Raw genomic sequence first — 144,179 nt, 5'->3', positions numbered from 1 at the left:
CAGCCAGGGGGAACTGTGAAATGCAGCCAGTCCATTTGAAATATGTGATGCAGAAAGAGTGGCTATGCGAGACAAAACATAAAATGAACAAAAAATGAAGAAGACAACATCTATCTGCAGGTTCTGTCCCTGGATTTAATGGAGAACATAAAAATTCGATTTGTATGCATTTGGCAGTAGGCCTTTTTCAAATATTTGGCTAGAAATTGCTTACTTCAACGAATCATGTGTAAGAAGTAAGCTGAGCTGAGTTTTTCATACTATGATCGAATTAAAAAAATTCCAAGACCATGTAAACAAGCTCTCCGAACTGTCAAAAAAGTGAGGTTAAACATTTTCATGCAATGTTCTACAGCGAGAGGTTCACTTTAGTTTGTTTACATTATAAATGAATTTTGTACCGCAACTCACCACTTCATTTACCGCGTTGCCAAGAACTCAAACAAAAATATACAAAACAGTGCTGCCCAAACACACATTTTGAGTCCCACCATTCTTGCAAAGGTGAAAAAAATATTCAACATTCTTGCATTTTACAAATTTAAAAAAATCATCAAAAAATCACGATAGCTCCTAAATGTCTCATTTTAGCGGAAATATTATTAAAAATGTGCAATCTTTTGATTAAAAATAAGAAAAAATGGGGTTAGGTCGGACGAGAAAGGTCTATTATCCGATCAATACCGACCGGGGTGAAATGGTAACGAAGAAGATATTAATGCGTTACCCTATTTTCGCGGTCTCTTGCAATAATGACAGAGCAGAGGTTTATAGAAGCGGTTATTTCGCATAAGCACAGACTAAGCCAGGTGACATTTCAATTAGTTCCATGCTTTCTCCGCAACAAGAGCGAAAATCAGACCGATCGGCTCGGTATTCATTGGATAGGTGGGGAAAATTCATTAGTGCTAATTAAACTGTCAAGCTTTCGTGTTTTACAACCAACCATTACGTTCGGTAGTTTGTGGGCTTTTGGTAAACATTATTGCTCGAGATAAGAAATGGCGGAGAAAAGCTAGGTGATAAGAATATTCACCAGGACTTCGTTACCACTGCGTAGCAATTCGCGGGCATGGTAATCTATCGTTGTGTTCAATTATTGGCATAATCTATCGTTGTGTTCAATTATAATAGGATATCACTATACCAGCAATTATAAAGATATCAAAAATGTGGCGGCAAATAGAAATGCAGCAACATGAGCAAGATGGTGCAGAAGAAGACATTATAAATTAAATGTGATTACTGATGGATACAGCAACCGCAAGACAAGCATCCATGCGATAGCATCGACACTAGGCTGATAATCTCAAATCACCTGTTAATGTAGACCACTTAGAGATTGCTTTCTACAGAAAAAAAAATAATTTCGATTCGTTCCGATTTGCATGCAAAGCGAAACCAAACGTCCAAGCCGCAGTATCTTTCTAATTTTTGCGAATAATTTCCGAACCGCAGAAGCAAATCGAACACCAACATGCCGGTAGTAGATCCGACGGGGAAATATCGAACGCCGCCGTGATAATAAGTTTTCACCTATGTTTCTGCACTCATTATCGCACTGATTGCAAAGCATCATCGTCGTGACCAAAGTCGCTGCACGCGTTTCTCCCGCGAACGACGCCATGCATGAAAGTGCATGAACCGGATTGGCAAACCGCGAATAGCTTGGTAAGAGTGGAAATTAAAGAAATAAATAATCGACGTTGCTTCCACGTGGAACTGCTGATAGCGATGACGGTGAAACTTCGGCTCAACCGTCTCGCGGTTGAATCTCCGCGGCGCGCGGTAGACCGCTGCACTTCTAATATGTACATACTACCATCAGTGGCAAAGCAATTTTGATTCACTCAATGCACGAGCCGCAAAAGCAAAACAAACCTAATTGCATCCCGTGGAAGTGCAAACTTTTAGATTTATGTATGGGCAATAAAGTGGCGTGATTTGATGACGTGTTGATAGTCATCCGTTTCCGAGAAGTAGACCTTAACGATCAGCGTACATTGCATCTAGTTTGACAAAGTAGCTGGCATTTAGTCACGAGTAAATTATCGACTTTTGATATAGAAAAGACAAGAGAATAATTTTAATTAATTCACAAGCTATTAGTTCATACTTCTATGTCACCTACGAAACAAAGATTTATGCTAAACGGGAAACGTGCCGATAGAGCCAACTTTTTTAGAAATTGTTCCTCATACAGTTGCCGGTCCGAAATCGAAAATATATGTTCTGAACTGACTAACTACTCAACTATCACAAAATTTTGATTATAGTACGGCACATCTCGTTCGGAATGATGGTGATGATGCAACCCATCTCCACCGTATCGTGATGAGCACCATTTACCATGGTTCAACGATGGAAAAATAAATACTACAGTGCACTAGCTATCATTTATCAACAAAAAAAAGTATCAGTTATGCGTTCATCGTGACTGCTGCACAAACCTGCCCAGTCCGCAACCACTACAGTGCCAGTGGATTGGTGCAGGTCAGGGCGAGCTTCATGAAGGTTCGAATTCATAGAGTCGAGATGCAAAATCATAAACTACCAGTGCTGTCAAATCGACCGAAGGAAGGAATTTTCGAAGCTATACCGAAAGAGCATTGTTGGTTGGGAATAGAAAACTGAGCTTTAAGAAACATTCTTATCATGTAGATGTACATACTCATTGTATTGCATTTTCTGCAATAAGCAACAACCGAACATGAAAAACTGATATGTTCGGTTAGTTGGAAATTTGGGTCATAAGCTCATAGGCTCCTATATGAATTATGCTGGCTCCCAGACCAGGCTGTTAATCTCGGATGGAACGCCCAACTTCTTTGCAAGCAGAAGGCAACCAATCTTCACCTCTTCTTTCGATGTTCTACTCAGCTTACCGATCGTAGTTTATAACTGATTCCTTCTACAATCACTGGCTCTATGTAGGGGCATGGGGGGACCACGCATCATAACATTTTTTGCTTTTCTCATATAAAGAAAGGCTATGCAATCACTCTAAAAATCGACTTCTTAACCCTAGAACGTTGCACTGGGATAAAAATGTACCCCACGCCTTCTTTGGAGCCGTATGAAAACGAGAATTCGGCATTTACCGACCTGGGACCCTAACCATAATTCAATTTAGAGTTCCTAGTAAGAGTAGGAAAAGGTGGTACAGCCAGTTTGCTTATAGCCTTTGTGGAAGCAGGTGTCCAAGTTGGCGTGGGGTACATTTGTACCCCAGTGTACGGTTGTCGTTAGTGTTTCGTTAGGCTTCGTGCTGTCAGTAGAAATGTGATTCGTGAAAATACCAGTTTATATACTTGTTGTTTTACTACCTAAGTAACACTTAGTATTATATAATCGTTTTTAATCATTTATTTAATTTAATATTGAAGCAAAACAAAAAAATGTTCTCATTTTTGCTGATTTTTATTGTTTTATTGTTTATTTTTATAGTTTTTCAAAGCAATGGCTCGCAAGTATCATTTGCGCACAATAACTGCTGTAACAGTAACGTTGCGTGTTACTAATGTATTACTGGTCAGAAATTGTTTTTCATTTCAATTTCCACCCTATTTCGTGGTATTTTCCAAAACACGTTTTTTAACCTTTCACTTCTCAAAACAATTGTCCTTTTTCAAAAATATCGAAATTCCATTTTATACCGTTTCAAGGCCATTCTTTCAACTTTTAGAATCATTTGATTTTTTTCAAATCGGTTGAAAATTCGCAAAGTTATAGTAATTTTTGTATAAAAAGTCCAAACCGCGAGTTTTTCACTTTTTTGGTTCAAACCAATTTATGTATCATTGATTCAATAAATTACTTACAGAGCTGTTTTAAAACGCAATTAAAAAACGAAGAAAATGATGTATTATACATTTCTTTTGTTTGCATTTTTACCTGCGAAAATTGCGATCAAATGCGTGGGGTACATTTATACCCCAGTGCAACGTTCTAGGGTGGAAAACGCAAGTGCAACGTTCTAGAGTTAACCAAGGCCCAGGAGACGGAGTGTTATGTATCATTCGTTTCAGTTTGTTAAATCAGGGTAAATTTTTTAATTACGTCATATTTGTTTGGTGTGTATAGCACAAAACAACGATTTTTTTCATATGATTTAACGTGTTTTTATAATAGACAAAAGAACGTTTCAAGTTGGTTTGTTCTTTTATATTCGTGCTAAAAGAACACTGCATCGAAAAAGACCTAAGAATTCATTGTTTTTGTTGAAATCATATTCTGTAAATAAAAAATCATGCAAAATCATTAAATAGCCTATTTTCACCATATTAGGAAGGGTACCTCGCAATTCATTAATTATTCGGTCTGTAATCGATGGAACGCGTATAAATTGGTATCAACAGCATTGCATAACAAATATAATAACACAAATGCCTTGAAAATTGTGAAATCTAGAGAAAATTTAGAATAGGACGTAAGTAACAATGAGAGATTCTCTTTGGGGTCTTTCTCTTCTGTTCATTACTCGACTATTTCAACATTTACTACTCTACTCTTTGCATAATATTCTAGCAAAAACCGTCGGCTTTCGATATGTACTGGAAAATTAGTGCAAAGTGTTGTAATGACGTCGTAATAAACGAAAGAGAAAGTAAACAAAGAGAGGCTCTCAATGTTACTTACGTCCTATTGAAAATTTTCTCTAGAAATAATCGTGTTTGAGCGCAACGAAAATTCCATTCAAGTGCGACCCCTACCATTAAGCGCAAATTAGAATCTCCCTCTGTTTACTCTTTCTTTCGATTATTATGGTGTTATCATAAAATTTTCCAACATTGTTTCAATAAACATCGAAAGACTCTGATATCGTCTAACATATTATACTAAAAGTTAGGGACCAAACATAAAAGCGGCCGAGTTATTGACGGAAGAGGAAGTAAACAAAGAGAGTCTCTCATTTGTGTTATGCCCTTTTCACATGTTTATCTAGATTTGACTCAATGCGTTGAACAGAGTTGGCAGACGCTGCCAACTCTAATCGGCTAGCCATTTGAAGCCGGTGGTTAGAGCAGCGTGATAATAGAAACATGGCGAAAATAAACTCATTATGTTACATGTTCAAAGTTGTTTCACAGAGAACAGACGTCCATCTTCAGCATTCAACTTGTGTAAAATCGCTAACGGTTTCGAAGGTAGTTGAGATATCCAAACCAGGTGTGCTACTGTCGTCATGTTTTTCTGTGGCTGAGTTCGACTGAATTGACAGCGGTTATTCCTCTACCCAGTCAAACTAGTCCGGAACCGGTTCGGACTTCCAGTATGAATTCCAGCTCAAATCCATCAACCGATTGAGTCGGAATCGGTTGTTTTCTTTGAGCAAGATTCCATACTGAATCCATTCAGGATTTCTAACCGGTTCCGGTATGGATTTGACGGATAGTTGGGATAAGTTGATGTGGCGGCGCTAGTGTTTCTCGTATATTAATTCAAATGTTTACAAACGTTTTTTAAATATTTTGTTCGATCATGGATGTCTGTTCTCTGTGGTTGTTTTTTGATAAAAAAAATTCAGTAGTAGCTTTCTAATGATCTCCTTTCTCTTTAGACGTGAGCTGACAAAAAAAAACAACTAAAAAGAACGTTTTTTTGCAACTTGAATTTTTGTTGTGACTGAGACAAAACTTTAAAATCGAAAAAAAAAATCAAAATTCCGAAACAAATAAAAGTAATAGTTGTTGGAATAACTTGCATAGTACTGAAGTTACACAACTTATACTATTCTGATGTATCGTCGATTCTTCAAAAGGGTTGAAGAATTTTATAAACATTGTTTTTCACTAACTAGTAGCACATGGTTTTTGACCTGGAATTATAGCAAATTATGAGATTTGCTAAACAAAACCTACAAGCAAAACAAAACCCACAATTTTCAAAAAAAAAATCATTGCATTTTGAGCGACTTAATGAATTGTCACAATTAACCCTCATAAGACAGGTTTCTTCCGTTTAATTCCACTTTAACCATAATGAAAAACAAACAAAATACTAGTATATCGAATACGACGAATTCCCCTGACCGCTAATAAATTAATAAAGCGGTAGCTACACTGAGTATTCATCACACAAGCGATAGCACACTGAAACCTCTATTTATGAAACAAACGTAAATCAAATTAGTTGGTAAAAACCGATTTAATCCACCTTGCAGTGAGATGAGACATTTTTTACACATATCACTGTTGGATCATTCATTAGTTTGACGAACTCATGCAAAGTAGGCACCCAACTAGAGGTGGGAAGAAAACAGTTTCTGGTCATGCACGAAAAAAATCTCGAATAAACTGAATAAATTATAGAAAAGCATTAAAACGAACGAAATAAAAAAAATAATGCAAAAAATAAAATAAGAAGGTGTTCAGATTCATAAACATATAAATTGAGTGTAAATCAAAATTATAAAATACACGATTCAAATTACATTAGCTCATTAAATGAAAATTTGAATCAAATGAACCAAATTAATCAAATTAATCAAATGAATCAAATGAATCAAATGAATCAAATGAATCAAATGAATCAAATGAATCAAATGAATCAAATGAATCAAATGAATCAAATGAATCAAATGAATCAAATGAATCAAATGAATCAAATGAATCAAATGAATCAAATGAATCAAATGAATCAAATGAATCAAATGAATCAAATGAATCAAGTGAATCAAATGAATCCAATGAATCAAATGAATCTAATGAATCAAATGAATTAAATGAACCAAATAAATGAAATGAATCAAATGAATCAAATGAATTGAATTAATTTAATGAATGCGGTGCATACAATGAATCAAATGAATGAAGTGGATCAAATGAATAAAATGAATGGAATGAACAAAATGTATAAAATAAGTCATAAATTAAATGAATAAATGAAACAAATGAATCAAATGAACAAAATGAACTGAATTGATAAAAAGAAGAAAATGAGCAGAATAAAATGCATTGATTAAAATGAAAAATGAAATGATGTTAAAAGGTTAAATTAATAGAAAATTAATAGCAAAAAATAAATTGTGTCAAATAAATTATTTGGATGAAATGAATAAAACTTAAATAATATTTATTATTAAAATGATGAACTAAGAGTGAATCCAAAGAATGAAACGAATGAAATAGATAAAAAGTACGCAGATCAACAAAATGAATCAAAAGATGCTGAATGAAATAATTAATTAAAATTCAATGATCATATATTTAAAGTTAAAAAATATTTTTGAATAAAGAAAATGTATAAACCAGATTGTATGAATTTGAAAACCATTGCATCAGAAAGTTATGAAATCAGTCTATTTTCAACCATCAAAGGCATCGGTCACGATACTCAGTGTGCTCCTGCTTCTGTCCGAGCCAGTGCAAAGCGAACGAAAAAAAACAGTTACTTGTGCGCATTGTCTGAACAACAAAGGATACCGTTATTTTTATTCTTGCGTGATCTATCAAGATGACTGAGTCTCATCAACAAAACGTGATTATTCGGCCTAACACAGTGGCCATTGACTTCAGGTCTTTTCGCATAAGACCAAGTTTTCATGATGTGGAACATCTGCTGAAGGTGAAAATGCAGCTTCAGTTTTCGGAAGTCACCTGCATACAGCTTGAGCACGTCAGGCATGCGGTGCTGATAACCTTCAAGAAATTCGCCCAGGCGAAAAGATTCATTTCGCAGAACAACTTAAAACACGTGCTTGTTTGTGACAACGCTGAAATAAAGATCCCTATATACATGGATAATGGGAATATTGAAGTTAAACTATATGATTTATCTCCACTTACTTGCAAAGTGGCATTTAAAAGATTCATGTCGCATTTCGGAGCAGTGGAATCTATTACGGAGGACACATGGAGAAACTACTTCCCAAGTATTTAAAATGGTGTCTTTATGATGAGAATGCGGGTAGACCAACCCATTCTTTCCTACCTTACGGACAACCCTGCGCAGAAACAGCTGAGGAAAGCTCATCTCCAGACAGATATGCCAACAAACAGGTTCCAATATCTTTGCCTGAACCACAAACGGTTGCCAAATTTGTGGCTGCAGTTAAGGAAATAATGACAACCGCAAAAGCTTCAAACTTAACAACTAATACCACCAGTGAAGAAGCCACCACCAAGGATGATGTATTCACATTTGTGACCCGCAAGGGCAAGAAGCCAGGAAGAACATCTGATCGCGAGTATTATGGCAGTAATCCAGATGGTGATACGGACGGAAACAACAACGAGACAGACATGGATAATCCCGAAGTTGGCGCAAGAAGGAACATCTTCCCGACGCGAAAAAAGATCTCCGCTCGCAATAGCAAGTTACGCGCACGGGATCTTACAGATTCAAAATAAAATTTATTTTTATTTTTTACCTCTTGTAAATATATAAAAGACCCATTGTTCCTCTAAGCTAACGCATTGAGCCGTGTCAAATAAACGAATGAAAAAAAGTTATGAAATGTTTTTGAAAATCCAATATTCTGAGAAAAGGCTAATTAAGATACAATGGACTTTCTAGGGCTTCCATTTTGTTTGTTTGTCTTTTCGTTATCATGCTTTTTTATTTGACGGCGTCGTTTTAAGATTATCTGGTGTTTCTACTTTATTGATGGACCCTAATTAGTTATCAGGAACCTGGAACGTTCAATTTGCTTTGGAATTCAAAGTTTACTTGTTGGTCACATATTCCTGAAAAAAATGCGCAGAATTGAATTTGTTGGTCCAGTATTTTAACGTGCTATTGAATGTAGTAAAATGAGGCAAGGTCACATGTGCTTTCAAGCCTCTTGAACAGAGAGCGACAGAAGGAGAATGTGATTCGTTAATGAGACAAGTAGATAGTTCAAAGTTTTCATTTGCATTTAAATAAATAGTGTGAAGTGTCTAGGCTATGTCGATAGCATAAAATGCGTACATTCAATTGATTATAATGCAGTCTCTTTGCAGTCATCCTTATAACTTGCATATAGTTACGTTCGGAATTCTCGTTCAGGAAATATAGATAAATAAGTCCTATACAAACCAATACTGTGAAAAAGAAATGGTTCAAACTATCAGGATGGCAAAAAATGTAGTCATATCAACTCTCTGTCCAATGCATAAACTCTGATTATAATCCTCGCTAATTTACTTGTATAATAAGGAAACCAATACCTCTCTACTAATTGTGATTGTCATTGAATAATCAATTGAAGTGTAGTCAGTATAGAGCAGATATGCACGACGATAAGTTAGAAGACACATTGTACTTGCATCCCCCATCGAGAGTTGGGACTATGGGAGACTTCTTTTCCCGGATCTAATTCGGAGATATTTTTGGTCTTTGTTCCGTTATTTTTCATGAAAGTTCATACCAATACAGCGAATGTGCATTTTCAATAATATCATCACAAAAAAGGAATTCTTAGTTTTCACCTGTATACTTGATCATATGTTTCATTCAAAATTCAGTAGAGATACGAAGAGTTTAAATATCACATGTGGAATGTTTCTTTTGAAAATGTTTATCATCAAACATATTACCCAGTTAGGCCAAATATTTTTCAGAGATAGCCATGAATTTCCTTAATTATAGTGAAAAGAACTGAATTAAATTTGAGTTGATGTAGTTTTCGATGGTCACCTGTCTACCCATAGTGCAACTTTTCAACTTTCATCTTAAGGGTGTGAACATTTGAAAATAGTTATAGTTTTCCCATAATGCAAATATTTTGCAAAATTTCTCAGGACTACAAATATTTTATTTGCCATGTAGGATGTATTGTTAAACTTGTTTCCGCAAGTGGCTCTGTCCGACACTAAAATGCAAAAAACTTTTTATAGGTGTAACCTCTATTTGTTTTAAATATGTGCCTAAATGTTTTGTTGTACTGTCACGTCAGTAAATGTAAAAGGATTAATTATTAGTAGGTTTAGTAGGGTTAGTAGTATAAAATGTGAATTATAAATTATTCGTTAATTGTTAAAATTAGTATTAGTAGGATTAGAATAAACGCACAAATTATTGTCCTCATACTAAAACAACACAGTGGGTACAAGTGTGTGGTAAAAGTAACGAACACCAAACCGTAGAACAGTTGACGAAAGAGGGAGGAAAGCTGTTATACGGCAGGCGAAAATGGTAGCGCGACACACCCAAAGTTCGCCCCCATGAAAGCTGTGGAAAATCGCCAAAATGTTACGCTACCTAAGGCATAAAACATCCCTCTGCGACCCCGGAGGAATCACAAGTTATCTGGCGTTCGTGTGCTCAACACATTAAAAGTGGAGTAAGTTAAAAAACTAATAATTCGAAAAGTGAATTAAAGCGTAAGGTCAACCAGATAAATTCAGGTAATATTCTAGTCTAGCAACGATGGAGAGAATTTCCAAAAACGTGCTACGAGTGAATTTAAACTTATTCCCCACCCTGAATTGTTACCCTCACAGGACCTTCTTTTGGTTTTTATACATTTTTCCGTGCCTTGGGTGAGTCGATCATCCTCACTCGGCAGCACACGATTCGGCCTAGCGAGCCCTGGATGCTTGCTACGTCTAACCCGTCAAAGACCAGCGATCGTCCTCTGGCCTTGGACCATAACCGCTAAGGAGGACTTACCCCTCTCGGCACGGTCACTCCTGTATCGTCCTGGGCCTGTCGATACTAATCAATGAGAATCAACTTAGAAATGGATAAAGAAATAGCAAGATAGATGCGAGTCGTGACAGTTGCCACGAACACGAAGGGAGAAAAGGAGTGTGAAAGGTAGTGAGAGGGGGAGGGCGTGTAGGGAATGGAAAATGATGGTTAATGCATTATTTTTATAGGTAGGGTAAGGTGGGGTAAATCCGACCTAGTAAATGGTTTTTGCTGCAAAATGCTCATTTGACATAAGATCAAGTCATTTCATATACCAAATTAAAGGTTACTCCTGGGCAACTTTCTATATATAGCATTTTGTTCGGATCTTGGGAATATTTTGAGATACAAGCGTTTTACGAAAATGTTCATTTTTGCTGTTTTCAAAAATGGTGGGGTAAACCCGACCCCCTATGTTTTTGGTTGATTTAGTGCAGATATTACCCAAATTTTATGGTTTTTCAATGATAAATCAATGAATGTTGTGTAATTGAATTATAACATGAAGAAAATGGAGTTCAATGTCAATCTTAGAATGCTAAAATCACGAGCAGTAGCACGTAATGATATTCCCATTTGCATCGGAGCAATTGCTTGACGAATACTATAATCATCACGTTTTTGTGTCTTTCGTTTGTAATTATGAACCATTTTTCATAAAAATAATATAAAATAACAATAAAAATATATTTCAATTTGATAAATAAACATTTTCTTAGCAAAAAAGCGGTCGGATTTACCCCATTATTTAGAGGTCGGATTTGCCCGACCGCGTCATTTTTCATTACGATGCAATTAAAAAAAGTTATGAAAAAGGTGGAACCAAATTCATCTACGCACTTTGTAGGACTTTAATCAAAGAATTTAAATCCACTTACATTTTTTATGCAATCATTTTAACAATCAGAAATATCCTGTAGGCAATAATGCACAAAAGTCAAATCAAAAGTTGTAAAAACACACTTTTTGTCGTTTGAGCATCTTAATGTAGAATAATAAAATGCTGTCATGCCACCAGTATGATTATTTTCGATACTCTACACTACACCACTGATATTAGTTCGCGTAGTGCTTCTGATTTTCGATAACAGTGGGGGGTCGGGTTTACCCAACGGTCGGATTTGCCCCACCTTACCCTATATTATGCGATATATGGAATATTGATAAATAATGTAAGTAGTAATTTTTGCGCCATAAACAGTATAAATAACCTAAATCTTGCAAAAGAGCTAAATTTTCGCAAGAGTTTTGGGATTCAAAAATACAGTTGCTTTCGGTGATGCCACGAGTTTAATGATATGAGAAATCTTTTATCTCACTACTAGGTGAATTACTTGCTAATCTGTGTATTAATCCAAGCGATAAATACATGAACTCCAGAAAAAAATTCACTACGATCACATTATTTTGTCTTTGAAGTGAACTTACATGTTAATTTTTGAGAAATAGTTCATTTATTATAGAAGTTACTCACAAAATGTTTTCGATATCGAATTCCTTAGCTGTGAAGAAGAATTTGAATTATGTAGATGTGTTTTCATACCCCGATATTCAAAATCGGTTTAGTTTTGCCCCTAAAACACTGGTAAAACAATACTTTGTATGAAACGGTCTCATTTTTAGTTAGTGGAAATTGGTAAGCAAGGAATAAAAATGCTAAATGTTTAATATCTCCACCGCTCGGAAACGGATTTTGACAATCTATAGCTTGTTAGAAAGGTATTCTATTTATATGCAGTTTGTGGGACAACATTGTTTTGTTTGAAAGTTATTTGTCAAAAACCTGTTGCGTTTTGACAAAATCACCCATATCTCTGAAAGTTAACAACATATCGAAAAACAAAAATAATAGTGTAAAATTGTCACGTTGGGCCTTTCATTTGGAACTAGTTTCATTAAGATCGGTTCAGCCATTGCTGAGATAATTACCTGACATTCTGTACATTTATACACACATACATACAGAAATTGTCTCAATTTGTTGAGCTGAGTCCATTGGTATATGAGACTCGGCCATCCGGGCCTCGGAAAAAGTTTGAGCGAATTCTATACATTTCTTTTGTAAGAAATGTAAAGTGTTCGTTATTTGGAAGCTCTTAAAAAGTTCGATTCACATTCTTATTAAAATTCATTGGCTGAGCAATATTCACGATACCCGCAACAATTTGGGTATTCTTGGAACGGCCTTGACACGTAGATGATGAAAACGTATGACTTGCGCCATTTTGAAATTCAAGATGGCGACTTTCGGTTGAGCAATAATATCGATAACCTTAACAATTAGGAATTTGGTATTTTGGAACGAACTTGAAAAGTAGATGACGAAAATGGATGTTTTGCGCCATTTTGAGATCCAATAACCTAACTAACAATAAGGGAACGAATTTGATAAAACTAGATATTTAGAACCTTTTTAAAACCAAAGATCACGAATTCCGGTTAAGCAATATTTTTGATATCCCTAACAATATGAGTATCCCATATCGTTGTGGTTATAGAGAATGCATCTAAACTAAAAATCGCCATATTAGATTTCAAAATGGCTTCAGACATCGATTTCCGTCATTTACTCGTCAACCCAATTCCGAAAATACCCAAATTTTAATAGTAACAGTTAGCTGAGAATATGTTAAATTGTATCCAGCTTTATACTGTGCTGCACGTATTCAAACTGTTTTTTACGAACTTGGAGAATTATTTTTAAATTGAAGAACACTGTAACAGAAAAAGCTGAATTTGTTGGTAGGCACAGAACAAGAGCACAGGATATAATTAAGCGGTACAAAAATAAGGAAATCTTCGGAAAGAGTTCCAGAAAAGGGCGCTCATGCAAATTGGCCGATGGAGGAAAGCGAAAAATCGTTAAAAATTGAGAATGAACTGGAAACTTCTTGCAGAATTATCAAAGTTTAGCGGAAAGGACGTATACAGTAGAACAGTGCGCTAAGACTCGAATTCCTTGTACCATTCAATACTGCCACTTCTTGAGCCCTTTGGCTCCCTATCCGGTGCCATTTAGCGCCGCAACTCGTTTGGCTCCCTTCTTGTGCTATTTAGCACCACTTCCTCATTGAGCTCCCGAATTGTTCGCCACGTACTCGGTCTAGTCCCCGACGAACTCCGACAGAGAATTCCCCCTGCGAGAGAGATTTCCCGAAACCCAGCCAATCAGTCAGGTGCCGAGGTCAGTTTGGCGATTCCAAAGGAACAGGGCGTCCAGTTCGATGGTGCTTCGACGACCCGCGACGGTGTGGGTGTCTCGTCGCAGTCTACTCAGTCTAGTCCCCGGCGGTGAATCTAGCTTACGTGGAGCGGGCATAGCGTAGTTAGTAAATCGATCGCCTAGTACGTATCTCACCTGGGTTCGATTCCCAAGCCCAAGACACATATGGTGAGAAATGTTTCTATACTAATTTTTCTAATCCAAAAATATGCAAATGACCACAAGGTTAAAACCTCTATAAACGAAATAAAAATGCCAAATAATCTCACTCAATTTGCTCAGAGATTGCTGATCCGATTTGGACAATCTTAGTTCCAACTGAACGGTATAACGGTAGCTCGGACTTCCGGTTTCGGAGCTACGGTTTGAAAAGTGCGGTCACGTAGAACATTCCCATATAAACTGGCACCATCAAGGCCGTAACCCTTAAAGGCAAATCAATTTTTTTATAATTTTGTGAAAATTGTTTCACAGCTAAATCACGTAATAATTTGGAAATCTTGGTAACTGTCATAAGTGCCCAGTGTGGCCAAAGAAGCATTGGTCACCAATGATGATTCTTGAGGCCTCCGGGAACCAAGTTAACCCAGTTAAGTTTTTCAGTGAATACTTAACTGAATTTAACAAATTGATTTCTAATGAAAGACACAAAATAAGTTAGGACGTTGTTGATCTCATACTGATTAAAGTAATTAAATATTGTTTTTTCTCTTTTTTATTTCGACTCTTTTCTTTTTGTACATTTTAAGGACATTCAATTAACTAGAGATTACTGGGTAGGGAAAGTTATGAAAATTAGAGCTATAGTACTCAAGTGAGAGCAAGGATGTGAAGTATACAGATCGGAAAACTAAAAGTGGCAGTGTCATTAGAACAGACTTAATATCTTAGGGGCTTAACTTTTGTCTTCTGCTAATGAGGGTCAAGCTTAGGCAGCTTAACTACGAATCACTCGAGTTCACCAGCATGTCTCTTGGCATAGACAGACTTGTCCATCTTTACCGTGAGTACCGACAAAAGAAAAGCCACGCAAGACCACTACTGAATAATTTTTTTTGTCGCAAGTGTGTCAGCGTCGACATGTTACTCATCAGGTTCGTGACAGTCGTGTATGTACGTGCCAAATGCAATAAGAACGTAATAACATTTTCACTATTATATTGAACATAACGAGCCATTGAATCATAGATTGGATTAATGAGAAAGGCGCAATCGCACCACTTTGTGGACTAAAACAGGTTTGTAATAGTGATAATGAATTGTTAATAATTTTCAAATTAGGTGTTTCTGAATCGACTAAAGGATAGGCTGCAAAAATCTACATAAACCTTTTATAATTTCATTACATAGGAGATTTTTTAAATAATAGAATTTCACAAGCCCCAAAGAACAAACTTATAAGAAATAAATCTAAAATTATGCTACCAGCATCCCGATCTGGCACCACTTGCAATCGCCATCACCGTTCGCCACAACCCCCAACAATCAACAGCACCGAGCCCCTGGAGAAGATGATAGTAATGGATGGGATGATAGCGCGAAATTGGATAAGCGGCGAATGGTTTTTCCACGGTTTCACTTTCGCGATGCACCGTCGGTCGCATCGAAATAATAATTTCCGCTCGATTTGTTTACTCACGATTTCGCTATCATCGAGGCTAAATGATGGGTTTTGCGAATGGTTTCCGAGATTTGATTTATTTTCGCTCAATGACTAACAATATGGCCATTATGGTGTTGCACAAAAGTGGATTCCTTGTCATTATCCGGTGTTTCTGTTGGGAAACGGTCGGTATCTGGTGTTTACCGTTGCTGATTTTGTTTTTTTTTTTGATTTATACAGGCAAGAAAACTGAACTTTCGCCCTAAAGGGAAAATAAAAATAATGCTGGTATAACACAGTGCACATTTCAACAAGTGAACATTGATGCTCAATACATTATGTCGAAATGATATTGTGATCGATTTTGGACAATTATTAATGTGTTTTGCAATTATGTATACTTCGATGTCTTGTATCATATCAATTTACCATGATTGAAAGAATTGTCACGAAGAATTACTTTTGAAACTCTGAATTTCATAGCAAAAATTTTTTTTCGCGTTTTTAGAAATATATTGAGGCCACAGTAGAAAGCAGTTTTAATTGTTCAACAAATAAACTGATTTAATAGATAATAAATGGCAATAAAATATATATCAACTAATTTTTTTTCATTCAAAATACAAATCGAAAGCATTGCTTTGCACCACCCTAAACAATGCCTAACAAAGTAAATTACACAACTAGTCAGGTTAGCACACACCTTTCGCCACTGATGAAATAAGCCATTTTCACGAGAGCTGGCAGAGCTTTTGCTGGAGTTTCCATACCATTATTGTTTGATTGTCGACATCACCCCGAGGCTGCTTTATGGAGGATCTCATACTTGTCGGTCGGTCAACCTGTGTACTATAAATTCAAAGTAGCATTAAGCAAAGTTGGGAAAGTTGTCGCGCTCGTGGCTATTGATTTTCATATGGTACAGGTATACGATTATTTCTACATGATCAGGTGAAATCAGCTAGTTTCCTAACGTCACCAGCCGAGTTTTGCGATGAAAAGCAGGATAGATGAAAGAGAATAGAAGACGTCCATGCTTCCTTAATTTTTTTACGTTTTACTAATATTAAATAATTTAGCCTTATGTTATCAAAAATTGAGATTGTGTGATAACTAATTGAATTAGAAATCTAATTTTAGCTAGGATTTTCCAATGACAGTTTTATAATAATATTGATTTGGTTTCATCTGTACCCTGTTCGGTTGGTCATTAAATTCTTTGAGTATTGAATACCTATTGTAAGGCCGTCGAGAGGAGGGATAACAGAGACTTTTCCCCCGGGCCCGGAGTTGTAGAGGGGTTCCAGATTTTTAACAGAAACTAAAGCTTAGACAAATACTTGCTAGACAAGAAATTATTTGTGAATGCAATTTAAAATTCGATATCTTGTGTATGATGTAACTAGAATAGCGAAAATTCTAAACTTCTACATATTTGATATCAAATATTTGTATCCAATCATAAGATCAGACCCTGGCGGTCATAGCGTGGTTGGTAAATCGATTGCCATGTACGCAGCTCGATTCCCAACCCCGCACATAGGGATAGATTTTTGAAAGAAAATTTCGACTGAAGAAACGAATAACCCTAAAGTTAAAATATTAATAGTCGCAACAAAGATCAGACTTGCTAGGGTTAACAAATTTATATGGTTTAATTGGAAGTATTGAGTTATTTTTTATTTTTAGTTCATTTAAAATTGAAAAAGGGAGTACATAATTCGGGATTTTTTCCATGTGCCTTCAAACAAATAATTTTTCCCTCATTATGACGACGCAAACATCAAAAAAAAATTCAATTAACGCAAACGCTTCTACGTACTGGAACGACTCTGGCAGTCCGAGTTCAACACTGTATTGAAAGGTAGGTGCACATTTACTGCTGAGCAATTAGTTGAAATCCAAGTTCGAATAAAACTTTCAAACAATTTGATTCGCTGTATTTCGTCAAAACTTTTTTGATTTGTATATATTTTAATATCATTATGTAAATATTTATTGTGTTAAAAATTTTCGGATGACCCTCTCGATGTTGGCCAATAAATTTAAAAAGTGGTGACCACCTTTATTTGGGTTCAGATTTACTTTAACCCTCTGGTCCTTCGATTCAATGGATCAACGGATTATATGCTACTCACAAAGAATCTCGAAAGACACTGCAGTTGTATTCACCGCCCTGTGTTTGTTTACTATGGAGCAGACCAAAGTTCGCTCGGCTTATCCTTCATAACGAGAATGGCCGGTACTTTTGGATTCTTTGTGGATATCCAAGGAAGCAACGTACTACATCCAACTAAATCAACCAAATTGTTAAAAAATGCGTAGAAAATATTTTATTTTTCCCTCAAGTGCAATGAGAAAACATACAGAGAATACTTATTTACTATAAACCTTGTATATAAGAAACAGTGATGAAAGCGTTCCAAAATTTTGTCGAGTAATCACTTTGATTCGAAATTCTAATTGATTTCAGCGCATATCCATGTGTCGCTTGTGGTCTATCCCCTGGTCAGTAAAATTCTCCTGGTCAAAGTACTACCAGAGACGACAACCGTACCTCTATTTGAGAGCTCGATTGGTCAAATCGGTCATCCAAAACTCTTTATATACCGAAAGAATACGAATTACACCACTGACTTTATCTTATAGTCATTTCTTTGTTATTTCATTTTTTGCAATTTTTCGGAGGAATTCCAATTCTTTATTTATTTTTTCTATCGCTTCATATTTTGATACCCTGCTTTTTATTTGTTTCTTTTGTCATTCCTTGCTATTTTTTAAATTTGTCTACTTGTTCCATTTAGTCTTATACCATTGTTCTCTTTTTTCATATTTCAATTTCTCTTTTTGTATTTCTACAAGCTTTTTTACTTTTTCAAATTCATACTAATTTGTCTTATTGTTCCATTTCATAATTGTTCGTATTTCATTCAATATTTTCTAGTTTTTTTAACTTTTATTTTTTCTTGTTGTTAAATTAATATAATTTTATTTATTTTTTATATATTTCTCTTAAACTTTCATTTTGTTCATTATTGTCATTTCTTTTTTTCCATTTAAACTATTTTGAAAGTATTTTTTCTATTGACCATTTGTCCAAATGTTTACCTTTTCTTTATTTTAATTTCCTTTTTATAAAATTTTCCTATAAATCATAATTTTTTGTCATTATGTGCATTTTCCTTTGTTTTACATTTAGTTTGTCGTTTGAATTTATTTCAAATTTTATTTCTTATCTTTTTTCCATTCCTTAAATCTTTTAATGCACTTTTTTCAATTTCTTCTTTTTATCTTCTCCAGTTTATGTGTTTAAATCAGTGCAGCGAAATTTCAAAGTCAGTTACTCATTTCTGCTTGTATTTATCGAAACCAACATTCAGATTCACCGCCTCCCTCATTCATTGACTTTCCAACTGACTGAAATTTCATGCAGAATCGAATGCGTGAATTCAAAGGAAATATAAATTCCTTCACCAACCAAAGGATTCATTTGTAATTATGTGGACAGTTTGAAGGCAAAAGTTGGAATCTTCTACATTTTCTAGCATAAATGAACTGCATAATTTATATCTGGTGCATTTTTGCTCAATAATCCCTCTTATAGGTAGAATAGAAACAAAATTCAGTTTGCTTCCGAAGCCGAACATGTCCGAACCTGAATACGCTGTGTCGGGAGAACGAATGACGAGGGAAATGAACCAAACATTTCATTCATCACAGCGGACATGAATTGAATTTTGTTTTCTTTCAAGTTCACACAGTGATGTCAATTTTTTCAAGCTCTCGTTTCAATGTTTTCTATCTCCGCTCAATCCATACCTTCTAAATTTCTTTAATTTGACATTTCTCCAATTTTTTAAAATTTTACGTTCCGTCAATTATCTTTACATTTTTATGTTGATTTCAGTTTTATCTGTTATATCTATTTCTTCAATTTTATGCATTCTAAACGTTTTATAAACTTTTTCTATTCCTTTATATATTTCGTATTTTTTATGTTAAACATATTTTATTATTGTCGATTTTTCGAGAGTTTCAGTTTTATGCAATTTTTATGTTAATGTTTGTATTTTTTCAATAGTTTTTTTCATTTACATTGGTTCTCAACATTTGCCTACTTTTACCGAATTTTCATTATTTTCACCACTTGTTCAATAACTCGACCCAATGAAGAGGCAACTGTTAGACGTGATTCCCGTGAATCAGCTCTTAGATCAGTACTGTAAAAGCAAATCTGCCTGAGAAGTATAACGCCGACGTCCAGAAAGCTCTGAAACCCAGAGTAAAATTGGCTGGTTCCACTAACGTTATCACTGCGGAGAATTTCGTGGAAAAATCTTTCTGAGTTTGCTAACGGTGATACAAATTGTGCGAAACGAAAAACACATAGATAATCCGACGTCTCCTATTATTGAAACTGATGCCAAGACATTCGAAAAGCTGATACAACTACAACATGTCAATGTGCGGTGCGGTGCAAGATCTCTGAATGTGTAAACGTGCTCTGATACTATCAGATCTCGGAATACGACCATAAAGCTGACACTTGCAAGAAGTCCCCATGCTGTTCGATTTGCGCCGAAAGGCACGAGCACAAAGAGTGTGTTTCAAATGCAAATGCGACGAGAAGTCCTGAAAATCAAACGCAAACTGATCATGCTTCCTGGATTCCTCAGATTTCTGAATGCCCCCGTATCAAACTTGAGATAAGCAGTCACGCCGCATCATCGACTACAGTAAATAGCACCTAATGCAACACGGCAAAACCGCGCTGTTTTCCAACCGATGTGCTCAACTCGATACCGCAACTGACGCCCACCCAGTATAGTATAGTAGTATATGTCCTTCCGAAGCTACTCAAAATGCTGTGCATCTCGAGTTTGGTCCATTATTGCAGCCTGCCAGCAGACATAATCAGGTCGATTCCCTCACCGACAAACATCCGTCTACCACAGAACTTGAAAGACACGACAGAGGCATTCTCCGGTCAGATAACAATGCTCTAAACTGCCCATGATCGTAAATCAGTCCCATAAAGAGAGGAAATCCCATAGAAAACGGGACAATTATGCGATCATAGGCAGTAATCAAGTCAGCCTAACTCGAACGACATGGAACTCCTATATCCGTTTACTCAGCTAAATACAATTAATGTATATGTTGGGACATACAGATGCTGCCCTCGTTCAAAATTCACCCCAATTACAGGCGTTTGTTTCCACCACTACTCGATCTACTCCGGTTCATCCATCAAGAGGAAACTTGCAGGGACATCTTAAAATCTACTATCAGAACGTGAGAGAACAAAGTACAAAAATGGATGAGCTGTTCGTCGCTGCTTCCGATGTTACTTACCTTACCTTACCGTTCAGGCTAGAGGCTTGTTGTCTCTTGCTGCATGCAGAAGCCGTCTCCACTCCACTCGGTCCATCGCTGCTTGTCGCCAGCCTCGCAGTCTTCGAAGGGTCCGCTGGTCGTCCTATATCTGCTCGATCCACCGTGCTCGCTGTGTGCCTCGTATTCTTGTTCCTGTAGGGTCGCCCTCAGGAACTATCTTCACCGGGTCGCCGTCCGACATTCTTACGACGTGTCCAGCCACCGCAAACGTCCTATGCGGTATGCGCGATGGATGGTTCTTCCAGCAACTGATGCAACTCATGGTTCATTCGCCTGCGCCACGTTCCGTCTTCCATTCGCACGCCACCATAGATGGTAGAGCAATACCTTTCGTTCGAAAACTCCAAGGGCGCGTTGGTCCTCCACGAGCATAGTCCAGGTCTCGTGGCATTATAGGACCACCGGTCTAATCAGCGTCTTGTAGATAATCAACTTCGTGTGGCATATACTAAACCTCATACGTCTCCCAACCTTTGAACGGAACGGATCGTTATATTTCACAGTGGTGTTCGGTGTGTAAATTTTAGTGAATCAAGGTCATCCTTTGTTCGTTCGTTTGCTGCCGTTCTGCTGGTGCCGGCAGTAAATCCAGTACATTGTTTTCGCTGGTGCGGAACAATCGACGTTGTTTGCAGATAAGTTTTGCTTTATTTTTTTTTTCCTCGTTTGCTTTCTTTCCTTTTCCCTACTTTTACTCTACCTTGTAATCAAATAATAAGACACATTCCCGTTTATATAACGCTCTGCCCTCGTGCTTAAATGGCCGAGGGCGAAATACCATCTGATGTAATCATGGAAGTCCCTGATCCCCCTAATACTCGCATTGCTCCCCGTATAAAGCAGTACCCAGAAGGTTCCTCTGGGCCATGGGTGGTATATTTTCGGACCGGAGAGAAACCGGTTAATATATTAAAACTTTCTCGAGATCTGACTGCTAATTACCCGGCTGTAGCTCAGATAACACGTGTTCGGGCAAACAAGATACGTGTTCTAGTGAATGATCTCGGCCAGGCAAATGCGATTGCTTGCTGTGAGCGCTTTACACGGGAATTTAAAGCGTACGTGCCTTGTGTGGCCTGTGAAATCGATGGGGTAGTGTCCGAACCGGGCCTGAAATGCGAAGAACTGTTGGAGCACGGGGTTGGCTGCTTTAAGGACCCCTCTCTTGAACAGATTAAGATCTTAGAATGCAAACAATTGTATACCGCAAACACCGAGGGAGGTAAGACAACCTACTCTCTATCAGGCTCGCTTCGGGTGACATTCGCCGGGTCCTCTCTTCCCAACTACATCCTCCTTGACAAGGTTCGCCTACCAGTTCGCCTGTTCGTACCGCGGGTCATGAACTGCAGCAATTGCAAGCAGTTGGGCCACACAGCCACATATTGTGGAAATAAGAAACGATGCGGCAAATGCGAAGGAGAGCATGAGGATGACTCTTGCGACAAAGAAACTGAAAAGTGTATTTGCTGCGGGGGCCCTTCACATGCTCTTAAATCATGTCCTGCGTACAAGCAGCGCGGGGATAAAATTAAGCGCTCCCTTAAGGAACGCTCAAGGCGTTCTTATGCAGAAATGCTAAAGAATGCTTCGCCATCTGTCCTGTCCGAAAATCCCTATGCTGGTTTGGCTAACGCTGAGCAAGAATCTGACGACCCACGAGAGGGAACATCTTTGGTTAACCCAGGGGAATCCAGGAAGAGGAGAAATCCAGCCTCCCCTACATTGCCTCGTAAGGGTGCCAAGGTGTCGTCCACTCAGAGTGCGCCATCTACAACCAATAAATCCAACGGAAGTGATGCACAAAAGCCGAAGCAATTTGCTCCAGGACTTGGAAATATTAACTCTAACAAGGAGTACCCACCACTTCCAGGGACATCCAAAACCCCAAGTGTCCCCTTTTTTCAAACAGATACTCAGTCCAGTAGCGGACTAATGAAATTTTCTGACATAGTGGACTTAATTTTCACAGCTTTCAATGTTACTGATCCTCTTAAAAGCCTTCTGATACGTTTTCTCCCTATGGTGCAAACATTTTTGAAGCAGTTGACTACTAAATGGCCCCTCCTTGCAGCGATCGTATCCTTCGATGGCTAAGTCATCGAACGAGGTCACCGATTCGATCACTGTTCTACAGTGGAACAGCAGAAGTATCCTCCCGAAAATCGATTCCTTTAAATTTTTACTAAATAGTTTAAAATGTGATGCTTTCGCATTATGTGAAACTTGGTTAACTTCCGATATAAATCTCAACTTCCACGACTTTAATATAATTCGTCTGGATCGAGAAAACCCCTATGGAGGAGTACTTTTGGGGATCAAAAAGTGCTATTCTTTCAACCGAATTAACCTCCCTTCAACACCAGGCATTGAAATTGTCGCTTGCCAAGTTTTAATTAAAGACCTTTGCATTGCTTCCATCTACATCCCTCCTAGAGCCTCGGTAGGGCACCGAGCGCTTTGTAATATCACGGAATCCTTACCGGCACCGCGGCTAGTTCTGGGAGACTTTAACTCGCACGGTACGGTATGGGGTTGTCTTCATGATGATAATAGATCAACATTAATCCAAGATCTTTGCGATAATTTCAACATGACCATCTTAAACACGGGAGAAATGACGCGGATTCCTACACCACCAGCACGCGCAAGCGCGTTGGATTTATCGCTTTGCTCGACATCGCTACAGTTAGATTGCATGTGGAAGGTGATCCCTGATCCCCACGGTAGCGATCATTTGCCTATCGTGATTTCAATTGCTAACGGTTCAAGACCATCGGAAACAATCAATGTATCGTATGACCTCACACGGAACATTGATTGGAAGAGTTACGCGACCGCGATATCCGTTAAAATCGAATCCACTCAAGAACTTCCTCCGGAGGAAGAGTACAGGTTTTTGGCTGGCTTGATTCTCGACAGTGCGAATCAAGCTCAGACTAAACCAGTACCCAGCGCGAATACCCATGGACAGTCTCCCACCCTGTGGTGGGATAAAGAGTGCTCAGAGCTGTACGCGGAAAAGTCCACTGCATATAAGGCCTTCCGGGAAGACGGGTTACCCGCTAGCTATCAACAGTACGCGTCGTTAGAAAGGCGAATGAAGAGTCTAATGAAAGCCAAAAAACGCAGTTCTTGGCGCCGGTTCGTCGACGGGTTAACGAGAGAAACAGCGATGAGCACTCTTTGGGGTACGGCTCGACGTATGCGTAACCGTAATAGTACCAACGAGAACGTGGAATATTCAAACCGTTGGATATTCGCTTTCGCCAAGAAGATCTGTCCGGACTCTGTCCCGGTACAGAAAACGTGCCGCGCCGCGTCTCCTCACGATACCGCGAACGAAACACCGTTTTCGATGGTGGAGTTCTCACTTGCTCTCTTATCGTGCAACAATAACGCCCCAGGGTTAGACAGAATCAAATTCAACTTGCTGAAGAATCTGCCTGACACTGCAAAAAGGCGCTTGTTGAATTTATTTAACAAGTTTCTTGAGGGTAACATTGTCCCTTATGAATGGAGGCAAGTGAAAGTCATCGCCATCCAAAAACCAGGAAAACCAGCCTCCGACCACAACTCGTATCGGCCGATTGCAATGCTGTCCTGTATTCGGAAGTTATTCGAGAAAATGATCTTGTTTCGCCTCGACAATTGGGTTGAAGCAAATGGCTTACTGTCAGATACACAATTTGGCTTCCGCAAAGGCAAAGGGACGAACGATTGCCTTGCGTTGCTTTCTACAGAAATCCAAATGGCCTATGCTAACAAAGAGCAGATGGCATCAGTCTTCTTGGATATTAAGGGGGCTTTTGACTCAGTTTCTATCAACATTCTGTCAGAGAAGCTGCACCAGCATGGTCTTTCGCCAATTTTAAATAACTTTTTGCTAAATCTGTTGTCTGAAAAGCACATGCGTTTTTCGCATGGCGATTTAACAACATCGCGATTTAGCTACATGGGTCTTCCCCAGGGCTCATGTCTAAGTCCCCTGCTCTACAATTTTTACGTGAATGACATTGACGATTGTCTTGCCAATTCATGCACGCTAAGGCAACTTGCAGACGACGGGGTGGTCTCTGTTACAGGGCCCAAAGCTGCCGACTTGCAAGGACCATTACAAAATACCTTGGACAATTTGTCTGCTTGGGCTCTTCAGCTGGGTATTGAGTTCTCCACGGAGAAAACTGAGTTGGTTGTTTTTTCTAGGAAGCGTGAGCCGGCGCAACTCCAGCTTTTATTAATGGGTGCAACGATCAACCAGGTTTTCACATTTAAATATCTCGGGGTCTGGTTCGACTCTAAAGGTACCTGGGGATGTCACATTAGGTATCTGAAACAGAAATGCCAACAAAGGATCAATTTTCTCCGAACAATAACTGGAACATGGTGGGGTGCTCACCCAGGAGACCTGATCAGGTTGTACCAAACAACGATATTGTCGGTGATGGAGTACGGGTGTTTCTGTTTCCGCTCCGCTGCGAACATACACTTCATCAAACTGGAGAGAATCCAGTATCGTTGCTTGCGCATTGCCTTGGGTTGCATGCACTCGACCCATACGATGAGTCTCGAAGTGCTGGCGGGCGTTCTTCCGCTAAAAAATCGATTTTGGGAACTCTCATATCGATTGCTCATCCGATGCGACATTCTGAACCCGTTGGTAATTGAAAACTTCGAGAGGCTCGTCGAGCTTAATTCTCAAACCCGTTTTATGTCCTTGTACTTCGACTACATGGCACAGAGCATCAATCCTTCTTCGTACAATCCCAACCGTGTCCGTTTCCTAGATACTTCTGATTCTACTGTATTCTTCGACACATCCATGAAGGAAGAGATTCGTGGAATCCCGGACCATATACGCCCGCAGGTGATCCCCAATATATTTTATAATAAATTCCGAGAAGTCGACTGCGACAAAATGTTTTACACTGACGGATCAAATCTCGATGGGTCCACTGGCTTCGGTATCTTCAACAATACTATCACCGCTTCATTCAAGCTCAATGATCCCGCTTCAGTTTACGTCGCAGAGTTAGCTGCAATTCAGTACACCCTTGGGATCATCGACACTCTGCCCACAGATCACTACTTCATCGTTTCGGACAGCCTCAGCTCTATCGAGGCTCTTCGTTCGATGAAGCCCAAAAAGCAATTCCCGTATTTTCTGGGGAAGATACAGGAGTCCTTGTGTACGTTATCTGAAAAATCTTATCAGATTACCTTTGTTTGGGTCCCCTCTCATTGTTCTATCCCGGGCAATGAAAAGGCCGACTCATTAGCAAAGGTGGGCGCATTAAATGGTGACATATACGAAAGACCAATCTGCTTCAACGAATTTTTTAGTATTTGTCGTCAGAGGACGCTCAACAGTTGGCAAACCTCGTGGAGCAATGGGGAACTTGGACGATGGCTACATTCGATTATCCCAAAGGTATCAACGAAGCCTTGGTTCGGGGGGATGGATGTGGGTCGGGATTTTATTCGTGTAATGTCCCGACTTATGTCCAATCACTACACCATGGATGCGCATTTGCGGCGTATTGAGCTTGCGGAGAGTAGTCTGTGCGCTTGTGACGAGGGCTATCACGACATCGAACACGTTGTCTGGGTGTGCGCCGGGTATTGTGACGCCAGGTCTCAGTTAAAGGAATCCCTTCGGGCCCGAGGTAGACCACCCAATGTACCAGTCCGAGATATGCTGGCAACTCGTGATTTCCCCTATATGTCCCTTATTTATACCTTCATAAAAACGATAAATATCCCAATTTAGCCCCTCTCTTTTATTTCTCGTTTTTAGAGTTTCCTCCTGCCTTGTGGAACCGATCAGCTCCAGAGTGCCACTATGTAACCGCCGTCGCCCTTACCACTACGCCTGCATAGAAGGAAACTGAAGCGAGAGCGACTCGAGGTCCGATGACTTTTGAAAGATTCCCCGCGGGTCCGAAGAATACCATCCGCCAATCCGGTACTCGACGACTTACTATACTGAGGCGCAAATTTGATACGCTGATCCACCTCCCCCCCCCCCCCCGCCGTTCGAGCGAAAGTTGCAAGTTTTGCTCTTCTTTCCCTGTCTCTCCCCTGTCCTTGATACAACTGCTGCTACACTGATGCGGAAATAAGCCACCCTTTGAATATCTTGACCAAGCATAAGTTTTAGTTAAAAAATTCAAATTAGTATTCTGTATTCCTAGTTTTAAGATAGCTATAATTTTTACTCTTTATTGAAACTCTTGTCCTCCATCTTGTAAATAGAATTGAATCCCTAGTTTTAAGATTTCTGTGAAATTTCTCATAAATATTTGTTCCCCCTTTTGTGTACTAAACTATATTGATAGTTTTAAGATAACCGTAAAATATTTCGTAAAATACTATTACTCCCCCTCTTGTATATCAAAGTGAATCACTTGTTTTAAATTTTTTCATAAAAAAATCTTTTGGCCCTCTTTTGTATATTGAATCTTATTTCTAGTCTTAAGATAGCTGTAAACTTTCTTTTCCTTTGTAAAAAAATATTTCAACATTGTAACCTCCTAGTTTTAAGATATCCAAAATGTAAAAACAAAAGCATTTGGCACCGCCAAGCTAACGCATTTGTGCCTATCAAATAAACGAAATGAATAAAAAAAAAAAAAACTTCGTGTGGCGGCGAATTTTGTTCGACCGGAGCGTCCTCCGGAGTCCAAAGTAGGCACGATTTCCCGCCAATATCCGTCTCTGAATTTCTCTGCTGTTATCATTGTCGGCGAATACATGAATTCTTCGACAATCTCGATATCGTCACCGTCAATCCGAACTCGGGATGGGAGGTTCACATTGTCGTCTCTAGAACCTCTTCCTCTCATGCATTTTGTCTTCGAAACGTTGAAGTCCGATCCTGCTGGCTTCAGCTTTCATTCTGATGTACGTTCCCGACATCGCCTCAAAGTTCCGTGCCATTATGTCAATGTCGTCGGCGAAGCCAAGAAGCTGGACGGACTTCCTGAAGATCGTGCCACTCGTGTCTATCCCCGCTTTTCTTTTTACATCTTCTAACGCAAAGGTCAACAGCAGTCACGATAGACCATCAGCTTGCCGTAACCCTCTTGGAGATTCAAAGGGACTCGAGAGTGTCCCTGATACTCGAACAACGCACATCACCCGATCCATCGTCGCTTTGACTAATTTCCGGAAAACCGTACTCGTGCATTATCTTCCATAGCTGATCCCAATCGATTGTGTCATACACCGATTTGAAATCGATGAACAAATGATGTGTCGGCACGTTGTATTCGTTGCACTTCTGCAGAACCTGCCGAATCGCGAATATTTGGTCCGTAGTGGTGCGGGAACCCATGAATCCCGCTTGGTAGTGCCCCACGAACTCCCTTGCAAATAGTGACAATCGGCGGCAAAGAATTTGCGAGAGGACCTTAATAGTGTGAACGCGCGGTAGTTGCAGCAATCCAACTTGTCACCCTTTTTGTAGATTGAGTGTCGACCCTCCATCCACTCCTCCGGAAGAATCTCCTCCTCCCAAATTTTGGCGATTACCCAGTACAGCGCTCCAGCCAGTGTTTCACCACCGTATTTTAATAGTTCGCTGGGTAGTTGATCTACACCGGCATCTTTGTTGTTTTTCAGCCGAACGATCTCCTCCTTCACTTCTTGAAAATCAGGAGCCGGCAGCCTATCGTCTTATGCGCGTGCTACAAGATCCGTTGCCATACCGCCTTCGTCCTCTGCTGCTTCACCGTCGAGGTGCTCGTCATAGTACTGCTTCCACCTCTCAATCACCTCACACTCGTTCGTAAGATGGTTGCCGTCTAAATCCCTGCACATATCGGCTTGCGGAGCGTAGCCTTTGCGCGAACTGCTCAGCTTCTCGTAGAACTTTCGGGTGTCGTTTACGCGGTACAGTTGCTTCATCGCTTCGCCATCTCGATCCTCCTGTTGGCGCTTCATTCTCCGGAGGACCGAGGTTTGCCTGTTCCGTGCTTGTTTATATCGCTCCACATTCTGTCTCGTTCCGTGCTGCATTCTTCTTTTCTATTAACTGCGTACCTTCGTTATTGAACCAGTCGTTTCCTCAATTCGGAATAGCAGTACTTCCTATGGCGGAACGGATCTCTCTCCAGCCATCTTCAAGAGTAGCTGCGCCCAGCATTTCTTCCGTGGGTAGTACTGCTTCCAGCCGCTGTGCGTAGTCTTGGGCAACCCCGACGTCCCGAAGTTGCGCGATGTTGGGCCTTGGCGTCCGACTACGACTAGTGTTGTACACCGTCGAGAGTTTTGAGTGCATGAATACTGCAACTAGGTATTGGTCCGAATCTATATTCGCACAGCAGTAGGTACGAACGTTCGTGATATCAGAGAAGAATCGCCCGTCGATTAGAACGTGATCGATTTGGATTTCGGTGCGTTGGTCAGGTAATCTCCAGGTGGCTTTGTGGATATCTCTGCGGGAGAAGGTACTTCGGACTACCATGCCACGGGAGGCTGCGAAGTTCACGCATCGTTAGCCGTTGTCATTCGATACGATGGGCAAGCTGTTTGACTCGATTATCGGTCTAAACATTACCTCCCGTCCTACCTGAGCGTTCATATCACCGATGACGATTTTCACGTCCCGTGGCGAACAGCAGTCGTACACCTCCTCCAGTTTCGCGTAGAACGCTTCCTTCTCGTCGTCGGGTCTCCCATCGTGTGGGCAGTGTACGTTGATGATGCTGTAGTGGAAGAAACGGCCTTTGCCAACCCCCCCCCCCCCCCAACCCTGTCAAAATATGATCATGGTCCCACCGGGGTTGGTTACCCGATCTTTCCAATGGTTACTCGTACCCCAGCTGGTACCGAGGAGAGGTAGGGATAGTAGTTACTGGACAAGAGGCTAAAGACCAACCGATTGCCGTCAAAATTTGTACATAGTAGGCATTTGTTATGGAGCGTCTTTGTGTGCTATTGGTTGGAGATTATCTGCCAGCCAGATGGTGCTTCGGAACAAAATGTGTTTTCCTACTATTTCGCAGCAACGCGCGATGGGTATTAGCTAATTTTTATATAAGTAGCAAAAGTCAGCTAGAATAAGCAACAAATAAAACATGTTATTTTCACAGAATGACAATCTATTAAAGTAATGTAGCACTTTGACCGATCAGGCCGAGAGACGAACCCATTGACATTGGGTCCCAAATAAACTCATGCAAAACCCCAACATGGATATTCATGACAAATCGACAAAAATGGAGCTTCTCAAAGTCGCCAATAATTTCAAAGAGGTATTTAAAATACTCTAATGTATTAACAGCCCTGCGTTTATTGTGTCATGGATACTACATACAACTAGAGCAAAAATCAGGTGCGAAACCATAAAATTTCAGTGTACATATATCGATGAACTCTAATGAATTTCAAACTTTAACTCTAGGCAATATACAGTGGTGGGGGCCTGTACGTAGTAAATAAATAGAAAGAACTTATCAAAAATGAATAATTTTAGCATTTTTAGTTTAAATTGTCATGATTTTGAATATTTTTCACTAAAATCCCCCGAAGTAAAATCATAGCTACATGAGTGAATATACAGAAATTAATGCCGTTTTTACTTGACCCCAAGACTGATTCTGATTGCAACCCCAACCGCTACATAAATAAATCCAATTAGTACAATGAACGCTATATCTAAAAGTAGGGTTACCAACCGTCCTTATTTTAAAGGACATGTCCTTATTTTCTAGGTTTTTGGAAAGCGTCCTTATTTTATTTCAAATGTCCTTATTTTTAGTCTCTAACCTTGGCATATACAGGGTCGTTCAACATGATGTTTTTTAACAGGGCATGTCATGTTATTGTAGTTTAGTATTGTTTGCCACCACAGTATGCTCACCATTTTCAAATTATTCAACTATATTTCGAAAATCAGCGATCTGTGAGAAATGTGTTTCGTGCACTCCGACCATAATATAGTCGACATAATCGACTAACTGACTCCACTATTCGCCAAACAATCAAAGAGTAAAAGTTGCAGTTCTTGTTATTGGATGATTAGCGGACAAATCGACCACATCTAGCACGCATTGAAGAAAACATAGCGGCGGTGACATTCCCAATCATCAGAAACCAACATTACTCGACTAATTAGCCAGATTCCACTTGAAATTCGTCATCAAAAATTGGACAAGTCGAATGGATTGCCTCAAGCGCCAACATGGTCAATATTTAAAAGAAATTGTTTTCAAACAATAAATGGCAAAACGTGTTCTTTCGATTGACAAATAAATATTTCGCGATTTACTCCATTTTTCAAATTTTTGCGAGATCAAAAAAAAACGTCATGATGAATCACCCTGTATTAAATTATTCAGATCAACTTTATTCCAAGAGAATTAATTTCAATTTGTTACCACTTGCTTTACGAACTCTACGCGGACTTGCACTTTCACTGCGGTTTACGGTACACTATACAAGAACATTTGGGTCGTTTTACCGCGGTCTCCTGGAGAATTTCATACGGGTGGACTATCTTCCCTAAATACGTGGTCTCTGGGCAAAATAACTACAAAAATAAACAATATAGTGAACTAATTTGACCTCAAGGACATCACAGCTTAATATAAAACAGCTTAATTAGACAGACCAGACAATTTATTTAAACAAAAACACTAAAGATAAAGTACTTGCGCATATTTATTTCACTTCTTTAATCTGGGATCATTGCGGCCGGGACGAACGGTGGTCGACATTCTGCTTCGCTGGGTTTCCGGGGACTGGGACGACGAACGGATACTGGAGCAGCTGACGATGTTTTTAGACCGGGTACTTCCGTCGGTCGAGATCCAGTTGCGGCGGCAACTCGGCCGTGTAACGGTGGCCTGCGTTTCCGAAAGATGGTCCGGGAGTGGTACACTGTGCACACAAACTTTCGCGAGTGATTTAGCACAATCGAGCGGGGTTTATGGTCAGTTACTGGTCACATACACAACTTTGGCCTCAGTCCATATACTGCCTAATTTGCAATGGCATCATTCGACCAGGATTAGCACTCGCGTCACATCACTTCTGCACAGGCTGGGCTAGAATAACTGAGCACTACACTATGGCCCCGCTCGACTGATCCTACCAGAAATAAACGTTCGTGCAGTGCTTCTGGTGGACCGTGGTTCGTATCACTAAGATCCCACTTTTCTATACAACCGATAAAACTGTCGAAACGCACAGTCCCAGTATGGCGAAGGGACAACGCTGCCGCGGGTCTTCACTCCTCGGACCTGATTTTCGTAATTGATCCTGTTTTCAACGCGGGAAACCCTTTTTATTCCCCCGTGCCCCCGGAAACCATCTCCACTCACGACGATCGATGACCTCTTCTTGTATATAGCGCAGCAGAAAAAAAACATTGTTTACAAACGTGTATGGGTTGGTGCCCCGATAAAAAGTTTAACTGAATTTTTAGATCGGATTGGTTGCATGCATAACCTTTACATTGTATAATTTTACTTTTCACCAAATAAACAAATGAACAAAAATGTAAATAAACTCTCTGACACATAATATAAACAATGGAGTAAATAAATAGTGTAAATAAATAAATATGGAATAAATAAATAAATAAATAACAAACAAATAAATAAATAAATAAGCAGTAAATAAATAAATAAATAAATAACAAGTAAATAAATAAATAAATAAATAAATAAATAACAAGCAAATAAATAAATAAATAACATAAATAAATAAATAAATAAACAAGTAACTACATAAATGAATAAATACTGATGGGCACCAACCGAAGACTACTAAACATGAAATAAACATCCTTCAAACATGTAAACACGGAAGCTATGACATTTATTTCACATTTAGACATTTACTGACAATATTTACAAATATAACAAAATTTTCAAGGGGTCTATATCAAGCTGGCCCAGCGACCACGGATTTATTGTGACCAAAAAAAAACACAGGTCACAAATTGTCAATTTCAAATACTTCCAGCCATTGTTTTTATTAATGAATACTCTCTGCAACTCATTCCAAACAAAAGTTCTTTTACTCAGAAGTAAACAAAATTTGTTGGATAGCTCGATATGAGGTTTGGCCAAAGTTGTTATCTTCGTTCAATATTGGCACTACACCATTTAAATTTGTCTCGATCACGATTCAATGTCCCAGATCAACTGCTGGAAAATAAGCCAGAATCCCGACTTTTTCAGAATTCTGGCTCAAGTGACAAATGATTCAGGCTCAAATTCCGAATAGATTTGGCAGGGATGTCCTTAATTTGCTCTCAGTCCATTTGGTAACCCTACTAAAAGGGCAAAATTTTGAAGTAGAGCCCCTATATAAAGTACTTGACAATATGTAACAGTATTAGTGTGTTCAACGATTTGTTTTCCTCCACCTGTCATAATTTTTGATAGGTGGAGGAAAACAAATCGATAAAAAGATTTTCGGTCGGATTATTTACATGGTGGATCCAACTTAACCGGTATTGTAGTCTCTGGAATAAGCTTCACAGTGACCCAGAGCATTTAAACACCATTATAAAAACTTTAGGAAAGCGATTTCAAACGTTTAAATTGACTGACAGTTTTACATATGACAGCTGGAGGAAAACAAACCCTCAAGTAGTGTGAGTGAAATCGTTTGTATAGAACTCTATTGAAAGCGTAAATATGAAAGCATCTAAATTATTTCTTGTATAAATAACAAAGCAATGAAACCAGATAAAAGTTCCCACTAACTACACACGTCCTCACCTCCGAAAAACTTTGGATTGGTAGGTACCTACCAAGCACGGCTTACATATACTAGGCTAGCTCGTTAGAGTGTAAACATTTGACGAGAGCGCGTCATAGAAATCGTCGGCGAAAACAATTACATGAAATTCATATATTGTTTGCTGCTCTAACGAATGATCGGCACCTGGTAAATCACAAGGAAGCTATGCGGATGTCCAAAACCTTTGCTATGATCAGAAAATTACGGTGGGATATGTTTTCCATGGCATGCATCCAAATTCCCGATTTACGCTAATAATCACATAGATGCACTGATTATCTACTGTGTCTAGTGTAATTATGGCGTAATTTACGTCAAAAATCCATTGCACACTATTTTTTCCACCGCAAGAGCTCAAATATTGTCAATTAACAACTTTCGAGAAATCCGTTTGTTTGTCTCAACGATTTCTCTGATGTCACCGAAAACTGTCAAGAAACAAATTACACGATCAATGAAACAGAAATCAACCCATAAGTGGCGGTAATTTGTTGCCGCTTTAAAACCCAATTGCTCAGCCCCAGTGGGGACCTCGATACCGGCTGACGATCGAGAAGCAACCGCCAAACGACAAGATTGCTGCCCGATAAAAGTGACCCATTTATCATCCGAAACTGTCGCCAAGTGTGGCAAAATTGCTTCGCTAGCTAGTGCATCTGTGAAAATATTCGGTTTTTTTATCGTTTCTTCCCAACTTGTGCCATAAATTCAAAGGGCGAAAGAAAAACTTTCTCCACCTTGGGATCCCGTGCAGTTGCGTAAGCACTCACTCCGACCGAAAACTGGGTAATGCGGTTTTTCCTGGCGTTGATGACGAGGTTGTTAAAGGAAATATTTGTGCGAATTAATTTCGACTAGCTGACTGCCGGGCACAGCTCCAGCCAACTGGGCAAGGACTTGCTTGGTTTTCTTACAGACCGTTGATGCCTTTGGGAGGAAAAAGTAGATTTGCTTTCCCAAGAAATGGCAGCGCGAATGATAAACTGCATAATTTTTTGGTAAAGATTCCAAAGAAAAGCCAAAAATGGTTTCTATTTTGAATCTAATAGGTTCTGTTTGCGCCTTGACATGTTTAGTAAGCTCTACGAACTTATTTTAACGTACAAAATAACTTGAACGTCTTATACGTGTTCTACATTCCTGTCTCTGTATCGAGAGTCACAAGCGTTGGATCGAACCAAACCTCGTTGCCAAAATGGCTATTTCCAAATACATATTTTTCTATATGAAATGATATTTTTATTCCTTTTACCAACTTTAGCAATCTTGACAAATTTGCAAGTTCGATAAAATGTTCAACCGAAAAAAACTGCGAAGTCCACTGATACATCTATCAAAATATGTGCCATGAATACTATTCAGTTTCTCTATTCGACACATCAATTCCATCTTATATTGTCATGTCAAGAACGATGTTTTCCATCTTTGGTTTTCCACGCTATCGTATACTGCAAAACTGCCAGTGCCAAAGGCTAGTAGAGCACACTCCTCAGCAGCAGTGCTTCACAGGAGCACATTTCTCGACATCGACTGACTGGAGAGTGACAAACCATTGTCGCATCGAACTACTATTTCCTCGTTTTCGCCCGGGACACCGGGTCACAAAGGATAGGCAGTATGGAGACATCACGTCGAACGAGCACGTACACACAAACAATGGTACGGTTTCACACCGTTTCCAGCGAAGGCAGCGTTAAGATTTGTGCTCATCCTTCCTATCTTCAAACAGCATGACGTGATTCATCTAACCCGCATCCATCCATTCTCCGGTGCAATCTTCAAACATAGCCGACCTGTCAATGTGTATTCTGTGCAGATTCATTGGGAACAAATTTAACATTCACTTAAAATTTATCAAATTTAACGCTAGCTAGACTAAATGGGTAGGTATTGTCAGAGACATAACCGAAGAGAAGTAGAATACAGTAGAATTCGAATGCTGAAATTTTTACTAACTTGGTTGCAGTAAAATCAGCTATCAGGTATTTCTAGTATTTAAATATACATTAGACCGGCAACAATTTTGACTTTTTTTCGGAACACTGCTAATTCGAATGGCAATGGTAATCATATACAAAATATGAGCTCTAGTTCACCCATAAGAGGTTCCAAGTTCCTATAGTAATATATATGGAAACTCGGAAATAAAAACTTAAATTCCAATAAAAAATTTCACAGTATATCTGCATACCTCAAAACTAACCTCAAACGGTCGCGTAGCTTATTTTATAACGAACAACTTTGTCGAAGATCGCATTGGAGGTTCCCCTAAAAAGTTATTTAACTTTGAAGACCAACCATATTTTTTGAAATTTCCTATTCTAAGCATGTACGAGAATGAGAGGCAACACATAACTTTATATTTGAATATCTTTTTACTGCATATTATACATATAGATATAATGGGCCACTTTAAAGCATGGCATGCACAAATTAAATAAATTATAATATGTTCAAACCTTAACCAATCAGGTTTCTACGCAATAACCCTGCAATTGGCACGTTTGATAATAACCGAAAATGAATGTAGTACCAGGACATTACTTTTAACGGAGCATTTCACTTGTTGAGCAGTGAAATTCGCGAACAAAATAAGTAAATAGAAAATCCCGGTGTGAACATGTTATTCAGTTAATCTGGTTCTACGGATCATTATAAAACTGTTCATAGCAGCATATACGACGATATGTAAAACGTTTTCCCAGTTTGCCCGAGTATCAAACCACCAGCAGAAACTTATATCAGTATTAAATAGACCAAATAATCTCCTTCACACAACGCTACAACCAGTAGAGATGGTCGGGTTCGGGTTTTTGGACCCGAAACCCGGACCCGACCCGAACCCGACGGGTTCGTGTTTTGTAAATTAAAGCTTCTCGGGTTCGGGTCGGGTTCCGGGTGTTCAAATTTGAAATTCTCGGGTTCGGGTCGGGTCCGGGTTTTTGAAATTTTGAACTTTCGGGCTCGGGTTGGGTTCGGGTTTTTCAAATTACAAATTATCGGGGTCGGGTCGGGTTCGGGTTTTGAACAAAACAACCCAACCATTTCATGACAGTCTTTTTGTAGTAATGAATTATACTTCGTGATACGAATGGATGACACATATAACCGTACCAAATGTTAGCACCAGTGAATCGCTAGAATTCGTCGTATTTTGGTGCTCAAATATTGTATTTTTTCATTCTTGCATAAAATTCCGTCTCTTCAGACTCGCAAACTACCTGAATAATTTAATTTTTTAAACGAACATTCATGAGAGAGCATTCAACAATACGTGTTTCGCATCTAAAATCTCTTTGCGATTTATTTTTCATGATAATTAGTAATAAACGAAGTCAACAGAAATTTATCGAAAAATATCGGTTCATCTTTCTATAATGGAATATAAATTTCGACAGGTACTTCAAAACCGATACTTAGGCCGCGGCGACTTTTTCTCTACGTAAGAGGTTTTGTGGGGTACATTCGTACCCCAGAATTAAAAGCGCTCTAATATGTCTAATTTTTATTAAATTTATAATTAAATTGGATAGTTTTATTCTAAAATCAATCGTAAAGTAACCTGTTTAAAAATATTCGCGTTTTGACTATTTAATTATGTAATATTTCATTTTGTATAGAGTAAGTCTTTAAAATACGTCAAAATTCCCTTTTTTCATATTGCTATAACTCCGGTAGTTTTAAATCGATTTTGACCATTTATACGATCTTGTAAAGACTTTTAAATTTCCTTTTGAACAATTTTTTTCAAAAACCGCTCAAAAAGCGTATTTATTCCGATGCTTTTTTGAAAACCAAACGCCAATACAAACGTTAAAAATCCAGTAATATGCAGTAACGGAGATGAAACAGGACGGCGTCGAAGGAACAGGTAGAGCCGGTACATTATACGTGTATATAAGTAAGTATGTTCCCGAGCCTGGGCTGCAGAAGATAACAAATCGAATGATGCGTTTTGCATACTATGTACAAATCATATTCATGAATGTGTTTTGCCTCCTTTTTGTAAAAGCAAAAATTACGATACCAATTCAAGCGCATTTTCTAGTCACTTTGGTATAGTGCTTTGTTATATCAAATAACCAGGCATTGTAATTCTCTCTCACTCACGCGAAATGAAGCTTATCCGATGTCCAACTTTTCCGAGATAAGATGAGTCGCAAAATTCTCCGTCTCCACAAATAGCATGAGAACGATTTTCCGGATAAAATTTATTTGACTTTTTCCTTCTCACCGGAGAAGGTGATAAAATTTTAATTTCGTGGAAATCAATAAAAACTTAAAAAATACACTTAATTACAAAGAAAAGCGGCAAATAAAAATAATAGACTTGTTTTTTCGTGTTTTGGAATAACGGCAGGAAAGCAGCGAGCGAAGAAAAGATACCGTGAAAAACTCATTCACTCATTCTCCGGCTGTTTTATTTATCCGGAGAAATAACACGTTGTATTTATCCGGAGAAGTTGTGTGAGTGCCAATAACTTTTCGTGTGAAAATATGAGTTTTTATCAGCCCCCTGGCAACCCTATACCATCATATGGAGTTTGACAGCGACCTACATATATGGGGCGTTATAGCTATAAAGCCCCAAACAAAGAAATATGTTCAGGACTATACACGATATTCAAGCATTCCACACGACGTTTTGCATCTTGTAGGATCATTCAACACCATATTATTCAGAAAAACAACATTTAGTAACAAACAACAACTTTTATTCATTCGATTCAAAATTAATGTTTTGATTCTCATAGCAGTGATGCTGGCTGTACAGAGACGTCGTCCTTGACAGGGGGCTGGTTTTTATTGTCGCAGTAGCAAACTATCCGGGCGCATTTACTCATATGAGCGATAAATGCAATGCCTGCAAATAACAGATACTATTATTCGGCAGAGTTGGAACTTATACATTTTTACACAAGTTTCTCGTTTTCTATGTATCGATATTTTGCTTTGAAAAAAGATAAAAAATTTTTTTTAATTATGTACACATGACAAAACACTAACGCAAACGGGTTTAGGTGGTACATTTGTACCCCAAACAAACTTAAGCGAGCACTGTTAAGTTGGTCAAATGAAAGAAATAGGTTGTACCTGCTTTAACAGAAGTTTAATAAACAAATTGGTTTATGATAAAGATTGCTTGTAATTTAAATAAACTATAACGGAAAATTAAGGATTTGGTGGTATGTACTTTGGTGTCATTATGGAGGCTCAAATTTAAAAAGGGCGCATTATTTTTTTAAAAGCGGATAATTTAGGCCAAATTTATTTTCTGGTGACTGTCTTTATTCCATCAGACCTAAACCTAGCTTCACTTCCGCCAGGTTCCGTTGTTCATGACACTCATATGGTGATGGTATAATAGCACCACTATCAAATCAGTGGTACATATATGAAACAAGCACTTTCTGTCAGATTGGTCCCGGGCTGAGCTGTTTGCATGATCCGGATTCCTTCATGAAAATACATGAATTTCCACGAACTTAAGGAATTGATCGCAGAAATTTTGTGTGTTCTGTTGAAGCAATTAACGGATTTTTAAAAGTTTGGAGTCGTTCCGAGAGCTCCATTGGAGAAGTCGAAGCATCTCTACTGGCGCGCTTACCGTATAAGCATAAAATAACTTAGATACCTCATCATAGATCGTCCTAACGCTAATGATGGGACATCAAGTACACGTCAAAAAATCTTGATACTCTTCGATACAGGTTTGACCCTACCACCCAGTAACGTGGGTGGCGTCATGTAAACTGTCGAATACGAATTGCCAATTGCCATAGCTTAATTTAATACATGTAATAAATTATACGAAACTGCCTTGCAGTAATGGTTTCTGATAAAAAATAGATAGAAATTTTGGTTAAGGGCGACGGACAAGGTTGTTGGAAACTGTGAACAAGCTTTCTGTTTCCCCATGAGTTAGCCGCCGATTTAACTTAATTTCCGGTTAAGATATCGACGATTTATAAGTTTATCAGAACATTACAAATTCGACGTTCAATAATAGTAAATATAAATGCGGATTCTACTCGGCAGTGATTTGTTTTGCCATATGCAGATAAACGTATGTTGCTACTTCAGATTCGAGTGATTCTACTTGATGAGTCTAGGGTCCAGATCGGGTGCCTTGAATTAAAAATATTCGAGATCTTTGGTTGATTTTCCGTAGCAAGTTGGATTTGGATCGGGCTTCTCAAATTTTAAACTTTCGGGTTCGGGTCGGGTTCGGGTTTTCAAATTTTAAAATTCTCGGGTCGGATCGGGTTCGGGTTTTACAAAATTTTCATTCTTGGGTATGGGTCGGGTTCGGGTTTTAAAGTTTTAAAATGTTCGGGCTCAGGTCGGCTTCGAGTTTTTCAAATTTTATAATTTCGGGCTCGGGTCGGGTTCGCGTTTCTACATTTTCATGCTCTCGGGTTCGGGTCGGGTTCGGGTTCGAAAAAATTGAAACCCGACCATCTCTAACAACCAGTACTGATCAAATCGTCAATCGCACCCCCACTACCGCTTGCCAGAAGAAAGATAACCAAAGAGTACACTCCAATGTGCACTCCAGTACATCTCTTGAGCAGGGATGTCACATTGAAATCTGTGTGTCGACCAAAAAAATCTTTTTACCATCTGTGATGACTAAAACAGGAAAAAAATCTGTGAAAATCTGTTATAAATTTCCAAAAAATCTGCGAAAAAACTCAATATTTCTAAAAATCTGTGAAAATCTGTGAAATTTTTATCAAAATGTCAAAAATATGTCATCTGTGAAAAAGAATCTGTGATCAAAAATTGTGAAAAAAATCTATGACATTACAGAAAAATCTGTGAATATGGTAATTCTGCTCTTGAGCGCGCCGTGGTGAATTTATTTGAGAACGCCTTACATAAAGGACGATTCAGACGATACATCAGCTTCCGTCAACGTCAGGATAATACTTTTCTCTTGTGCCCGTTCACACGTGCCGTACGTCAAAACGTTCCGTGCCGTTGATATTATGTGTGAATGCCTCCATTTAACTGCATGTAACTAAACGTTCCGTACCGGTGACGGAAGCCTGTAACCATTCTCCCCATAAAACCTATCCCTATTAGATTTACCTATCAACGACCATGTCCACATCGTTACAGTTCCAAGGAGGTTCTCCATTCGATGGAGCATGCAAGGCACTCCTTGTTTTTTCTTGGGAAAATATGGGAATTCCGGAGTGCTTTATCTGAAAAATCGTGCCAGATTACCATACAAATACTAGTTGGAGTTTCTTCGCATTGATCCATTCCGGGTAGGGACATTTAGATTAGAATTGTAATGAGAAAGCGAACGCTTAGGCATTAGGAGGTGATATTGGTGAAAAAACGCGTAGCTTCAACGATTTTTTTCAGCATTTCTTGTCAAAGGAAGCTCAAAAATTGACAAATTTAGTGGGACAATGGAAGTTTGGGAATCCCTACGGTATCAACAAACCTCGTTTAAAGGGGATGGATGAAGGTCGTGATTTCCTTCGAGTGATATCTCGTGTCATGTCTCATCATTACACATTTAATGAGCATCTCCGGCGCATTGGGGTCGTGGAGAGCGGTCTGTTGTCTGGTCGTGCGCCTAGTGTTCTAGCGCTAGATCTCCGTTAAACGAATGCCTTCGGCCTCGTTCCAGTCCGAGTTTTTTAATCTTTGGTTAAAAAAAACTATGCGGCTTTAGAACAACAATACGCAAGTATTAATTATTTTGTGATTTTTTGATATTCTCTTTTAATCTTTATTAAAAGAAAGACGCTTCTATGGAATGCTGCGCAATTTTCATAATTTTCGTGAAAAATATCGCAAAATAATTGTTATTTTCATATTTCTTCTTCTTTCCAGAACACTCAAAAAATTGAAAATCGATTAGAAAGTGGCCGCGTACAAAAAATGTTAGTCCCGAAAATTGGTATTTTTGCTCTAAATCACTATTTTGAGAGTATATTACATTTTTCATACATTATTTTGAGTTTCATTTGATGAGATCTACAACTTATATAAAGTCTCTTGAAAAGTACAAAATCACTGTAGCAACGTGTTATTATCCCATATGTTTAAGAAATTTAGATTATAAAACAAAAAAAATTTGTATCTTGTGCGAAGAAATTTTTATTTTGTGCGCTTGACACATATCTGGTTAATCTCATAGCGTTTTCGTTTTTTCTTGGTGCTACACCGGTGTAGTGCAAAGAAAGAGATAAACTGATTACACCCAAGTTTGAATGAGTGTAGCACCGACTACACCGGTGTAGTGCACTGTCAAAAACGAAAATGCCATCAGGTTTTGGTTTGTTCCAAACATTCGAGTGGGTAATTCCCCCCTCGGCAATTTTCGACTGGGTAGTACTACCCATACTACCCACGTGTTCCGCCGGCCCTGCAAACAAATCGTTTACATCGCGAAATGGGAGGCAAAAAACCGCTTCTAGGCTTACTCTCTAAGAACGGTTGGTTTCAAAATCGTCCAATGAAGGACGTTCGTTAGACCAATTTGGACGACGTCCAAATAACTGTTCAACAAACGTCTATCGTTGGACCAGTGTTGAACGATTTTAAAACAATTTTTTGGGCTTCTCAGTGGGTAAGGACAGGGCGGTAGTATAAAAATGCGAGATCTTAGTGTGCATTTTTTTAAACGTCAGATATCTGAATTTATGCGACAGTTGAGGCTAAATTTTATTGGACCTTGATAGGGTAGACGTGCCCTTATTCATCTCATTAGTCACGATGTCACACTATTTCGCTGATAGCTCAGCCCTCACTGGTTGGATTGCTCTTAAATAGGCATCAACATCTTTGCTTCGTTCTTAAGAAGCAGATCAGTAAAAAATCTGGCTTGGAAAATGTAAATTACTCGCGTTAGAGCGAAGCGAAAAGTCGAGTACAACGCACCCTTATTCATCCTATCATTTGAGCTAATGCGTTGAATAGAGATAGCAGACACTGCTCTAACTAATGTGTTCAAATGGGTGGGATGAATAGAGGTGCTAAGATGAATTAGGGCACAGTAACCCTAGGTTAGGGTTAAATTTTACGTAGGCTTTTTTTTGGTTTATTTGTATTTAAAAGTTCTTCGTTCGTCACGTCACGTCACGGCTTCCATCCATTACCCAGTATATCTGTGTGCAGTGGCGTAGCCAGGGGGGGGGGGGGTCGGGGGGTTAAAACCCCCCCAAACCAAAATTAATTGGATTGAAAAAAAAATTGATGCTGACGAATTTAATTTAATATTCCACAAAATATTTTTGGAAAAATATTCTCTGATCACTACATTGAGAACTGTGTTTAAAGCGTCATGAGAACTTTTGGAAAATTGTGGGAAGGGGATCTTGTAACTTATCTCTTAGCCAAAATCCCATAGTTGTCAAATTACTTCAATGTAAAACAAAATAACTGTCTGAATTATTATGAGCTCATTTTTGGAAAGATGCTTCAAAATAAAACATAAGCTTGTTTACCGAAAACTTACATACATTTCAACATTTGCTGAAAATGTATTTTTTTAGATTGTGTAGAGTTTAGACAACAATTCAATATGGTTAACAACAAGAATAACATTTCAGAAACTTGTTGAAAGCTGATGTAATTTTGTCTCTAGCAGGTCAGGATCGGTTTTATGAGCATTGGATTTTTGTTGTATTATCAACTATATGAATAGCCTCTTAGCAGGATGCAATGAATGGCGTACTAAAATTTTGTGTGCTACGTACTAGTACTGCAAGTTGTGAGGTTGACTAATGAAGAAAAGTAAAATTAATGCTCGATAAATTTTTAACGGTCACGATCACATTCATTCGAAACTGCCAAATTTCGATGTTAAGTAACATTGAAGAATTTCAAAACGTAAAACTGTTCATCTGCTGATAGAATAATTTTGACGGTTAATCCTCCTAGAAGTAATTATAGACAAGAATTACTCTTCAACCAAATTTGGGTCGAGACTTAATGTCTCCAGCAAAGTTTTCGAAAGTGCTATTTCAAACAACTTTGTCAAAGACATAAATATCCCACATATTCAGAGTATCGAAATATAGTAGTAGAAAATAATTTACAACAAACTATTCTGAAATTACTGTATTTGATAAATCTCTTCTGCGGTAATTAAATAATAAATTCACATTGCGTTCAAGGTGCCTTTGAAGCTGATAAAAAAAAGGGAACTAGATTTAAAACAAATAACTCACAGATATTAAAAGGACTCAAAAACACAAAGAGTGATTCCATTTTTAGGAGCTAGCATCAATTCGCTAGCCTAGTCCGCCCATCAAGTTAGTGTCGGATTCTGATGAGATGAAGTCGAAACGCAAGTTTCAGTTCCATCCATCCATAATTTAGTTATAGGTTTTGTGTTCTCAACTCGCAATGATTGTTTCAAACAATTTTATCCGTAGCGCAGAAAAAAATAGTTTTCACCTAAATTTTTCTTCACTAAGAAGAAATATAGCAGGCCCAGTCCATTTAAATCCCTATATGTTGAACTCATGCAGCCTTCATATTTTCAACAAAATTGTTTGAAATGACATTATCAAAAACCCCCTCCAAACCAAATTTCTGGCTACGCCACTGTCTGTGTGCGATGGATGTCGAAAAGCTCGATCAATTTTTGATAACCCGATTAACAACGACGTAACATAGACTAGTCAAGTGTATTAGGTTCTTTACAGAAACAGTTAACCTTACTTTTCTTGACACTTCGATTGTACTGTTTACATGGACTTAGAAAAATTTGTGGATGACTAGATTCGCTCGAAGCAAATCGTAAAGAATTTTTCCAAGTCCATGTAAACAGTACAGGCGAACTGTCAAAAATGAACGCTTAGTCCATTTGTGACGTCACCGTAAAGTATTCAATTCTCGACCGAACAAATACTTCAACCGACCGTGTTCATCTAGACTTGTTTTAAGGGCAAGATCGTACAATTTCTCTTATAGTTTTGGCCTAATTTAGTAATTGCAACTGATCTGGCATAATTTAGATTGCCGGTAAAACACACATCGTGCTATTTCCAAATGCGACCATTAACCAGTTCAATTTTCTTTCAAAAATAAAACAATCTGCTCACAGTGAGAAAATGCTGAGCAGTAAATTTCTGCAAATTGAATCTTCATCGATTATCGACCGAATCGTTCGTTTCGTTCAACCGTTTCATATTACTTTCTCTACGGGATTTACTTCTAGGGTAATGAGATTATTGTTCCCATGTTTCTATTATCACCATACTCATTTGAAGCCGTTGCTTAGAGCAGGTGTTCATTGCGCTCAAACACAAGCATTCTACCATTGTGTTTTTATCTTGGTTCTTAACAACAAACCAAAGCTGTCGATGCCAATTTGCGCGCATTCCATCGATTGTAGGCCGAGTAATCATTGAATTAGTAAGGTAACCTCCATAATAGGGTGAAAATAGGCACTTTACGCAATTCTTTTTTCTCTCCATCTATCCCTTAGCTCAGAAATTAGCTCTGCAATCAATCGTCGGGAACGTGGGAACAATTAATAACATACGTGATGTACCGTCAACCTTTGTCAAGTTGATCTTTCCCAGTTTAAATTTTTGTTCCAATTGAAATTAAATGAAAACCCCAAATACTTATGAATATCATTTTTGGATGGAAATCGTCCTCCATTCAGTTACCAGTGCATTATATTAGCCAAATGCAAAACAACATGCTTCTTAAATTTGTGGAGTTTGACTGTACGCTGATAACGTAGTTCGTTCATAACGATCAATCACGGATTGATGATTTATGCTCAATTGTTCCATGCTGTATAGCAGTGGGTGGCAATGATGTGGTTCATATGATCTTTGCATTCTACCTGTTAGCATACCGATATAAGATTTCTCGGTGGATGGTTATTAAAAAGCCATACTCCATTGAACAACCTGTTATTTTGTTGGTGTCCCTTTTCATTTGAAATTACTTCAAATAAAAGTTGGTTCCCTTCCGGTCTATGTAAACCATTCATTGAATAAAAACGTGTTGGTATATTCGGAAAAACAATCGTTCATATTACGACAGATGCTCATGAATATTATAAAGACTTTCGTATATTTTATTGTACAATTCGTTTGATTAATGAAACAGATTTGTAATAAGCCTACGAAAGTCGTTTCCTGAAGTGTACGAAAAAAATGTGACGAAGATAAAAAGGTTTCCGTAGAACTACGAATGATTCCCCATATGGACGAAAAAATTTGTATATTTTACGAAAGTTTTCTGTACGAAACCTCTTCGTAGCAGATTTACGAGTATAGTCTCTCAGTGAAAGACAATTATTAGGAGCGGTGCCCTAGTTGATGGATTACTGATCACGTTAAACATCATTAGATTTGAGTTAACCGTCCAAGTCACGAGATTACGGGTATATACAATCCACGTGAAACATTTATATTTGTATTTTTTCATCACTCCACCCCAAAACGACCATGAACAGGGCCGACGGAATGCGTGGGTAGTATGGGTAGTAGCAACCCACTCGAAAATTACCGAGGGGGGAATTACCCACTCGAAAGTTTGGAACAAATCAAAACCTGACGTTGTACGTAGGCCCAGGACCCTCCCTCTGGCTGAGATTAACCACGTATGTGTTTTTTCTCGCACAAAATTCTTGCGTTGGAAATCATCGATGTAAAACAATTGCATATTTTTATTCAGATATAAATTTATTTACTTTACAATTTAAATTTCTTGAGAATAATTAGGATTTGTTTGAAATTTGGAATTATTTATTATATTTATACTCCTGGAAATACATTTTGACACATCTACATCTTAAAACAATGAGTTCAGATCGATAAGCAAAAAATATTAATATACAATTTTATTCAGACTATGGGATGCAGTTAAAAATATTTTTAAGGACAATATAAACAATTTGTAATTTTTTAACATGACTATACGAGCATCAAAAATGAAATAGTTTTTCATTTGATTTTAATTTAACATGTAGTTGAATTTTGCGAGTCACGTAATTTTACTCCACATATGGCGTTTGTTTAAAATGTATAATTTTATGGCGCTGCGCTTGGAAACTACATCTTTCATGTAAAATTAAACAGAACATGGTTATATTTCGTCATTTCGTCAATTACGGTTTGTTAGATTGTGATACGTTTCGAAATACCTCAACGGTAAATTTTTTTTTTTTGTGTGTAGAACACTAGGCGCACGACCAGACAACATGTTTAATGTCGCGATATCCGTCACCGCAAGCGCAGAGAACGCTCTTTACGACCCCAATACGTCGGAGATGCGCATTCAATGTATAATGAATGGACATGACCCGAGTTGCCACCCGAAGGAAGTCACGACGTTCCAAGGTTGGTTGATGCCTTTGGGATTCTTAAACTTCCATTATCCCACAACATTTACCAATTTTCGAGCGTTCTCTAACTCTAAATCTAACTGAAAAATTCGTTAAAGCTGCGCGATGTTTCACAAATATTACCTTCTAATGCCTAAGTGTCCGCCTTCTCATTACCATTCTAATCTAAGTGTCATTTTCCTTATTACCCGGAACAGATCAAAGCGAATGAACTCAAACTTATATTTATATCAGGCAACCCGGAACGATTTCAATATAAAGAATTTAGGCTCCCATATTCTCTTCGGGAAAATTAGGAGTGCTTTCCATGCTCCATCGATCGAAGCGCCTACTTGGAATTGTAACGATGTAGACATGGTTGTAGGTAAATATAAAACCATGAGTTTTGTGGGGAAAATGCTTAGCGCGAGTATCTTTTCTGTCAAATAAATTTGTGTGTTTGAAGAACAATTATTACGTTTATATGCATTATTATAATTTCATCGCGAAACGTCTATCATTTCAACGAAAATTCACGTGGAATGCTGTTGTCACCGATGAAGAATTCTTAGTCCCGTGCACTCCGATCATAGGTCCAATCGAGTACACGACGTAGGGCCCAGCTGCTAGACGAAATATTGTTTCTCTCGTTAATGCGTTGACGAATCGGTGCCAATAACCGCGTTTTCTAGTTTGTATCAAGTTTTTATTTGCGTTTCTAACGTCGCGTATATTTGAAAAAAATCGGGCGATCTGACGTTCAAAAAGTCCTCATAGGACCTTTTCGCATACAATTCTGAGTACTCTCTGCTCACAATGGAGTGGGAAACCGTCCACGAGTGTTCGCGCCAGGTATTCGTTTCGTCTGACCTTTAATCTCGGTGTAGAAAAACAAGCCAGTCAAAACGTTGAACACTGCCACCGGAGGAATTTCTTATTTTAATTCGATTGTTTCGGATATAGTGAACGCGTAGCTCTTTAAATCAATGGGCACACTAATGAGGTAGAGTACAACGATAAATCTAACGCACTTGGCCGCGCTGGTAGGCATTCGTGTCATTTCCACTGTATTCAAGATGGTCATACTGAAATTGTCGCGAATGTCATGCAGTAAGATAGATCGGTTATCAGCATAAAGACAACCCCATGACATGCCGTGGGAGTTGAAATCTTCTCGAACCAGTTGAGGTGCGATGTATATGGAAAGAATATCAATAAATCTTTGCCTATGATTCGGATTTAACAAGCGACAACTTCAATACCTGCTACCGAGCAAAGGCTAATCCGATTGAAATAATAGCACGTTTTGCTCCCCAAAACACTCCTCAGTATTGTTTTCGACCATGGCAAATAATGCTAAAATTGAGGAAGATCTACGTCGGAAGTAAACCTTGAAAAATAATATGACTAAAGAATAGAGACACTTGAAGTTTTGGATGTCCCATGTGGAGTTTCCGAGACCAGGAGCCAATGTCTTGATCCTCTCCGCATTTTCCACACCGTGCCTTATTTCTACAATAGGTTCTTCAGTTCATGCCCCGGGTTACACAAAGGCGAACAAGTAGACGAGCCCCGCTCAAAAAAATTTAAAATTCAAATTTTGGAAGAACAAATCCGGCGAAAGGCTCGAAATGAGGCTGATGGAAAATAAGTTTTCTAATACTCCTCAATTTTTGCATACCAGAATTTACACTGACTGAAATACAGGGATCTGGAAGGAGCCACCCCCTATTTTGCAATCAAGGCCCTTCTCGGAGTCTACACCATCAATCTCTACTTCCCGGGCGGGTACGAAGACAAAATATTTTTTCGTACACGGTTGAGTGTTGTTTAGTTAGATCACGCGATTTATCGATGTTGTTCCGGAGAACAAGAAGACGGGGCGCGTGAAGATCCGAAATTTGTTTAGCAGATCGCAAACAACAAATCACAATTTGTGATTTCGATTCAGCTTTTAGCTGCAATTATATTTGTTTAGATAAAAGTTATGCAGTTATACAATAAAGACTTACATAAATCGGTATTCGTTCAATTGCATACGCTATCTCCCGCTTTTAGTGCAAACTAACTCTATCGTACGCGAATCTAGGTTAGGATAAATTTCCAATTAGCTTATATTTTAATTATTGCAATTGAATCAAATTTACTTACAGTAGTGTTTCGCAGTAGTTCTAAGATAGGTTAAGTTTTACACTAGATATTAAGTTTTAACTAGTTAATAAGTTTTACACTAGCCAATAAATTTTAGGGTTTAGGTTTAGAAATAGAAATTCTTCCGCACGCTGTTAATCTTTTCCTTTTTCTGATTCTGACACTTCTTCCTCTCTACACTCTAAATCTTTCCTCTCTCTAAGTGTGTAAATCCTACTCGTGTATGTCTGTGCTCCCAGTTCCGACCATGTCCGTACTGCCAGTTCCAACAATGTACGTGCTGCCAGTTCCAACATTGTCCGTGCTGCCAGTTCCAACATCATCCCCCCCGTAACACTGGCCACCAGGTTCAGTTTTACGATCCACCTCCAAGACAGCCAACCTCGAGACAGGTCTACGCACAACCCCCCTCGCAGTTTGTACAATCGCTTGACGAATCTTCCCATCCGCTCCTTTGATGACTAACTGCACGCGACCTCGTTCCCAGCCGTTTCTTCTGTCTCCGTCCACGATGTACACCAAGTCTCCTTCGGCGACAGGCTTTACATCCCCGAACCACTTCGTGCGCTTCGTGAGGGTCGGAAGATATTCCCGAGTCCACCTTTTCCAGAAGACGTCTAGTTGAAACTGAATCTGATTCCAGGAGGTCCGCAAGGCTGCCGATGAATCCGTTGGTTCAACCGTTGGCTGACGAACACCGCTTGAGCTCCCCAACAGAAAGTGGTTCGGAGTAATGGCTTCACTTTCTTCGGAAGTGAATGGCAAATACGTCAAGGGACGAGTGTTTACGATCGCCTCCGCTTCTACGACTAACGTCTCCAAAGCTTCGTCGTCCAGCTTACGACAGTTGTTGTAGGCCGTCTCCATCGCGGTTTTGATAGAGCGCACCATTCTTTCCCACGATCCACCCATGTGAGGGGTCGCGGGTGGTATGAATAACCATTTTGTGCTCGTATTGGTGAAGGTTGCTGCAAGCTCTCCTTGTATTTCTTGCATTTGTTCCCTCAACAGTCGGCTAGCACCCTGGAAGTTGGTGCCGTTGTCGCTGTGTATCTCTGCCGGCGAACCCCGTCGACAAACGAAACGCCGTACGCACTTCACGCACGAGTCGGTGCTGAGGCTATGCGCTACTTCTACATGAACGGCTCTAATGGTCAGGCATGTAAACACAGCGATCCAACGCTTTGCGTTGCTTCTCCCGATCTTCACGAGTAGCGGTCCGAAGAAATCGAGGCCCACATAAGTGAACGGTTTAGTGAATGCGGCCATGCGTGCTGCCGGTAATGGAGCCATCTGCGGAGTTTGCGGCTTGACCTTATTTATTTTGCACCATTGACAAGCTGTTGCTTGCTGCTTCACTGCTACTCTCAATCTCGGTACATAATACTTTTGGCGTATTTCATTTGTCACGGTTTCGTGGTTACCATGACGAAACTTACGGTGGTAATCGTCCACCAATAGTGTGGTAAACCTATGATTTCGTGGGAGTATGACCGGAAACTTCGCATCTAGGTCGATATTAGGGGCTTTCCCAATGCGTCCGCCGATCCGGAGCACCCCATAATCATCCACGATCGGAGACAACTGGTAAATTCTGCTGCTCTTGTCCAGAGGTTCCCACTGCTCAGCTGATTTCTGTTGATTTCGCGCTGTTATCGCCATTTCATCGGGAAATGCCTGCCATTGCACCATCCGTATCAATGAGCGTTCTGCCGATTTGAGCTCCTCCGAACTGAATCTTCCATTTACCGCATTCTCGCTGAGTCGCTTCCGTTTCAGGTTCCCCAGAAATCTATGCACGTGGCCCATGGTCCTCACCGCCCGAGAAAGCTTTGAAAATCGATCCAAATCGATTATCAGCGTTGGCAGGATAATTCCGCGGTGCGCATAGCAAGGGCGCAACTCTTCTTCCGTGTCCACGGAACGAATTCTTTGAACAGGCCAACTTGTCTCCGGTTCGCATAAGAATTCTGGACTTTTGAACCACATACTGTCCGTTGTCAATTTTGGGCCTTTACCCCACTTGGTTGCGGCATCAGCAGGGTTAAATTTCGAGGGCACCCATCGCCAGTCGCCGACATCCGTTGTGGTAAGTAACTCTCCAAAACGACAGGCCACGAAAAGCTTATACCAGCGATGATCCGCTCGAAGCCACGACAGCACAGTAGCCGAATCGGTCCACAAGTACCTTCGCGCTATGGTGAGACTATGAGCTTCTTCCACGAATTTCATCAACCGCGATCCCAAAACAGCTGCTTGCAATTCCATCCTAGGCACTGAGAGGGGCTTCAATGGAGCTACTTTCGCCTTCGCAGCGACCAACGCACATTCGCCTACACCGTGAGGATTCACTATTCGAAAATAAGCAGCTGCGGAGTAAGCTACCTCGCTAGCATCCACAAAAACGTGCAGCTGTAGTCCATCATAGTGTTCTAGGGTCGCTTCGTGGAAGTAACACCTGGGTATGCGCACTACGCTAACTTCGCTGAAGAGTCTTGTCCATTTCAGCCAACGCTCAAAGATACTATCGCTGACCACATCATCCCACTCGATTCCCGATCGCCAGACGTCTAGCAGAAGCATCTTACCATGGATATGGAAGAAACTCATAAGTCCCAGTGGGTCAAAGAAACCCATTAGGCATTTCAGCATCTGTCTTTTAGTTGGACGTTGGTTGCCTTCCACCAAGTTCTGGATCTCGTTCGTCATCGTTGTAGAGAAGTGAAGTTCATCTGCTTCCGTACTCCACAGTAGTCCTAGTACGCGCTCGAATCCACCGCCTTGAACGATGGTCTTCGTTTCAGCTGATTTGGTTTCGCCTAAGCCATTTAGCACTTCTGCACTGTTCGAATGCCAGCTTCTCAGTTCGAAGCCTCCTTCATCGTGTATCATGCGCATTTCTCGACTGACGCGCAAGGCTTCTTCAGCGCTCTCAAAACTCTCCAAGCAGTCGTCCACATAATGGTTTTCAATTATGCCCTCCACGGCGCGAGGATATTGTTCCCGAAACTCTTCAGCGTTTTTGTTTTTCACAAATTGCGCTGATGCGGGTGAACACGTTGATCCAAACGTCGCCACATCCATCAAGAAGATCTCCGGACGGTGTGAAGGATCCGAACGCCAGAGGAATCGCTGAGAATGGCGATCTTCTTTGCGTATAGAGATTTGATGGAACATCTCTTTGATGTCTGCGGTAACTCCAACTTTGAACTGGCGGAAACGTAACAGGACCGCTGGTAACGAAGTCAGTTGATCGGGACCTTTCAGAAGCGCCGTATTGAGAGAAATTCCGCTGACCTTCGCCGCTGCATCCCAAATTATTCGCACTTTGCCTGGCTTCCGAGGATTCGTCACCAGTCCTAGTGGCAGATACCAGACTCGTTTCAGGTCCGCATTGAGTAGTTCCTCCTTTGAAGCGAGATGGGCGTAGCCTTTTGTTTGGTATGCAGTCAACTGCTCCTGAACGATCTCCTTAAGCTTCGGTTCTCGTGACAGTTTCTTCTCCAGGCATTCCAGTCGGCTTATAGCCATATTGTAGCTATCAGGGAACTCAATATGGTCATACTTCCATAGCAGCCCCGTTTCGAAGCGTTTGCCAATACGAGTTGTCGTTTGTTCCAGGATACGATGAGCACGCTTCTCTTCCTCTGACACAAGCACGGTAACCGCCTTAGCCGCGACATCTTCTAGCGCGAAATAATCTCTCACTGTGTTATGCAGCTCTTGAGTTACAGTGCAACCGCATGAATGACAGTTCACTGTATGTGTTGTTCCATCACCCGTCTTTCCGCCGTAGACGCACCAACCCAATCTGGTTTTGACAGCAACGGGTTCGTAACGTAGGCCTTCTTTAGTTCGTAGTGGAACAATCAGATTCAAATTATTTACTCCTATCAACAGTCTGGGTGTTGCATCTTCATAGCTGGCAATCGGAAGTCCTTGGAGATGACGATACTGGTTGACCAAGCGTTCAAATGATACTGTTTGTTTTGGAAGAGACAACTCCTTCACTGTACGTGCATCTTCTACCTCGTACTCCTTATTTCCGTTCACCGCCGAGATCGTCAGAGAAATTTGTTTTGATGCTGATTCCATCCTCGTCACGTTTCCGGTCCACATCAGACACAAAGGCTTCGTAATCCCGTTGGCGCCGAGCTCGTTTGCTAGTTTATCTTCGACAAGCGTCAGTGACGATCCTTCGTCGAGAAAAGCGAACGTGTTAATGGTAGCTTTACTCCCGCGTAACACCACAGGCACAATACGAAACAGGATGACTTGTTCGAGTACTCTATGCGTGAAGTTTCCCACTGAATGTTGGTGTTGGCCGTTCAAGACTTGATTGTTTCGTGCTGCGTGCAGTAGAGGATGATGACGATACTCGCAACCCTGGATGCCACACGAGCCCTTGCTGCGACAGCTACGTTTCCCGTGGGCATTCAAGCAGTTTCGGCAAAGTCCGTTCGTATTCACGTACCTCCAACGTTCTTCCATAGGCAGCGCTTTGAACATTCCACAATCCTGAATGCGGTGACCAGGTTTTCTACACGAATAGCACAACCTATCCGGAACAACGGCGGCTACTGGATTAGCAGCGTGTGTGTTAATCGATCCTCTAGTTCTTTGATTCGTTTTCTCCGGCGGCTTGTTCACTTTTGTCATTGTCACTCTACCCACAGAAGTCATCACACTGGACATGAAACTGGCGAAAGTTTTCAAATTGACTTCTCGGCAGTTTTTCAGATGTGCACCCCATTCCATTTTAACGTGAGCGGGAAGCTTCCCGACAAGCTCCGTCAACAAGGACGGATTCGATAAATGTTCACGTTGACCGGCAGCTTCCAAGTGGTCGCAAAGAGTTCGTACCACCATACCAAAATCGATAAGGGATTCCAATTTTTCGGATTTCGGTGCAGCGACAGAACGAACCTTTTCAAGAAGTGCGTCGATAAAAAGCTCAGGCCTACCAAAGAGAAAATGCAGGTCCTCCAACACGTGGGGAACACACTCAGGTAGAACCAAACGACTCTGGACAGCTTCGTATGCAGCACCTTTCAAGCAGCGTTGTAAACGTGTTAAATTTTCGGCACTCGAATATCCACAAGCAAGCGTAGTTGTCATAAAGCTGCTTATGAATACGGGCCAGTCGGTTGGGTTGCCCGAAAAGGGGGGGTAATTCTTTCGTCATCACCTGTCGGGCTGCTAACTGCGAGGGGGTTGGAACAAATGTAGACATATTCAAAAGCCCTTGAGGAACTGGGACTGTTCCAAACGAAGGGTTCGGTTGTACCTGCTCTATACACACATTCCTCGTTAGATTCTTTGGGAATACAGCATCACTCTTTTGGTTCATTAGTAATGCCGAGGGAATTTGAATGTTCCCGAACTGCTCGGTTAATTGAGCAATATTATCCTCGCAACACAGTTGGGCTTTCACTTTATTTTTACTATGTGGTGGCTTACCTGGTACTACGGGGGGTAAAGGGTTACCTGCGGGGTTGTGGGTAACGCTTACTACGGCTTGCTCAACGTTGGTTCCCTTGGGGATCGCACCGGTATCCACCAGTTGGATTTGCTTATAATTACCGGCACCTGGAACGGAGTAGCCGTATTGGCCAGCTGGATTTACTGCTGACAATGACGTACGCTGAAGTACGTTTGGTAACGAAGGATGCCTCAGCGGACTCTGGACTTGTCCTACCTGTGGCATCACTGTCCTACCGGGGTAGCAACTGTCTTTCGTGTTCCCCTCGAACTGGGATGCTTGCTGCGGCATTGACAGCGAGGCTGTTTCTAGATTGGTCGAGAATCTAACGGCACCTTCTGCTTGTTCAGCGCATTCTTCCATCCACTGACGCACCTGGTCGATACTCTGCCGCTTGCTTATCCGGCTGCGGTCCGTGTGTTCTTCCTCACATTCCAGTTGGGCCTTTCTAAGTTGGAACATTTGTGACAGATGTCGTTTTTCCGCTTCCAACATTTGTTTTTCCAAGGCTCGTTTCGCTTCAAGCTCCTCTAGTTGTAGCGCTAATCGAGCGGCTCGAGTGGCTGACGATACCGTACGGATGCTTACATTATCTGGGGTGCATTTACGACACGACCACGGACGACCTTCAACCGACTCCGATACACCAGCGCACGACATATGCCACCACGCGTCGCATTTGTCACACTGCACAAAATTATCCGCACTATCCGGACGGTCGCAATTCGCACAGCTCGAAGCAACGCCTCCAGTTGGCGTCTGTGGGGTCTCGTTATTACCACTTGTTGCCATATTATCGATCCGTTGGTCGATTTATCTAAAAGTTTTGTTCCGGAGAACAAGAAGACGGGGCGCGTGAAGATCCGAAATTTGTTTAGCAGATCGCAAACAACAAATCACAATTTGTGATTTGTTGTTTGCGATCTGCTAAACAAATTTCGGATCTTCACGCGCCCCGTCTTCTTGTTCTCCGGAACAAAACTTTTAGATAAATCGGTATTCGTTCAATTGCATACGCTATCTCCCGCTTTTAGTGCAAACTAACTCTATCGTGGCTTATCTTTGGTCTGGAAGTAGACCATCCGGGGGCCGGTTGTAATAGATATAATTTGCATCGAAAATGAGACTTATTGGTATTATTTTTGCCATCGGAGAAATATTCAAATCGACTTCCACTAAGCTTGAAAGGATGTCGATCGCCGGAGATACCCATCGGCTCACACTCAGCTAGCTTCAAAGCACAGTCAGAAAAAAGCCGACTCGGAATAGTGGTGGGGTATTTCGGTCGTAGTTAAATAGAATTTTTTCTATCACGAACCGCAACAGCAAGGTAGCGACTGCACAAAACATTAACAGTCCTTCCCGTCATGTACGAAAAGCAAGACATATAGTTTGGATCCACGTATCCGATCCGAGAGTCCGGATCCAGACTCTTGTCTGGATCTAAGCACCAAATCTGGGCCTAGTTCAAGTCCTGACCTGGTAAGGGAAAAAGGGGATGGACTAGATCCAGGAACTGGTCCATTACCAGGTATTGGTCCAGATTCGGGAACTTGTCCGGATCTGGAAACTGTCCCAGATCGGGAACTAGTCCAGATCCGGAAAATGATCCAGATCTGGGAGGTCCAAATTTGGGAATCCGAAATTTTTCTTTCACTATCCAAGTTACCCTATAAAAAAACCGTAATTCCGCCTATTCCTGCCAAAATTTGCGCAGATTCTGGCCTGAATTTGGGTAGAAATCCGCCGGAACTCCGGCTGGTTTGACTCAATACTAATACTATTATAGAAATCGACCGAATTATCCTACATCGTCATTCCACCGTTTACTACCTTTGCGGTAATATGAGTTTAATACCGCCATGCGCAATTGCGTGGTCTGTTACCAAAAAGGCAATTGAATCTTACCCAAAAGTAATAGAAACATGCCCGTTGGATTTTGGGTGTAGTATTCAACAAACACATTTTCGATGAGCCATCAGACAAACAACCCTGTTAACAAAGAGTGTTTCCAAACAGCCACCAGATATTATCAGGGAATTTTCATTTTTACTTACACAAGCCATATCTGAACTTTCGTCAGTACGAGGAGAAATCACTTCGAATCTGGTGTTCTGCCGGCCCTGACCATAAACTATAACCAAACTGGAGATACATTTTATTGGCATTGATGGAACCTTCAGTCGCATCATGGAATTTTAAATGTATTATGAAATGGTATCATTCCAGCGAGTGTGTAGGAGTATGTACATTGTACATGCAATCGGAAACCGCCATACATTATTCGTGTGATACATATTATGCAAGTGAAATTTTTCGCACCTAGTAGTTCCCACTAGATCGAAGCCCGGTGCCGCTTGTGGAACTTGGGGGGGAATTGATTTAGGAGGAGAAAAATTGCCATTATCGCACTCGCCGTTGGAACCGTTTTGCTGCACTATTCATATGAAGTGCCATCCGTTATAATGTGTGGGAGGGTTGCATGCACGGCGTTTCGGGGCCCTGTGAACTACGTCAGCATGTATTTTGCATATGTGTGTAAGGGGAGGGGGGCGGATAGGGAGGGGGTGTATAGATGCTACCTCCAAACCGAACATGCTGAAGTTGATGCTGGATGGCTGGACTGGGATGGTATAGTAGCTAGTGTCGCCACGCGCTCTATCGTTTTATGCAACAGAATGCACATTGTTGCAACGAAATATGCAAATATGTACACTGTGGGAGAAGGATGATGATGTTGTCGTTGTCGCTGTTGTTATTGATGTCGGTAAACTATGATACTATCCGGAAATTAGGGGTAATTTAATATTGAGTAATGCGTTCGAAACTTTTATGAAATATAGTATACATACATAGCTAAAACGGATTTTCGCTCATAACATGCGAGATGGGGATTAAACGGTGTCTGTCGATCAAATTAATACTTAGTGGTAGTTACTGGCTTTACTTTGAAATAGTGAGTACTGTGCTTTTAGAAATCTGTTTTGGTTTTCAGTATTTGAAATTCATGAATAATTTTTGCGATATCTATGTTCTGTTATCGTAGCCTTTTTGTAGATCTGCTCTATATTATATAACTTTCGAATTGCTCTAAGATCTGGTTCCCCTATAGAAATATGCTACTAAGGATTGCACTGGATGATTAAATCAACCACCACTGAAAATGTATATTCTCTAAAGGGATTTGCGTTTATGTTTTTATTTTACGGCACTGTTCTGACACCACGAAAGTAACTTTAGTGCTTAATTGGACGCCAAAAAAACCTTCTTGGGACTTTTTTTTAACATTCCTTCTCTCCCACATTTTAGTGAATTCCTCCTAACGCTACCTAAGATCTTACTAAAAATGTCGTATTTGACAAATCATCTTGTTAAATAATTAGAAAATAAGATAGCGTAAACGACAAGTCCAGTCGTTTATGTACAAAACTTGAGTATGGTTACCGACCTTCTTTATTTTAAAGGAAATGTCGTTAATTTCGAAGATTTCGGGAAGTATACGTCATTCCTTCCAAAATGTGTTCCATTTTAGTCTTAAACCTTCATCACCCAATAAACTTACTTACATGTGTAGTGTACCCTGGTTAGCAGCAGTACCGTTTTCACGGATGGACACATTTGAGGGCCCCGCACTGAGGATGGACTACTTCATACTAAAGCCTGTGTTCGAAAAAAGGTACACTCGATTATTTGTAGTTCTACAGTGTGTTGCTAAAAGGACAGAAATTAAGTCGTTTATAGTTCAATGTTTATATTGCCATTGTTTCATCAATATTATGCTCCTTATCGTTCCTAACGTTTGAAGAGCATCAGATAACGAAACGAAATGATACCAGCGGCTGGCATGCGACACTGCAAAGCCAGGACATTTCGATTAATGTTTCAATTTATTTTGAGTGAAACAATGATATGTTTTGGACTACACGTATAAAAGTTCGGAAGGGACCGAATCGTAGCGACAAACAGAACACGATGGCCAACAAATCTATGTCTTGCGAGCTTTTCCGAATGAGGCAAAATGATTCAGCTCTCCATCATATTTGGATACGTAAATGGATAAATCTACAAATGTAAACCCCCTTAATTTTTTTTCTTTTTTTAGATTTCACGAATGCCTGATAATGTTATGACCGCATTTAGTACCTTACATTATACCCGGACCATCTTAGACTGGTAGACAACCAATACTACTGTTTTTGAAGTAAAAGAAGTAAACTTGAAAAATTTGAGAACATCGCCCTATCGAGAAATTAATAAAATCCCAAGTATTAAAAAATTAATCCCAAGTGTTCAAAAATTAATTCAAGCACTATAAAACAGCAAAAAAGCAGTGTCACTAAGAAATATTTTTATGTGCATTGATTGATTGTAGAAAAATTTTGTGATTCTTAAATAAATTGATTTAAATTTCAGAATACAATTTATATACCTTATATTCAAAGTTCAAAAAATGTGAACCATTTCCCCAAATTAGGAAGGCTTTGAAAATCCCATTGACCTCGAGTGAAATCAAACCTGAACAGCAGTCAGGCTTACTAGTCTGGCACGTCTATAAAATGTGAGTAGGGAGATGGTTATTATTATTTAAAATGTACTTTTTAATTTATTTTCTACGTTGTCCCGAGCCGATCATAATTCACGAGTGTACAAAAGGCTATTGAATTCTCTGAAAAAAAAATCGTGCAAAAAGGAAAATATTTCAAAGAGCCGTTATTTCTTTTCCTGTAGCAAGAATGGAATATAAGTGAACCTCGATTCGATATCTGTGCTTTGAATCAACATTATATCGATTGATTCGACGAAATAGAATGTTCATTGGAAGTTAATATGGGGCCTTTTCTGAAGTTGGATTTTCACTCTGTCCAATTTCATCACATCAGGAATTTTGTACTTTTTCAGAATCTAGAAGCTATAAACAAATCTAAATGGGACTATGTAACTGCGCATAATTGTAACGCCCGCAGTCTAAAAACTAATGAACGAAACTTGACGTTGAAATTTATTGTTTGCATTTTTGGACGTCTGTATTGCGATTAACATGGCTACCGTACGCCGATGGGAAGAATTCGAACCATTTGATTTGAAAGGGCATTTAGTATCACATTCAAAAAGAATATTGTATTTTTGACTACAAATAGTATGAAATTTAAAAATATGTCAAAAGTTGTTATTAGGAAAACTTTTTCATTGAAAACATCTCCATGATCCAAATGCACAGAAATGATGTAACGGGAATAACTTTTAAAAAAAGCATAAAAAGCAAAATTCCAAATATCTCGATAACCATCGCATTTTGGAAGATTTTTGTTAAATGCATTTTGATTTAAAATGCTACTTACAATTATTTTCTGTAATAAAAGAACAATTTTGTATGTCAATTAGTACAAAATTTAAAAACATGTATAAAGTCATTGTTAGAAAAACCTTTTTAGCGATAAGTTCTCCATCATGCAATTACATTTAAAATGTTTCTATTCTCTTTACGTTTTTGTCGAAAATGAATAGAAAATTTTAAAAAATGGGTTTTTTGGAATTTAAAATTTTAACATAAATTTTTTATATGAAAACTTGAACTTATAAAAAGGTCATAATGAAACAAAATAATTGTGTTGTTAAAATAAAATTTAAAATAACTCGAGAACTACTACATTTCAGAATTTTTTTGTTATGAGCATTTTGATTTAAAATGGCGTTTAGAATCATATTCAAAAATAAAATTGTATTTTTGACTTCAAATAGCATGAATTATGAAAATATGTCAAAAGTTGTTGTTAGGAAAACTTTTTTATTGAAAGCTTCTCCATGATCCAAATACACTGAAAAAGTCTCTTTTTTGACATTTTATGATAGGATGACACGAATAACTTTTAAACAAGGCTTAATCACACGAATTAACTGTTAATGTTGGAACAGAATTCCAAATATCCCGAAAACTATCGCATTTTGGTTGATTTTTATTAAATGCACTTTGATTTAAAACGATGCTACAGAATTATATTCTGTAATAAAATTACAGTTTTGTATGTCAATCAGTATGGAATTTAAAAACATGTTTAAAGTTATTGTTAGAAATACTTTTTTACCGATAAGTTCTCCATCATACAATACCATTCAAAATATTGCTTTTCTCATAAAGTTTTTGACAAAATATAAAAAAATTAAAAAAATTGTTTTTTTGCAATTTAAATTAATAACACAAATTTTTGTTTTTATGAAATATGACACCGCATTTCTCGACAAACATATGATTACGGCCTAAAAGCCAACTGTCAAAATCCACTTTGAATGGAAATTCCAGACAAACCGTTACTGGTCGAACACAGTTCACAACAGTTTATGAAAGAGAAAACTTTTCTCTTTCGTTTACTACCAACATCTGTGATTGGCGTGTAACGGTTTGTCCGGAATTTCCATTCAAAGTGGATTGTGACAGTTGGCTTTTAGGCCGTAATCATATGTTTGTCGAGATTTTTTTAGAAGATATATTTTTTCGCACAGAAATATTCATTCCCTGTAATTCGTTCCCAGAAAGTTTTGCTGTATAAAATACAACAATCGAACAAAAAAAATTTAAATTAACCCTCTAGTTCCCAACACCGCCTCTAGGCGGTCCCTTTAAAAATCTAAATAAAACTACTAAAAAATGATTGTATGTTGTCATCCGTACTAGTAGTTCTTCCCAACGCTCACACCTTTCATATACACACATTGTTTGAATAATCGTAGCTTTCTGTTAAAGGCAATTGAAGCTCAAAGTTGAAAATTCGATGAAAACGTGGAAAAAAACTATTTTGTGTTTAGTGGAAATCTTCATTAAACAAATTTTAACTATTTTTGGAAATTTTAGTAGCCAAAAAAATATTTTTGAGTAGCATGTTAGTAGCATTTTAGCATTCGAAGTCAATAATTAAACAACCAAAGCACTAGAGAAATACTCCTTAGCTTGGGTAATTTGCGTTCTGAGGGAGTCCAAAATATAAACCATCTGAATTCGCTTGATGAAGAAACTATAAGAAAAAAAGTTTTCGTTTTTTAGTCGCCCAGGTGCCCAACACCACTTCTAGGCGGCCTACTTATTTTAGGGCTTTAATGAAAAATCCATTGCTTACATGAATTATCAACATTATTTTCGTTTTTCTCATCATGAAACCCACCTACAAAAGTTTTTTCAAGCCAAATAAAAATTTGGACACTAGAGGGTTAAACGTATTTTCATTCCAATAAAAAATAATTGATATAAATATATAAGCTATTGAATTCGAACAGCGACTTCCGCTTATCAAAAAAAAATCACATGGAAAAGAAAATTGTTTGGTAGGGAGTGGTAAATAAATCGAGGATATTGCCACCTTAGAATTATAAATGGCTTCAATCCATTATTCAATTACCACCTCTTTCATATGACACCCATTTTTGCTTATCTAAATGTTTTGTGACAACCGTAAGTCCTCATGTTGAATACAAAAACGTCTACAATAATCAGTTTTCGAAACTAGTAAATTGCCTAATTTAAAATTGCCGAATGTTCTAAAAATTATCAAATAAAACAAATCATCGAACAAAAAAAAATTATCGTAGGTTGGGATTCGAACCCAAGCCAACTAGGTTCACTCAAATCTATGAAAGGCTACTGTAGCCTTTGTACAGACTCTATTCAGCAGCATAGACTTTTCGGTACTAGTGATGTCTTTTTTACTCGATTAACGCAAATTATCGATTAATTTCTAAAATAATCGAAACATCAATAATCGATTACAAACTTTCGGTATAATCGAGTAGCTGCTATCAATTAATCGAGAGCATAATTAATGAAGGATGGCATTGAAAATGAAAGTCGCAGAGCAAAAAAATATGACCAGACTTTTCCAAATTTTTCAAAATGTGTCGAGCGACCTTTCTTTTTTTTTTTGGTTGACAAACTAGGATTTTCTAAGTAATCGATTATTGATTTTAATCGATTATCTTGGTCGATTAATCGAATGAATTAATCAAGCTCTCAAAAATTATTCGATTAACGGATAATCGATTATTTGCAAAAATCAGACATCACTAGATGGAGCTTGGTGGATTGCCTAGAAATATTTTTATACCTGCGCCTTATTTCATCTGCTATAAATTTTATGCATTGGGCATATTCAGTCTATCCACTTTATGAACGTTTACCTGCAGTATATGCTAGAAATTGCATAAAAATCACGGCAGAATAAAAGAAACGGAAATAGAAACTTTGCATTCTCAGTGCAGATTTCCCTGTTACTCTATAAGAGGGCATGTAATCCGAGGAATGGGACTAGTTTGCATGCGTACGAAAAATATGCATCTCTAAGTTGATGAGAATACACCAATCACGGACCACTTGTGCATCCTTTAATAATGTAATGCAATTTTACCTAATGTGATATAATTTTACCTAATAAATTCATTTTGATGTCCATCTCATTATAATTTTATTGGTGGTAGCTAATTAGTTTTCATCTGCAATACCTACCGACAAAAATGTTCAATATTAATGTCATTCTAACCGCTCGTTATTATATCAAGGATGAACGGCTGGATAAAGCGATAACTGTATATGGTCGGTTAACCGTAAAAACGATTTTAATACTAAATTCGAATCTAATTACGATTGATTAATTTTATTATAGCTGGTTTATTCATCAAACAGGTGACAGTGGTTAAATGGGTCAATGCATTCGGCATTTGCCGCCGGAAAACTAATTAATAGCCCGTCAGAAACATTTTCTATTTGCACACATTTTATGATGAAATCCATCTGCTTTTAAAGTAAACTTTAAAAGCAGATAGCTTGCGATTTAAAAATGGGTGCAGATAGAAACTGATGTACAATACAATTATATACAATTCATCATGAGTTTTAGTGCAAAAATGTATTTTATCAGATTTCCAGTTTCAGTACTATGCCAGACATTTTCACAATATTTTGATTTGTTGATTGAATTCAAGACGGGTACAGGTGTGCACATTTTTTTCTGTGTGTGAGTGCGGTTGTTTTTTTCCTTTGGTGAAGCCGAAAAAACAAGAGGATATGAAGAAGAAAAGCACAAACAAATGACGTAGTGGGCCTTTCTGTTGCCATAAGTTTTGTTTAGGTTCGGTCATAGTTAATTTTATCTTTTTTTTTTCGAGGTAAAAAGTGTCCCTAAGTGTTCTAATCGGTATATCCGGGGTGAAGCTCGGCCCTTTCTCACTTTTCATCGTGCGCCAAATAATCAGGATGCTCGTTCGGATGATTATGTTTACTTCAAGGGCCCCGGCTGCCGTGCTTAATTTTGCAAGTATAAAACCAATACACTCAAAAGTGTCAAATGTTCCCACCTTTCTCTCCATCTTGGATTAAATTGGATTGATTGACGCGTTCCCATATCACCACTCCTTACACTGAAAAAAGGACACATAATAAATCTATTTGTTTTAACACATTAATTGAAAGCATTCTTTTTTTTAAATGTAGAATACATTTAAGCTTTCAATTTAGGGGCACCGTTTCAAAATAAAGGAGGTGGCAGCCGTCAGATTTTGAACATTGTTAACTTCCATTATACTCAATGGAATAATTTGATGTTTGGGCTATTTTTAGAAAACTACTCGGAAATAGTCAAAGTTTTCAGCTCATCTCGGTCAGAGCCTAGGGGCAGATCACTCTAGGAGTGTATAACAAATTTGCATCAACTTAGAAAAAATGCACTTAAATTCCATTTTTGCATCAACTTTGCACTCCCTCGCAGAAAAGATTACTTAACAATCGTCCTACGCTGATCCACTTTGTTCGATGTTTTGTTGAATGTAGGGCTGTTTTTTGTAGGGGTTTGACGTCTTACACGCAACGCAAAATACATTGCACGCAACGCAAAATGCATTACGAATTTTTATTTCGATGGAAAGAAATGCATTTAATTTCGCTGATTTTTAAAAATGCATCACAAGTGATCTGCCCCTAGGGTCACAGCTTTGTCCAACTAACGAATTTGATTCGCTTTTTGTACCGACTGACAAATGTCAAAAACTCTCCAAAGGAGATGTTGGCTCTGTAAATGCATCTGTTGACATCTCTAAATATTGTCAGATTAATTGTCAAAGTAATTTTGACATGAGATTTTGGCGTTCAGATGCTTTTTAGTTTGACAATGGTCCAACCAGCGGAGGTCCAACTAAAAAGCGATCCAGTTAAAAAGTGTCCAACCAGCGAATCACGACTGTATCATTCATATTTGGCTGCTTGGTGCGAACAGAGGGCTGTACAATACAGAGAAGGAAATATTTGTGAGCTGTACCTTGCTGGTGGATATATCAGTTTGGGTCGTTACGTGTTATTGTGCCTTGCAGGATAATCGCTCGATATGCGATTATATGAAAGCTCAATTGAGATAGGCGCGTGACAGCCGCCTATATAAATGTATAGGCAGCTTTTTCCTTGAAGCTTTCGAAAAGCACACAGCTGGCAGAAAAATAAAGCTCCACTGAAATCTGCTTGCGGAGCAACTGCGGCTATATTTGATGCGCCTTTCAGACGCCCGCAATGTGAGATTTTATTATAAGCGCGACAATACTTGCAGGGGTTATCATTTTCATTTCCGATGGGTGGAAGATGGCATCCACATACGAAAAACCGATTTTAAATCATGTGACCGAAGCTGATTCGTGATTAAATCTTGAACAGTTTTTGTTCAAAGCTCCTCTTTCTCGATGGAAGTGAACAGATTTCATCCAATGGTCGAATTGTGATTTCGGTCGATGTCAGCAAGTCTTGTCAGATGTTCGCAGGTTGTATGTCAACACCAGGTGAAGGTGATTACAGTCGTGATTCGCTGGTTGGGCCACAGCCTTGTCCAACTAACAAATTTGATTCGCTAGTTGGACCGACTGATAAATGTCAAAAACTCTCCAAAGGAGATGTTGGCAGTGAAAATGCATCTGTTCACATCTCTAAATATTGTTAGATTGATTTTCAAAGTAAATTTGACATGAGATTTTGGCGTTCAGATGCTTTTTAGTTGGACAATGGTTCAACTAGCGGAGGTCCAACTAAAAAGCGGTCCAGTTAAAGTGTCCAACCAGCAAATCACGATTGTAATAGGATGCATCTTCGTGGATTAATTTGTGCAGCTCCGTGCTAGTAACCAGGACCAGTTGGAACAAAAATCTCCCACCCGGAGATTTTCTTTGGCACACAAGTTAGACCTTATTAGCGCTATCAAACCACTCGAAAGAATTAAATTTCAAAATCTGAAAATTTCTTCATCCGTGAACTAACTGTAACAATTAGTTTGTGCTAGTAACGAGGGCCAATTGGAACAAAAATCTCCCACCCAGAGAACCTTTTCTTTGGTAAACAAATTAGCTCTTATCAGCGCTATCCAATAGTAAATCAAGAATTACATGTGAGCATAATTTCCTTCACCAACCATTTTTTTTCCGACGGATCGAAATTAGCACACACACACGGAAAAACCCGATTTTTAATCAATTGACTGAAGCCATTCCTTATTGCTTCCCGCTAATTACATGCACAGAGCCGCAAATCTTGAACAGTTCTAGTTCGAAGCTTCTCCTCTTTCTCGATGCAAGTCAATTGATTTCATTCGATGGCCTGCACATTTGGCTTCGAACACAAACTGAATCGAGTACAAAACTGGAGGTCGTGTGCGAGTGCGGCATCATTTGTGTGTTTCACCCGTACTGTAAACATGTGCTCGTCCGGTCTCGGTATACGAGGAAAGGTGAAGGAAAAGCAAAGATCCCGCTTGGTTCGTGTCGATCTCCAGTTTCCTGTCCATTGTTTTCTGAGAAAGGGTCGTTACTACTGCGAATCATTCGTCGTTACTGCTGCTAATGCGGACAGCTAATACGACAGTCATTAGTCATATGAAAGGTGAGAAAAACCGATTCGCGAGAATACGCACTACTATGACGCCAACGTTGATGACGCTCTCGTTCGTTTTCTTGCCATGTGCCTTTTCATTCCTTTTTGCCACTAATGCTAGCATAACCAAAACAAATATGCGTCTTTACCCCACCATCCATTTAATGGCCAGTGTTGCCACACGCATTTTCAGCTTTTCATGAATAACATTCCAACATAATTGATGCAGGAAAAAATTCAAATTTTCATTTTTAATCATATTTTTTTCTTACGAATTATTTAACAATTTTCCATTTAAGCGGGTAATAAATTTGATTTAACGCTCTGAAGCGTAGTTACGACACTCCGATTATATCCCAGACAGCATCCACCCATATTTTTAATCTAGGAATCTGACATTTTCGAAAGTTTGGGAAAGTTTTTACCTTTTCATTCCTTTCCAAAACTAATATGCGTCTACCCTAATAAACATCTTATGATCAAAGAGCCTAACGACCTGTTCAGGGTATCATCCATACAATATGTGGAATCGTTGGACTATATGGATTAAAGTTTGCGTATAATTTTTTTATTAGGGTATCCCCCATCATCCACTTAGTGGCAAGTGTTCCCAAATTCCCAAATGCATTTTCAGCTTTTCATCAATAACATTCCTACAATATTTTCAAAGAATGTTGTAAATTTGAAAACAAGGAAAATAGTTGGCGAAGGAATTTTAATTTTTTTAACCATAATTATAATGAATCATTTGGAAATTTCCCATTCAAACGTGATTCCGTTGCATATCATTAGATTAACGTCACGAAGTGTAGTCACGACACACCGGTTATGTCGCAGACAGTACACACCCTTACTTTTTTATAATGAATAATTTGAAATATTCCTCGCCCAAACCACTGTTTGTCCGAAAATTCTTATAAGTACACACTTATTTTTTTTTTCTGCTGAATCTCAGCTTTTCTCGCATTCTTTGCCAAAATGTTAACAACAATTGTTTTCTGAGACATCAATAAAAGTGACATTTGATAGCTGGAACACAGACTAACAGACATAACACTCGAAAACAATGCTTCGCCCGCTTTAACGGTCATTTTAAATATATTTGTAGTTGGGACTGTGGCCACATTTGCAATTATGGCGCCACTGACAAATGAACAAGTATATGGGGGATTGACCACTAGTAAAAAATTGTTCCCAAACCTGAGAGGTAACCCACCAGCAAATGAGTGTTTGGAACTATGAATAAAAGGTGGAGCTAGTGTCCTGTGAAAACTGTCGGATCGATGTTTTTTGAGGAAATTTCCTCGTAGTGTTATGTCTGTTAGTCTGTGGCTGGGACTCGCAAAGTATTTCACCAAAAACTAGCAGACAAACCTTACTATACAGAGATATCAGTTTCTAAATTTACTGACTACGCGGCTGTTGGAAAAATTGCCGAGCCGAATTGAATATGTATCAACACATTTGAAGTATCTACTATTTATGTATTCTACACTAGGGGCAGATCACTCTAAGAATGTATAACAAATTTGCATCAAATTAGAAAAAATACATTTAATTTCCATTTTTGCATCCACTTTGCAATCCCTCGCACAAAAGTTTGTTTAACAATAGTCCTACGCTGATGCACTTTGTTCGACGTTGTGTTGAATACGCAACGCAAAATACATTTTGAATTTCTATTTTGATGGAAAGAAATGCATTTAATTTCGCTGATTTTGAAAAATGCAATAGGAAAAGTGCCCGTGCTACGGGATAACACGATTTCGATCAACTTTAATAAAACTCGTGTTAGACCCACAGTTCAGGAAGTGGAACAATTAGTTGAAGTGAAAATGGAGCTTAATCTCGCTGAAGTTACATACATTCAGCTACATAAAAAAATGTGTTTTGATCACATTTAGAATCTTAGCACAGGCAACTTCATTGCAAAAAAAACAACATGCAACACGAGGAGGAATTTAATAACACCAGAATCAAGATCCCCGTGCATATGGAAAACGACATGGTGGACGTGCGTATCCATGATTTTGCCCCGCGCACGAAGGAAGATTACATCAAAAGAATCATGAGAAGTAGAATCTATTACGGATGACACCTGGAGAAATTTTTTCACCGGCATTCTCAACGGCGTTCGTATTGTGAGGACACTTTGTAACTGGACCGCTTTTTAGTTGGACCTCCGCTAGTTGGACCGTTGTCCAACTATAAAGCATCTGCATGTCAAAATCTTATGTCAAATTTACTTTGACAATCAATCTGACAATTATTAGAGATGAGAATAGATGCAATTACACTATTAACATCTCCTTTGGAGAGTTTTTGACATCTGTCAATCGGTCCAACTAACGAATCAAATTCGTTAGTTGGACAGAGGTGTGGCCCAACCAGCGAATCACGACTGTTTACAACAGCGACCCGTAAGAACAAGAAACAAATAAGAACGTCTGATCGTGAACAGCAAGCAAGCAGTACCGATGACGACATGGACGGGAGCGATAACGCGAGAGAAGGCAGACTAAATGACCCCCAAGCGGCTTCACCGCCATGGAAAAGGATCTCAACACGCAGCAGCAAACTGCGTCAACAAGATCTGGCAGACCGACATTCTTAGATTTTTTTATTATTTTTACTTATTGTAAAAAAAATTAAGACCCACGGCTCAGTTGTGCTAACGCATTAAGCCGTTTCAAATAAGACTTTAGATTAAAAAAAAATGAGAAGCGTTAGGGGACAACACTGTAGTGCACCCCTGTGAAAAACAATTTGAAAGCTTGTTATATACAAATAGCACATTTTTAGAAAAGTAGTGATGTGTGCTCATAGTTACTGAAAAGATTTCATAGATAACGGTTCTTGTTTTCGTGAAAAATCAAAAAACACTAAAACCAACTAAAAAGCGGTCCAGTTAAAAAGTGTCTAACCAGCGAATGACGACTGTATTCGACAAGTTGAATGTGTGCTAATTATTTACTTTACCTGAATTTGTCAATAAAACTAATTGAGTTAAAGTTTCAGGTTTTCGTATGTTTTATTTACAGTAACACGCAGAAGAATCAGGCCTTTTTGAATCAACAAAACGTTTAGTTGAATCTAAAACGTGACGAATGACTATTTCAAACTAAAATGGGCGTTTCTCGAAAGCATGCATTTGGTTTAGTTCAACAACTTCTGTTCGAATTTTAAATAGAAACATTGCTTTGAATCAAAATAAAATTTATTGGAGCTAACTGATCCCTTTGTTAAAAACCAACAGTTGGTTTGTTTGTTTTCAACTAAATTTGAGTTGTTCTCTCCTTTGGTTAATACAAAAGATTTGTTTTTTGTTTCTTCGAACTTCTTTGTTGGGTTAAACTTATCATGATTTTGTTGATTCAAACGGAATGTTTCTTGAAACTATTGAAAAGCCAACAAATGAATTTGTTCGTAATTTCAAGCAACAGCATTGATTGAATCAAGCCTGAATCTTGTTTGTCACTGTATCAAACGGGAAAATTGTTATTTGAATTGTTTATTTTTACTAATTTTTTTTCTGCGTGAAGGTTTTTACACAAAATTGCACCACCTTTTATTAAAGTGTCATTCATCCCATAAGAAATACATTGCGGCGAATCATGCGCCGAATTGCGCTATAAATCTTGTTGCGACGAAAAATAATGGTCGCGTCTCCTTTGGAAAAGTGCGGACAATACAAGTTCGTGAAATGTGTTTTTAGGCAAAACCAAAGACGATGCTTAAAATATACAATCATCTCTGGGCAAAACCAAGCAAATGAAACGCTAACGCATTACCAAACCCCTCGTTGACATGCGAAACTTTCACGGCTGACATCTCTCCAACCGGAAACAGATGTGCTGTCGCTCTCCGTTGACAGCCATCAGCTCGACCTGTCAAAGTGCAATTCTTTCGATTCTCTCTTTTCCGGCCTTTACGGTTGTTGTGTGAACACATTTTTGTTGAGGTACAAAATTTATTTCAGTTTTCCGAATGTGAAATAACGTGAAAATGAAGCGAATGGTGTTGAAACGTTGTACATTTTTGTGTTTTAGTCGATTCTTATGAATTCAGTGGATTAAATTGTTTCTGATATCAATAAATTTCTTGAAATGAGCAAGTGAATGTTTACCAATGTAAACATTCGCTTGTTCACCAAGAAATCGTTTTGGTTTTGCCAAATCTTGCTCAATAATGGTCTGTCTTCAATTTTTAAGTAACAGCAGTGTTTTTTATTTAATTAAAACTTGCATTAATGTGCGAAATAATTGGTTTCTGTAAGAAAAAATACCCACGATTTATTAGGTTATGTTTGACGACGTCGCTTGTTTCTACGTTTTGACAGCTGCCTCCCAGCACAGATTTGCTAATCAAATGTTTTGGTTTAAACTCCGCAGGGCCTAGCTAGCAGAACCCTATCAAGATGGTGAAGGGTAATCATATGATATCCAATGGTCACTTCCACAAGTACTGGCAGCGACATATTCGAACATGGTTCAACCAACCGGCCCGTAAGTACCGCCGTAGGCAAAATCGCATCAAGAAAGCGAAAGCTGTATTTCCGCGGCCAGCTGCTGGGCCATTGCGTCCGGTTGTTCGTTGCCCATCGCAGCGCTACAATACTAAAGTCCGTGCAGGACGTGGATTCACGCTTGCTGAGCTGAAGGTAAGTTGAAATCGCTGTACAAAACCGCTATCAACAGTAATCTAATGTTTTTTTGTTTGTAGGGCGCAGGTTTGACGAAAGGATTCGCTCAAACCATCGGTATTTCGGTTGATCCTCGTCGCCAGAATAAGTCCGTTGAGAGTCGCCAGCAGAACATCCAGCGACTGAAGGAATACCGCAGCAAACTGATTCTCTTCCCGATCCACCCGAAGAAGAAACTGCGCAAGGGTGAAGCCACCGAAGAGGAACGCAAACTGGCCACCCAGCTGAGAGGCCCTGTTCTGCCGATCAAGAACGAGAAACCGAAGGTTGAATTCCGCGCAATCACCGAAAAGGAGAAGAAGTTCTCGGCATTCCTCGCCGTTCGCCAGGCTCGTCTGCATGCGCGTCATTTCGGTGCCCGCGCCAAGAAGGCAAAGGAGAACGCGGAGAACGAAGCCAACCCGGCTGCAGCCAGTGAGAAGAAGGCCAAGAAGTAAAATCAAGCGGACTGTATAATTTAATGTTTTATTTTTTCGTTTGGTACACCTAATGGCAAAAAATACGGATATGCAAGAAATATAAAAATGTTTGGAATGTGTTATTCCAACTCCATAATGGAAATGTTTGATTAAATATCTGAGAAAAGGCCTATTGCATCCCAGTTGTTGACAGGCAAGTGGATTATTTGCAGGTTGACGGCTAAACGAATCCACAAATGATTTAAAAAATTAAACCTATTACATACTCTATTTTTCACCCTAACAGCAATGGCTCAAATTTAATGGCGTTTTCGTTTTTTCTTGTTGCTACACCGGTGTAGTGCAAAGAAAGAGATAGACTGATTACACCCAAGTTTGAATGGGTGTAACACCGACTACACCGGTGTAGTGCACTGTCAAAAACGAATATGCCATAAGTAAAACGCTTGTTCGCTTGAGTCATTCAATCCACTACACCTTATAAATCACGAAGATGTTTCGTTACGGAATTCAAGGAAGCTCCTGGATATATTGACAGAAAATTCGGACTAACACATTTCGAGGGGTGCGTAGATTATATTGCTAATGACATTTCATGTAATTGTTCTAACGCTAAATGAAAATTATCCAAACCTCTAAAAAATAGATTCAAAGGCCTTCAAAAACAAAAACGTTCACATTTCTTGATAAACCTATGATCACCTTAATAAACATCTTATGATCCAAGAGCCTAACGACCTGTTCAGGGTATCATCCAAACAATATGTAGATTCGTTGGACTATACGGGTTAAATTTTGTGTATAATTTTTTTTTATTAGGGCTAGGGGCAGATCACTCTTGGAATGTATAACAAATTTGCATCAAATTAGATGAAATGCATTTATTTTCCACTTTTGCATCAACTTTGCACTCCCTCGCTGAAAAGATTACTTAAAAATCGTCCTACGCTGATCCAATTTGTTTGATGTTTTGTTGAATGTTGGGCTGTTTTTTGTAGGGTTTTGACGTCTTACACGCAACGCAAAATACATTGCACGCAACGCAAAATGCATTACGAATTTCTATTTTGATGGAAAGAAATGCATTTAATTTCGCTGATTTTTAAAAATGCCTCACAAGTGATCTGCCCTTAGGGGTAGGGCGTGGTTCTGACTTGCATATTATGTAAGGAGTTGAGGGATAAATGCGAAGAGATCTGATAACCAATGTTGCTTTAGCATCGTCATCCCACCAAAGCACTGTGAACACCGATCAGCTGCATTCGTTCCATCTCCTTCTTCGCCTTTACAAACAAAGTTCATGTTCATATTCATATCACGTCGATTCGTAAGCGTTCATGCGAATGAATTCTCGAGTACTTTTTCAAATGGACGTAAGTAACATTGAGAGCCTCTCTTTGTTTACTTTCTCTTTCGTTTATTACGACATCATTACAACACTTTGTACTAATTTTCCAGTACATATCGAAAGCCGACGGTTTTTACTACAATATTATGCAAAGAGTAGAGTAGTAAATGTTGAAATGGCCGAGTAATCAACAGAAGAGACCTCAAAGAGAATTTCTCATTGTTACTTACGTCCATTTGAAAAAGTACTCGAAAATTATCCATACAGTCGGCCTTGCTACACATCAAACGAAGAATGAGCAGCACGAGAAAGCTTTGATATGAATAACTTCAGAAAACTATTCATCCCCAAAGCGATGATCGTTTACACCTATAGTCGAAAATGACATTTTATCTTCGCTGAAGAGCGGCCCTCGAAGAATTATGTTTGTATTCTGATGTATTATACTGTAGGCAATAAGCCAATGTATGCGCTGGAAATCACATGTTTTGGACAAAAATTTGTCAAGATTTTTTGTAAATGTCCCTCAAAGGTGATGAAGGTGGTTGTGTTTCTGTATAATCTAGTTAAATTAAAATAGTGCTAAAAATCTACAGATTCGGTTGCATGTCTGTAAGAAGCAAATAGTCGAAAATGAAAAAGCGTATTTTTTCATACCATGTTTTCTATTAGTGGTAATATTGATAATGCAAATATTCTCATTTCGTTTCTCTTATAAACTTTAGTCGATTAATTAGTAATTGCAATCGAATTATTATTATCCAAATCTCATTGGCGGATTAGACTACCTAGACAAAACTAGGTGAGAATTCCAATGTTGACCATTTTTTATTCAAAATTAAAATGAATTTCGTATTCGATTAGACACAGATTAAGTGATTTTTAAAAAAATCGATCTTTTACCTCAAAAATCAAATTTATTGGTTTTCTTCGTCGTTTAAAAGCATCGTATTTTTTCAAATCAGGATAGTAAATGATAGGATGTTTAACAGAAGCGATACTCTTTGATCGACAAATCGATTTTCTTTCATCCAATCTTTTCCCTTCGATTTTTTTTAAATTTTGATTATTTGATGTGGGCTAATTGGCTTTTTATCGAAAATGCCCATAACTACTTAGATGGCAAGATCTGAAAAGCATTGTAAGTACTATAGAATCAACAAGAAAAGGATTTCGGATCATATTGAATATTAAGTAGCCGATGAACATATGGTGAAGCTGTATTTTTAAGCAAAAGGTATTTTATTTCTCAAAGCTATTTTCAAGATCGTTTACAACTGTTGGAAAGATGTCGTTGTTCATTTTTATCATCATAATATTTCTAAATATTTGATCCCTTAGTTTCATTCGAGAATCTATTAAAATTTGTTTCGTATGGCTGAACAGACGCTCAACGGTGACTTGCGTAGATGGCGCAAACAGTACAGCACATGCCAGTCGGTACAGCCTCGGACTTGAATATTTTTGCTTATTCCAGTACAAAATTACATCAAAAATAACCTCGCTCGCGTTGGTGAACTGGGTTTTCGAGGATGATGGATTTGCAGAGGGTATTCGTTGAGACATTATTGCTACCTTTTCGCGCATCTCCAACTTGATTATATCACCCAAAATTTCTTGCTTTATTGGTTGCGCTGTATTATTTGCGGTGGCTTCTTCGCAGAGCTAACCACTTAGACAATTTTCAACAAAATCTTCCTGTACTATATCCTCTTTTAAATCCCCATTGACTTTGAAACCAGTCTCATTTTCTAGTTGACTGTTCAAGTTAACGAGATATTTCTGAAAACATCATTTTGGTACAATAATCATTTTATAAAGTGTTTTTTCAATGTTGTATATGTTTGAACTTTAGAATGCGAGTGTTTAATTTTAATGCAGCACACATACATATATTACACCAGTTTACGAATTTTGGGGTAATCATGTTAAGCTAAGAAAAAAGCTGTTTGTTTTGAAATTTTGAGTCGCTAAACAGGAAAACAATGTCAATTTTCTCCTCCAGAGGTGTGTTTTCGACATTCTTTTGTGATCTTGTATTGATCGGATGATTTTCTCACGATATTGACCAATAACTAAATCGTTATTTTTTATTTTTTTGGAAAACTCTAAGATGACTCTTTAAAAAATTGAGCATTGTTTTCGTGTTAAACACTAATTTTAGGAGCCTGAATATTTCCTTTTCTCGCATCGCATTTCTTGTATATTAGTGTTATCAAAAGTGTCATGAAATATAAAAAAATGCTAAATTATTTACCTGCGCGGTACTCTTATCTTCGGCGCTCAATCTACCCGAGCCAATGAAATTAAATCGAGGGTCCAAATAGAGGTTCGTTTTAAAAATCGCTGTTTGTGTTAGCATTTTTACTCTCGTCTCCATTGCTTTGAGAAGTCGTACTTCCAAAATATTTTGCTTCGCTAAATTTAGTTTCGCTTGGCAGATAAGCCAATCTGCATAAAACTGACTCAAGGGTACATGCTGTTTTTGTAGCTTTAGCGTCAATTCAAAGGTAGGTTCAAACACTACGCAAAATAACTCGATAAAATTGCAATGGTTCGATAAATCTAAGAAATTTAAATTTAATACTGTTTTCAACTGAATTAAAAATTAAATAAAGTTGCCAAGTGTAGAATCCTAGGAGGGGACAACTTGGGCTGCCGAATCACAATAACTGAAACACTTGAGTTGTTTAACGAAGCACCGTTTATTCTGCGTCTATGCACGTCACTAGCTTACATTCGAATGCCGCACTCTTCTCTGTTCGAGAGCCGAACCCTATGTCAACACTCAGTCACTCTCTTCCTGATCCCTAACTGCTAACATGGCTGTACTAAGGGGTAGTATAGTATTCCTACAATCCCTTCCTCTCTCTAGTAAAATATTTGAAAAAAAAGTAACACAGGAAACTATTCCAGGGGCTGTATCGCATAGGAGACTTCTTAGCCCGGGCTGGACGTTTGGCTGCTGGCTTCTGGATGTTTGAAGAGTTTCGATCCGATCTACTCAGCCTTCTGGGTGGTGTAGTGGACGGATTATGTGTTCCTGGATTGTCTGGTAATGTAGTTGATGACGCAGTTGCGTGACCTGAAGAAGCTGTGGATGAATCAGAAAGAGTTCCATTTTGATTAGGTGCCCACTTTCGTAGATGAGTGACTGATCTGCGATACATAACACCCTCGTCATTGGATACTATACAGTCGCTTCCTGTTTTTTTATCACTTTGAATTGTTTCAATCTGAACTTTGGTTCAAGTTTACCGGTTTCATGATTCCTCATAATAACAAGGTCTCCAACATTTATGTTCGAAAGTTTCGCATGCCTACGCTCGTCCGCGTATCTTTTGCCCTTCAACTTATTCACTGCGTCATTTTCACGTATTCCTTCTTCACGATACATATGAGGATCAGTTCTCAGAGACGGGAGAAGGTCTTTAACTGGGCGACCAGTCATTAGCTCCATTGGTGCCTTTCCCGTTACTGAATGCGGCGTTGTATTGTACATGTGGATATAATCCTTTACAGCCTTCCGCCAGTTTGAATTTGTCACTTTGGCAATTCGCAACGCTTTCAGAATACCTTGATTCTGCCGCTCTACTAGACCATTCATCTGTGGCCAGTAGGGAATTGTCCGAACTAGTCGAATATTCTTAGCTTGGCAGTACTTGGTAAAATCCTCGCTAGAGAACGGAGGACCGTTATCACTGCGAATGATTTCCGGGTAAAGTTGTTCATCAAACACCTCATCAAGAGCCTCTATAGTTTTAATGGCATTAGTCGATTTCATTTCAACCACTTTAAGGAAACGGCTGAAATAATCAACTATCACTAAGAATGTGGCACACTCTTTTGCGGTGAAAAAATCAATGGCTATCTCTTGCCACGCACGTTCCGGCATCTGCTTTCGTATCATTGGCTCTGGAGGAAACTGTGAACTTACAGCCGCACATCCAGCACACTCCTGTACTTTATCAGCAACATCTCGGTCCATGCATGGCCACCCTACCTTCTCCCGAAGGTTCCTGCGCATGGAAACCACACCAGGATGACCCTGATGAGCTATTTCAAGGGCTTTTGGTCTCAGAGCTACTGGAAGAACGATTCGTTCATTACGAACCACAATTCCATCAAATATTCCTAATTCAGTTTTGAACGCTTCATATCGAAGCAAATCCTTGGGCCAAATACTTGATTTCAGAGCATTCATCACCGCTCTGAGGGTATCATCCTTAGTAGTTTCACTTCTGATTTGTTCAATGCTCATAGCTGTTGGGCCGTCACCTACTGCAAAAAGAAAATGCTCGGAATCTTCATCAAAAGCTTTACTTCCGTCCTTTGGGCACAATCTGGATAATATATCCGAAATATTTAGCCTCCCGGGGATATGCTTCACAACAAAATTGTATGGTTGCAAACGAAGCGCCCACGATTCTGCTCTTGAACATGCACGTCGTCCGTCTCGATATTTCCCGCCGTAGATATACTCCAACGTTTTGTGATCACTGAAGATAGTAAACTGCATACCAAAAACATAGAGATAAAATTTTTCTACTGCCCACACGACCGCCAGAGCCTCTCTCTGCGTTTGAGTGTAAACCTTTTCAGCGTCGGTTAAGCTCTTTGAAGCAAAGCTTATAATTCTAGGAGTATTATCTTTGTTTCGTTGCACCAGCACTGCTCCCAAGCCGTTAGGAGAAGCATCGACGTATAGTTCGGTCGGGTCATGTGGATCGAAAAATCCAAGCTTTTGAACTTTGTGAGAGAGGTCATCAAACGCGATTGACTGCTCTTCACCAAATAAATCAATATCTCCACGAATGAACTTTCTTAAAGGTTCCGTCCTTTCTGACAGTCGAGGGATGAAATGTCCAACAAAATTTATTAGGCCGAGGAAACTTCTAGCCTCTTCCTTTGTCACTGGTTTACGAAAATTTTGTATAGCGGATACTTTTTCGTCGGAGGGGCTTATACCTGCGGCGCTGACCTTGAATCCTAGTATCTCAATTTCTTCCACGCCGAACAATCATTTTTTCTTATTCAACATAGCGTTGTTTTTTTGAAGGACTTCCAACACTTTACTCAGACGTCCATCGTGTTCTTGGCGTGACCTCCCAGTAACCACGATATCATCTATGTAAACTATCACTCCCTCAATGCCAGCCAGCATTTGAGACATTACACGCTGGAAGATCTCGGGTGCGCAGTTTATACCGAAAAAGAGCCGCTTAAAACGCATCAAACCTCGCCCAGTCATGAACGTCGTGATACTTCGTGATTGTGGGTGTAGCTCAATGTGGTGAAATGCTGAAGTGATATCTAGTCTCGAGAAACATGTTGACCCCCGAAGCTTATTCAGGAAAGTCTCTATCACGGGAAGGGGATAATGTTCTCTTTGAATAGCTTCGTTGGGGTGTTTCATATTTATACATAATCTCACATCATCTTTCCCTTTCGGTACTACGACCATAGGCGAAATCCAATCGGGTGCCCCTTCAACTAGTTCGATGATGTCACTGCGAAGCATTTCAAGAATTTTTTCGTCAACCTTGCTTTCCATAGGACTGGGTACTCGTAGGTAGGCGATCCTCTTCGGCGGTACACTCTCATCAATCGTCAACTTGATTTGTATGTTGGGAAACTTTGGGAAGGGCTTAAACTCTTCGATGTGCTGAACTTCTAGCCCGACTTTAAGAACATTTAGGTCTTCAGCTGTTCTTTTGCTTAAAAGGCATCTATTCGCACCTTCAACCACAAAGAACTCGGCGTAAGCTTTAGGTTTTGATGGATTAACGGTAATCCACGCCTCAAACATAGTAGATACCTGAAGTGGCTGATCGCTAGCATACGCTTTAAATTGTCGGTAGCATTTAAATTTCTTCTTGAAAATTGCGACGTCGCTTCGATGAATTGCATTCCACACGCTTGAAGTTATTGCGTTTATTGATGAACCTGAATCGATCAGGAAATCAACCGGGAAGCTACCAATTTGGCATTTTATAATTCCGTTAGTCCTGGAAGGAATTTCTCGATCCTATTAAAATAATAATCAAATAAAGACACATTATCAGTATATTTCATATGAACTGATTGCTCAAATAATATAATTCCTGCAGATTCTATGAACCAATCTAAATTCAACAAAAACAGTTACTTTTTGCAAAATAGCTAACACAAAAAAATCTACAAAATCACTCTACCTGCGTTGCATCATTTGTATTTGTACGTCGGGGAAGTTCTTCCTTCCAATCTTCTGAACCAAAATTATTTGTTTCTCCTTCTGGTTGCTTCGACCGCACTTATTGCATCTGGCTCTCCTGGCCGAGCATGCAGGGGAATTCGAATGATGGCCACGAGATCCACACCGACCACAATTCTCTGGATACCGAACCGCACCAGTTTGATACCTTCCATGATCAATATTTGCTAGCGCTCGTTGGGGTTTTCCGATTCCTCTAGTCCATTCCTGCTTCACAGCCGCCACAATTCCAGGAGATGGTTCATCCGCATGTTTTGTCTTCTCTTTCTGCTTAAGCAAAACCTCACGGTTTACAGCGTAACTAGTAATCTCATCCAAACTCATTACGTTTTCCATGCCTTTATCGCGAACTCGGTCGTCACGAGCACCCATTGTTATTTGTTGCATTATCTCTCTTTCATCTCTTTCCCCAAACTCGCATCGCACAGCTTGTTCGCGAAGCCGGAGCAAAAAATGGTTGAATGATTCATTGCTCGACTGCCTTAATGACCGAAAAACTTCAAGTTCGACGCGGTCATTTCGTTTTCCAACGAAAAACTTATCCAGTCGTTTGATAGCGTTATCGTATTCTGGTTCTTCAACAGGAGAATATGGTATCTGTACAGGATCCGGGTGAATCTCCTCTGGAACCGGTGCCAGGTTATAGAAAATTCGTTGTAAACCACGACCGCCGTACGTTAGTAGCATCACCAATTTAACGTGTTGTGAATCAACGTTCTTCATTTCAATGTAGAGTTCAAATGATCTGCGCCATTCCTCCCACTCTCTACGAAGATCTTGAGAGTCAATGGCATCATTGAATGGCTGCAGGGGCCAATTTGCATTATTTCCGTTGCTCATCTGGAATTAATTTATTCTATTATAAACGTACCCGCTTATCTGTTATTATATCATTTATTCTCGTAGCAAATCGTCACTGTATTACAACGGCGAATATTTCACTTGATTATGTTTGCTTCGCACAGCATAATACATACGATTTACAACAAAACAAAGACAACAGAGAAGAAAATGAAATATTAATCGAAATGTTTGCATACTTTGTGCTTCACATTTCGACCTAGCATTGTCAATATTCAGTTTTATTGCAGTTTGTGCGTGAACTTTGATTTTTCGAAATAATTTTCATTTGTAGGGAGCTACCGAATCCAAAGTTTAATTTTGGCTTTCTGTGTGACTGTGCATTCGCGTCGGTCGTGCTCGCTTTGCATCTTCGACATGTGCGCACACACACACTGTACTCGCTTTACATCACATAGCCTGAATATTTTCCAGCGACTTCGGATTCGGCTTCGTTTGCACTTGTTTTACCTCTTATTTAGGCGCTGTCGCTCTGAGTGTGTTAAGCGGCCCTTACACGTTCAATATTTTCGTCAATACCAGTATTGACGATATTGTTACAATATTTCAGTCCCGTTTGAAATCCACATCGTCAATAATTTTTTTTCCATTACACGTACAATACTTTTGTCAATACTCTCTAGTATTGACAAAAATATTGAACGTGTAAGGGCCGCTTAAGGCCCGCTTTAGAATCGCATTAGAATGTACATATTCTTTCTCGTTGGTCTCACTCTCCGCAATATAGCAATACACACATACATACACACACAATATAATCGCTCTACGGCACATAGGCGGCCTAGCATCCCAGCGACTTCGTTTTTTTTCGGACTCGCTTGCTTCAACTCTTGTGTTGAGTGACTATATTCGCGTCGGTCTCGCTTTCTGCAACTTCGACTAGCGGCATGTAACCGGTCCAACTCTTCGGCATTTTACCGGTCTAGCATCAAAACTACTTCGGTTTTTTTTCGCGCTCGTTCGGTTCAGCTCGCTTTGGGTGACAATATTCTCGTCGGTCTCGCTTTCTGCAACTTCGACATGCGCTCTCGCCCTGCGGCATGTAGCCGGTCCAGCATCAAAACGACATCGGTTTTTTTTCACGCTTGCTCGCTTCAGCTCGCGTTGAGTGACTATATTCTTGTCGGTCTCGCTTTTTGACTTCGACATGTACACACTATACTCGCTCTACGGCTTAAGCGGCCCTTACACGTTCAATATTTTCGTCAATACTAGCAAGTATTGACGAAAGTATTGAACGTGTAATGGAAAAAAAGTTGGATTGACGTAAATATTGACAAAAATCAGATTTTCCCATCAATTCTGACAATACTGCTTCGGGAGGGGGAACTTTCAATTGTGTGCGTGCGAACTGCTAACACACACAGACTGAAGTAAATCTAAAGCAGCAGTTGTTATTCGATCACGCAAGGCGGAAGTCATTTTGAAATATTTAAAAAATGGAGGATTTTGAAAATGAGAAATCAAAAAACGATTTACTTGCAAGTTTTATCGAAACATTCGAAGGTCTCCCGGAGTTGTGGAACTCAGCTCATCCACACTACATGAACAAAAGCAAAAAAAAACAGGCCTTGGAGAAGTTACTTCCGGTATATAAAGAGATTATGCCGGAAGCGAGTATACAAGATGTGAAACGCAAAATCAACAGCCTTCGCACAAATTACCGGAAGGAGCTACGAAAAATTGTATCGTCTAAATCCTCCGGTAAAGCAACAGACGAAATTTACGTCCCTTCCTCTTGGGTGTTTTTCGCGCTGAAATTTCTTCACACTAACGAGCAGCCAGTAAACGCCAATGTAACGTTTGTGAAGTCTAAGGTAGTTATATCTATTTATTTATATATGTATATATGCACAGCGTACATATTAAAATATTGCGAAATTTTGTTTAACTCCGTTGTGGCGTGATAAGATGCTCAAATATATTTGACCGGATTAACTGGGCAATGTATATTCCCAGGCATTAAGTACCGTTCTGTTTTGCAGATATCACCAGAAAACCCTAACGTAATAGAAGAACAACCCAAACCGTCACAATCATCGATCGTAGCACCGCCAATACCCGAACCCAGCACATCTCGAAAAGTGAAAATACAAAAAAAATCAAGTACAGCAACGCAAAATGAACTAATGGCCCTGGCTTGCAAATACTTACAAACTGAACCGAGGGAAGACCGCTGGGCGAGTATTGGCAAGGTATGGTCTGATAAATTGGCATCGTTGGAGCCAGAACAGAGACTGTATGCGGAGAAAGGTATTAACGATATACTTTTCGAAGCAAGCTTGGGTAATTTACATAGAAAATCTGTCGCTATTAACGTATCGGAAAATCAGTCACGAAGAAAACGCAAAGCTATTGGAGTTTCGTTACAACCTCAAAGTTCTGAGGCGACCGTAAATTCCTACGAAGAAATCAGTAGCGATGAAGAGTCTGCACATGAAATTGCTACTATGGACGATCATTTGAAGGAGGTTGGCGTTTTGGCCGATGAATATGCCGCAGGCATCGATAAACCCTATTTATACGCAGAGTCCATATTTACTAATACAGAAAGTACGTCACAAACAGATTCGACACCAAAACCTTCCGATGAACCAGAGTCAGACACTATAAATCCCATTAATGATAACATTTTCGATGCACAGAACATATTACTGCAAAACTCAAGTGAAATAACCGGACCATTTATTATTCCATGCATCAACACCATAAGCAACACTTTGCCAGTTTCTCCCGATAGTGAACTAGTGACGTTTTTCACAAACTTTGAATGATTTTAAAGTTAAATTTTTCTGATATTATTAAATTAAAATTTTATTTTTCTTATTTTATATTCCTCAAATGAAGTAAATTTAAATGAAATAAGATTCTGTAGTTTTATATTAATTCGAAACTGCTGAAGCTCCTTTTTGCTTGAAAATAAACTATAAAATTAAATCCTAGTTTAAGAATACTTTTAATTCAATGATTGAAATTGGTTTGACTTCGATCGATTTCTTCACTCACCCAGCTGTAAAACCTAGTTTAAAGGTTAAGCGAGGGTGAAGAAATCGGCCCTAAGACTAAACTGAGTGTAACCTTGATGCAAACTATTCACGATTTAGGTTCGATTTCTTCACCCTCGCTTAACGATTTATGGTCGACTTCTTCACCCTGGCTTAAACGTTAACCGAGGGCGAAGAAATCGGCCCTTAGGGCACCCTCGCTTAGCTTTTAAGGGCCGATTTCTTCACCCTCGCTTAACTTTTAAACCAGGTTCACCAGTACGTTTAAACCTGGCTTAAGCTTTAAGCAAGGGTGAAGAAATCGACCCTTAGTCTGGAAAAAATTACCTAACTGAAGCATTTCCTAACATAAAAGAAAACAAAACCAACTTTTAAAAAATTAATTGAAAACCTTCTACCACTGCAATGCATGTGCCTTAAAGCGTTTTCGTTTTTTCTTGGTGCTACACCGGTGTAGTGCAAAAAAGGAGATAGACTGATTACACCCAATTTAAAATGAGGGTAGCACCAACTTCACCGGCATTATAAAAAAACTAAAACGCCATTGGTGTCATTGCTTAACATTTAATGTAACTCCTTCAGGCAGTTGATTCGTTGAAGTTACTATTTAATCGCATCAGGAAACAATTCATCAAATGCAACGGTTTACCATGTTACTGTGTGAATAGCCAGCATTAATCATTGCATTAAGCAATACGCGGAAAAATCTAGAACAAGAAAAATAAATCGTTAGTCCCGGTATAGATTAACTTGATTTTCAACTTACAATCTTGCTAAGTTCTGATCTTATTTTAGCTGATACCAGCTACTCTGGGAGATGTCTTACGTGCCCAAAATTCGCCATCCTGGCTGTGGTTGTAGAGACTCGGATCTCACAGACCGAGTAACTCTTGTACGACCGCGCCGTACTACTCCATATATCCGAAGGCAAGATGTAAGATATATAAAGCGGGTAGGCAGCAGCTCGCAAGCAGCGATTAGACCCGTCCATCCCAAAAGCAAGGCTCATTTTTCGGACGTGACAGTCAATACACCAGCATAAAGTCTAATAGCCAGGTCGGATCCGCCACAGGAGGTCACGTAAAATTGAGAAACATCTATTTGAATCCTCCTGTGAAACAAATTACATGAAAAGAAGACCTAGGTATCTTAAATATTTACTTACCAAAGATTCTGAGGAGAATTTTTTTCAAATCCCGCGAACACTAATATTCAGAGTCAATGGATAAATACAGAGATGCGTGGAGAGAATTCAAGTGAATCTGGATTCTAGCCAAACATTTAAAAAAGGGCCCATCTGCAAATCGTAAATATTTAAAAAATTGCAAAAGAAGGTTTGCCCGGATAGAATTTTACAATATCATTTACCCTACAAACAATCATAAAACAATAAATATTATAGTTATTACTGTTTCAACATTGTTCGATGCCAAGTTCTCACAGTAGATTTACAATAAAATTTCATGTAACAATAAATTTCACTGTTCAGCAAAAAACTGATACAGTGCATTCACATTAAATTTCACTGTTTTCGAGAGAAAAATGTATGGAGAAAAATTGATTTTTTTTTAATGTTAAGATACATAACCACCCCCCTTTTTCACTGTAAAAGTCTTTTTTACATTGAAATTTACTGTAAAAACGTTAAAGTTTATTGTTTTTGTATTGTAGCACAACACTAAAACTTACTGTAAATTATTGTAAAATTACTGTACTGTCACAGTGAAAATCATAGTTTTGTTACTGTACATTTCTATTCGGGTGGTCAGATTCATAATCCTATTTGGAAAATTTTTATTTCGTTTGATTGCGCATATTGCTTCTACTTGTATACTGCCCATGATCGCAAAAGAGGCCCATAAAGATAGAAAATCCCATAGAAAATGGGACAAATGTGCGATTATGTGCAGTATAACTCACATAAAAAAAATACTGATATTATTATTAATTAAGTGAAATCTAATTTGATGGTCAGGTTAGCCCCATAGAACATCGTTAAATCAGATTGGCCCTGTATGTAAATTATAAAAAAATTGGGCTAAGAGCAGTTGTGATTTCGATTAATTCATCACTGAGAAAAATGTAAACGTTATGCTTATTGATTTTACACATAGATTTTTGCAATTAGTGGTGGCATATAGACACTATTTGGTGGCACACAAACCTAATGTGTGTATTTACAAGAAATATTAGTCTTACATCCACATTTCATAACTATAAGGCACATAAAACCCGATTCTATAATAATAAGCACATATAACATATGTGTGTGCGTACATAGTTTATACAGTTGACAAATCGAAGGTATGTGTGCGCGTGATAACAGCATTTCTTCTTCATATGAATTTTAAGTGGTTTGAAGCAAATAGAATTAACGTTTGGATTTTTTATCAGTGATTGAGTACGTGTTACGCTGCTGTTGTAAGCCTTTTACAATAAGTTATAATACAACAATACGTTATTGTGAACTTCCCACCAACCTGGACTCCGAACTTTCGAAGTGCGAGTGATCTCAAAACTGCGAGCTGTCAAAACACATGTATTTCAAGTGATAGAGATGGTACTTTCATAGACAGACCAGTCGAACTAACTAGTCTATGAGAAGAATTTAAAAGAGGAATGGTAAGTGCGCAGTGCGGTTAGAATCCAGTTTTTAGTACCACAAGCAATATAATCTTTTTAAAATAATTGTATTGCTAGTTTGGCCCTTTTCAATCCGTTAGGCTCTTTTGAAATCAATTAGGCCCTTTTATAATCAGTTAGGCCTTTTTGTAATCAGTTAGGCCCTTCCATAATCAGTTTGGTCATAAAAATCAATTAGGTCCTTTTATAACTTGTAAAATCGTTATCAAAATTCTTCATAATCAAATGTTGTGTTGTGTACGTGTTCGGGTAGATATTTTTTTATGAAAAACGTGAAAATTCGATTTGTTTACATTTTACAGTTAGGCCCTTTTCAAATGTTTGGATAGGATTGTACTACACTGATAAAAATCGACACGCTTCATTCAAGTGATTCGACACATGATAATCCAACAATAATCGACATCATGATTTCAAATATCATCGATTCCAAATCCGAAAATCGTACACTTCGAGTCCGAATGTTTTATCACATTAACATAGTAAGCCGCAGCGCATAAAAAATTCATGTATTTTTCTCTTGATTTCAATATCATGAAAGTTGAGATTCTAGTGATTTATCTTTCATTTTGCACCACTGTTTTCTAACAGTGTATTTAAATGAATGACACTTGAACGTTACACGTGTAAACACGGTAAACACTTCGATCAAAAGCGTTGCTGGAGGATGATGCTGACAACTGATAAAACTAAAATGGCAGCAGCAAGAGGTTTCAATTTTGTAGATACAGCGAGGAATACGAGCGATAGGATCGAAAAATCCTGATTATTCGTACCGTCTACCCAAGAAAAAATCTCATGAACTCGGACGCCAAAAGAAAGTGCTGATGGTGTGAAAGCAGATTCAGAATCATTCCATCTGATGATCGATCGGAAAAATCAAGCCATCCAAGGAATTCCTTCTAGGTACATATATCACTACTATACAGTTTTCTTCTGTTATTATTCTAATTTATAATAATTTATATATATAATGATTACAGTCGTTTACGATTATCCAGCAGTTGAACCGTGAAAATGAATTCGAAAAAATTGAATCTACTTCGCCATCTCAGGAAGCAAAATTGTTACCGCAAATAATTCACATCAAAGAGACATTTGTCAGCAAATAGATTATGCAGACCATCGCCGTCCAGCTCCTGTATAGTAAATGGATTCTGGTTGAAACAAAAGATGCAGCAGATTAATGAACGAAAACACCAAATTGAACGGCAGCATTGAGAAGATCCTCAAGGGTTGCTCACGTCGGCGGATCAAGCAGAAGTACAAAATCAACAATAAAGACGGTGCCGGGAAAGGCAGAATTCCGCTCTACCCAGGTGAAGCAGTCAAGGTACTGATGGATTTGAAGTGAACGTAGTTAAGTATTCTACAGTTAGGTTTCATTATGTTTACTGAGTATTTTTTTAGACTGACTGTGATTCCGAGCAGCTAGGGGTAGGCGACATCAGATCAGATCAGAATCCATCACAGATTAAGTCATTTGCGACTAAGAACGACTGTCTAAACAACAACCAACAGTAAATCTAACGGTACTCATTGAACCAGTCCCCTCTGTACAGGGTGGTATCCGAGGCTGCCTTAAAAAACAGCAACTTGATAGCCAAGTTCATCATTCAAGTTCGCAACAACCAGAGATTTTCTCTCATCTTTAACAAAATTCATCTGCGACAAGGAGTAGGTGCAAATCCCTCTCGTGAGCCTCGTTATGGTTTATTTAACTACTACCAAGAGCGACATGATATGTTGGTTCCAATCAGTACTAGATTGATGGAGGTCGGCAGTTACTTGGTGCCCAGAAATTTCACGAATGCAGTTTGGTTTACAGTGTCCATGAAATGAACCATAAAAATATTCGATAATCAATGCATATAAACTATTTCAATTTACTACACCTGCACTGATTCAATAGTTGGAGAAATGAGTCTGACATGTTCCCGGTGGAATTCGGGTCTCCGGCGACCCCAATCAATTGCTCTTGACCGAACCATTAAGGAATCTTTTGATTGATGCATGATGGGTCTCCGACAAAGTAAAATATTTAATATAGATACAAACATGCACGTAAAACTAACAAGCTTTTTTTCAGACTGAGCCTGCAGAAAACGAAAATGATTCAATGACCGGTTATTGGTTAATTCCCATACGACCAAAGATATGAAATGTTGGAATTCTTGAACATAAACTTTACACAATCGCTTCTGGAAGTTCGTTTGGGTGTATGGAATGTATGAGTTAAACTAATATGCAACTTCGAGATCGTAAAACCATAAGACGCAATGTTCTTTCGCTTTCCTAATACTTGCGTAGGTTCACATAGTATTAGGCCTGCAGAGTTGCTATGAAAGTACACAAAATTCTTAACTCCAAACTAAATTAAGCCAATAAAAACAACAGATAAATTTGAAGTGAATTTGTTTTGATTTAAATTAGTAAAACGTAATTTGAAGTCAAAATGGACGTCACTTTAATTTAAAGTGCTGTGTATTGGAAATGAGGAATGACGCGTTGGCAACCATGAACGGCCAATTTCTTCACCTAGATGAAAACCGGTTTTCGGCTAACTAATAACCAGCAATATAAAAACTGGTTTTCGGCGAAACCGGTTTTCATTCAATGAAGAAATTGGCCGGAAGTGTTTTCCATTCGGATGTGATGTGATTACCACTATGCGCAAATCGAAGTGTGAAACACTTGATAGTAAAGTGTGTAGTTTTTTCATAGAATGAATTTTATTTGACAATTCTCGGTACTTTGTTTATATTGAAGTTATGTGTGTTCAAATGCAACAGAAGAACATCCGTTGCACTCGAACACACGTAGCTGACGAAGTAAACAAACCACGCAAACCACCGACATTAACTTTTCGCATGTAAACATAATTAAATATGTCAAACCCGGGAAAATTTAGCATATTTTTGAGCTCTGTAGAAAAGTCTTGAATGCGTAATACGGTGCACGACTTGGCGGCGGATGACGAATAAGTCAAGATACTCTCCAGGTGTTGAAATTTGATTGAAACAGATGATCGATTGGATCCATTGTTTTCGGATCGAATAAAACTTTTGGTTTAGGGGTGGAGATAGCGTAGTTGGTAAATCGATTGCCTTGTACGCAGCTCACCAGGGTTCAATTCCCAACCCCGCACATAGGGTTAGAGATTTTTCTGAAGAGATTTCTCTAACCCGACAAAGAGGCGAATGACCCTAAGGTTAAAACCTCTATAATCAAAAGAAAAAAAAACACTTGGTTTCAGCCTCCGCGCATCTCTATATACAAGCAACATCTCTGCTAAACAACAAATTGCTGGGCACACTCGAGCATATACGGACAGTGATGGTCAGGGGTGCCACATGTTTTTGTGAAATGTCTGTAGAAGAATAATTAAAATGTCTGTAAAAGTCTGTAGATGGTTGTTTAAACTTTATTTACACTGCGTTATTACTTTAAAAGTAGCTTGAAATTTGTAAACTATTGTGAAGGAATCACTCGTATTCGGATAAAATTATTCAAGTGCAATTTTGTTAAACACTATTACTCTTTTAAAAGTCTGTAGATTTCTGATTACATCTGTAGGAGACCATCAAAAGTCTGTAAAATACAGACATGTCTGTAAATCTGGCATCGCTGGTGATGGTAGAAAATATTAAAGTATTAATCTGTTTCGAATTAATCTTATTAGATTGCTGAATGCTGTATTTCTGAAGGCAATTTACCATTTACAACAGTAAAAATTGTAAACAGTCTTAAAAGTATATTAAATAAAGAGAAGTCCTTTGTTCAGAAAGTCTGCATTTTAATTGTAAATTATGTCAAACTTTTGTTTTGTTGTAATAATAACCGGCTATTAGGAATCATAAAATCATCTGTCGAATTAATTCCAGGGCGCCTGATCTAGGTAATAAGGTACTCATTGTTAATTTAAATATATTCAACGAAACGCTGTTTATTATATTTTTTTTTTTCAAACGAACATTTTTAGGTTTGTTTAACAGCCAAAGAAACATCGATTTATATTTTTCCATTGCTGTTGAAATAATTGCAGAATCTATCACGAATATTCTTTGCAGTCGCAGTTCCATTTCTGCTCATTGTACCTCTAATACTCATGAGATTGGGTTTGCAAGTGGATTCATCATTCGAGGTGCTGCAGAGATACGAGTTTGTATTTTCTTTTGCCAAATAGTTGTGCAGATAACACGCCGCCATGGTCACTTTCGCAGCCTTTTCAGGATTCAAATTAATTGGCTTTTGGAATATTCCGAATCTGGATGTAATTATTCCAAACACGTTTTCGATTGTTACACGAGCAGTTGAGAGTCTCTCATTGTATACTTGACGATAACAATCCAACGATTTTTGAGAGTATGGTTTCATCAAGTTCGAATCCAAAGCAAAAGCTTCGTCACCCACAAACACAAATGGAAATTCCTCATTAGTTAGAGGTAACGGTGCGGGATTCGGTAGGTTCAAACTTTTTTCACGTAGGAGTTCGCCGAATTTCGTATAGAAAAGAACGCCGCCATCAGATATCTTACCATTCATGCCAACGTCGATCATCAAAAATTCTTTTTTAGCGTTTGCTACTGCCATCAGCACAATGCTATAGAATCCCTTATAATTATAGTACTGAGAACCGGAATCATCTGGTTTGCGAATGGCGACATGCTTTCCGTCGATGGCCCCTACACAGTTCCAAAATCTGTGCAATGTTCCAAAATCGTTGGAAATCGTCTCCCATTGCTGAGGTGTTTGGGGAAACTGAGAAGAGAAAACATCATCAACATCAATCACCACAAATGTGTTTTTTTGTCAATAGAATGCACCTTTTCGTCCTAGAAATAGTTTTAACTTACCTTGATATAATCTTGAAGGACGTATATCAATGCTTCACACGTGTTTATAATTGCTGCACTTATCGACGCTGGAGACATAATTGCAGAGAATTTTAAGTCTTCAAAACTTCTCCCAGTCGCTAAATATCTCAGCGTTAGTGCAAGCTTCTCGTTGGCAGGCAAACTGCGTCGCATGAATGTGTCCTGTTTTGTGATGAATGGGCTGACTAAACTTAGCAGCTTCATGAACGTTTCTTCGTTCATGCGGAAGTAATTTCTATAATCTTCTTTCTCTTTTAAGCTTATTTCCTTTAGTAAAACCACATGCGAAAAATTTTCTCGTTTTTTCAACCATTCCTTCATCCAGTATCTACGAGCTGTACGTCGCTCTGATCCAAGAGCTATAATTATAGCTGCACAAGCTTTTTTACGACAATCCATTTTTGGGACACGACGCAATCGGTTTGAAAAGAAAACTGATTCTGATTTATGATCATGAAAATGCAACTGTGTATTGACAAAATTATTGAACGTGTAAAGGGCTAAAATATTGACGAGAGGATTGACGTATTGCAGCAATATCGTCAATACTGTGTATTGACAAAAATATTGAACGTGTAAGGGCCGCTTTATAGCCGGCCCAGGGTTTATTTTTGCGTTCGCTCACTTCAGTTCGTGTGTTGAGTGACTATATACTTGTCGGTCTCGCTTTCTAGCAACTTCGACATGCGCTCTCGCTCTGCGGCATGTAGCCGGTCCAGCATCAAAGTGACTTCGGGCGTTTTTTTTTTGGCTCGCTTGTGTTAGTTTTGTCGATATAGGGTGCTTGCAGAGCGCATATGTATTGGTGAGCCGTTGGGCAGGCAAAAATGACAGTTGCATATAATGTATATGGAGCGGATAGATTGATTTATTTTAAATATTTAATTCACAATTTTAAGAGCAAAAATGAGAAAATGTAATGTATTATAGGAATCACAATTAAATATTCATTGCGTGACATAATGTTTTCTATCGTTTGAACCGGATACGCGGACAAAATAAGTAAAGCATTGCCAATGCTATGCTTCATACCCATGGAAACAATGAGCATTCCAAAAGATTTTTGCAGAAAAAATGGTTTTTATTTCAAATTTGTGAAATATCTTGTGCATCGAGAGTTTATGCATACAAAAAAGCTTCTAGACTTGAAAGGTTTTAAGACCTATACGACTCAAGAGGAGGCGGGGTAAGGGTTTCGGTATAAAGAAAACACTTTTTGCGATTTTTTAGAAATTTGAGTGAAGCGAATGAATTAAAACTTGTACATTATAATATTTCATTTCATTAACATGCTGTAATTTTTCTATGCAAAAATATCAAGCGAGTCGGAGGTGAAGCTTTTCGTAGAACGTCTTTGAAAAAACACGACTTGAAGTGTTAACTGCCATTTAAAGACTACTGAACCGATTTATTTCAATCTTTGCATATACATTCTATGTAAAAAATACCTAACCCCTACGTTGAGTCTTCGAGATAATTTTTCAAAAGTTTTCTCGATTCGCTTCAGTTAAATTTCTAAAAAAAATCGCGAAAAAAAGTGTTTTTTTCATACTGAAACCCTTTACCCGTACTCCCACCCCCTGATACAAGTTTTAAACATGTTGAATTTGGCTCTCTTATCATAAATAATAGGGTGAAATTTTATGCTATTTCAATGCATATTTGAAAAATGTAATTTGTAAAAAATATAAGTTTTGTTTTTATAGGTGAACAAATATGATATCTGAAGTGAGTGTCTGTAGATTCCACAGGAGCAAATCAAATATTTCTTACGTTTATATGCTTGGGTTTGGAAAATTTGGTTTGATACCAAGTCGGTTTACTTCAGTACATTTAGTATTGTACATTTCCCTACGATTGAACCTAGCAGTTCTGGACAATTAAACGCCAGCGAAAAGCGAAACCATACTTCCTCTTCACGATTGTCCTTTTTGCAACCATCAATTACACACGTTCTAAACGCGAGTTTATATGTAAAAATCTTCAAATAATCCTTTGTGTTTATTGTCATATAATCACAGATTATTATTATGGAACTGGGTGAATTTATTGTTGAGAAGAATATCGTTTTGCTCGAACTTTTAACTTGCTGCATGGAACGTAAACAGGCTATGTGTGCCCAACAGATGCTTTGACTGTGTGTGTAGCAAGAGCCCTATTCTATCTGTCTCGACACATTTCCATACTGTTCACTTTTTATATGCAGTAATTTGCTCATTTTTTTTTGCCGCTCTTTACGTGTGAATACAATACATCACTGTACTCAAGTATTAGTTTGCATTAATTTGTCTTTACTAGGCTAACCGACGCTTATGACAGCCATTTTGTTCTTTTGTGTATGCTCACATGAATTCTCAATTGGAATGAAATAGAGTCGTTATATGACTCGAATCTTTTTTTTATGCTTAGCAACGGGAGGAGAAGCCTACTTACAGTCGTAGGAAATCGGAAAAATCTGAGTACGTCTCTGTACCGGCACAAACAAGCCTAGAGCTGCATAGCTTTGTTCGCAATTATACCTGAAGCCATTTTTTTAATTACGCAAGGAAAAAAAGTCTACGTACCATCGTACCGATTGCGCCAATTGTAGAATCCTAGGAGGGGACAACTTGGGCTGCCGAATCACAATAACTGAAACACTTGAGTTGTTTAACGAAGCACCGTTTATTCTGCGTCTATGCACGTCACTAGCTTACATTCGAATGCCGCACTCTTCTCTGTTCGAGAGCCGAACCCTATGTCAACACTCAGTCACTCTCTTCCTGATCCCTAACTGCTAACATGGCTGTACTAAGGGGTAGTATAGTATTCCTACACCAAGTGATTTATCTTGATTTGCCATTGCAGCAAAAAACGATCTACTTTTCAGTTCACTAAGATATTTAAATAAAATATACCACATATTACAACGAGTTTCATTGGTTTTTGGAGGTAACGGAAATTTCTGGGCGGTGAAAAGATGATGGTGCACCTTATGACGCATTCGGATGCAAACTTAATTTATTGCAGCCATTCTATTTTTATACATTTTCTTGATATCCCACATAGCTAACTGAGCAGTGTGGGCAACACATCTTGTACTCTCAAGATCGTTGAATACAATTTGCTCCTCATCGTCATAGGGTTCCAAAAAGTATTCTGTATTTCCATTTTGTTCGGAGTCAAAATCATACAAAACATCTGGATCATATACTGATGTTTATTCCTGTTCATCATCGCTACTCTCATAATCCAACTGAGATGGCTCAGTATGCATTTTAATAGTATCATTTTCCGGGGGCATCAGTACATTCAGACCCATATGCTCTCCATCAGCCATTATGCGCTTCAGTTGTGAAACTGCAGCCACCATATACGCCCCATTGTCGCTGGCAATTGTCAAAAGTTGATTTCTCGCGATTTCGAAATCCTCTGCTACAGTTTCCAACACAACAACGAGATTTTCTTTTGTCTGTCACTGTACCATTTCGCATAAAGCTTAAAAATATTATGTTATACGCATCTTGCAACAAAGAGACAATATAATTTAAAATTTTGCTGATACAGGGGAAACCCGATTTTGTCAGACCAATTCGACAAAATTTTATGTTTACACAATTGAAAGTTCGCGATTTAAGGAACTGGTATGATCATCAATGTACTTTGGTTTCCTATAAGTTGTGCATATTTGGTTCTATATGGTTCATTCATAAATTATTAGGAGTTTAGGAGGGAGAGAATTATTAGAGGTTTCTGGCAAAAATTGTGGTAAAAATTAAATAGAAACTAAATAGAAATTAGGCATGATAAAAACTATGTTTCGGCCTATATTAAACGTGTTTGTAGCGTTTCAATTTGTACAACTGGGTTTGGAGCTCAATACAAATCATCATTTAATTCTGCGTAGCTTATGAACCGAACAAATTTCGTAAAACTTTGTTTTGATTTCATTTTTATCAACTTGAGTTAGAAGATATGACCTGATACTGCCGGAAATTGATACCTTACAATAGGCTTCGGGGCTGACAAAATTGAGTCATCGCGGCCGTACTAATTCTCAGTAAAACTACTTTTCCACAGTTCACAGTCACAGCATTGAAAATCTACAGTTACGGCCGTATTTGAACATACAGTGAAGAACTGATTTTTCAGCCCCGACTTTGTCAGGATTATAAAGCTCAGTCTAGGGACTAAATAAGATGCTTTTTATTAAAAAGAATTAAACAAACATGTTTTGTTATTGTTCCCATTTTGTCAACATAAAATACACCAAGGGGCTGAAAATACGGCTATTCGCTGTATTTTACAAATATAAGAAACATTAAAATAAATCTAGGATTCGAACTGACCGAATACATTTGATTGCATAGTAAGATGTCCTATCAATCACTCTGTTCAATCAAAAAGTTGTCTGCCCATTTTCGTTCTAAGATTTTTTTTATTACTTACCTAGATGCCTAACTTTAACTAATCCGTGTTCATCTGTGAACTAAGCGTTTATTCCGAAAATTGCTCGGCCACGGCCTGAAGCGGGGTTAAACTTCATGTGAACCATCTTTCCTGTAAATTCACGCTTTATTTAATTTTTAATTTTCAACGCAGCTTCACTAATAATAATTGTCAATCCAGTTCTTGTTACCATTAGTCCAGCAGCCTTCCAGAGCGTAGCTACCAGCGTGCGGATACCATCCCATTCTGGGTATTGTAGCGGCAATACATGCGATGTTGTATTCCGATAATGATGTCGGACCTGTTTATCTCTACAGATAACTTTTCGGTTCTCACTTTCTTCGATGATGGTTCTCCTCATCGTTTCTTTTCTGATTTCCTTTCACCTAATTGCAATTCGCTCGCGACATCCGGGTGAACAGCAAGAAAATTACGTTTGAAGTTTGCTGTAATTTACATATACAGAATACATACGATAGTTGTTTATTGAATAACACTCTCTCTTTTTCTCTCTTACTTTACAATCCCGTGCACAAAAGAGGATACATATCTGCAACGAATACTTTCTGCTCATATTCGCATTGTTTGCCATTTCTTTACGCGCAGCATCAATAGGATACTATCTCTCCTTCAGCTGCATAAACTATATTTACCACATTTCGGATCTTATCCGAAGGCGTTGTTGTGAATACTGCTTTGCTCATTTTATTGATTTTGACACAAATTACTCCTTTTACGACCTATATTCGATGAATGCTGAAAGAAGAATGACGCGTGAAGAATAATTGGTAACAAATACATTTCATTCGTGCCGATGCAAACATTCCACGAATAGGAATGTGCCTAGACGCAAATGAACACAGGATGATGCGGTCAATCTAGCATATCGAATCATTTTGTTGATTCAAAAACTTTTGTCACCCCCACGCACAGAACGACTGAACTATAATTCTTGAGGCTTTTTTCAGAGACATATCCAACAATGCAAGACTCGTTTAGTTTTTGTTCTGTTTATAATTCAGTCACTTTAAAATTCACCCCTCAACTATTTGCATAATAGGCTAGTCAACACCGCAATCTTTCGATCTGTGCTGTAAAATTAATAAAAAGTGCTATATGGACTCAGTAAAAATCAAAAGAGAAAGTAAGCAAAGAGTCTAATTGTAAACTCTATAATTCTGTATCATCTTCAGACTTGTTGTCTTAATAGGTACACTAAACAAACAATGCCGAAGTTCATATTTTGTTCACACTCAATTTTTATTTTAATCCCACTATCCGAAATATATTCATTGAATTGAGGACCTAAGAAAATCGTCAACCGTCAACTAGTTTAAATTGATTTCGTCATCATAAAAAAAAACTCATTGAAGTATTTATTAGACCTGCAACAATTTTGAACTTTTTTGGAACACCTCTAGATTAAATGGTTATTTGCTCCACAAACCATATGCCAAATAAGAGCTTATTCCGACAACTCTGGTTCACTCACAAGAATTTTCAAGTTTCTATGTTGATATATATGAAAAATCAGAAATAAAAACTCAAAATTCTCTAAAAAATCCTACAGTAACTCTGTACACCTCAAATTTTAAATCTACGTAGCTTATACTATAACAATTACTTTTGTAGAAGGTTACATATTGATTGGAGGTTACTGGACACAGCTATTAAATTTTAAAGGCAAACAGATTTTCTGAAAATCTTCTATTCTAAGCATGTGCTAGAAAGAGAGGTAACACACAACTTTGTTTGAGAATATCATTTGACTACAAAATCGGATTAATTTGCAGTCTTCGGCAATGTTGATTCTTACACCTTAAACTATATATCTGTGGCTTTTGTGCTGCACACGATGGTACTGGGATTTTTTGCTGAATTTATTGTATCCATTGCCGATATTTCATATATTTTCACATACAAACTTGAAAATTCTTGCGAGTAAACCAGATGCAAACGCCCATCCATCCGACGTTTAGACACAGACTAACAGACATAACACTCGAAAACAATGCTTCGCCCGCTTTAACGATCATTTTAAATATACTTGTAGTTGGGACTGTGGCCACATTTGCAATTATGGCGTCACTGACATATGACCAAGCATATGGGGGAAAAACCACTAGTACTCCCAAACCTGAGGGGTAACCCACCAGCAAATGAGTGTTTGGGACCGTGAATAAAAGGTGGAACTAGTGTTCTGGGAAAAATACCGGATTGATATTTTTTGAGGAAATTCCTTCATAGTGTTATGTCTGTTAGTCTGTGGTATAGACCCAATCACCTTTCGATTGAACGGTGTTCCGAAAAAAATTCAATTTTGTTGCCGGTCTAGTATTTATAGTCCATAAGATACATTACAACCATCAAACATATCTTAGTAGGCTGCTAAGAATATGCCCAGATACGACAGCAATGTAACATTAACACATCGATTTGTGAGATCTTAGCAAACAATGACCAGAAAGAGGAAACAGTGCGGAGAAGGAGCGAACAGCAGCGTGTATTCGTTTTGTTCATTATTATGCATTTGCGTTGTTTGTTGCTATCGTGTGGCGAACGGATGAACGCTATTCGAGGTATGGGTTAGAGATGGTCGGGTTTCAATTTTTTCGAACCCGAACCTAACCCGAACCCGAGAGCATGAAAATTGAAAACCCCGAACCCGACCCGAGCCCGAAATTATAAAATTTGAAAAACATAAAAACCCGAACCCGAGAATGAAAATTTTGTAAAACCCGAACCCGAACCGACCCCGAAAATTTTAAAATTTGAAAACCCGACCCCATCCAAAAATTTAAAATGTGAGAACCCCGATCCGAACCCAACTTGCTAATACGGAGAATCACCCAAAGATCTCGAATATTTTCAATTCTAAGCACCCGAGCTGGACCCTAGGCTCATCTAAGAATAGTAGAATCACGCGAATCTGAAGTAGCACCATACGCATTGAATTATATCTGCCTATAGCAAAACGAATCACTGGCGAGTAGAATCCGCATTTACATTTACTATTATTGAGCGTCGAATTTGTAATGTTCTGAGAAACTTATAAATCGTCGATATCCTAACCGGAAATTAGGTTAAATCGGTGACTAACTCATGGGGAAACAGAAAGCTTAATGATCACAGTTTCAAACAACCTTTCCCGTCAGCAATTGGCAATTCGTATTCGACAGTTTACATGACGTCACCCACGTTACTGGTTGGTACGGTCAAACTTGTTCTCTGAAGCGTTCTTGATGTCCTATCATTAGCGTTAGGACGATCTATGATGGGGTATCTATGTTATTTGATGCTTCAGATTATACGGTAAGCGCGCTAGTAGAGATGCTTCGACATCTCCAATGGAGCTCTCGGAACGACTCCAAACTTTTAAAAATCCGTTAAAAGCTAGGTTTAGGTCTGATGGAACAAAGACAGTCTCCAGAAAATAAATTTGGCTTGAACTATCTGCTTTTAAAAAAATATTGTGCCCTTTTTAAATTTGAGCCGCCATAATGCCACCAAAGCACCACAAAATTTATGAGTTCAAATCCTTGTTATTCCGTTACAGTTTATTTTAATTGCGAGCAATCTCTATCAGAAATCAATTTGATTATTAAACTTCCGTTAAAGCTGGTACAACTTATTTGTTTCATTTTACCAACTTAACAGTGCTCGCTTAAAGTTTGTTTGGGGTACAAATGTACCCCTCAAAACCGTTTACGTTAGTGTTTTTTTTAATTTCGATTATAGAGGTTTTAACCTTAAGGTCATTCGTCTCTTCGGGTTAGAAAAATCTCTTATGAAAAATTTATAACCCTATGTGCGGGGTCGGGAATCGAACGCAGGTGCGCTGCGTACAAGGCAATCGATTTACCAACTACGCTACGCCCACCCCCCGTTAGTGTTTTGTCATGTGTACATAATTCAGAAAATTTTTTATATCTCTTTTTAAAGCAAAATATCGATACATAGTAAGCGAGAAACTTGTATAAAATTGTATAAGTTCCAACTGTGCTGAATAATAGAATCTGTTATTTGATATGACAAAGCACTACAGCAAAGTGACTAGAAAATGGGTTTGGATCGGTATCGTATTTTTTGCTTTTGCGGATGAAAGAGGCAAAACACATTCGTGAATATGATTTGTATATAGTATGCAAGACGCACCATTCGATTCGTCATCTTCTGCAGCCCAGGCTCTGGATCATACTTACTTTATATACACGTAAAATGCACCGGCTCTACCTGTTTCTTCGACGCCTTCCCGTTGCATCTCCGTAACTGCATATTGCTGTATTTTTACCGTTTGTATTGGCGTTTGGTGTTCAAAAAAACATCGGAAGAAATACATTCTTTGATCGGCTTTTGAACAATTTTGTTCAAAAGGAAACTTATAAGCTTTACAACGCCGTATAGATAGCCAAAATCGGTTTGAAACTACCGGAGTTATAGCAATATGAATGAAAAGGAAATTTTGACGTATTTTAAAGTCTTGTTCTATTCAAAATGAAATATTACATAATAAAATTTTATCATAAATTTAATAAAAAATAGACATGTTAGAGTAATTTTAGCTCTGGGGTACGAATGTACCCCTCAAAACCGTATACGTAGAGAAAAAGTCGCTGCGGCATAAGTATCGTTTTAAAGTACCTATCGAAATTTATATTCCATAACAGAAAGTTGAACCGATATTTTCCGATTAATTTCTGTTGACTTGGTTTATTACTAATTATCATGGAAAATAAATCGCAGAGATTTTAGATGTGAAACACGTATTGTTGAATGCTCTTTCATGAATGTTTGTTTAAAAAATTAAATAATTCAGCGAATCTGAAGAGACGAATTTTTATGCAAGAATGAAAAAATACAATATTTGAACACCAGAAAATACGACGAATTCTAGCGATTTAAAGGTAACATTTAGTACAATTATATGTCTCATCCATTTCTTATCACGAAGTATAATTCACTACTACAAAAAGAGACTGCGTTTTGTGCACAGACGCAAACAGCGTCAAAAAATGGTTGGGTTGTTTTGTTCAAAACACGAACCCGACCCGACCCCAATAATTTGTAATTTTAAAAACCCGAACCCGAGCCGAGCCCGAAAGTTCAAAATTTCAAAAACCTGGACCCGACCCGAACACGAAAATTTCTAACTTGAAAACCCGGAACCCGACCCGAACCCAAGGAGCTTAAATTTACAGAACCCGAAACCCGTGGGATCGGGTCGGTTTCCGGTCCAAAAACCCGAACCCGACATTCTCTAGTATGTGTGAATAACACGAAAATTATCCCTTTGAAGAAGAACGAATGAGCTATCTTAGCGAAAAATATTTGCAACATTGCTGATAACTCCATCTCCTTTAATGAATAATTATTTGTTCTGTGATAGCCAGAGTAAATTTGCAATGGAAAACTTTTTTTTCATATTTATGATTTCCGGTCAGTCAATAAATGTTTAGTCTATTGTTTGTGGCACTAAAAACTGGATTCTAACCGCAGTGCGCACTTACCACTCTTTCATTAAATTCTTCTCATAGACTGGTTAGTTCGACTGGTCTGTCTATGAAACTACCATCTCTATCACTGGAAATACATGTGTTTTGACAGCTCGCAGTTTTGAGATCACTCGCACTTTGAAAGTGCGGAGTGGGGTGGCATTCCGCATCTCGATTCGAGTGACTCGATTCGAAACGTTTTGAAGTCGTTTCGACTAAATTGCGGCATTACGTATCGCATTCCGACCAAGCGTTCGAGCTTGTTAGATGGCGGTACTAGATTTCGACTGCCTGTTCGAGCGCAAACTGTCAAATAAGAGTATACACTGAGAAAATTCTGCTACGCATAAGTTTCATAAAACTAACTTTGGTAAAATTTAAGAATTGTTTTAATTTATTTAGTTTTTAGTTGATTGTTATCGATATATATATATATATATATATATATATATATATATATATATATATATATATATATATATATATATATATATATATATATATATATATATATATATATATATATATATATATATATATATATATATATATATATATATGGATAAGTTTCGCAAATATAACATTTTTTCTAGTACACAATAGGGAGAACTTTGAAATAAAATCGATGTTGTCAAACATCGACCCAAAAAGATCCGATGTAATATAGAAATAAGTTTTTTTTCATTTTATGTACGAAAAATAAATTTACTATATAAAAATAAATATACTATATAAAACAATTGATAAAACACGAATCATTTCGTTTCATTCATGAAAAATAGTTTAGACATCGATGATAACTTTTAGGCACCGTACGGGCCAATCAACGTCAGATTTACAAATAAAATTTTTGCTCATTCCAAATTTTTTTCTTGCATTCTTTAGCTAAAAATATTTGACAGGTATTTTTGTTATGGCTGAATATAATATTTACTTCAACTTTTGAAGTTAGAAAAAAATGAACATTTTTCAATCGCTGGTAGCTCGGAAAGTATTTGATGTATGGAAAAAATATTAAATTTAAAAAGTTGAGTTGAGAATATTTTTTATAGCTGGATCAATTTTTTTGCTTATTTTTTAAATAAAAATATTGTGTAAAAATTTTGTAGCGGATTTCAAAATGTTTTGCGAGATAAAACAATTATAACATTAAAAAGGGCAATTTCACATTAAATGCTATGTTATGGGCCAGCTTTAATTCAAATATCTCGTAAAGTAATAAGGTTCTCAATATAATTATAAATGTTTTAATAGAAAAAAAACTTATTAGTCCAAACTTGTTTTATCAATATGTTTCTAAAATTTGCAGAATAACAAAAACTATATCAGATTTTTATTGGTGAGCTAATTCGAAAACGCACTTTTCATTATTAATAAATTTTTCCTTACAACTAAGAGTTTCCGAGTTATCAGTGGTTGATAAATGGTCCAATTCATAAAACTCAAAAACTCATAACTTGAAAAAAAAATCGATCGTATTCAGCCAAAACAAAAAATAGATGTCAATTATTTTGTGCTAAAAATGCAAAAAAATTTTTGATAGGAATTAAAATTGTAGTTGTAAATTTGACGTGACCCGTACATTAAATATGTAAAACTACTCAACTTTTCGTTCATCAAGAAGCCATTTTTTCAGTTCGTGAATTAGACGAAACGAACTATTTAAGATGCACGAAAATGCTTCGTTGCAGAAAACGAGTAATGATTTTGTTCATCGCATGATAATTTTACTTCCACCTAAGAATTTTTTTCGGTGTAAACAAAATTGCAGTTTGTTTTGTTTTTTTCGGTGAGCGTCAAATTCACAGAATAAAAATAGTGATAGCGGTAAATAAATTGACCCAAACATGTTCATGATTTGTTCACGTCACTCACCCTCACCACCTTTTTCAATGCTTGGGCATTATTTTAGTTCGATATAACTGTATTCTTGAACTTCTTACCACAAAATTTTAGTATATCTGTTTGACTGTTTAAGTTGAAGTACCGAAACATCGTAATGCCTAGCTGGTAGTGTCTCTTATTTGGACCTCAGTCGCATGATGGAATGTAATCTGCAGAAATCGCTTTTATCAAATCTTTTGGAAAATAATCATAGCGAGCAAACTGCCCTTTTAAATAAAAATGGCTAATTTTGCTTTAAATTTTGGTTTTCAGGTTTTTTTTTCAGGAAACTGATAGCTTCCAACAGGAACAATTTTTTTCAGCTATTGATGACGCAAAAATTTAAAAACTAGTTCGTTAAATTAGCCATTTTTAGTTGAAATAGTCATTCGTTTTCGTGTTTGCGGGGTTTTCCGTGTACTTGTTAATTAATTATTTTGATATAACACACGACTAGAGATAGGGAGAAAACAATCAAAATGAAGTGTTTCCAGAAATTGTAGATGGTATAATTTTTAATCGGTTGATGCATTCAAATCGGTTAGTAATTCAATTTGATTCACAGCCCCAGACAAAGAATTATGTTCGGCACTATGCTCGATATTCAAGCATTCCACACGACGTTTTGCATCTTGTGGGATGATTTAATATCATATCATTCAGAAAATCGACATTTTGTAACTAAATACAGCTTCTAATCATTCGGTTCAAAATCAATGTTTTGCCTTTCATGGCAGTGATGCTGGCTGTACAGAGACGTCGTCCTTGACAGGGGGCTTTATAGCTATAACGCCCCATATATGTAGGTCGCTGTCATACTCTATATGATGGTATAGGGTTGCTAGAGGGCTGGTATACGTTATCGCATTTGAATTGTAATCGAATCATTCTGCGTACCCCTCGAATATGAATCATCACTCATCTTTATGCCGAACTGTCATCGGATCAGACTGTCCGTCTTTGGCATATCATCCATCGTATTGTACGAGGCCGTGTTTTTCCTTCGGCTTGAAAAAGTGAAAATTTCACTTTAAATTGCCCAATCCGGTCCAGTTAGTATTTGTGGTTTTTAGTATCAATTTTTAAACAGCCAGAAACTGCACAATCGCAAACTAGACAGCCCTCAGATCCGCCCTTGCAAGGTAAGTTACCTTGCGAATAGACAAAAATCAATACATATTCCTTATCGTGTGATTACAGTTTCCTCCGTACTGTATGGCTGATCAGTTAGCAAGTCCAGGCGCGGCGACGCCTGGCGATTCATTATCAGCAGCGGGGGAACATGGAAATGCCTCCTTAAAAAATGGTGAAACCGCGTTCCCTACCGACGGAAGTGGCAGTGGAAAAGCGGCCAAGTCCAAGAAGAAAAAGAAGAACAAGGCTGCTAAATCGGATGAACAGTCCGCAGATAATGGCAGTGCTGTTTTCTCTACGGTCGCCGTCCGTGAACCGAATGATACGGGTAATGCCGGACCGGCAACGGCACCGCCTGGTTCAGGTAAGATCAGGTGGCGTTTAAAAATTGTAAACATATTACTGTACGCATGATTTCAGGACAAATTCCTAGTCAGGAAGTGCTGATGAATGTGATAGAGCAGCTTAAGTTGGGTTCAATAAAACCAGCCAAAACAGCGGAGGAAGCATTCAATAAGAGCTTTAAATTTTGGTCCACCCAACCGGTGCCGAAGATGGACGAGAAGATAGTCGTTAATGAACCCATCGAAGCGGACAAAGCGATCAATGAGATCCGAGCCGAACCGTATACTCTTCCGGATGGATTCACCTGGGACACGATGAATCTAAATGACCCACTACAGTTGAAGGAGCTGTACACTTTGCTAAACGAAAATTACGTCGAGGACGATGATGCCATGTTTCGGTTCGATTATCAGCCTAATTTCTTACAATGGGCTCTTCAGCCGCCCGGATGGCGTGCTGATTGGCACTGTGGCGTACGGGTTGTGAAATCCGGTCGTCTAGTGGGTTTCATATCAGCGATTCCCGGTACCCTCAATGTGCATCAGAAAACTCAAAAAATGGTTGAAATTAACTTCTTGTGCGTGCACAAGAAGCTACGCTCGAAACGGCTGGCACCGGTGCTAATTCGAGAGATTACTAGACGGGTTAATCTGACCGGAATATTTCAGGCCGTTTACACGGCGGGGGTAGTTTTGCCGAAGCCGGTTGCTTCTTGTCGTTACTGGCATCGCTCGCTCAATCCGAAGAAGCTAGTCGAGGTAAAGTAATCCTGTTTATTTCATTATTCTTGATAGTTTATCAGCTTCCCTTTTAGGTAAAATTTTCTCACCTCTCTCGCAATATGACCATGCAACGAACGATCAAACTATACAAACTACCCGACGTTCCGAAGACGTCCGGTTTCCGGAAAATGCGTGAATCAGATTTGAAAGGAACTCACCGTCTGTTGGAACGTTACATGGCGGGTTTCAATTTGACGCCGGCGTTCGACGAGGACGAATTCCGGCATTGGTTCTCTCCGCAGGAGGGTATCATTGACTGTTTTATCGTTGAGGACCCCGTGAGCGGGGAAATCACGGACATGGTCAGCTACTACACGCTGCCTTCAACGGTTATGCATCATGCCGTGCACAAGTGTGTCAAAGCGGCCTACAGTTTCTATAACGTTTCGACTAAAACGCCCTGGCTGGATCTGATTAACGATGCGCTTATCTCGGCACGAAACCTCAACTTTGATGTGTTCAATGCGCTGGATTTGATGGAGAATAAAGAGTTTCTGGTGCCGCTCAAGTTCGGCATTGGCGATGGTAATTTGCAGTACTATCTGTACAATTGGCGCTGCCCCAGCATGCAGCCGGAGGAAGTTGGCCTAATTTTGCTGTAAAAGGACTATAGGATTGGTGGTAATGGGTGGATATTTTCAGGGCGGACCAAAGTCAAAATACAATTTCCATGGCAAGCAGAAGAAATCAAGGGCAGTCCGGTAGTTGAAGACGAGCTTTTTTCGCTATGCGTACTTTTTTCTGTGCATGTGTAAGGATCTAGGCGCGTTACTGACATCCGACGTATTGTAATACGGTGTTATTGGGTTAATGTTCTCTGGCCTTACATATGCCGTTTCTTTCTCCGAGAGTAGATCTACAAAAAGTTTACGTCAGTGGGTTCAGTAAAATACACTCTGTAGTATAGTGGGTTCTATCTGTATTTATGTTACATACAGTTGTAAATTGAATTGTTTTTCTTTTGTGAAATACGTCCGCAATAATGGAGCCTAGTTCGTGTCTATTTCTGACAATTGGTTCATTCACATTTACTTTTTGGAACAACAAAAAGAAAGTCCGAATTAAATTTGTTTGCTCCTTTTCGAGTTTTATAAATTGCGAGAAGCAAAGAGTAAGATTTCGAATAGACGAAGCATTTTTTTTAAATTTCAGTTGAGGGGTGGGTATAGCGTAGTTGGTAAATCGATGTCCTTCTACGGATTTGATTCTCAAATTCGCACATAGCAGTCCGACGAATGTAAAGCGAATGATCATAAGGTTACAATCTATAATCGACATAAAAAAAATTCAGTTGGTTTAATGGTTTTTGCCTACGGCCAATTTGTTCACTTGAATGAAAACCGGTTTTCGCCTAATTGGTCACCAACAACCAGAAAACTGGTTTTCAGCGAAAACCAGTTTTCATCTAGTGAAGAAATTGACCGTTGGAGCTCTAGGTAAAGTCTGGACAAGGCATCGATTGAAGATGTTGAATTTTTCAAGTGTGCGCGAGAAAATGAAAGAAAAATCGTCTAGTAATAGTTATCATCTTTCAAAATAAGAATTGCTCGTTTGGATACATCAAATTTTTGCTCGTTTGGATACGTCAAATTCATCTTTTGTACAGTCAAATAAATTTGCACCATCCGTAATACCTAAAACAGAAAAATCGAGCTGAACTTTCGAAAAAAGCTATTATTGCTTGTGGCAGTAAAAACTGGATTCTAACCACACTGCGCACTTACTATTCTTCTATTGAATTCTTCTCATAGACTGGTTAGCTCGACTGGTCTGTCCCAAAGAGAATAGGGAAAGAGACGAATAGTGTGAAGCCAAAAATACCTTATTGAGCAGACCAATCGTGCAATGTAAATAAACATTACTCATGTCTGAGTTGGAGGAGATAAGTATTGTACATCTATTAAAAAATAATTTCCCTATTCTCTTTGGTCTGTCCATGAAAATACCATCTCTATCACTTGAAATACATGTGATTTGACAGCTCGCAGTTTTGAGTAGCAGTTTGATCACTCGCACTTCGAAAGTGCGGAGTCCAGGTTGGTGGGAAGTGCGCAATATCTATGAAAAAATCTGGCAAAAAACTGTTATTCTGAAAAATCCATAATAATATGCCAACCCTGTCGTTATAATTGAGTAAAACAAGCAGTGTTACCTATGTTTGTAAACGGTATACTAATGTAACGTAGCTTGTTTTGCCTCATTGGCATGAAGTTTTAGCCGGTCAGTGCGGCAAGCAGAAAGTTAGCAAAAGTTGAGCAAAGCAAAATTGGCAGAGTTTCTGCGAGCATTTGGCGCGATTTGTGCGAGAATTCTGGCAACGAATTCGCTCAAATGCAACAACCGTTTCTGACAGAAACGGTTAAACTAACCCGTGCTGCTCACTTTTATCCAGAATCCAGCCAGAAATGTGCGGCCAAGATCTCTGCACGCTTCCTGCCACATCTTTATCAGATGTTTTGCTCGATTCGTGATAAATTCTACCAGGTAGTAATTGCCAGGATCTTTGCATAGTTTATGTCCGAGTTATGCTAATGTTTTGCTCGGTTCATGTTACAATTTGCCAGAAAACGCGAGCGAAACCGAGTTCGCACTAGCTCAACTAACCCGACACCCACTGAGACGTCCAAAAAATTGTTTCAAAATCGTTCAACACGGGTCCAACGATGGACGTTCGTTGAACGGTTATTTGGACGTTGTCCAAATTGGTCCAACGAACGTCCTTCATTGGACGATTTTGAAACCAACCGTTCTTACAGGGCAGGATACGTGCAGAAATCTGACAGGGCTGCCAAACATTACAGAAATCTAGCAGATTTTGGACACATCCTACTCAACATTCATTTTTGGGTTGGATTTGGTCTGATATCTGTGTTTTCAGTGTTTTACAATTCTATGTCAACACTACGTTTTTGGGACAACAACCCGGCCTACCGATAAACTTTTAGCGGCCTCACCGATATTAAGGAATTCTATCTGGCCACCCTGGTGTTGACTCTCCGCGAGAACTCTGGTGTCAAGGAGTTTGGGGAAATACGTTTCAAGAATCTGGTCCAGCTGGTGTTTTTTGCCTCTTCTATGGCTTTCCTGACCTTTTTTCTGGTCTTATTGAAGTCATCGCTGACTTAGGCGCGGGTCGTCCGCAGAAGTTTTCCTCAGTACCCGTAATGCAGTTCGACGAGCCCGGATGGCTATTCCGACCTCTGGGTATCACCAGCGCACCGCCTGTCGCAGAGGGTTCCAACTTGTCCAGGGAATGCAGGAAATGGCAGCCCGATTTAAGATGCCGGTGAATTCGTCTGAGGGCCATGACTCGTGCCGAACTATTAGATCGTCGACAGTCTCTTCGTAGCGGGTCTAGTCTGCCCGATCCTAAAACCACTCTCTTCGGCGGGTTGTTGTAGGTGGTGTCTGATTGTACCCAACCTAGATTGGGAAGGGGTCACTGTTGCATGGTTCGGCAAAGACAGTCTATCCACACGATGCTGCTAGTGCCCCCAAGCAGATAGACATCGATGGCAGATTCCGTCTGTCCGCGGAGAAAAGCCGAACTTCCATAGTTGAGAACCACGGCGTCCTTGTTTTCGATTACTTCGACGATATTGTTTCCTCTCCTGTTGCATGTAAACGAGCCCCACATGGTGTAGTGCCCTTCACATCTCTAATGATGATGAATGGGGTATCAATTTGCTCACTGCGCCGCTGAGTTCTGCCGGGAATATACAGGGATATTACGGTGTACTGAACTGAATATTCGATCCTCCTGGCGACGGCGATTAGTTCGGTATTCAAAGATATCGGTCGGGATGGCACATCGACCCGGATGGCCAGATCCACCGTCTAGTAGATGTTATCCCCACTGGCGGCGTCCCACGAATACCGGTGTCCAAACCATTATGCTGGGTTCGTCTGATCCCGGATGTGCGTCTCCTGCAGCACCAAGCAAATGCGCTGCGCCTGGGCAATGATCTTTTCAGGTCACTCATGCATCCTTCCTGGCCATTTTGTTGCTTTTATCATCGGAGCACTGGAGTGGAGGTAACCATAACCTCCGACGGCGTTGTTGTAAATGCCTGTGGAAGATATACGAGCAGGAGATGATTCCGGACTTAGTGTAACATACGACAAGCTTACAAGGCTGGAACGTCGTTTATTGGTATCGTTTTAGTGAATAGGCGAGAGGACTGCCTTCTTTGGGGCCCAGTAGGGCAAGAGTCGCAGGAGGCGGTCGTGATTCCCGTCGTTTGGGGTCGTTGTTGTAAGTTTCACCGGGAATATACAGGGATATGACGGTGCACTGATATTCTATCCCCCGGGCGGCGGCTATTAGTTTGGTATCCAAAGATATCCAGGAGATGTCATACCCGCTGGCAGCGTCGCACGAATGCCGGTGTTCAAACCACGATGCCGGGTTCGTCACAATCCCGGATGTTTGTCTCCTGCAACGTCAGGCAGATGGGCTGAGTCTTGGTCCTTTGTAGGTCGCCAAGGCAACCTCGATGGCTATTTGTGTTCCACTGGATGGCCAGCATCGTTGATTTGATGTTAGAGGAGGTAGTTCATGTCCACTACACCATGTTCTCTTCTGAATTCTATTCTTGATGGATCTGGAAGGCGTTTCCATAACCTCCGACGCCATTGTTGGGAATACCTGCGAGTATTGTAAACCTTTCTGGCAGTGGTACATGTGGGCGAAAATTTGCCGACGGATGCATTTCGATCGGGCTTGAGTTAGCAGGTACTTACCCGGGTGATGCCCGAACCTCCCGCACCAGCAGGGGGAAGTGGACGTCACGATTGGGGACTGCTGGATTCCTGGATGGTCTAAAAAGTCCTTGAACAGCGCAGCCAATCGGTTCGCATCGGAAACGTTTCCTCACCTAGCCGCACGATCCCCGATGGAACACCGCAAGGTTCTTGTTTAAGCGCGTTGCTGTTCAGCCTCTATATAAATAGCCTACCAGCAGCACTAAAGTCTAATTACCAACTTTACGCCGATGACCTTCAGATTTATATCTCTGGACCTGTAGCTGAAATAGACAGACTTATAGCCAATATTAATGAAGACCTTGCTACGATAGTCCGCTGGGCTAAAACAAACCGCCTCTCTCCCAACCCGAAAAAGACACAAGCAATCATTTTCAGCAGAACTGGCACTATAACACCGCCGAATGCTATTAAATTTAGTGGAGAAACGATTTCATTATCCAGCAAAGTAATAAACCTCGGTCTACAGATGGACAGCAATCTCTCCTGGTCCAACCAGGTCAACGATGTGGTTCAGAAGGTATACAACACCCTTCGAACCTTCCGAAGATTTGCTCCAGTTCTCTCGCTGCCAACAAGACTTAAGCTGGTACGATCTGTGATAGTTCCAATTTTTACCTACTGCGACGTAGTTTATTTTCCCGGACTGTCAGCATCACTCAAACAACAACTACATCAGTGCTTCAAATCAGCTATTCGCTTCGTCTATAACCTTCGTCGTCGTGATACAACCGCCGCAGTCAGAAACGCGATCCTTGGACACGATTTACCAGCGAACTACCACGAAAGAATTTGCTGTTTCCTGAAGCAAGGCCATAACGGAATGTTACCAAACTACCTCTTACAACACCTACAACGAGGCCAACAAGAGCGGACACGATGCTTCATTATTCCACGACATAGTACATCCAGCGGCAAAAGCTTATTAGTGTATGGAGTATCCTGTTGGAACGCCCTGCCACTAAACATAAAAGAAAAACCCAGTGTTGCATCGCTCAAAAATGCTCTAAAACTTCTGGCTTAACCATTTCATTTCAATTTACAATTAGTTACACTCCTTTTTGTTTTGCTTTTAGTTTATTTTTTTTTCTTTTTTTTTTAACTAGTTTTTTTTTCCTTTTTTTTGTAACTTTATTTGTATCTTATGTATTTACCGCTATCCAAGTAACTTCCTTGACCTGATTCAAAGTCTGTACTAACAGGTTATCGGGCTCAATAAAATTACAAATTACAAAAAGTACCGGAGGCCAAGAGCAACTGGGAACCGAGCTGAGGTCTCATCGTACTCGTTGCTGCTGGTGAATAAATTTCCCGGTGGAGAGTTTTTCCCGGTGGCTCACCGTCTGCGGATTGGAAGACCTGAACCGGTTCTTGTTGCAGTGAAGTTGTTTGTTTATTTTTCGAGTCGCTTTTGAGGTCAGACGGGGAGATAACCTGCTTTGAGTCCCATAAAGATGCGGGACGCTTGAGGCGTAGTTTGGGATTGCTGTGTTGGTGAATTTACTGAACTTCTGTCTGGTTGCCCTGTGGTGTGTGTTGAATAGGTATAGCCCGCTCGGACGTGCCTGGCAGAATTCCCCCCAGATAGCCGGCAGCGAAATAAAAAGTCTGGCAGATTTTCTGGGGGTCTGACTGGCAGAGCGCTGCCCAGCCGGCCGGCTCAAATGCAACAACCGTTTCTGGCAGAATTTTTCGCCTTATACGTATACGTATACGGCTATTAACGGTTTTTTCTGCCGGATTTCTGCCAGGCGCGCACCGGCAGGACCGGTTTTGTACCGCTTCAGGTTTTGCTTGTATTTTTTCTTATTTTTTAAATTTTATGTAAATTTATAATAAAAACATGTCTGGAGACATGAAATCCATATTACTTACCATGTTTGAAACCAAAATCTTTGTTTCTCTCTATTTTTTCATCTGCCAAAACTATACTTCTTGGAAAAATTTAATATGGCGAAAATGAAACAACGATAAACAAAACCAGCCCTCTGGCAACCCTATACCATCATATGGAGTTTGACAGCGACCTACATATAGGGGGCGTTATAGCTATAAAGCCCCAAACAAAGAATTATGTTCGGCACTATGCTCGATATTCAAGCATTCCACACGACGTTTTGCATCTTGTGGGATGATTTAATATCATATCATTCAGAAAATCGACATTTTGTAACTAAATACAGCTTCTAATCATTCGGTTCAAAATCAATGTTTTGCCTTTCATGGCAGTGATGCTGGCTGTACAGAGACGTCGTCCTTGACAGGGGGCTGAACAAAACAGTATCGGTGAGGCGAATCTGCCTGCCATAACTGGAAGGAGTATAGCTGAATTCTGGCAGCGCCATTTTGATAATTTTGACAGCTGCCGGAATCCTGACGGATTTTTGCTGGCTGCCCGTTTTTCTTCCAAGCGGGAGGTTGTATGCTAATGAAGATGTTAAAGGTACTTCCTTTTTGCATCAGCCGCCTGAGGTGCATTCCACGAATCCGGAACTTTCCTAGTCAGTGTCGACACAACAGGGCTTTGTTTTATATTGCTGTTATTTTTTTAATTTTTATTGGTTGTTGCTGTAGTCGTTGCAGAGCTAGTCGGACAGAGTTGTTTCGCGGCTATTAGGTTACAGGCAAGCTCGCAGCATGGGGGACGGGTTGTAGGGCCGGATGCTAGTGCGTACCAGTCCGAGGTAAATGTATTCGGGGAGGGGGGATATTACCACCAGAGGAGAATTTCTCACTATTCTGGTTGCAGTTGAGCGCTGGAAAATCCATCCAGCGACAATCGGTTTTTCTCCTGTTTAGTGCTAATCCATGATGTCGGAAGTAGTGCGCTGGATAGCGCATCATTGTACGAAAACAGCGCACTACTTTCGACGTGATTCCATTGTTTAGAACCAGAGAAAATACGATTGTCGCTGGTTGGATTTTCCAGTTTTCAATCGTAACCAGAATACTCTGTTGTACAGCTTGGTGATCCTCCTCATCGCTACGATTCCATGACCTTTCAGCTCGTCAAGAAGTTCTTCGTTGCTCATGTCTTTGGTATTAATATCATAAACCACACCCTGAGTGAGGGGGCAGCAGGGACAGGAGTTCAGGGGCTTAATGACCCCTCTCCCTCCGGACCTACTGCGAACTGGAGAGTCTTGCTAGGATATGGTGGGGGTAGGCAATGTTGGACTTTGCTGAACCTCTATAAAAAGCCATATAAACCCGAAAGCCGCTCCGTTGAAGCGAGTACCGCTTCCGCTAAAGTTTTATCCATGGCTTTAGCCTAAAGCACTACAGGCCAGACTTTTGACGCCTTTTTTAGCCTTCCTATGAAAAAAAACGCACCTTCAAGCGGTTTGGCATGACGTGAGTCAATTTGTGAGGAGTTTTAGTATTTATCCAAGCTCTTTGATGCACAGCTATTAAGGCTCCAACACTTGTAGATTTGAAGAAATAGAAGATCGATAGGGTTTGGATCAGCTAACTGTAACAGAGCGATAACGTTTGCTGTCTACTATTATAAGACTCAATCACGTTCAAAGCAAAATTTCTGAACATGAATCAATCCATGATGCCCTCAATGAACACCAATTTTGCCACTCCTGCCGCCGACATACAGTCCCAGACTATCATGGACCCGCACGGCTCACAGAAAGGAGGCTTGCTATTCCGCGAATTGACAGTTTTCGGTGACGTCAGAGAAATCGTTGAGATAAACAAACGGATTTCTCGAAAGTTATTAAGGTTGCACAGAGAATGCGCAAAATTCGCAAACGAAAAAAGCAGTTTTTTTCCACACCGTATGTCAGACCTTCATAAAAATCAATCAGCAGTACTGTAACAACATTCTACATACGCTGATTGATTTTTATGAAGATCTGACATACGGTGTGGAAAAAAAACTGCTTTTTTCGTTTGCGAATTTTGCGCATTCTCTGTGCAACCTTAATTGACAATATTTGAGCTCTTACGGTGGAAAAAATAGTGTGCAATGGATTTTTGACGTAAATTACGCCATAGTTACACTAGAATCGGGAATTTGGATGCATGCCATAGAAAACATATCCCACCGTAATTTTCTGATCATAGCAAAGGTTTTGGACATCCGCATAGCTTCCTTGTGATTTACCAGGTGCCGATCATTCGTTAGCAGCAAACAATATATGACTTCCATGTAATTGTTTTCGCCGACGATTTCTATGACGCGCACTCGTCAAATGTTTACACTCTAACGAGCTAGCCTAGTATATGTAAGCCGTGATGGACCCGTAACCATGTTTTACGATCGATAACAAGCTCTTAGGTTCCGTGTCTGTACCATTTCTCCTCCCAAGTTTTTTTCTTTGATATCGCATCCAAATAATTTAAATTTATTTTCCTACGTGAAAATGACATAATTCCAGTAGAGTGCTGTGAACAAATGGGTCACAGACAGTAGCTGGCGACCGCACATTTTTTGAGCCATCTATTGCAAATCATTTTTTTTTTTCGTAAAAATTTATTGCATTAATGCAATTTCTCATCGCTTCAAATCAGATAAATATGCATTTTGCTAGTTTACAATACGAAATTCAATGATTTTTACCCATTATTTACATTGTGTTGACGTGGAATGCATATGCAAATAACGGTGCTTGTAGACAGAAGTGGGCAACTTCAGTAACACCGTTCCTTGCGCAGTAAAGTGAGACATTCACTGAAACGTACACGCCGCACCGACTGCTTCCCAAATGCCGCTGTAAGGTTGCCAGTAAGTTTTTGGTGTAACTAGCACTTGCATTTGCTATTTGCACTTGAAATTAAGTAAGCGGTAGTAAAAACCTCCCATTTTGATTTAAACGCAAGGACAGTTTTTTAAATAGAATTTGATTTATTAGTTTAACTCATTAAACCAATTTCATCAATTCTGTAATCTAAAAAGTAGTTTTGAATTATACTGAACGTAGTGAATTTGGCACCACTTGCACCTGGGATAATCAACCTGCACATAATGTTGCATAACGCAGGGCTGTTTTTTGGAACAACATGTGTTATCATTCAGCCCTTCGTAATGCAAAATCCCGATATTATGACAGATGGGCTAAGCGCGGTGTTTCATGAAGCGCGACCGTTCCTTTCAATTAGGAAATGCCGCGTGGAATTTTGGGGGAATGCGCTAATATAGGGTAACCAACCTAATTTGGACCTCTACATATTTTGGACCCTGTTAATGTATTTGCCTCCTACACCGCCAAGTTTCTCTGAATTTGTTTGGTTTGATGCAGCAATTGCATTCCTTGGGTTGTCTATTAAGTTTCAATATCTTTAGTTCACTCTAATTGTTTAAAATTAAACAGAATTCACAGTTTTCAAAAATATCACCGAAAACGTTTCATGTTTCAAAGATAGCCAAGAGGAACCGGTGGAAATGATACATTTTCAAAATGGATTCAAATGTACAATTATAATATTTTTTATCGATTTAATTAGTTTGTCTGATTTGGTATTATGTGTGTTACGTGTTTGAAAAGGTTTCTTCGTAATGTTTTATCCAAAAAATCCTAAATAAATGGTGTCCACAATATTTTATTTATTTATTTATTTATTTTCTTTCTTGACAGCTATTTGTTTATCGAGTTAGAATAATCAAAAAGTGAAAAATTTCGTAACGGCAGGTCGCCTGCTCTTTTTGGTCAAATTATTTAAAAATGTTCAAACCAATGGATGTCAAAAATCAAACGATTGAGGAACATTTCATTGAAGACCATAATATGACTAAAGAGGAGACTTCTAAAATCCATATTGAAGAACATTTGTAGTTCGAATTTGTTAAATTCGACGAGCTATATGTTGACAAATCTAAGAGACATATCACAGCTAAATAATGATAATAAGAGTATGCTTGCTGAATTCGCAGAATCGCCTGAAACACTCACACGAACATCACGATTCAAGCGACGTTGTCCTGCTGTTTTAACATTGCGCCGAGCAGTTGAATACCACAAGGCGAAGAAAGTAAAGGAAGAAAAAAAGGAAAGTAAAGGAAGAGAAACAAAGAAAAACTGAGCTTAGAAAGAATAACAAGAAACCACCTCGTAAACAAAAGAATTAAAAATTAACATTTAGTACAAGAAGATTCCTGACGAACTTAGAACCTTGATTTATCATCCACTTGAGGATGTTACTCCATAATACTGTTACAGATGAATTGTTACACGAAATATATTATTGTTAACTCTATTGCATAACATTTAATGCTGCTTTGTTAAGTCTGCAGCAACACAATTGTACCGAAAGTTTTTCTATTTTTCAAAATGATAGAACTAAAAAAATACTTCATGCAGTCAGCCTTCCATATAAAGATTAATGTACCATTTTTGATTGGCAATCACTGATTTGCTTATGTTCTTCTTTCATGCATTAAATATACTGCAAAGAGAACGAGTCAGTAGGTCAGTTTAGTAGAAAAAACTTCACTGTTTCCAAAATATATTCAGTCACATTCAGTGTGTCCAAAATATGCTTGGAACACTGTCCAAATTAGTGTGGAAGGGTCCGAAATGTTAAAAATTCATGCTGTGAAGAAATGTCATTTTCGATAAAACATCCATTGACAGTTTTCTTTCAAGAATAGTAATTATGGATCAGACTCGTACATGTATTGCATTAAAAAACATACACGGTTAAATAAAACAACCTGCAGAAAAGTTCTTTTAACTTACTTTTGAGTTGTGCGTCGCTTTCGCACTTATTAGTGTTGTCAAAAACAAAACGAGAGGTTCGACTCAGTCGAGATCTTCCGTGGGGGAAGTTACTTTTGAGTTGTTTGGGGTGAACTCAAAATTAGGTAAATTCAACTTAAATTTGAGTATAAAAAACCTATCAATGAGTTGTAATTTTTGCCGTGGTTAAATGGAAACTACCTTCAACACGGTTTACCTAATTTTAAGTTCCCCCACGATACCACGAGATTGAGTCAAAGGAACTCAATTTTAGGTAGTTTTTTGTTTCCGTGTAGGCAAGCAAATATTTTTTGACGTTCACGTAATTTCACTTCCTCTAGGGGTCCAAAATTGGTTGGTTACCCTATCTTTGCGTTATGCAAAAGTTTTGAAACCAAATACAGTCGTGATTCGCTGGTTGGACACTTTTTAGTTGGACCTCCGCTAGTTGGACCATTGTCCAACTAAAAAGCATCTGAACGTCAAAATCTCGTGACAAAATCAATCTGGCAATATTTAGAGATGTGAACAGATGCATTTACACTGCCAGCATCTCCTTTGGAGAGTTTTTGATATTTGTCAGTCGGTCCAAATAACGAATCAAATTCGTTAGTTGGACAAGGCTGTGGCCCAACCAGCGAATCACGACCGTACATATTTGTATTTGCTTTAACTGAGTTTTTTTTTCTATTTAGAGTAAAGAGCCTATTTTGACCGGAACCTTCGGATAGATGTTTTGTTTTTCTTTTCTTCTGCTCATTTCATCGTTTCGCATAGACTTTCTGCCTTACACACGCATTTTGAATAGACTGGCTACATTTAACAGTTCTCCCTGGCGTCATTTGACGTTAGGTTTTTTCGTATCCGCACGTCCTGTTTCAGTTTTGATCCCTTTAGGGAAAATGCGGCACTATTTCATTAATTACTCGACCTACGATCGATGGAATGCTTCATGCTGCAGAATTTTTTTTAATTAGTAATTAGCGACCTCCAAATCCACAGATCTACATTTCTGACGAATCGCTGCTTTTTTCCCTCATTGTAGTCTGCCGTTTTTAATCCGCCATTTTGAATTTCACTTTGAATTCGCCATTTTGCTTTGCAAAACTGAGAAAATCCACAACATAACTTCAGGTGTGTGCATTTTTTGAGAAGAAAAAACAACTGAAAGAAATTTCAAAACGCACACTTTTAAGTAACCAAAAAAAAAAATGGAAAACATATTTCATAAATTTTTAAAAGCGGGAAGTTGCGTCTATATTGTCTACATTGTTCTAGTGCAAGGAATTTCTTTCAAATTTTACAATAAATCAAATCGCAAGAAATGCATCATCCATCAATGTTTTTTTCAATATGTATATGTTATGTATATATCCATCCACGTATTCTCTCCAATATATAAACATCTAATAATTATCATATATACTTTAATCTTCTCTTTCAGTTATTCCGGCTCGTATGTACACTATACACATCGACAGTACGGTATCGGGTTGCTTTATTGTTGGTTGTGTGTCTGTCACACCTCCTTCCACATACATATTTTTTAAGATTAATCTTATTTCAACGTTTCCCATAATCGCTTCTGCTGATCTTACATTCGTTTTATCAACCGTATCGTCCGTCAACCATTCGGCATTATGTCTTCGTCGATAAATGTACATATAAAATATTCAGTTCCTTCGCGATTTGCATTGTTCTGTGTTTTTGTTTTTTTTTGTTGCGACTGATAGACATTTGAACTGCCTGAGGGCAGAGGACCAAACTTTCAGCATTTGTTAATTCAAATGACAGTTTACAGTTTAGTTTTTTTCTCTCTCTCTTGTTGAGGTTCCAACTGTGCTGGTTGATGGTAACAGAGGGGAAAATATTTAGAAGGTTGATGGTAAATGTCATTTTGAATGCCCGAATAAAAATGAACGATTAATGAACGATGTTGCTTATGTGGTCGGTGCTAAGTCAGACCGGACTAAGTCGCAAAACATAAAAAAATGAGATAATGATGTCACTGGATAGGAAATTTCGTCAGCTACATTTGACTTTTGCCAGATTTGGAATATGTAACAATAATCAAGAATTATGACAAAAATTAATTTTCAATTATAATGTAAAGGATGCTATGATTCAAACCTTAAACTCGTTTTTCTCGAAATCAATATTTTGTCACTTAGTCCGGTCTGACTTAACACCGACCATGTGTCCATTTGAAATGCTCTCGTCGATTTGATGGTTTGATATATTGTCGCGCTTATAATAAAATCTCACATTGCGGGCGTCCGAAAGGCGCATCAAATATAGCTGCAGTTACCCCGCAAGCCGATTTCAGTGGAGCCACTAGACAATGAGACAGTCGCACATAAGCGAACTATAGGAGTGATAATCAGCCTCTATTGCAAATTAATGTAGAGGATCTTCTCTTGCAATGTTTATTTTTCTGCCAGCTTTGTGCTTTTCAAAAGCTGCCACGCGCCTATCTGGATTGAGCTTTCCTATAATTGCATATCGAGCGATAATCCTGCAAGTCACAATAGAGGAAACCAAAATCTACACAGGGTATTTGAAGGCAAGGAAGTATGATAATACATTTTTCTGGGTTTTTTTGTGAAATCTTTATGGCAATTTGAAAATTTGCTGTAAATCTGTATTTAGACTTAAAATCTGTTTAATACAGATTGATCGGTATAAATGGACGACTCTTTCCAGTTCTGACTCAGAATAAAATGCTCCTATTGACATCTACTATCAACCTTTAAGTTATTTTAGAGTTGGTTCACACAACCGCACATTAGACGACAATAGCTTGCAACTGCGATGGAAATTGATCTTGAAAAATAATATATTATTATTCGTGGGTTATTTTTTAGTAATTAGTCGTCTGATGCTTGAAGATTACGTATATTGTGTGGATGGAGAGTAAAGGGGTTACACCACCGTGGAAGTTCAAAAAAATCGCAATTTTCTATTAGCCAGAAACATGCTTTAGGGTCTTCATATGTCAAATTATGGAAGGTAGCACTAATATGTAAATGTTCGAATTATCAATTCTTCCGCAACGCCTCTTATGGATACCCTGAGCGCACTGAATACTTCAACCACGTTTTCCTCGAAACCACTTTTTTTAAACTGACCGGAAATGTAACACGAACAAATGATTTTCGATCGTTCTGAAATTGTTACAGTATATTCAAAATTATTTCCTCCAGCGACGTACGTAGCAGTTTATTTTTTCATTGTGTATTTTTATATGCGACTAGCTAATACCCATCGCGCGTTGCTGTGACACTCTGCGAAATAGGAGGAAACACAATTTGTTCCAAAGCGCCATCTGGCAGGCAGATAATCTCCAACTAATAGCACACAAACACGCCCCATACCAAATACCTACTGTGTGCGAATGTTTACGGTAATCGGTTAAGCCGTTTGGGAGTCTATAAATCATATACATACAAACTTTGACTTTCATATATATAGATTTTGTGGCGCTTTATAACACATTTTCAGTGTTTTCTACTATAAAGTGTGCGAAAAATCAAAATATCGAAAAAATCCTACGTACGTCGCTTGCTGTCATTCTATGCAATCCAAAAAACTTTGGTTTTTTGACCTAGGTCAAAAATTACGGGAGATAGATTTTCGGTTGTGGGCCCTTTCTAAAATAACTCACGGGTAGGAAAATGCTGCACAGCCGCCATCTTGTGATCAAACCACTTGAATTTTTTTGTGCAACATGGTAATAATTTAGGTTTTATGATAGTTTTATAACCACTCATAAAACTTAGATTGCACTTATAACGTGCTATAAAACTTCAATTGTTACTTGGGCTTGTATTTTTAATCCCATTTTTATTGATCTCGATTCATCTCTTCATTGCGTCAAGAAAAATTTCTAAAATATGCCTTTTTTTTCGAGTGCAACCCCTTAATGAAGCTATGTAACACTTTTTATCACCGGCAGAGAATAAAACGAATAACAATTAGATTGGAAATGTGCCATTTTTCATTGGTAGATGCTAGTGTAACTCTTCCCGGAACGAGCTCGGAGACAAGAACTTTTAGGGACGATCGAGTTACCTACACTGAAAAAACTTAACACGTTAACATCATGTGGAAATCCACTGAATTATTTCAATCCACAAACACGTGAAATGCACACGGTTGCCACTTCAATATCCATTCGAGTGTGGGAAATATGGTTTTCAAATGAAATTCATGCGAACATGGTATGAAGAGCACATCAACATCATTAGAAATACCATTGACTAAAATTTCCAAATGAATTACACGTGAATATCACTTTCTTTTACTTATAGTCTTCATTGGCAGAAGAATCGGTGAAATCAATTGTTTTACATGTAGAAATGCACTACATGTTTTTCATGCAAGAGTCATGTGGAAAGTTCATACTATACGACTCAATAGTATGGCAATGAACATTCAATGGATAAATATGTCGTATTCACGTGGAATTTGTTTGAATTTAGTTTGAAACACCACATGAAATGCTTTTAATGGATTTTCATGTGAAATTCAAAGGGAAATCATTTCTTTTACTTTTTAACATGAGAACGCACATGAGAGTGATGTTTAATTGCATATGGTTTTATCGTGTCGATTATTTTCAGTGTACCTTTTTGTGATCTTGGACCGTACACCCAAAACAAGAATTACCTGCATCAATGCAAGGATTGCTAGGTCAAATTGCAAGCGATCCGGTAATGTGCAAAAATGCATGTAATGCAAGAAAAATGGAAAAAGTTTATTTTTCCTATGTATTAGCGTTATACGGTGACCACTACACGTTAAACAAAAAAGGGACGGCAGGCATTGAAAAACGACCATTCACTGGCAGATAAATAACCAATACTTTGTCCATCCAACCACGCCATCAGATAGTTATGAGTGGATTAAAGTCACTTGGACGATTTCACGATTAGTGAGAAAAGTAACGAACGAAACCCGGATTTGAACTCATGCTCTTGCGCATCGTAGTACTGACTATGAACACTGCTCTGTTTTGCACATGAGGACAGAGTGTTAAAACTGGTACAATCAGCACATCCGCAATTCGAAAATGTCGCGTATTAATGAATGAGTCTCAATATTGCGTTTAATGGTGTTGGTAAGGAATGAATAAAAAGCAGACGGTAAATAAAAACTAACCCTGCGTTGCTATAACAACTAGCATAGGCAGGTGAATGTGGTGGTAATCCTTCGATAGTCGTGTTGTAGAAACGTATGTAGGTATAACAAGAGATGAAGTGGTTTTATGAAACTGCAAAATAGCAAGCGACGCTAACATTATTTGCAAGTGATTGTCGCTTGCAATTATTGCAAGAGATTTTAGTTTTGGGTGCACGTTCACCGGGAGGAGGATATTCTGGTGAGTCTCGGACCCGCATTATAGGGAATGGTCATTGCGCTTGCATGTTGTCCATTTTAGGAGCGGTCAGAAATAAATTCAGAACCAAAGATAAGCAGCACGAAATGTGGTAACAGGCTCATATTGTTGTCAGTAAAATAGCCACAGGAATATTGGTTCAGTACCATTAGGGTGGCTGCTACAAAGTAGAGTGCTAACAAGCGATCAATTACAATTGCTAACTCAACTTAGAGTGACTGGACTGCACTTAAAAAAGTATCATCATTTTTGCTTTGTTCCTTAAGAAGCAGCACAGCAAATTTTTTGCCTGGAAAATGTAATTGAACGAAGCGAAAAGTCGAGTACAACGTACCCTTATTCATCATACTATTTGAGCTAATGCGTTGAATAGAGATAGCAGATACTGCTCTAACTAATGTGTTCAAATGGGTGAGATGAATAGAGGAGCTAAGATGAATTAGGGAGCAGTAATCCTACATTCGACTAGGAGTCGAATACTTATTCATTCAATCAGGGCCGTAGAGAGGGGGGGGGCGAGGTGTTTCCCCCCGGGCCCGGAGCTTTGAAGGGGCCCGAATTTTTAACAGAAACTAAAATTTTAACAAATACTTTTTCGACAAAAATTTATTTGAGAATACAATTAAAAATTCAATATCTAGTGTATGAGGTAACTAGAATAGCGAAAATTCTAAACTACTGCATATTTGATATCAACTGTGTTTATACCAACCTAATTCTCGCATCGAAACAAGATCAGACTCGAGCGGGCATAGCGGAATTAACAAAGAGATTTGTTATAGGAAAATTCCTAACCTAAATGAAGAAGCGAATGACCTTAAGGTTAAAATGTCTATACTCGAAACAAAAATATGATCAGACTTGTAAGGGTTAAACAGTTAAATGGTTTGATTAGAAGTTATGAGGTTGTCTTCAAATTTCGCCAATTTGAAATCGATTTTGTGATTTATTGAATTTCCAATCTTCGAAAGCGCTGGATTAGTATCGGAAGTAATTATTGAAAGAAAAAAGGGTGGGTAATGTCTGCGACATAACCGGAGAGATGTAGAATACATAACAACTCATAACAGATAACAGATAATAATTGATTTCTGAAAATCAATTTTTCTTTATTCATGTAAATTATACATACTTACAAATCTAATAGAAGATCCCTGGTCATATTTCTGAATCATGAGTGCGAACATTGTGTAATTTCGTTAAGCACAATGAATGTTACAAACTTTCCAAACTCGACCTTCTTTTCCTTCCGAAATATTGAAATGGGGTGTCTATATTGAACCGTTAGTCGTAGTCACAATAAAAAAAAATCTAATTGGGAATTCTTTTCCATTGCCAACTATTTTTCTTTTTTTCCGAATCTGCAGCATAGATCTTTGAAAATATTGTTGAATGTTATTGATGAAAAACTGAAAATGCATTTGACAACACTGCTCACCCAATCGATGGTGGGAAGACGCATATTCGTTTTGATTATGCTAGTATTAGTAGCAGAAAGGAATAAAAAGGCACATGGCCCGAAAACGAGCGAGAGAGCGATAGTAGTGCGTATACGCTCTACTATACTAAAAATGTGTCGGTCGGTTTTTGTCAGAGATACCAGATTTGCAGACATGTCTGCAAATTCGCAGACTTTTAATTTTAGCTGCAGATTTTTTCGATGACGCAGATATTTGCAGATTTTTTAGTTTGGTTGCCGATATTTACAGATTTTTGAATATAAAGGCTCTTAGTTACACTAGCTTCCCTTACATTTTTTGTTCTTCCCAGATTTTTAAAATTATTATTGCAGACATTTGAAAAAAGTATCTGGCATCTCTGGTCATCATTCGTGTGGCCATCGTTGTAAGTAGTACCAGCCAGCAGAACAGCAGGAATTTTTGCGCCATGGCCCGTACCAAACAGAACGTCCGCAAGCAGTCAGCAAGGAAGGCCATCCGCAAACGTATCCCAACCCTTGGTGGCGTTGAGAAGCCAAGTGCTACATAAGTCGCTCTGTGAGAAATTCGCCGCTATCGGAAGTGAACGGAGCTACTATACCGCAAGCTGCCCTTCCAATGTATGGTCCGTGAAATCGACGTAAAAAAATATTTTTCCCATTTTTTTGCGGTTTTAGCTGCATGACAGGGTGGCCATTTACACAGCTTTTTTGCAATATCAGATTTTTTCTCTTTTTTTTACCGAAGATTAGCATGCGACGGAATCAATTTAAAATAGCGAAAGAATTGAAAATATACCGTTAGCTCCATCCGCCCAGTTTAGAATAAACATCTAGCAATATATAGGCCCTGTTGGTCAGGTATCGGACGGTCATGAATTGACAGTTCATGGATTTATTCACCCCTTCACTACCTGTTCAGAGAAAATCGGAAATTATTTGTTACTATTTTTTGGTACCCATTTAATTAATTGTTTAGTGTGCCTTTTTGATTCCTAACTCGATTCCTTTGTTTTTGCTTGGTTCATAACCAATAGTCGCTCGAACACTTCACATAAAAATCAATTCAAATTACATTTTTGTAGCCTTGCGGATTTGAAAAGGTTAAATCTTAAAAATGGCGGTTTCGCAATCTTGTCACCATCTTGTTTTTTCGCAATTTTTGCTAATTTCCAGTGATAACCACAATATTTATCACAATTTGAATAGGTTTACACTGCTCAAGCTAGAAACATGAGAAATAGCATTAACGGAAAACTTTCACTAATAAATCTTCATCCGACTTTGTTTGTCCTGAAAAGGACTGTTTTGGATACATTTGGGACGCGCGAATTTACTTGTTGCTGGCGGTGATCTTCGGGGCAGCATTCTTGATGCGACGAATAACGTTTTCAATAAAGTACACGGTAAAAAATTGCCACGTCTAATCCAAGAGATTTTTCACATGAATTAGTTTGTCATGCCTCACTACCAATTGAAGTGATTTAGCTTTGATATTCTGGTGATTTACAAATGGCACCAAAGTGATTCGGCTTTTAAAACTATTTAATGGATTTTATCTATAAGTTAAAATGCTTATCTGTTGGATTCGCATCATTGTTCAAATCTATTGAATTTGAATAGTTCAACCTTTGTTTACAAATATCAAAAGTCCATGAACCTTATTGTCGTAAAACAAACACTTGAAAATCGGTGTAAGAATGTGAAAATCCAGAGAGTATGTAATTTCTAGAGTATACGAAAGTGTGCGTATCACATAATATTTGTTAAGCTCAAATTTATTATGTTATTATTTGTGTTCAAGGCACGGAATGCACCGGAAACTTTATATTATGATAAATCATAAATATCAGCTTGGAAAGCATGCGGAGTTCAATGCATGATCCATTAGAAGCCATGTGTAAAGCATTCCAAATTGAAGTGATTTTCTGTTGATTTCGCAGTGCTTTGATGTGATCAATTTCAATAGATTGACACATCGCATTGCAATGTTTGTCAAGTAGTGCGAACTCAACAGCAAATCACTTTACATCAACGTGTGCAATTTTTAAATTAACACGTTAAAACTAAGATTTGCTGTTATGTTGTTATGCTTGCAGTCGTGAATTGCTGGTTGGTTACTTTTAACTGGAACGCTTTTTAGTTAGACATCTGCTAATTGGATCACTGTACCACAGAATGCTAAAATTTCATCTCAGAATTAGATATGCAAACAGATGCATTTACACCATTATCGTCTCCTTTACAGAGTTTAAACCATTTATCAGTCAGTTCAACTAGCGAATAAAATTGGTGACCATATCAGGCGAATAAAAACTCAGTTATTTTAGCTGTCTGCCATAATGTCATTCGAATTTTTGACACACCACAATTAGTGAAGATCGTCTGCGAAGGGCCGAAGAATTCAGCGCTAAATACTCGACATTGAAGTAAACAGAAACATGAACAGTTCCACGTAGCTTCCCTGGGTTATTCCTGGCGTAGAAGTAAATAAGGGTGCTTGAGATGATTCAATCACAATTATCTCTCGATCTGCGGTGACGGTCAATCGTTGAATTGTCAATGAATGCAAGTAGGCTATGCACAGAAAAAAAATGACAGCTCTATGAATCCTTTCACGGCAACCATGGCGAAAGTAGTGAAGCAACTACGTTCGATGGTTTGTGATCATCGCTGTTTTCACCCCGGAATAGGGTTGCCACCCCTCCGGGTTTGACGCGGAGACTCCGGTTTTCGAGAGCGATCTTCGGGTCTCCGGGTTTTACATCAATTTCTCCGGGTTTGGTGGGAAGAAGCATAGGTTCAATTTTTTTTTTGAAGAGCGAAGAGTTCACCAAATATTGCTAATTTCTTTCACAAACCAATGAAAATGAAAAACAAATAAAAGGGGGAGGTGAGTTTTGCCCCTTTGTTGCGAAATTAAAATTTGTTGGTAACGAATAACCGACACCACATAGTGCGATGTCACAGCTCTGCATCCTTTGCTCTCCTTTTCCAGTTAGTTGTGGAGTAGAGCAATGCTCGTTTGACTTATCCTCCACAGTGAGAGTAGCTGGTGCTTTTGTATTCTTGGCACTTAGTCGGGGAAGTGAAATACTCCCCCTCATTAAACCGATAAAACCGTTCTCAAAAGTGAAAAATTTACAGTTTTACTTTAACGTAGTAATAGAAAGCGATCAAAGTGCTCTAAAATGCCGAGCAATCGGTATGATTCCAATTTTTGTTTCGTTCCACTCAAAATCTACCACCCCCCAGATCAGTGATAATCTCCGGGTCAAAGCCTCTCCAGAGGTGGCAACCCTACCCCGGAACGAAGAAGACCATCAGTGTGTCGACCGGATACAGCCAAGCGCTTATATCCTGGCACTCCTGGAGAAATGTGAGAGCACAAGCCGGTTCCGGTTATCCAGCGGTTTTGCGTAACCATAAGGTACAGCATGCCCTGAAGCGGAAGACGAAGTGGCGAAATATTTCTCTGCCTTGAGCCGGGGGTTGGTTTCATGGGTTTTTCGATGGTATGAAATTTGGCACATTTATGGACTTTTCAAGCGCCCGTCATTTTTGTGAAATCATGAATTCATACAGGAATCAATAAAAATTTGTTTTGTTTTTCATCATCCATACGAAGATTCTCTTTTATATGGACGCATCATACCCAGTTCGAGACGGTGTTCCAAGAAGTCATTCCACGATAGCTATTGATGTCTGGCTTATTTTCCTTTTTATGGACTGGAAACATGTTTGTGCATTTCTAGCAAAAGAATAAATGCCATTGGCATGAGATAATTGCAAGTGGTTAAGAAGCCAAGTCTCAAACGTGCCTTTTGAGAAGCACCGGAGGGATAATCACAGACTAACAGACATAACACTATGAGGGAATTCCCTCAAAAAACATCGATCCGACAATTTTTCCAGAACACTAGCTCCACCTTTTATTCACAGTCCCAAACACTCATTTACTGGTGGGTTACCCCTCAGGTTTGGGAACAATTTTTCACTAGTGGTCTATCCCTCATATGCTTGTTCAAATGTCAGTGGCGCCATAATTTCAAATGTGGCCACAGTCCCAACTACAAATATATTAAAAATGACCGTTAAAGCGGGCGAAGCTTTGTCTTTGAGTGTTATGTCTGTTAGTCTGTGGGATAATGTTGGGTTCCAGGTTCCAACTATTTAAGGCTTTTTTCTCGTACTCTGTTTGAGAGTGAGTTTGCATTGCAGTTTTTGTCGGGTCGACCGTAACTGCAAGCTGGTCCAGAGTAAATAAAACCCAACGAAAACAAAAATTTTAGGCTTATTGAAAAAAACAGGACAAACTAATCGTTTTCCTCGACATCCCAGGACACCAGGATCTTCAGTTAAAAACCAGGACATGTCCTGGGAAACCAGGACGTATGGTCGTCACCCTACACTGTTGTCATGTATTGGCCCGTGTGATTACTTGGTACAAGTCGGTAATTTCATATAACTGAAACATTCTCCATGGCAGTTGCGAAGCTACAGCGTTCAACCCAACTTTTAATTTACACGGTGCTATGGGAAGAAACCTTATGTATTTTTAACCTTTGACTAGGGGTTTGTTACTACTTTGCTATTGATATCAGTGATTGCATCACAATTTCACAAACTTGTATGCCATGAAATGCTGTTTGTTCCGCCAACTTTCCTCAACTCGGCCTTCAGATAATGCACAGCATTGTGATAGCATTAAATGTGATTAGTTCGTTATACGTAAGATATGATGATTTGTATTAAAAGCTGCATTCCATTAAATATTTTACCTAATACATAAGAGCAACGAAACGATTGTTGAACCAACACGGCTGTCGAATTGAATGCGACGAATCGATTCCTCAATAGCAAAGCAGTAACATTTAGCACGATACTTAGCTGCCAAAAGACAGAGTTTGCACAATTTATCAGATGCTGCCTATGCGATACGCCGTCATCTAGAGTATATATTTTCTAATAATGGTTAACTACTAATATATAGTCAACAGAAGTTTAGTTTTCATGCTCTTCCTTTAACATAATTATCGTCGGATAAAAACGTCTCTTTTAAAGATTTTACCTAAACTCACAAACATAGCATGAAGAAAACAACGCAACAGTCATCACTGGCATATCTAGCTCTCTAGTAAATAAAATGGCCGCTGGCCACACTCTGGTAATGGCTACGTTTTGGCGTCGAAAATTAATCGATTTTTGATTTCGAAATGCGTACATACAACGGAAAAGAACAACATTTTTTCTATAGAATCTGCTAAACACATCGTCAACACATAACAACAAAGTTCTTCCGAAAGCGGACACGAAGATCTACTTGTACCAAAGACGATACCTTTTCTCCAATTACCTCCTGGCAAAGGGAGGAGGCCGCCCGGTATGAAGTGACACATGGTGGGACTATCGTAGGAAAGCCACGGTGAAAGGGAGGAACAGCTGCTTCACTACAGCTGATCGTCTTCCTATAATCCACAGTCGAAGCTTTCGCCCCACTCACTGTACCGAGAGTCCTGCTTCTGGAGTCGTTGCTGGCACGCTTCCAGGTAGCTGTCCTGAATGCGATACATGCCACTATTTGCCTGGTACATCAGTGTTTCCAGAATACGTTCGTTCTTGATGGCCTTCGATGGGAGCACGATTTTGATCAGTTCCTGTGGTGAAATTCGGTGTAGTTTCAAATCACGCGCTAACCGCTCCATGATGCAGCGGAACTCCACCTTGGCGTCCGTTTTAGCCGATGCTTTCGATTTCACCTGGTAAAGAGTTTGGTACTGGTAGTTGTTAGAGCAATAAATGCATATAGACGTACCTTTTGCTTCGCCCACGCCAACATAGCTTCGAACTTGCGGACCTCGGGTATCTCTAGATTCCGACACATGATCATTTGCACCATACTTTCACTGAGCGTGAGGAAATCCGATGTTTGGAATAAAGCGTACGCACGGGTTTCGACGAACGCCAGAATCATATTGACCAGTTCGGAGGCGGACGTGTATCGCCAGTAGTAGTTCTCCAGCGACGTTAACATCGGACAGACAACGTCTATCCGTAGGAACTGTTTTGCGTGATGGAAACAGGCTTGCAACAGCTCGGGAAGATCGTAGTGTTCGGCAGCGCAGATTAATCCTATAAAGGAAAGTGACTAATTGGATAAATCGCTTGATTTTTTTTGGAGCCTTACCTGGAATTGATATGCACGTCAACGGGCAACTGCCGGTGTGCAAATAATCCAGCAGCACCCGGAACGTCTCCGGATCGAACTCAATGATCGTGAACTCGGTCTGCGCTAGTTTCGCGCGATCCACCTTCTGTGCATCGGCACAAACGGACAGTCTTGGAACGGCTAGTTGGCTAGCATTGGCTTTGTTTTTAGAATCTCTTTCTTTGCCATCCTTATCTGTGATACGCGTTACAAATGGGAAAATTAGGCAATTGATCTAACCAGAACAGTCAGTACACTACAAACCGGAACAATCCTGGGAGGAGGCCCACTTCTTTTTGTCTTCCACGTTGAGCTGCGATTGCTGTTTCCTTATCGAACGGCCCCACCCGGCAGTGATCGTGCCGAGGCGGGAGAATGCTCGCTTCACCATCGGAGACGAGGGAACACTTTTCGGTCGGGGCGATTCGATGTCCGGCACTTGAAGAAAGTTACTGCTCTTGGGCCGTTGGTTTTGCGGTGATAGAAGCGTAGGAGCCGGTCGGGCTAAGAGCTCAGCGACCGGGACTTGAGGTGATCCGAAACCAGTTTGGATGCCGTACAGCATTTCCTGTTAGAATTTGAGATTTCATTAGTATCCCACCTCCGGTTGTATTTGTAAGATGAAAGGTTCGTACCTGAAAGACACGACTCCTCACGCCGAGTATGGCGCGGACGCCGATGAAACGGGCGCGTTGCTTCGACTGCTGGCCTACCAGGAACACCACGTCGAATAGCTGTGCGTTCTGAAGACACGACGGTTCTGAGTTTAAAAATACGCGTGTAAAATCCTTCGCTAATTGATCATAGTCCTCGAACTGATCTCTAACCGAATCTAGTAACGGTGAAGAAGGCCTCATGTGTCCTGTTAGGGGGAAACAAATACTATTCATCAGAATGGATGGCACACTACAGAAACAACAGCGGAGAACATTTATTGGCGGAGGGGGCAGGGTTGATTTGGAGAAGAAATCCAACTCATCATCGTCCATACCTTGACTATCTTCTTCGGATCTCAAGGCTACAAGAGGATGCAAATTATGATGTATATATTGTTTACAATAGTACTCAAACTGGGTCCAGCATAATCAATCGATCATTTTGGAAACAATATCTTTAATAAGCGGGATACTTGTACGGTCAACAACCGGCAGAAGGAGAATCTATTATCTTCGGAGCTCAGCGGTAAACAAAGCAAATAATTTCAATTGCAGAACAATGGCTAGCACGGTCCAAATGGGAGCAGGCTAAGATGCTGTACAATTGAGATACGCGCGCCCCATCGTTTTACTGACGCTATTTCCTGAATGGTGTAAGGAGAATAAAGGCACACTTGAACAAGGACTGCGTTGAGTGGAGTGTGTAATTCAATAGGAGTTGTTGTCTCCCGGTTTGCTGCAATGATTCCTGTGACTACTTAGAATAGGCTACACTTGGCACCTGCAGCTCCAATGTTCGGAAACAGTGACACAGACTAGAAATACGGGGTTTTGAGTCCACCTTATGATGCCATTTTGATTTATTCTAACTTAATGACTATGTTCAGTACACTTGGGATAAGTGTATCGAATTTGCTTTGTGGCAAATCCGCATGGACCAAAAGCGCTTTTACCGTATTATCAATCCACAATGAATGGAAGCGCGGCAAGGAATCGTGACAACTATTTATTTCGTAAAAAAAAACTTAGAATTTGAAGCGATGACATACATCAATCGATTGTAATCAATGCAGAATACAATTTAAGGAAAATAATATTGGTAAATTCATAAAAAAAATATTCATGTAGATAGAGAATCGAATAGAATAAGGAACTGACTTGCGATTATGGGCAGTATGAATTTAAAAATACCGCTAGAAGTACCAATAAATTAAGATTTTTACTTATTCAGCCTATATCTTTGAAATCAAAGCAATGACATATTTCCACATAATTAAAAAAAAATCATAAATTGTTGTAATCGATTGATGTAGAACAATGAATTCTGTGTATCTAAAATACACTGAAATGGTTTTTGTCATGAAAAAAATATTTATCAAAATTTCCACCAACATTTCAAAAATACAGGTCAATTCGGGAGAGATACCGCATGTGCGGGTCAGGCTTGTTATTTGCTCACACAATGTGCCACAAAGAGCGAAATACACCGATGAAAAATAGAGCAGCAGTCCAGGCATTGTCATTCTCTCTCACTCACGCCAGAAGAAGCTTATCCGATGTCCAACTTTTCCGAGATAAGATGAGTCGCAAAATTCTTCGTCTCCACAAATAGCGTAAGAATATTTTTTCGGATAAAATTTGATTTTTTCCTTCTCACCGGAGAAGGGGATAATATTTTAATTTCGTGGAAATCAATAAAAGCGTCAAAATATATACTTAATTTCAAAGAATAGCGGCAAAGAAGTACGATAGACTTGTTTTTTCGTGTTTTGGAGTAGCGACAGCAAGGCAGCGAGCGCAAAAAGGATACCGTGATAAACTCATTCGTTCATTCTCCGGCGGTTTTATTTATCCGGCTTCATGAGGCTTGATTACACCTATAAATCGGCTGGCACCTTAACTTTTCTTAAGGAGGTACTTTTAGTACTGTCGGAACCGACAGCATGAAGTAACAAGTTACTTTACGCTCGTCCGGACATGCAGCAGACTCAGGTGATTCGCATTTCTACTGCCAAAAGATCCTGACTCCTGCGGTAGCAGACAAAGGGTTCAGTTGCCGGTAAACTCTAAGCTTGCTGATATGACCCTTTCCACGCTTTTCTAAACTTTCTTCCTTCAACTACTTGCTCTCCCTAGAGTACTATGGCTCTTAATATTGAAAAATATACTTCATTTTCCAGTCCCTTGCTAATTGAATGTCGTTAAAAACACAAAAAAGGAAAATTGACTCATTCTTAGTCGTTAATAAAAACAGGAAAGAAATTTTCAAACGTAATTCAAAACTGTCATGGGATGGGTTTGCGCCCCCCAAAGCCTCTCCCTTCCGCACGGGTCAGGTGGTGCTTTCAAACGCGTGTATTAATTAAACCATTTTATTCAATCGAAAAAATTTCTAAAGAGGAAACAAATGTAATAAAATGATATTTTTCGAAAATAACTGAAACAAATCAATCATCGTTATTTCGAAGGAATCCACGCACTTTTCTGTTGAAGTCGCTCTTCATCCGGCGCACACCTTCTTCCTTGGCCTGCTGATTCAATCAATTCCTCATCCGACCGATCTCACTGGAGACTGTGCTTCTCAGCGTCAGTTTCCGCTTCATTGTCGCCCAATATTTCGATATTGGACGGAGCTGGGGACAAATTTATGGATTCTGCTTCTTTGTGATGAACTGGACTCCATAGCACGTATTTGCTTTAATGGTAATTGGCTAAGTCTTTCAAAAACGTAACCGACTATCATGGCACTTAATGAAAGCTAGCATCTGTTAGTTAAGGAACTTCGTTTACTTTCGAATTCGTATTATTATCTGTCACGAAAACGCTGCTTTTTTGTCACAGGAACAGATCCCTTACCAAATCATAAGTTTGTCGTGAACCTATCCGCACAGAGAACAGACGTTCATCTTCAGCATTTAACTTGTGTAAAATCTCTAACGGTTTCGAAGGTAGTTGGGATATCCAAACCAGGTGCGCTACTGTCATGTTTTTTTTGTGGCTGAGTTCGACAGAATTGACAGCGGTTATTCCTCTACCCAGTCAAACTAGTCCGGAACCGGTTTGGACTTCCAGCATGAATTCCAGCTTAAATGCATCAACCGATAGAGTCGGAATCGGTTGTTTTCTTTGACCAAGATTCCATACTGAATCCATTTAGGATTTCGAACCGGTTTCGGAATAGATTTGACGGATAGTTGGGATAGGTTGGTGTGGCGGCGCTAGTGTTTATTTAAAATGTTTACACACGTTTTTTAAATATTTTTGTTCGATCATGGATGTCTGTTCTCTGTGCTATCCGCGAAAAAATTTAGCCATAAAATTTGTTTGAAATCGACTATCGCATAGGTTTCATCGTCGATCGGAGCACATCAACCGAGTTTCACCAGCATCTGGTCGAATAGCTTACTGACTTGGATTCTGGCCAATGTTTGTTGCTTGAGGCTTCGCATGGGTTGTTTACTTTCTCGATAATATTTGTAATCTTCTCGGATTCGCTGTAGACTACAGCGATTAGCATTCTTTTTTATCCATATTACATCAGGCTGACCTTCAACTGCAATTGATGATATATGGTATTAATCCGAGGCTTTATCGTGATCCATTGCTAGGCACATTTAAAAAAATCTCAAGATCGGGGCGCAGTAACTTGAGTTACAGCTATTCATAACCTCCAAACTCATAGTCGAAAGTTGGTTAAAGTTGAATATGTGTTCTAAGTGTATGAACTCCTGCGCAACCAAACCAGCTGTAGTCAACTGAGTTCACAAGAACCATGCATTTAATAAAAAGACTGCAATCATTACTAGTAACTTTTGGGGAATTTGATTCAAGTTTTTCATATACTTTTATCGTGACTACGACTTACCTTTCTATATAGAGGCCAAATTAAAAAAAAATTCGGAAGAAACAGGAGGAAGAGTTTTTAAACGGAGTAACATTATATTTGCGTTAGTCAGTTGAAAAATATTGATCAATTTTGTATTAAATTTCGAACAGTGTTAATCGACAAAATAAGAATATATTGTAATAGACGATGCAACCTACGTTATTAAAGATTTAAAGCAATTATCAGGTTCAAATTGTTACACGTCAATAAATGGGGTTGTTGGATATTTCTACACAAAAATTCCCGGATAAATATTTTGTGTGGTAAACCATTTGAAGTTACGGTAAAAACAATTGAAGTTTCGTAGCAACCTGAACTGTAAACTGTCAATCTACCTCCAAAAGTGAAGAAAGAAACGCCTGTTAAAGGCTCCCAGTTCGTCACCATCGTATAAACCATTTCTAACATCTAGTCACTACAGCTGAGTAATTTTTTCGTGGTATGAGGAGAATGGCGAGCATTTTGTACTGAGGATACCACTCTACCCAAGATTGTAAGATTTCCGAAAAAATGTGGAACTAGGCAGCAAGCATCGAAACATACAGGGGGACCTAACCGCGATGATCTGAAATTATTCTTGTATATTTATTAATTAATTTATTTATTTATTTGGAGTTAATATCAACGGACACAGTATGATCCTTGTGATAGTTTATTAATATATTCAAAATAATAGTTTGCAACCAGCAACGAAGAAAGTGAAAGTCAAACTTGGTACGCTGTTGAAAGTTCGTTGCAAACCAATGAAGGTACCGTTAACTCCATAGTTCGACGAAGAAGTAATTAGAGAAAAACGTTTTTACGAAAAGTTCGAGAGCGACTGTTCACATTTTTCGCATTGAGAATCTTGGAACAATCAATATTATCATACAAAATATCCGAAATAGTCATAACGCGTCACTTTCATAACCTTGCTGGTGTGGGTCGTTACAAAACACCCGGACAAATCTGCGCTGTACTGATTGAATTCGATAGACGCCGTTGGGATAATGAAGGTGCCACACAACTGAGAAATATTCCAGTGTTGATCAAACGAGCAAGCAGTAGAGAGACTTCAAGCAGTAAATGTCGGAAAAGTGTTTGGGCATTCTCAGGACGAGTCCCAAACACCGTAATGCTTTTGCAACAACGTAGCTGACTACTAGACTACTACTCGAATCGAATTGGAGTTTTCCTCGAAAAAGTATTGATTGATTTTGTAGGGTTTAAAGTCATTCGGCTGATTTGAACACCATTCCACCAAGGTTACCAGTTGACAGTGAAGAAAACTGCGCACAGTGCCGGACATTATCTCAAAAAGTGTTCTAATTATGCATATATTATATTTTTCCTGAACCTCTCATTGATTGAATGATACACATTCTAAAGTCGATAAGCGACCATCGACTGACTCAAACAGCCACGTGGCTCCTATATTTGTAATGTCGGAATATTTGATTGAGTCACTAGATGCTCCCTATTAACGGCTCTGCCCGGAATAGACTGGCTCGTCTATGGGAGTTTTCACTTTTTCCGAGATCAAATTATTCTTAATTGTTTTTCAATAGAGTACTGTTGGAATACATAAACAATTTAGCAATAAAACATCATTTCAGTAAATTCCGAATGGTTTATTGGTAGAAAAATCCATAAATAACAGCGTTCAAGGCCCAGATAGTGCAATAAGACATTTTCAATGTCAAATCGTTCCTAAATTATGAATGACTTGTTAAAATTTCTGTTATTTCCATTGGTCAAGTGCTAAATAACGAGTACTTCATGTCAGGTAGAGATATTTCACGTGATTGATGATTTTCAGGTTATTTACCGGCGTCAAACAGTTATATCCATTAGCGTGCCGCCGAGAAAAAAATTGTGTTGCTTAAGAATCTGATAATTCGTGTTAGCAGTAAACTTTTATTCTGATATCTTGGAAAAACGTCTTTTATTTGCTGTGTTTCAGTGAAATATTTCCCGACTGTGGGTAAACAGTTGGAGCTTTTACTTAGATCTCAGCGAAAAATGAATTTGCCAGTTGCTCGGTTATTCAAATCTCCATAAAGTTGCAGAAAATGTTGAGATTCGGTAGTAAAAAAATGAGTGTGCAATGACTCTACGATCATATAATTTTCATATTACGCGTAAAATGCTATCATATTTGATAGATACTGATTCTATGGAAATTCAGAGGTTTCTGTCAAAGTATAATAACAATACAATAAACATTGCTAAAATTATATTGTACATAACCGGCCATGGAATCGTAGTAGCCAAAACTGTTTTTTAATGTAGAATACATTTAAGGTTTCAATATAGGGGTCCCGTTTCAAAATATCGGCCGCGGCGCCGCGTCAGATTTTGAACGTTAATAACTTTTATCATACTTAACAGAATGATTTGATTTTTAGGCCAATTTGTTGCAAATATGTTCCTCTATGCTGTATTAAAATTTGAAGTATGTATAACATGTACTAATAACAAAAAAAATGTGTTTTGAAAAATCTTTCGAAAACGACTCGGAAAAGTGAAAATTTTCAGCCCATCCCGCACAGAGCCGTCGTTATGGTAGACCAACCGAACAATAAAATAATGAAAAGTTTATATATAGGTCCACTATATGTTTGTTCGTATGGTTATTCGCATTGGGTTGCTTGACGAGAGCACTTGGTGGGGGAAAGACGGCATATTCCTTTGGTTAGGCCATTAGAAGCCGGACGGAAAGGAAAGGCTCATGCACGGCACGAGAACGAGGGAGAAAGCGATAGTAGTGCATATTAGCGCGATTATATAAATATCTGTCGGTCGGTTTTTCTCATCATTCGTATTCGTTCAAGCACTAGCAAGCAGCCAGTCCACCGAAGAAAAGCAGTCGGCGATGACGACGGCGGAAAAAGTGCCCCAGCTACTGGTGACTCATCGCAACCCGATCAGGAACTGTCGCCCTGCAAGAATTTCGCCCCAACAAAAGGGCAACAGAGTAGGCTATCGTTCCAGCGTCTGGGTCGTGAGATTGTGCAGGACTGCAAAGTCGAGCTACGCTTACAAAGCTCAGTCGTAATGATGCCCCGAGAAGCCAACGATGCCTACTTGGTCGGTTTGTTCGAGAATGCAAAATAGTGCTTTCTAGCTCACCGTGTCCGCGGGGAGTGCGTCTGAATTATGCTCCCGCAATAAAACAATAAACGGTTCTTTACAGGACCAATTAATTGTGTTCTAATAAGAGTTAAACTGAAATTTACATTTTATGGTGTATAACAAATAATTTTCAGAAAGCAATATAAGAAATACGATGTGTGGAAAGAAAGAGAATTTAAATTATCTTCTCTCGCTCGTTTTCGTGCACTGCTTTTCCATTCCTTTCTGTTGCTACAACCATCATAACTAAAACGAATGTGCGTGTTCCCCCACCATCTCATGACCAGTGTTGCCACAATTGCATGTCGCTATTACAATTTGAATTATTTTATTGATCCTCTCTAGTATTGATAAAATATAGAACGTGCAAAGTACACTAGTCGCATGCTTTTATTCGAACTTTTTGGCAGCCTCCGTTGATTAACTGCATAAATCGATTTGTTTGTGCAGCTCCTTGCTAGTAGCAAACTAAATAGCCTTTATCAGCGCTAACAAATAACACGAAAGAATTTAAATTTGTGAAAATCTTTTCCTTCCTTCTTTTCAAATCTGCAACATTCTTTGAAAATATTGTTTGAATGTTGTTATTGAAAAACTGAACATGCAAGTTTGCTAGCACTGGCCACTAGATTGAAGGCGATGGAAAGACAGAATATTCGTTTTGGTTATGCTAGTATTGGTAGCCGAACGGAAAGGAAAGGCGCAGGAATGGCACGAAAACGAGCGAGAGAGCGATAGTAGTGCTTTCTCGTATATGAATATTGGTCGTTCGGTTTTTCTCATCATTCGTATTCGTTCAAGCACTAGCAAGCAGCCAGTCCACCGAAGGAAAGCAGTTGGCAATAGCGACGGACGGAAAAAGTGCCCCAGCTACTGGTGACTCATCGGAACTGTCGCCCTGCAAGAATTTCGCCCCAACTAAAGGGCAACAGAGTAGGCTATCGTTCCAGCGTCTGGGTCGTGAGATTGTGCAGGACTGCAAAGTCGAGCTACGCTTACAAAGCTCAGTCGTAATAATGCCCCGAGAAGCCAACGATGCCTACTTGGTCGGTTTGTTCGAGAATGCAAAATAGTGCTTTCTAGCTCACCGTGTCCGCGCGGAGTGCGTCTGAATTATGCTCCCGCAATAAAACAATAAACAGTTCTTTACAGGACCAATTAATTGTGTTCTAATAAGAGTTAAACTGAAATTTACATTTTATGGTGTATAACAAATAATTTTCAGAAAGCAATATAAGAAATACGATGTGTGGAAAGAAAGAAAGAGAATTTAAATTATCTTCTCTCGCTCGTTTTCGTGCACTGCTTTTCCATTCCTTTCTGCTGCTACTACCATCATAACTAAAACGAATGTGCGTGTTCCCCCACCATCTCATGGCCAGTGTTGCCACAATTGCATGTCGCTATAACAATTTGAATTATTTTATTGATCCTCTCTAGTATTGATAAAATATAGAACATGCAAAGTACACTAGTCGCATGCTTTTATTCGAACTTTTTGGCAGCCTCCGTTGATTAACTGCATAAATCGATTTGTTTGTGCAGCTCCTTGCTAGTAGCAAACTAAATAGCCTTTATCAGCGCTAACAAATAAAACAAAAGAATTTAAATTTGTGAAAATCTTCTCCTTCCTTCTTTCCAAATCTGCAACATTCTTTGAAAATATTGTTTGAATGTTGTTATTGAAAAACTGAACATGCACGTTTGCTAGCACTGGCCACTAGATTGAAGGCGATGGAAAGACAGAATATTCGTTTTGGTTATGCTAGTATTGGTAGCCGAACGGAAAGGAAAGGCACAGGAATGGCACGAAAACGAGCGGGAGAGCGATAGTAGTGCTTTCTCGTGTTTTCATATATGAATATTGGTCGGTCGGTTTTTCTCATCATTCGTATTCGTTCAAGCACTAGCAAGCAGCCAGTCCACCGGAGGAAAGCAGTTGGCGATGATGACGGTCCGCAAAAGTGCCCCAGCTACTGGTGGCCCATCGCAACCAACTACCGATCAGGAACTGTCGCCATGCTAGTATTTCGCCCCAACTAAAGGGCAACGGAGCAACTAATCCGCTGGCTAACATTCCAGCGTCTGGTTCGTAAGGTTGTGTATTACTTCAAAGTCGAGCTACGCTTACAAAACTCAGCCGTAATGAAGCCACTGATGCCTACTTGGTCGGTTTGTGGGAGTGGGCGTAAATTACAATAAAAGCAACGGTTCTTTTCAGGACCAATCAATTGTGTTCTAGTGAGAGTTAAACTGAAACTTTTATTTTAAGGTGTGTAGCAAATTTTCAACAAGCAACATAATACGTTGGGTGGAAAGAAGTAGCTTGCACACGGAACAAAAATTTAAATTATCCTCTCGCTCGTTTCGTGCACTGCTTTTCCATTCCTTTCTACTGTTATTATCAGTATTACCAAAACGAATGTGTTGTTGCATGTGTTTAAGAGAAACGTTGAAGTCGGATGCTTCTATTCAAGCTTTTTGGCAGCCCCCGTGAACTAACTGCATTAAATGATTTTTTGTGCAGCTCCGTGCTAGTAGCAAACAAAATGGCCCTACCAGTGTCTGATTCGTGAGATTATGCAGGACTTCAAAGTCGAGCTAAGCTTATAAAGTTCAGCCGTAATGGTACCCGAAGAAGCCAGTCTTGTCGTTTTGTTCGAGGCTACAAAACAGTTCGCCAGGCACGTAACTATCATGCCAAAAATATCCAACGATCCAGCGCATCACCATCAACACCAACGCCGATACCAAAGGTTCTTTTCAGAACCACCATTATTACCATAGAGAATTATTTGAAAATTTCCCATTCAAACGTGATTCTGTTGAATATTATTAGATTTAAATTAACGTCTCGAATTGAAATCACGACGCTCCGGTTATGTGACAGACATTACCCACCCATCTTTTTTTATTGTGACCACGACACCCCATTTCAATATTTCTGAATGAACAGAAGGTCGAGTTTGGAAAGTTTGTAACTTTCATTGTACTTAACCAAATTACACAATGTTCGCACTAATGATTCAGAAATATGATCAGGAATCTTCTGTTAGATTTGTAAGTATGTATAATTTACATGAATAAAGAAAAATTGATTTTCAGGAATCAATTATTATCTGTTCTTCCATTGGCCAGTACTACGCGACTTCCTCATGCTAACAATTAATTTCATCGTTAGCCATCTCCCTCACCAAGGCCAACAACGCCAACAAAACCGGTCCTTTTCAGGACCACCATCATTTTTGTAAAGAATAATTTGAAATATTCCTCGCCCAAATCAGCTTTTGTCCGAAAATCCTAATGAGTATCAACATATTTGAAGAACGTGTTCCTTATGTATTCTACATCTCTCCGGTTATGTCGCAGACATTACCCACCCATCTTTTTAATTTTCAAGCAAAACTTGTTGAGCGATTTAGTGAAATGTTACACTTGAGACAAAATGAAGCCTTGGCACTACAATCCTTCTGCGGAATTTTCGCCTTCTGTTTCAACAGACTTCGCAGACCATTGCGTGGATAGTTAAGACAAAATTCATTTTAATTCCATTATAATAGTAATATAAGTATATAATTGTTATGCACATAGTGGAATTAAAGGGAAGATTTTTTGTCTTATAATATATTATGTGTTGAAAGTAATTAGCAATAATTTTAGAGGAACAATGAAAAATAGCATACACTCGTTCTATATGCACGGGCAGAGTAAACGTAAGCGTCAAGTATACTAATAGCACACAAACACATGTAACACTACTGAGCCTCTCACGTACACCATAAAAGCTAACCGTTTACATCAGCAAGTCATATCTATTGAAGCAGTTATAGTGGAAAGTTTAGAATAGATAATGCGGAAAGAAGAAGTCAGACAAACGCTTGCTGTTCTGTTTAGACAGGCAGTTGAAGCTAGAACGTGCTAAATAGATTTGCATATTGCCGAGGAATTTTAGCGCAAAATTTCAGCGCAGGGTTTGATTTTTTTCTGTTAAATGAAACTTGAAGTAGAGTAATTAGTTTAGAAATTATTTAAAACAATGCATAATGGTTAGTTCAACACTAATATTTGCAGATTTCGTCGTCGGAATATGTAGAGCAGAAAAAAACGTTTCAATTATATTCCATAAATTTGTTCTAGCTATTCCAAAGCAGCAACTGCAAGTGCAGCCTAGTCTGCAGACAGCTTTAAAGTCAATTACCATAAACATATTACTATCTGGAGATTTAGCAATGCGTTTCTTATGAGTTTTTCTATAAATAACCTCGATTTTGCAAACAAAGACTGCCTGCAGGTAATGCCGAACTTTGAAACTATCTTCTTGTAAAATTATTGAGACATGAAGGTCCAATTGGGAACAAGGTTACCACATTGTACGCTCAGCAGCAGATTTTTCCTCATATGGGCTATGTACATTTTAAAATAAATAACAACTTCCATGCTCAATTATTTCACAGTTTATAAAGAAAAAATGCCAATATTTTTTTGCTAAAAGAAGTTTGTATAAAATTGCTTCCAAATCTAAAGTTTAAGAGTACTCGAATCTATAAATTTGGGCGGCACAATGTTTTTCAAAACCAGTCTTCTACGGTAGTCGGAATAGGAAACACGTTAAAGGGGCAGGTATAGCGTAGTTTGTAAATCGATTGCCTTGTACGCTGATCGCCTGATTTGTATTCCCAGCCTAAACCTTTCTAAAGAAATTTTTCTAACCCGAAAAAGCGATTATGGAGGTTAAAATCTTTATAATTGAATCAAAAAAGTACGCCAAGTGTATTATGCTATGGCCCATAATTTGCTTTGACTTTTATCATTGAATTATTGTATGCTTTTAAATTATGTTCTTTCAGCATTCTTTGTTATTTTTGTGTTCGGCATATTTCAATTCTTGATACCCTAATACCTGTTCCGGTGGTAACAACCCACCAAACAGGGAACCCCAATTCCATAGTGTTATGCGACCCGTGCTATGGGTAAAATTGTTGAGGGGGTTTTAAATGTTCTCAATGGCGAACGGAGCCCGGGAAGAGCTGGGCTAACTCCCCAGTGTGCTGCATTACGCAGCGGAACGTTCACTCTACGCACCGAAGTTTTTTCGCCGCTGATTCGCTTAATTTTGTCGAATTTTTGTTGACTGGGGGTTCGTTGAGATTCTCGGCTGATGGTAGTTCGGTGAAGTTTTGCTGGGTTTCGATTATCAAATTTCGATGTGTACAGACGAACATGCCCAGAGGCCATGTGGTATCCGGCCAAGAATTGAGCCATTGGGTTCATGCTCCCATGTCGTAGGAGGCGACTGAAAGTTGGAGATCCTAAGTCAAGGTGTAGTTCCGTGCCGAGGACTTGATGACTGGAGGGTCTAAAATATGCCAGTCGCGCACGGAGCATTTTGGGTTTTGCTCTTACTGTGTTATGCGAATCTATGACACAGTGGACCATTATTTTCTTCGCAAATCGTGGGAGTCAAATGATCGTGTCCCATTTAAACCTGATATGGCTCGCTATTTGCGTTAACAGCCCAACTCGGTTGGTATTCTCCAGTTGTTGTGCAATTTATGTTGGAAATGAAATGTACAGTACTCTAATCAACAATGGTTAGAATAGCACAAATCAATCTCCAGCATAAACGTACAGCTACTTTGAATTTATCTCGACTCATGATGGAAGGTAAAGCTTCCATAGCATTGGTTCAAGAACCGTATTTCTTTAAAGGAAACTTCTATTTTGGAAAGTTACTTAACACTGCCTTCATTACTTACAACAAAACAGGCATGACTAACCCACGTGAAATGCCTCGTGCTTGCATTCTTGCAAATAAGGCTATTGACGCGTGTCTCATATCGGAGCTCACAACTCGCGATATCAGTGTTGTTACAGTTACACTGACTGTCGGTAACGCAGACAAAAATATATATGCTGTTCAGCATATCTACTGCATAACGAGTCATCTCCTTCTGATGATTTCAAAAGCTTCGTATCATATTGTAGGAGAAATGGGCTTCCGTTTATTATCGGCAGTGATGCGAATGCTCATCACATCATTTGAGGCAGCTCAGACATCAATCTGAGAGGCTCTGAACTGAAGGAGTACACAAGTAGTACAAATCTCCATATTCTGAATGCGGGAAACCGACCAACTTTTGCGAGGTCTGGGAGGGAGGAGGTGTTAAACATAATGCTTTGCTCTGATAGAATTCCGCATGAGCTGGGAAATTGGCAGGTTCCAAATAAAACTTAACCGTTTCTATCTGATCTTAAATATATATATTTTTCGATCATCTTGTCACCTCCAATCAGTCTATAATCTACAGACTAGGACCTCTTTTTGGAAAACCTAGCGACAAAATTTCATGGATATTTTCCAACAATTAGTCAACTGAGATACGGAAGTTGAGTATCTGCGGTTTTCCTCATCCACAGAGTGGCGTTCTGTCACCTTTGTTATGGAACCGGGTTGCCAACGGCTTGTTGAAGAAACTCAATGAGCTTGGAATTCCAACCTACGGGTTTGCTGATGATTACCAAATACTAATTACTGGACTTTGCATCGGAACAATCTTTGACTTAATGCAACAGACATTAAGAGCTGTCGAACAGTGGTGTCGACAAGTTAAACTATCAGTTAACCCAAGCAAAACTTCAATGGTTCTTTTCACGAAAAAGCGAATAACAACTGGGGTTCGTCCCTTGCAGTTCTTTGATTCTGAGATACTGTGTGCAGATCAAGTCAAATACGAATGTAGACGAACTTTTGGAAAGATCTGAGTTATAAACTTCTGCTCCGATAGTCAGGCTGCAATCAAGGCCCTGAGCTCAGACAAATCACGGTCCAAACTAGTGATCTCGTGTCGAACCCAATTCGAAGAACTAAGCATTGTGTAATTTCGATAAGTTAGATAAGAGAAAAAATACGGTCCTGGGTTTCGTCCGAGCACCGTAGTTATTGGAGAAATCTACAAACGTGTCGCCAAACAAAGGCGTTTTTAGAACAACCGTGTCCAGTGATTTCGAAAAATCTCCTACATTTTTCGAGCCTCCACTGCGGCATGCTGACCAGGGCTTTAACCGGTCACTGCAAACTCAATTATCACATGACAACTATTCAGCGCGCTGAGTCTTTTTCATGTGATCTTTGTGAATCCGACTATGGAACCTCATATCATCTGATATGCAACTGTCCAGCGGTAGCGCAATTGCGGATTCGAGTCTTCGGCCGTCCTTGTATAGACGAAACGATGTTTGGACGACTGAAACTCAGAGACATGCTAAAGTTTTTTTATCGAATGTGGTAATGAGCTTTGGGCTTATTCGCAGGCAAGTTGAATTACTTGTGTGATTAGCTTACCTGCTGTTTGTTTTTGTTTTTGTGCTTTTATTTTTCCCACCCTTCCAATTCTACTTCCCCCCACCTCATTCTCCTTTCCT

The 144,179-nt window shown here is 38.9% G+C and overlaps 6 protein-coding genes and 3 long non-coding RNA genes across 9 annotated transcripts in view; 3 read left to right on the top strand and 6 right to left on the bottom strand.

Moving 5' to 3' along the window:
• Positions 1–49,281: 49,281 nt before the first annotated feature.
• On the bottom strand, positions 49,282–53,727 carry LOC131680814 (uncharacterized). The gene has a single exon (XM_058961524.1). It carries the CDS (start codon positions 53,725–53,727, stop codon positions 49,282–49,284), a length of 4,446 nt encoding a protein of 1,481 aa, XP_058817507.1.
• A 16,552-nt stretch (positions 53,728–70,279) lies between these two features.
• On the top strand, positions 70,280–71,688 carry LOC131684769 (large ribosomal subunit protein eL13). Its single transcript, XM_058967902.1, has 3 exons — positions 70,280–70,392; positions 70,823–71,091; positions 71,154–71,688. The coding sequence occupies exons 2-3, from the start codon at positions 70,849–70,851 to the stop codon at positions 71,568–71,570; spliced, it is 660 nt and encodes a 219-aa protein (XP_058823885.1). The 5' UTR covers positions 70,280–70,392; positions 70,823–70,848; the 3' UTR covers positions 71,571–71,688.
• Positions 71,689–76,090: 4,402 nt separating this feature from the next.
• Positions 76,091–77,161, bottom strand: LOC131680813 (uncharacterized protein K02A2.6-like). Its single transcript, XM_058961523.1, has one exon. It carries the CDS (start codon positions 77,159–77,161, stop codon positions 76,091–76,093), a length of 1,071 nt encoding a protein of 356 aa, XP_058817506.1.
• A 5,695-nt stretch (positions 77,162–82,856) lies between these two features.
• Positions 82,857–84,293, bottom strand: LOC131681705 (uncharacterized). Its single transcript, XR_009303970.1, has 3 exons — positions 84,185–84,293; positions 83,786–84,130; positions 82,857–83,726 (listed from the first exon to the last, which is right to left on the bottom strand). It is a non-coding gene; the product is annotated as an uncharacterized LOC131681705 (long non-coding RNA).
• A 2,506-nt stretch (positions 84,294–86,799) lies between these two features.
• On the top strand, positions 86,800–88,051 carry LOC131681703 (uncharacterized). The gene is made up of 3 exons (XR_009303969.1): positions 86,800–87,018; positions 87,073–87,694; positions 87,752–88,051. It is a non-coding gene; the product is annotated as an uncharacterized LOC131681703 (long non-coding RNA).
• Positions 88,052–89,662: 1,611 nt separating this feature from the next.
• On the bottom strand, positions 89,663–91,114 carry LOC131681702 (putative nuclease HARBI1). Its single transcript, XM_058962675.1, has 2 exons — positions 90,519–91,114; positions 89,663–90,423 (listed from the first exon to the last, which is right to left on the bottom strand). Exons 1-2 carry the CDS (start codon positions 90,936–90,938, stop codon positions 89,674–89,676), a joined length of 1,170 nt encoding a protein of 389 aa, XP_058818658.1. The 5' UTR covers positions 90,939–91,114; the 3' UTR covers positions 89,663–89,673.
• Positions 91,115–103,290: 12,176 nt separating this feature from the next.
• On the top strand, positions 103,291–105,617 carry LOC131684766 (glycylpeptide N-tetradecanoyltransferase). The gene is made up of 4 exons (XM_058967901.1): positions 103,291–103,485; positions 103,544–103,841; positions 103,898–104,580; positions 104,637–105,617. Exons 2-4 carry the CDS (start codon positions 103,559–103,561, stop codon positions 105,204–105,206), a joined length of 1,536 nt encoding a protein of 511 aa, XP_058823884.1. The 5' UTR covers positions 103,291–103,485; positions 103,544–103,558; the 3' UTR covers positions 105,207–105,617.
• Positions 105,507–106,377, bottom strand: LOC131684768 (uncharacterized). Its single transcript, XR_009304682.1, has 2 exons — positions 106,329–106,377; positions 105,507–106,238 (listed from the first exon to the last, which is right to left on the bottom strand). It is a non-coding gene; the product is annotated as an uncharacterized LOC131684768 (long non-coding RNA).
• An 11,005-nt stretch (positions 106,378–117,382) lies between these two features.
• LOC131684765 (uncharacterized) overlaps positions 117,383–144,179 on the bottom strand; it is a 713,337-nt gene continuing 686,540 nt past the window's right edge. Inside the window, exons 22-26 of the mRNA XM_058967900.1 lie at positions 129,737–129,963; positions 129,366–129,669; positions 129,081–129,296; positions 128,709–129,025; positions 117,383–128,652 (exon numbers count right to left, since the gene is read on the bottom strand). Coding sequence (XP_058823883.1) covers positions 128,362–128,652; positions 128,709–129,025; positions 129,081–129,296; positions 129,366–129,669; positions 129,737–129,963 — 1,355 coding nt within the window. The 3' untranslated portion in view covers positions 117,383–128,361. The remainder of the gene's footprint in view (positions 128,653–128,708; positions 129,026–129,080; positions 129,297–129,365; positions 129,670–129,736; positions 129,964–144,179) is intronic.

The sequence above is a fragment of the Topomyia yanbarensis genome, chromosome 2 (genome assembly GCF_030247195.1).
Source record: "Topomyia yanbarensis strain Yona2022 chromosome 2, ASM3024719v1, whole genome shotgun sequence".
Lineage (NCBI taxonomy): Eukaryota > Metazoa > Arthropoda > Insecta > Diptera > Culicidae > Topomyia > Topomyia yanbarensis.
This window is presented reverse-complemented; position numbering and strand designations above follow the sequence as displayed.

Excerpts from the sequence above, each read along its gene's own strand:
- LOC131684766 (XM_058967901.1), top strand. The coding sequence starts at position 103,559 with ATGGCTGATCAGTTAGCAAGTCCAGGCGCGGCGACGCCTGGCGATTCA. Across the intron at positions 103,842-103,897 it reads AACGGCACCGCCTGGTTCAG|GACAAATTCCTAGTCAGGAA; the intron begins GTAAGATCAGGT and ends GCATGATTTCAG. Across the intron at positions 104,581-104,636 it reads ATCCGAAGAAGCTAGTCGAG|GTAAAATTTTCTCACCTCTC; the intron begins GTAAAGTAATCC and ends CTTCCCTTTTAG.
- LOC131681702 (XM_058962675.1), bottom strand. The coding sequence starts at position 90,938 with ATGGATTGTCGTAAAAAAGCTTGTGCAGCTATAATTATAGCTCTTGGA. Across the intron at positions 90,424-90,518 it reads TCCTTCAAGATTATATCAAG|TTTCCCCAAACACCTCAGCA; the intron begins GTAAGTTAAAAC and ends TTCTCTTCTCAG.
- LOC131680814 (XM_058961524.1), bottom strand. The coding sequence starts at position 53,727 with ATGACAAAAGTGAACAAGCCGCCGGAGAAAACGAATCAAAGAACTAGA.
- LOC131680813 (XM_058961523.1), bottom strand. The coding sequence starts at position 77,161 with ATGAGCATTGAACAAATCAGAAGTGAAACTACTAAGGATGATACCCTC.
- LOC131684769 (XM_058967902.1), top strand. The coding sequence starts at position 70,849 with ATGGTGAAGGGTAATCATATGATATCCAATGGTCACTTCCACAAGTAC. Across the intron at positions 71,092-71,153 it reads TCACGCTTGCTGAGCTGAAG|GGCGCAGGTTTGACGAAAGG; the intron begins GTAAGTTGAAAT and ends TTTTGTTTGTAG.